Source organism: Ursus arctos, unplaced genomic scaffold (assembly GCF_023065955.2).
Source record: "Ursus arctos isolate Adak ecotype North America unplaced genomic scaffold, UrsArc2.0 scaffold_33, whole genome shotgun sequence".
In the NCBI taxonomy this organism is placed as follows: Eukaryota; Metazoa; Chordata; class Mammalia; order Carnivora; family Ursidae; genus Ursus; species Ursus arctos.
In genome coordinates, this window is record NW_026623019.1 from 5,091,017 (window position 1) to 5,235,195 (window position 144,179).

Sequence of the window (144,179 nt, forward strand, 5' to 3'; positions counted from 1 at the left end):
AGAATATTTGTTTCTTACTTAACCCTTCATGCAAAAAAAAAAAAAAATTACTCTGCTAAGAAAATGAATGAGATCAGCCTTTTCACATTCACCTGGAGGATAACATCCTTTGTAGCTTAAGCAAAAATGGAGACAATAATTTATCCAAAGGGTCAAGTGAATTCTTGGAAATAAGCAGGGCGAGGAAGAGAGGGAAGAAGTAATCACATCACCCAGGAATGATGTCAGGGGCAATAAATAAATCAGGAATTAACCTTTTAATAATTGGATGGTATTTTAACAACATTAACCCACCCACCTCATTCAATATATGACTCACCAAAGAAAGACTCTCTGCCTACCCAAGTGACTTCCCAAAGATACCCAAGGTAACACTACAGGCTCCTACTTTCCTCCAAAGGTCCCTAGGGTTTGATTGTGTTCTTGCCTTGCGCTGCACCCCGTTGCTTCCCAGCACAGGGATCTTCTTCTGCAGGACTCTGAGAAGGGAGCACAGTGGCCCAATTTCTCCCTTCAACCTACACTTTCCCAGCTCCAAGCAAGCTCATTGTTCTCAGAGATTGTCTCAGGATTCCTCTATAGCAAAGAAGAAATGGTAAGAATGTTTTTACCTTAACCAGGTAAGGGGAAGCACCTGTGTGTAGCTCAGCCTAGAGTGTAGATTAGAAAAGGAAGCTGGCCATTGTCTGTACATATTTTGCTCTTAAGGCCATGTCTTTCCATGATATGGCAGATAAAAACCAGTTTATCTATTGACATCTGTTAAAAAGCAGTGAGGGGTTATTCAGCTCTGTAGCCCAGATCTCTGGTGAAAACACTATTTGGCTAAAATGTGGCAAACATACTGGGATGCTTCAAGACTCAAGGGATGGGGAATTGGGGAATGGGTGCTGAAATCCTCTAAAGATTACCTCAAAATACCCTATTTTGCTTATACGGTTCCCTCTTGTGGCTAAAGTATTCACTAGAAGAAATATTTACTAAAGGTTTTATCATCTTCTATTTTTAAAGAATTCTATTATTGAAGTATCGTTGACATACAATGTTATATTAGCTTCAGGTGTACAACATAGTGATTCGACATTTCCGTACATTACACTGTGTTCTCCACGGTAAGTGTAATCACCATCTGTTCCCATGCAATGTTAATTCAATATTGACTCTCATCCTCATCCTCGTAGCCTGCAGATTTTATAAAAATAATGGGCATTTCTAAGTTTCTTCATCATGAAAGTACTACTAACAATACCCCTGAGGAAAAGTTTCAAAACACACTTAGACCACACAACCAGCATATAGTAAATTTTAAAGTTGTCCAGTTTCAAGCAAAGCTCCATTAATGCAGACGTGAAGTTGAGTATATGAAATCAAAAACAATCAAGGAATTAAACTGTGTGAACTCAGTAGTTAACACTTGATGGTGCCATTAACCTTAGCAAAGCAGGGGTTTTTCCCACGCTCGGGTGAGTCCCTGAAAATGTATTTAGGTACCTTCGGAAGTTCAGTTAATCAATGAAGGGCATAGAGTCCCAACTGCAGAAACTATCCTGTAAGTGTAGTAAAGTTGGTAAAAGCCCTAATTTAATATGAAACAGTATATAGCATGATTACATTCAGGCCACGTGTTACCTGTGAGTTACTCCTCCACCGCGATTGTGTCTGTACTTTTTCTCTTCCGTTGACTTACGATTACATCCTCAGCATTCTATGGAGAACATGTTGACATTTCTACCTTGTTTTATTATTCCAGTTATTAATAATTGTATTTCTTGGGTTCTCTTACTTTTGATGAAACTTTGGACAAATACAAGTTAAAAAAGAATAGAGCAAAAGAGAACTTCTGAAAGAATTCCCCCCAACCAAGCAGTCGAGTAACCACCAGTGTGTCAAGATTCAATAATCCTCCAAAACCTTTCTCTAAAGGCGACACAAAGACACTGTCACCTTCCAGAACAGGGAACCATCTATGAGTAGCTTCCCCATGCTCCCCTTCCAGCAATGTAGTGCCTCTTCTAACTGGGTTCTCTTCCTTCATAGGCTCACCTTTCCTTTACTCTTTATCTTTTGTTTCCCCCAGAAGCTGACTCTGAGACAAGAACACACATACAGCTTATTTGGGTGGTGATGTGAGGAAGTGCCAGCAGGGGCAGGAAGACAAGGTGGGGAAGACAGCCCACAAAGGGAGTGTTTCCAAGCATGATAGCACGATGGGTAACAGATACTTAGTTCCTCTGAGGAATTCGGGAGCCAGTGTGGAACCCATGCCTCTGAGTTACTCTATCTGGGAACTGAAGGGAGCTCAAGACTTATACACCAACTCTTATCAGTCAGTAATGAAGGGCTGCTCCTGGGAGGTGTTAAATCTCCACATACTCAGTTTCCATGCTCACAGCCGGACCTCCAGCCACTAGAAAAAGCCATTATGAGGTGGTGAACCTGTTGGCAGTTGATAAAGCCCCATGGACACATGGTCAAGGCCCCAAGAGCATCTGCTACACTGGTGTCGGAGATTCTAACCCAGTACAGTGAAACCCATTATCAAAAGCCAGGGCTCACAGAACAGGCAAGAAGATCAAAGGCTCTGGAGACAGACTGGTTTCAAAACCGGGGTTCTTAACCTCTCTAAGCTTCAAAACTCCACAGAAGATTGTTGTGGGGATGGAAGCGTGTCATTCACGTAAAAGCCCCCAGTATTGGAATTAGCACATAATCCATATTCCCCCAAATGCTAGCTATGAACCTTTTTATTAACACCTGATCTCCTCAGAGACCTAAAGTCAGACATGACTTAAAAATGTTCTGCTTGACCAGGTTGTCCAGCGGGCACTCAGAAGTTTCCATCTTTTGACTGGCACAGCATTGACATTGGCATCAGTGAGTAGAACTGACAGAATTTCTGGGTTTCAGTCCAACTACTGTAGTCTTGAAGACATGGCCAGATGGAGCCCTGAATTATCATCAGAGCAGGGAGAGGGTTCTCTCAAGCTGAGTGGGGCTCGAAAGGTCACAAAAGAGTAGATAGATCCCCCAAGCAAGGAATAGGTTCTGGGGCAGACCCACTTTGTGGTTCACCTTACCCTCTCCACACTGTTTTCCTACCCAGCCACTCAGACAGTCTTTAATTTTTTTCTATGTTTATGAGAAAAAGTAGGGGAGGAAAGAACTAGTACTTCTTATTCTCCATAACAAGTTCCAACACAAAAACATAACTGCCCTTTCAATAAGCAAGTATTTTTGGAATTCCTTAGTTCAAATGAAATTACATGGTTCACATGCTCAAAGCATTTTTTCCAACTGTTTTTCCTCCCCAGTCAGCGAAGACCAGACTTTTGGAAAAGCTCAAACTTTCATTAAAGTTCAGCCATGCAGGATATAAAAGCTGGGTGGGTCCTGCTCAGATTTTTCTTTGTTGCTAAACATCTCTACCTAACTGACAGCAAGCACAGATTTTGGGAAGGGATGCAGAGGGCTATGGAGAGCCCTATGAGGCCATATAAAGACAACAATGAAAGCAAATTTGGAGGAAAAAAATCCATATTTTTTAAAGGGCAGAAAACACTAATATTCCAATTCTTAAGATAGTGTCTAGAATAGACAGCAAGTTTATTTCAGTACAGTGCTGTATTTTTCTAAATTGCTCATTGATGGTGAAGATTATAATTGTAATTACAAATTTCAAAAAAATATTCAGCAATGAGTATTTGCAGATCCTTGATGAAAAAGTATTGCCTGCCTTAATGAAAATAAGCATACCCTCCAAAATTGGCACTGGAAGGAGAATCTTCATGTGGAGAGGAATAGCTGGATCGCATGCCCCCCTAGGCTCATCCTTCCCGCGGCCCGAGGCGGAAGGCACTGTTTTCTGCTGTAATATTGACCTAAGCCAGGGCAGGAGACTGTTGGATTCCAAGAGCACTTCCCAATAAACTTCCTGTACCCTAATCTCTGTCTCAGAGTCTGTTTCCCTGAAAACCCAATTTGTGGCAAGTACCCATAGCCCAGGGGCACATATCCAGACACGTTAACTCGTCAAGTCAAGACACACAGAAGACTAAAGGAGGGGAAGGTCAAAGCATTCTACTATTATCTGTTTGTGGACCTGTCTTTGCTCAGTTGATTGGTGGCTTTTTCCTCTTTGTGGAAGGAAGTTTGCCTATCTGCCTTCCGAAGTCTCTGAAAAATAACCATATCAGAATATAACCAAGAAGGATAATATTTATAAATCTGTGGGTTGTGGGGCAATGTGTTGTAAACTATCTTATAAATAGTCAAAATAAATTAGCGAAAAAAAAATAGAGTAACTTAAAAGAAAGAAGTACTGACATAGCTCACTTTGTAAAAAACATGTTCCTAGAAAGGGGGACTATGAATCACATTTTGATGAATTCAATTATATTTTAATGTCTGTAGTAGAACTTACCATTTAAAGATTTCTATGACAAAATTTGGCAGAGAAAAACTGCAAATTTAAATCATCACCTTCCAATTTGTTATTTTACGAAACTGGATTTTTGTTTACTGAAATGATTTAAACTAAAGTATTTGTTATTTACATCTAATTTCATTAAAATGTAAGTGTTTGTAAACATATATGTAGAAGCATACAGGAATAGCCCTGTGCTTAACTCATTAAAACTATATTAATGATAAAATAACATGTTTGTTTTTAAGAATATAGATGGACTTTTTATTATCTATGGTTTTAGAAGTATCATTTTTTAAAGAAGTGTATTTTATTATAGGCTGATTAGTTTGTCCCTATTTTTTTAAAGCATTAATAAAAGCGTTGTTTTGACATGGAAACAAAAAGAAAAAAACTACATTAATTGTAAAACAAAATAAAGTATTTGTTATTCAAAGTATAAAACCATAGCAAAACATCTAACATAAAATTGCATTCAACTCTACTTAATTACTCTTGGCCCAGTGAATTTAGATACAGAGGGAGGAAAAGTCACTATAGGTTATATATTGTTGTAATATTCTTGAGAAGATTAGCCAAACTTTTGGCCAGTACTGGAACTTTGTTTTATTATTATTGCTCAAAATAAAGGCATTGACAAAGACATCATTATCTCCCTTAAATAATTTTAAATCTTTTTTTTTTTTTTTAAGTAGGCTCCGCACCCAATGTGGGGCTTGAACTCATGAACTGGAGAGAAAGAGTCACTCTTCCAACTGAGCCAGTCAGGTGCCCCAAATAATTTGAATTCTAATGCTGTGTTTTGGCAGTGGATTTAAACTGCATCCATATGAGTAGTCAAGAAGAGAGGAATGAAGGTTAAGAATTTACTCTTGCCTGGGTGGCTCAGTCATTAAGCGTCTGCCTTCAGCTCAAGGCGTGATCCCAGAGTTCTGGGATCAAGCTCCGCCTCGGGCTCCCTGCTCTGCTGGGAGCCTGTCTCTTCCTCTCCCACTCCCCTGCTTGTGTTCCCTCTCACTGGCTATCTCTCTCTCTGTCAAATAAATAAAAAAAATCTTAAAAAAAAAAAAAAGAATTTACTTTCCCATTCTGCCAGTGTTCTTTTCCCCCTCAGACTAGCAGTCACAGAGCAACCATTGATAATTTGATACTAGATTTGGATAGAGGATTGAGAAGTTGGCCTTAGCTCAAAGCCAGTAATTCACATTTAAATAAAATGAACATTTGGATGCAGTGCCCAAATTTAGTTAAGGTTATATTATAAAGATCCAGGTGGAAATCAGTCCCGAGATCACAACTATTTGCAGTGGAATGAGTAACTTCCTTTGAAGAATAATAGTAAAGGTACACCTGTTATTGTAAAGTTACCTAAGCCTGCATATATGATATCATCAGAGGCAACAGGCATGAATACAAGGGTCAGGAATGTCTCTTGGAGAGGAGGAACAGCGTGCACCCAGATCCAAAATACTGACATGTACTCTTTTGAGAAGAGTTTCAGATGCATAAGGGTATTTGTTAAAAACAGACTTCTAGAAAACTACTAGAACTGATAAATGAATTCAGTAAGGTCACAGGATACAAAATCAATGTACAAAAATCTGTTGCATTTCTATACACTAATAATGAAGTAGCAGAAAAAGAAATTAAGAAAACAATCCCATTTATAATTGCACCGAAAAGAAGAAAATACCTAGGAATAAATTTAACTAAGGAGGTGAGAGACCTGCACTCTGAAAACTACAAAACATTGATGAAAGAAATTGAAGGTGACACAAACAAATGAAAAGATATTCCATGTTCATGGATTAAGAGAACAAATATTTTTAAGAGTCCATACTGCTCAAAGCAATCCACACATTTAATGCAACGCCTACCAAAATATCAACAGCATTTTTCACAGAACTAGAACAAATAATTCTAAAATTTGTATGGAAGCACAAAAGACCTCAAATAACCAAAGCAATCTTAAAAAAGAACAAAACTGGAGATAACATGATCCCAGATTTCAAGATATACTACAAAGCTGTAGCAATCAAAACAATACTGACAGAAAAATAGACACACAGATCAATGGAACAGAATAGAAAGCCCAGAAATATATCCATGATTATATGGTCAATTAATCTATGACAAAGGAGGCAAGAATATGCAATGGGAAAGACAGTCTCTTCAACAAACGGTGTTGGGAATATTGAACAGCTACATGCAAGAGAATGAAACTGGACCACTTTCTTACACCATACACAAAACTAAACCCAGAATGGTTAAAGACCTAAATATGAGACCTAAAACTATAAAACTGCTAGAAGAGAGTATAGATAGTAATTTCTCTGACATTGGCTGTAGCAACATTTTTCTAAATATGTCTCCTGAGGCAGGGTAAACAAAAGCAAAAATGAACTATTGAGGGTACATCAAAATAAAAAGCTTCTGCACAGCAAAGGAAAACATCAACAAAACTAAAAGGCAACCTACTTGAAAGGGAGAGGATATTTGCAAATGATATATCTGATAAGGAGGTAGTACCCAAAATATATAAAGAACTTTTGAACTCAACACCAAAAAACCCCAAATAATCCAATTTAAAAAATGGACAGAAGACATAAACAGATATTTCTCCAAAAAAGGCATATAGATGGCCAACAGACACATGAAAAGATGCTGAACAGCACTCTTCATCAGGAAAATGCAGATCAAAACCACAATGAGATATAACATCACACTTGTCAGAATGGCTAAAATCAACAACACAAGCAACAATTGTCAGCAAGGATGTGGAGAAAAAGGAACACTCTTGCACTGCTGGTGGGAATGTAAACTGGTGCAGCCACTGTGGAAAACAGTATGGACGTTCCTTAAAAAACTACAAATAGAAATACCAGATGATCCAGGAATTCCACTTCTGGGTATTTACCCAAAGAATATGAAACCACTGAGTTAAAAAGATACATACACCCCTATGTTTTTTGCAGTATTATCTACAATAGCCAAATTATGGAAGCAGCCCAAGTGTCCATCAATAGATAAATGGATAAAGAAAATGTGGTATATATACACAATGGAATATTGCTCTGACGTAAAAAAGAATGAAATCTTGTCATTTACAACAATGTGGATGGATCTAGAGAGTACTATGCTAAGTGAAATGTTAGTCACAGAAAGACAAATACCATAGGATTTCACTCATATGTGGAATTTATGAAACAAAACAAAGAAAAAAAGAAACAAACAACAACAACAAAAAACTGATTCTTAACTACAGAGAGCCCACTGATGGTTACCAGAGAGGAGGCAGTGGGGTGAACTAGGTGAAGGGGATTAAGAGCACACTTATCATGATGAGTAATATATAGAATTGCTGAATTACTATATTGTACACCTGAAACTAATATAACACTTTATGTTAACCATACTAGAATTAAATATATATATATGTACATATGGGCTTCTAGGTTACAAGTCACTTCACTTCTCCAAGCCTCTTAGACTTCTCATGTGAAAAGATAACAGACATTTTGTGCCCAATACAGAAGGTGGAGGTGAAGGAGGGGCCATATTTCCTCACACTGAGGAGATATGTGCAGGCTCATAGTTCCTCTTACTCCTTTAGGATCTGCTTCAGTTTCTCCAGCTCTTGGGTCTGGTCCATGTTTAAGTCCATGATGAATGCACTAGAGATTTGGAAGTGGTGAGAGACTAATGCAGAGTCCAGTCCATCCTTGTGGGTTCCAGTCTGTCCTTGCTCCCTCAACTTACATCCTTACTACCCACTACAGGGACTATTACCAAGGTGCAGTCCCAGATGGAGGTGCTAAAAGTGAGGGTAAATGAGGAAGAAGATAGAGTCGGTGATATAGAAGATAAAATGATGGAAAATAAGGAAGTGGAAAGGAAGAGAGAGAGGCAACTACTGGATCACAAAGGGAGACTTAGAGAACTCAGAAATTCCATGAAGCAAAATAATATGTGGATAATAGGGGTCCCAGAAGACGAAGAGCAGGAGAGAGGGGCAGAATGTTTATTTGAACAAATAGCTGAGAACTTCCCTAATCTGGGAGAGGGAAACAGGCATTCAAGACCAGGTGGGACAGAAAACCACCGTCAAAATTTAAAAAAAAAAAGTCAACACCCTAACATATAATAGTGAAGCTTGCAAATTCCAGAGAGAAAATCCTGAAAGCACCTTGGGATAAGAGGTCCTTAACCTACAAGTGTAGAAACAAGGCTGGCAGGCCAGAAAGGACTGGCATGACATATTCATTCAATGTGCTAAATGGGAAAAATAGGCAGCCAAGAATATTTTATCCAGCAAGGCTGTCATTCAGAATAGGAGGAGAGATAAAGTGTTTCCAGGACAAACAAAAACTAAAGAAATTTGTGAACACTAAACCATCCCTGCAAGAAATATTAAAGGGGATCTTTTGAGCAAAGGGAGAACCCAAAAGTAACAAAGGCCAGAAAGGAACAGAGACAATCTACAGAAACAGTGGCTTTACAGGTACTACAATGGCACTAAATCATATCTTTCAATAATTACTCTGAATATAAATGGACTAAATGCTCCCATCAAAAGGCATAGGGTATCAAAATGCATTAAAAAAACCAAGGCCCATCGAAATGTTGCCTGTATGAGACTCATTTTAGACCCAAAGATGCCTGCAGATTGAAAGGGAGTGGGTGGAGAACCATTTATCATGCCAATGGACATCAAAAGAAGCTGGAGTAGCCATCCTCATATCAGACAAACTAGATTGTAAACCAAAGATTACAATAAGAGATGAAGAAGGACACAAGATCATCATAAAATGGTCTATCCAACAAGAAGATCTAACAATTGTAAATATTTATGCTCCTAACTTGGGAGCAGCCAAATATATAAACCAGTTAATAATAAAATTAAAGAAACACATGAATAATAATACAATAATAGTAGGGGACTTAAACACCCCACTCACAGCAATGGGCAGATCATTGAAACAAAAGATCAACAAGGAAACAAGGGCTGTTAATGACACACTGGACCAGAGGGACTTCACAGATACATTCAAAGCATTTCATCCTAAAGCAGAATACACATTCTTCTTGAGTGCACATGGAACATTTTCCAGAATAGGTCACATACTGGGTCACAAATCAGGTCTCAACTGGTACAAAAAGATTGAGATTACACCATGCATATTTTCGGACTACAATGCTTTAAAACTTAAAGTCAACTGCAAGAAAAAATTTGGAAGGAACACAAGTACATGGAGGTTAAAGAGCATCCTACTAAAGAATGAATGTGTTAACCAGGAAAATAAAGAAGAATTAAAAAAATTCATGGAAGCAAATGAAAATGAAAACACGACAGTTCAGAATCTTTGCGATGTAGCAAAGATGGTCCTAAGAGGGAAGTATATAGCAATACAGGTCTTTCTCAAGAAGCAAGAAAAGTCTCAAATACACAACCTAACCTTACACCTAAAAGAGCTGGAGAAAGAAGAACAAATAAAGCCTAAATCCAGTGGAAGAAGAGAAACAACAAAGATTAGAGCAGAAATCAATGATGTAGAAATAAAAAAAAAAAAACACAGTAGAACAGATCAATAAAACTAGGAGCTGGTCTTTGACAGAATTAATAAGATTGATAAATCCTAGACTTATCAAAAAAGAGAGAGAGAGAGAGAGAGAGAGAAAAGACCCAAATAAATAAAATTATGAATGAAAGAGGAGAGAACACAACCAACACCATATAAATACAAACAATTATAAGAACATATTATGAGCAATTATATGCCAACAAATTAGGCAATCTGGAAATGGATGCATCCCTAGAAACATAAACTAACAAAATGGAAACAGAAAGAAACAGAAAACCTGAGCAGACCCATAACCAGGAAAGATATTGAATCAGTAATAAAAAATCTCCCAACAAACAAGAGTCCAGGGCTAGATGGCTTCCCAGTGGAATTCTACCAAACATTTAAGGAAGACTTAATACCTATTCTTCTGAAGCTGCTTCAAAAAATAGAAATGGAAGGAAAACTTCCAAACTCTTTTTATGAGGCCAGCATTACCTTGATACCAAAACGGGACAAAAAACTCACCATAAAAAGGGCACCCGAGTGGCTCGGTCAGTTAAGTGTCTTCCTTTGGCTCAGGTCATGATCTCAGAGTCCTGGGATTGAGTTCCATATCGGGCTCCCTCTTCAGCGGGGAGTCTGCTCCTCCCTCTGCCTCCCACTCCCCCTGCTTGTGCGCTTTCTCCCTCATTCTCTCTCTCAAATAAATAAAATATTTAAATAAAAAAAAGAACTCACTAAAAAGAATTACAGACCTTGATCCCAAGACTAGACAAAGACCCCACCAAAAAGGAGAATTACAGAACAATATCCATGATGAACATGGATGCAGAAATTTTCAGTAAGATACTAGGTAATAGAACCCAACAGTACATTAAAAGGATTATTCACCATGACCAAGTAGGATTTATTCCTGCTCTGCAAGTGTGGTTCAACATCCACAAATTAATCAATGTGATTCACCACGTTAATAAAAGAAAGGATAAGAATCATATGATCGTCTCAGTAAATGCAGAAAAAGCATTTGAGAAAATACAGCATCCTTTCTTGGTAAAAACTCTCTGCAGTGTAGGGATAGAAGGAATATACTCCAATATCATAAAAGCCATATACAAAAAACCCACAGCCAATATCATCCTCAAGAGGGAAACACTGAGGGCTTTTCCCCTAAGGTCAGGAACACGGCAGGGATGTCCACTCTCACCACTCTTGTTCAACATAGTACTGGAGGTCCTCGCCTCAGCAATCAGATAACAAAAAGGAAAAAAAGCATCCAAATCAGCAACGAAGTCAACTTTTCACTCTTCACAGACATGATACCCTATGTAGAAAACCCAAAGGACTCCACCAAAAAATTGCTAGAACTGATACAGGAACTCAGCAAAGCTGCAGGGTATAAATCAATGCACAGAAGTCAGTTGCATTTCTGTACACTAACAATAAGGCAGAAGAAAGACAAATCAAGGAATCGATTCCATTTACAACTGCACCCAAAGCCATAAGATATCTAGGAATAAACCTAACCAAAGAGGTAAAAGATCTGTACTTTGGAAACTATAGAACATTGATGAATGAAATTGAGGAAGAAAGGGAAAAATGTTCCATGCTCATGGATTGGAAGAACAAACATTGTTAAAATGTCTATGCTGCCCAGAGCAATCTACACATTCAATGGAATCCCTATCAAAACACCATTAACATTTTCACAGAGCTGGAACAAACAGTCCTAAAATTTGTATGGAACCAGTAAAGACCCTGAATAGCTGAAGGAATGTTGAAAAAGAAAACCGAAGCTGGAGGCATTGGTAGGAGCTGGCTGAGACTCCCCAGGAGGATTTGGTGGCCAGGGCTGAGATACACTGCATTAAGAACATATGAAGAGGGGAGTGACAAGCTCAAAAGTGGGCTTATGGAAGATTTGCAGTCTTAGATCGTGCGCTGCTTACCTCTAAGTTTATTTAACAATTTGAAATATGGGAAAACATCGTAACTACTTAGTTCAAAATTGAATTTAAGTGAATTTCCACTATTTCTTTAAAAGAAAAAAAGAAGAAATATTCTGTGTCTCAAAATAAGTATTCTCTATTTTCAGGGGATACGATCATTCACCAAGTGGGTATAATTCACAGTGAAAACTGCTCACACAAGCCAGTGATTCTGGGCAGGCAGCGTGACTTGCGCTAAAATTCCCCTAAAGGAACATTGTGCTCAGAACAGTGAGGCACCGTTTGGACACTAGAGGGAGCCATGGGGTGTGATTTCAAAGAAGTAGGTAGAGTTTGAAGGGAGGGAGAGGCTCAGAAACCATGTGCTCTAACCCTTCGTTTCATGTTTACTTTTTAATTTCTTTTTTTCTGTGTGCCACATTGACTACTTTCCAAATAAGCTATACAATCATGTAGTTCTAAACATACAAGGTGAGAAGGCTGTATAGTCTCTGTGGTAGATAGTCTATCTGCTCTTCAGATCCACCCACCACCCGCGTGGAGCTCTGGGACAATGCTCACCTCTAAGGGTGCCTTGACCATATTCTCTGCCCTTGGGCTTCTTGTAGATTTTCCCCAGGGGACAGCACTGAAAGGAGTTGAAGGCAGGAGGAGAATGGGATCAAGGTATTTATTTCCCCAATTCCTCCCTGCTGGGCTGTGGGTGCATCTAGGGAGAGGTCTGTCCAGGGGCTCCTTCTCTACCTACAGCTCTCACTCTCTCTCTTTCTGGGTTCAGTTGACCATTTACTCCCTTGTCCCTTGGGGCCTAGGCATGGTAATGATTCATAAGAGTGGGCACAGCACCATCTGGGATAGGTTCCCTCCTCCCATCTCTCTGTTCCCCATCCAACCCATTCTCTGAAGCAGCCAATTCTATAGGTTTCCTATGTTGGGATGTACAGATAGATATAAAGAAATCCATAGATTCCTATCACCCTCATTTATTCAAATTGTACCATATGATATACCCAGTTCTGCACCATGGTTTGTGTGTGTGTATGTGTAAAACAATATATTCTAGAAATCACTCTTTAGCAGTATTCAGAGAACTCCCTTACTCCTTTTTTATGGCCGCATTACATTCCATTTTATGGGTTTATAATCATTTTTTAGCCAGTCTCCTCTCAAGAGACATGTAGGTTGTTTCCAGCTATTCACTATTACAAACGTTGCAATAAGGAATAATCTTGTACATGGATATAAGGAAAATGAAACAGAAAGAGATTCAGTCAATTGTCTGAGGTTAGTTCTGGGCAGAACCCATGTCATCACAGTCACTGGTTAGCAGGATGAGACTAGAGTCACCCGCACATGGAATATAAATTTTGCTGAGTGTCTCCCCACCCACCCCCACAGTTTCCTACACATTTCGACTCTTAAATTTCTATGCTTATGCTTTCATTCCCAGGATAGTGGTTCCAAAAATGGACTCCGGAACAACCATGCCAGGGAATGTTTCCTGCTTCATCATGAGTTGGCAGTGTGACGTTGGACAAGTCATTTAGCGTCCCGGGGCCTCAGTTTTCCCGTCTATAAAATGTTTCCTATCTCACTGTGCTGGGAAGAGCATTTGTGCTTGGAGCAGCGCCCAGCTCATAGGAAGAGCTGTAACAAACGCTGGCTCTGATTAGTGGTGTTATTGTCATTCCTCTGCTCTGAGCCTGTGCTTCCACATTAGCCTCGAGTGCAACATGAGAGAGCTGGCTCATTGTGTCTCATCAGTAGTTAACCTTTTAACTGAGATTGCCTGACATGATCAGAACACCCCCCCCCTTTTAAAAAGTAGATTCCGTGCCCAGCATGGAGCCCAGTGCAGGGCTTGAACTCACCACCCTGAGATCAAGACCTGAGCTGAAATCATGGTTTGGTTGCTTAACCGACCGAGCCACCCGGACGCCTCAGCCTGATTGAGTCTGAAGAACAGGTGTGGATGAGGATCAGCAAAATATTAGGGAACTGGGGCCCTGAAATGGGTCCTAAAAGAGAAAGGAGATTCTAAAGATAACCTTGCCCACTTCGCAATTTCATTTTGATTTTCTTGCTCACATGTACTTAAAACAGTGAGACCCACAAATCTATCAGCTGCAGGACAACCTCCCCGGGTGTCTTCCAGTTTCCTAACTAGACTCACTGTTCACAAGCCCTCCACCGTCCGCCACCCTTTACCAACAAACCAAACCCAATCTTCTTCTCACCATCCCATAGCACGTTTGGGTGGGTCAATTTAAAAAATCTCAGAATCATCCTTGACTGCTGTCTTTTACATGTTTCATGGAAAATTTGTTATCAAGCCCTGTAAGTGTATTCTTCTTAATAGTTTTCAACATCATTCCACCCCTTTCTATCTCCTCTGAGACTAACCTTAAATGAGACTCTTGTTATTTCTATGGGCCACTAACCCTAACCTTAACCTAGTCGTATTCCTTAATTCATGAAATTTATAATCCAGAGAGAGAGACAGACAGACATTAAACATATAATTACACAGACACTTGGTTCAGGATAACAGGGATGTGGTCTCCTAGCCTTCCCATGAATGGAAGGAAGAGTACAAACCCAGGCTTTGTGACTTGGAGGTCAGAGCTTTCTAGCCCCAGGGATGCATTATCACCCTTGCTTTAGGTTTCCGGGATGATAAGAACTGGAGTTGGCAGGCGAAGAGGTAAAGAGGTGGCCTGATGCTCAGGAGGAGAAAGAATGTCTGAGACTGGCAGGAATAGGGAACTAGAAGCAGCAGACTCATGGCAGGTTCTGTGAGAGTTGGGGATCTGCTTGCACTTTTGCATAACGCTCAGATAGGATGAGACCTCTGGGCGGGGGAGGGGGGAGCCAGGAGGGGTGCCTGTGATGACCTGCCCTGAGCACCTGGACCCCAAGAGCAGTGGCAAGAATCCCTAGTGGTGGTGGGGGGGGGCACCTGGGTGGCTCAGTCAGTTAAGTGTCTGTCTTTGGCTCAGGTCGTGATCTCCAGGTTCTGGGATGGAGTCCTGCCTCGGGCTCCCTGCTCTGCGGGGACTCTGCTTCTCCCTCTCCCTCTGCCTGCCACTCCCCCTGCTTGTGCTCTCTCGCTCAAATATATAAATAAACAAAAACCTTAAAAAAAAAAAAAAGAATCCCTAGTAGCAGACCTGTGACCCAGAGAGGACCTTTGTGGAAGCGTATCTGCGGCCTGACAAGAGTAGTAGAGACCAGCAGATGCTAAAGGGCTGGCTGGAGATGGGTAGTGAGTGGCACGGTAGCTAAGGGACCAAAGTCTAGGCATCTGTCCATTTTCATGGCCCTGGGTAAACCTGAGGGTTTGAGATGACCCATTTTGGGGTTGGGGTGGTAACTGCAGATCCTTCGTATGAGACAATAACATGCTGACTTTGTCATGAGCCTGACTCCACGAGCCATTTCTAGAAGGCCAGACAGGCTAATTAATTTCTGTTCTTTTCTTTTTTAAAAGGAAATAAGCCAACAAGGAAATACATATTTTTGAAGCCACAAATGAGTTGTGTTACCACAAACATGGGTCTCAGTTTCCTTATCTGTAAAATGTAGGGGGACGATGCTGAATTTCCATCCCAGCTCTGCCGTCCCGGTATTTTATGTGGTCTCATCCAAGAACAGCATTGTTAATATGGCCACATGAGGGTTTCTGGTTTTGCTTGAGTCATGTCGGTTATGCTCCCAGCTGAGAAAATGAAAGCTGATGGGGCTTATGCACGTCAAACGAAAAAGTTTTTATCACTCACGCTCATTTCTTGAAACTCTTCCTGGAGATGAGTTGCAAGGGAGCAGTAAAGCTGAGGCAAGAAGCTGTGCTCCCTGGAGCTCTTGTCCCGTCTCTGTCTGAGGCTGATCATGTGAAGCTGACACCCAGGAGACCTTCTCTCATAGAGCTGGTGGCCGAGGAGGGCTGGGGCAGGGACCCCTCAACCTAAGACACTCTGTGCTAAATGAACAAGAAAACTCACCTTCATGCCCCTAGTAGCCCAGCAGAGTATTGGTCTCCATTATGTCCTGTTGGACAGGGCGTACATGAGGCTTCACGGGCGAGCAGGTGGCTTCTCCCAGGGACCTCAAGGAAAGCAGTGGTTTGAGAATGCAGAGCCCCTGGACTTCACATTCAGTTATTCAAGTGGACACGTCAAGGGACGGAGGTAGACAGAAGGAATCAATGTAATTTTCCAGTTAGGGAAATGGATTGAGATGAGACACTTGAGCGTTGTGGTTGGTGACAGACTGACCCGGGCTTCCTGGTTCTATCACGGCTTTGCCATTTACCAGCTCTGTGACTTTGGGCAAATCACTCTCTGTTCCTCATATGTGAAATAGGAAAATGATGGTATCTAGCTCGTGGGAAGGTTACGAGGATTTAATGTTGAGGATTAAATGAGTTAGTACTTGTAAAGCACAAAGAACTGTGCCTGACAAGCAGGAAGGATTTGGTGATTGTTGCCTCGAGGCCAAGCCACACATACTGACTCAAACTGTTTTGGTGCTTAAATCAAAGTTTGAAGTTTGAAGCTTCAGAACTCAGCCTCAAGACAATGCCAGTATCATCAAGTAAGACATCCAGCAATCTACTATGAGGTGTCCAAAGGAGGGAGATCACTCCCAATTTCTTCTGAGAACCAGGTAAAGAAGCTGAGAAAGAAGAGCTAAGTAAGAAGGAAAAATGTTGTGGACACTTAGAAGAAATGTCTTATAAGTAATAAAATAACCAGAGTCGATCTTTTTCAAAAGGGTACATGTAAATTGCCTGATAAATAATGTGTTGGGATTTCTCTAAATTTCCCGAGTGGATTTTTCCCTTTTTTTGTGTGTGCCAACCATAAGAGATATTCCAGTATCTGGGGAGGTGATTTCAGCTTTCCTCCAAAATGCAGAGCCAACAAACAAGTGTGTCCAAACCTTTCCAATCTCTTTTAAGACAGAAAGTCATGTTACAGATCAGGAAATGTGCACTCTTATCCAGGGAAACTCACATGTTGTCTTCATTTTTGAATTTGACACGTAAGATTTCCAGATTAGTTTACTTCCATAGTCGCACTGCTCCTCAAAGTTAAGAACATGGCCCGCATCTGATCCACTTAGTGGATATGTGAACGTAGCTTTTCCTCTGCTGATTTTCTCTACGACTTTTGAAAAGCTCCAGCAAGCTTTGGGTAAGTTTGTGCGACTTGCTGGCATTCGGACGGATCTCTCTTTTTTGAACTCTTCGATGATTTCCAAATTTTTCTAAAATGAGCATGTATTTTTGAAGAACTGAAAGTCTTTTTTTTTTTTTTAAATTAACCTTTGCAACATGGCTTATTTTCTTAGGAAAAAAAAGAAATTAACTAGCCTGCCCTTCTTCTAGAAATGACACAGGGAACAAGTCTATGAACTTAGCATTTTTTGTTGCCTTAAAAAGAGGAAACTTTGTATTTATTGAGTTGTCGGCTCAAGAATAGCCCATAGGTTGTTGGGCAGCTTTCAGCGTTAACTGTTAACGGTGGTGATATGTCAGAAAGACCTTATCTCTCCATTCTTCTCCACGATGACTACACATCATCTGATCACAAAGTTCATCCCAGATAACAAGAACAGAAAGTCCTTTAGAGGAAAGATAAGGCCCAAAGAGCTGTTCTGCTCTTTCTGATTGTTTGCCACACTGGCTGGGCAAAGAAATCTGGGATTAAATTCTGAGAAGAGATAAATGGGGATTTAGAGACCTTACCCTACTTTCCTTTCTGTGTGTGTGTGTGAGTGTGCTGAATTTAGGTTTTGTTTTCAATAACATGTTATCCTGAAGTCACATGATAGCATACAGTATTCAAGATTCTCACTTCCCCTTACTCCAGAACCATGGCTGTACCTTTAGAAACTGGCCTGAGCGAGAAGAAGGCGATGTAAGAGGCGAAGTCCAGGTGCAAGGTGTCAGTATGTTTCTCAGAAGAATCTCTTGCACCATTCCAAAGTGAAATTCTGACTATGTTGGCTGAGAATTATTAGACCTTTGCTCTTCCTTATTTTATCAGCAATGACAGCTGTAAACTCCCTGCAAGTCCAGCTCCGGCTTCATTTCATAGAACATCACGCCATCGCGGGAAGATAGAAGGGGTCTAAGCCTGAGTCCCCACTTCCGGAAGCTCAGTCTTGTCAGAGCCACGCTCACCTGGAAGCAACTAAGGAGTTCTCGCAAAGCAGATCAGAGGAGCCCCAATTCAAAGACTGCATTGAGATGCTCCTTTATCCAGTCTGGGCCCTTCTCCACGAAGCCCAGAGCCTTCGGAGTCAGAGGAGACTCACCTTCACAAGCTCGGACCTTGGCTTCTGTTTCTGACTTCAGCCCCTCAGGTGAATTCATTGTTTTGTCATCACCTCTTCTTGTCCTCAGGATGTTTTTGCTGTAGAAACTGCTGCTCTCAGTAGCCTCTATAGCTTACGAGCAGTCTTCGGAGTCTCCCTCATCTTCCCCTAGATTTGGAAAGACGTTACAAGTCAGGTTTGCTTGTGGGCAGCCTCTTTCTTTGCTCGTTCTGATGAGTTGTCTACAGGTGCTGACTGCAACCTTTCTGTTTCTTTTCACTAAAACCTATTACAGTACTTTCAGTAAGACTGGGCTTTGAGGACCTTGCCTTTTCAGCAGCACATTAGCAAATCCCAGCTCTCTTGCTCACAGTTGAGCTGACTTACCATTAAGACTGAATGAAATTATTGTCTGTGCATTCCTCTCTGTAGCTCTTCATTTCTTTCTCTCATCACTCCTTCATTCAAGGAACATGTTACTGAACACTGAGCTGTGACATCTCTATTTGTAGATAGAAACCAAAAGATGGATGACACTCCATGTCTGGTAGGAAAGACCATCAGCCCCTATGGCACCTTTGTGTGATCTGGAAAAAGTCAGCCCTTCCTCCTGGTGGAGGCAGCTCTGTGCCAGGGCTCAGGGATAACATGTGGGGAACAGAATGGATTTCGGCCCCTTCTTGCCTCCTTGGCCAAGGACCCCTGTGTAGGGCATAATCTGAGTAGCCCTGTGCTATGAACAAGGAAATGTAAACAGTATATTATGGTACAGTGTGATGAACACATAGTAGAGAGGATCTGACTTCCTGGTAGGCTGGGGAGTTGGGGAAGGTTTCATGGAAGAGGTTACATGTGAGATGAGCCATGAAGGAGCTCATCCAGTGAAGGGGGGTGAAGGGCAGAGGGAAGATGGACAAAGCCACAAAAGTGTGAAGAGCCTGGCATGTTTGGGGCTCTGCAAGTCACTGATGTCCAGAGCGTCCAGCAGGTACATGAGGGTGGAGGAGACCTGACAAGAATTGAAACTGGAAGACGATTTTGGCAATGACCTAAGCTGGGACCTAAACTCTAGGCCCTCGCCACTCAAAGTCTGCTTCTCCTTAGGGCAGCTTCGACGTCACCAGACAAACTGTTAAGAGTGTAGACTCCTGGGCCCCATCCAACCTACTGAATCAGGACCTGCATTTTATTCAGCTCTTTGGGGAGGAGGGTTTCAAGGTGGCTGTGTCGGAAGATCCTGAGCTCACCTCCTTTCCCTCTGAAAATGGTCTGAAAACTAGATGAACTGCTCCTGACAACAAAGGATAAAAGGACAACATCAAGATGGATAGAGAGACAGAGATATGGTCTCGGCAAAAAAAAAAACACCGGCCCCAGCATGGGGGCATCTAATAGGGGAGAGCTCACCTGGCTGGGGCTTCTCCTGGAGGAACAAGGGTTTGTGCCTCACATCAGGCACTCCAACTCTGGGGATCTGCAACAGAGAGATGAGCTTCCCAAACCAATGGGGACCCAAAGTGCTGTAGAAAACTGAGGGTCTCCTTTCAAATGGCTTGTGTGTGGGCTCAGTCACCCCAGGATCCAGCGCAAAAGTACCAATTTGAAATTCCCCTAGGCTGTTCTTAAAGGAGATTCATTTGCTGGTCTGAGGGCATCTGCTGGAGCGGCAGGGACAGTTGAGTCGCCCTCTGAAGGCAGAGGTGCCAGTGGCTGTCATCTGTGCACTCTCCTGCTGCCTCCCGCTGCCTCCCGCTTCCTTGCTGAGGCTGGAGAGCACAGGCAGTCACAGCAACCCCCTGCTCCCTGGCTGGGGCAGGCAAAGGTCAAAGGTCCTGGCATTCTCCCACTCCCAGCCTGGGGCCAACGCATACTTGCAGTCAGGCTGTTTTCCCACTGCTTTTCTGAAGCTGGCCCCACCTCCTACCCTCTCCAGCCGCCCTGCTAAAGCCGGCAGGCCCCCGCCAAACACACAGAGGCTGCCCCTCGTTCACCTGGCCCTGGTGGCCAAGGGGGCAGGGATCCTGAGCTAAAACTATCAGAAAGACAGGTGTTGGCCAGAGCACTGCACAGAGAGCATATTGAAATGCACCCCCAGTCTTCGTGTGAAAGAGGCCTATTTTCTAAATCTGGAGCTCAGCCTGAGAGACAGGCTTCAGGGTTGCCATACAACTAGAGGCTGTGGAGGTGCTCCCAGAAAATGTATTAGAGACACCATCCTTGCACACGCCCTGGGCCCTACTACAGCTCAGTAAGACCTCACAGAAAGGAGCTTCTCCGTTCATCTGGTGCCCTGATTTTTGAAACTGTTGCCCAGGGACACATCCAGATCCTACAATCCAGAGGCCAGCAGGGTTTAACAACTGTGGCCCCACGGGACTGTCTAATCTGCATACTTCAAAATCTTCTGTGGGAGAGTCTGACTTCCAGTCAGCCTGAAACTGGGTGCTAAGGAGATTATTCTCCTTGGAACACTGATAGACCTTGGGACACTCTTAACAACAGGGACTTACCAAGAATAAACCAGGCCCTTTAGATATCACAAAGGTTCAAGAGACAACCAAGAACGAGGGCAAGGGTGAATAAGAAATTTCATCACCTCCATAAGGTTGTTCCTTCAACACTCAAAGAGGTAGCTGTTTCACCGACTCCATAGAAACACAGAGTATCAAGCAAAATGAGGAAACAGACAAGTCTGTTCTCAGTGAGAGAGAAACACAAAACTTCAGAAAAAAGACCTTAATGATATGGATAAAGATCCCAAGTCATAGTCATAAAGGTGCTTGCTGAACTCAGGAGAAGAATGGATGAACAGAGTGAGAACTCCAAGAAGGAGACAGAAAAATATAAGAAAACAACAAGCAGAAGTCACAGAGCTGAGGAGTACAAGAACTGAATGAAAAAAATACACTAGAAGGGTTTGACAGCAGACTGGATAAAATGGAAGAAAAGACCAGTGAGTTGGATGAAAAAGCACTGAAACCCACTCAGACAGAGCAACAAAAAGTAAAAAGAATTTTTAAAAATGAAAAAAAAAAAAAACCTAAGAGACCTAGAGGAGAAGGGGGCGGGGAGCGAGAAAGGGCACCTATATCGATGAAGAGATCACATGTGTCAATAGATAGGTCATCCACTGACAGAAAATTAATAAGGAAACATCAGCCTCAAACATCGCATTAGACTGGAGGGACTTCATAGATATATATAAAGAACATTCCATCTAAAAGCGGCAGAATTCACATTCTCAAATACACCTGGAATGATCTCCAGGATAGATCACCTGTTCGGCAAGACAAAACAAGTCTCGATAAATTCAAGAAGATTGAAATCTTATCAAGCATCTTTTCCGACCACAATGGCGTGAAACCAGAAATCGATTTCAAAAAGGAAGCTGGAAAACCCACAAATACGTGGAGATTAAACACTGTGCTACTGAGCAACCACTGCGTCATCAAAGCAATTAAAAGGAGAAATTTAAAAATACCAGAGATTAATGAAAAAAGAAAAACGACACTAAAATCTATGGAATGCAGCAAAGAGTTTCTAGGAGGGAAGTTCATGGCAATCCCGGCCTGCCTCGAGAAACAAGAAAAATCTCAAAGAAACAATTTAACTTTACACTTAAAGGAACAAGAAAATGAAGAACAAATGAAAACCAAAGTTAGTAAAAGGAAGGCAATAACTAAGATCAGAGTGGAAATAAATGAAATTGAGGCTAAAAAGATAACAGAAAAGATCAGCGAAAGCAAGAGCTGGTTTTTTGAAGAGATAAACAAAATTGACAGAAGCCTTTAGCTAGACTCACCGAGAGAAAGGAGAGAGGGCTCAAATAAAATCAGGAATGAAAGAGAAGCTACAACTGACACTACGGAAACACAAAGGATTGTAAGAGACTGCTACGAACAATCATATGCTAACACATTAGACAACCTAGAAGAAATAAACAGATTCCTAGAAACATACTGAATCAGGAAGACACAGAAAATCTGAACAGAGTACTAGTAAGGAGATTGAATCAGTAATCAAAAATCTCCCAACAAACAAAAGCCCAGGACAAGACAGCTTCCCTGGGGAATTCTACCAAATAGTCGAAGAACATTTAATACCTATCCTTCCCTGGAAGAGGTTACATGTGAGCTGAGCCATGAAGGAGCTCATCCAGTGAAGGGGGGTGAAGAGCAGAGGGAAGATGGACAAAGCCACACAGGTTTGAAGAGCCTGACATGTTTGGGGCTCTGCAAGTCACTGATGTCCAGAGTGTCCAGCAGGTACATGAGGAGGGGGGAGACCTGACAAGAATTAAAGCTGGAAGATGCTTTTGGCAATGACCTAAGCTAGGACCTAACCAAACCAAACCAAACCAAACCAAACCAAACCAAACCCATACTCACAGATACAGAGAACAGGTTGGGTGTTGCTGGAGGGGAGGAGGGTTGCAGTGAGGCAAACGGGTGAAGGGGATCAAAAAGTACAAACTTCCAGTTGTAAAATAAGTAAGTCCTGGGATGTAAGGTAGAGCATGGGGCATGTAGTCAATAACATGGTATTAACCTTATAAGGTGACAGATGATAACTGGCTTACTAAGGCGACCATTTTACAACATATACAAATATCACATCGCCGTGTTATAGACCCAAAAGTAATGTAATATTGTATGTCGAGTATACTTCATTAATGATATGGTAAAACTCCTGAGTGGTTCAAGGGCACATTAAAGTCTGAGGAGTGGTGGTTTAGGGAAGAGTGGATAAGAACTAAGGGTCTGTTTTAAAGGTGTGTTTTCTAGATACTGCCAAATACGGTGTTTCCCTTTACAATGTCACAAATCTATGGTCAGTGGATTTACCATCCCGGTGCCTCAGTGATATTAACTACAGTTCATAGTTATAGAAAACAGGGCGTGAAGAATTTAACATCCACGGAAGCACCAGCAGACTGAAACAGAAGGAGGAGAATGCAGACTTCTTGGCTCACCTTTTCCTTTTCTCTTTTGTCTTACCGCTCAGGCTTGCTTTGTCGTGAGCCTTTGCCTGGGAGGTGCGGAAATGGACACCTAAGTCTAGCCAACACCGAGACTGGAAAGATGACTGATCAAGAAGCCTTCAGCCTGGAGGTGGTGTCTATGCACCATCCTGGAGCCAGTGGAAAAAATGGAAATAACTCTAAAAAAGATCCTAGGAGGAAAGTAAAGGTGAGTGTCGTCTGTACCCAGCCCTCCCATCTCTTATGCTTTTTCCCTTTTGCCCGTTCATTCATGCACTCATTCAATTATTATTGAGCACCTACTGTCTGTCAGGCACCGATATCTTCATATTCCCAGTAACTACAGAGCTCTCTTCACACTTCCAGATCTCCTGAGAGATCGCTTCCCAAAGCTTCCACTGCCCTTCCTGCGCTAGACTTTTCTCCCTCCAGCCCTGTGTAGCTCATGGGAACGGCTTGAAGCTGGAAGGCTCTGGGGTTTCTGTTCTATGCTCAGTCCTCTGCGTGGGGGCTGTCCTGATTCTTTTTCTCCAAGAGGAATCCTGAGGAGGAAAAAATCCAGGTTCGAGTGGGGTTTCAGCTCCTGTGGGAGGTTATTACTGCAGTTGGCTGAGGAACTGGCCCTGGTTTTTGTGTGTTTTGGCCACTGGGGTAAGGGTGGGGTGTACAGGGAAACAGACTAATTTCCATCAAAAGAATGGGTTGAAGAGTAAGTTTGAGGTGCATAAAAGGGACCTTTGGGGAGGGGAAGCAAAAGAGAAGTAACATTCTTCCCCCAAACTGTTTCTGCGAATTCAGCATAGAAATCCCTTAAGGTCATCACAGTATCATCACTCAGTGATGGAAAATCATGTTACCATAAAGCAGAGTTGAGAAAGGAAAGCTACGTTGGTGGTAGGGTGGTATTTGGTTTGGCTTTTAAACCTAATTGTACAATATGACTGTAGGAAGGCCAAGTCGGATGCTTGCCCTGAGCTGGGAACTCTGCTTACGTGTTCTCTCTACCTCCTTCCCACAGGTAGCTGGTTCCTCTAACCCCACGGGCGGGCGCAGGAGAGCCAAGGGGGATGGCAGGGGAAGAAACATGCAAATAGCAAGGCCCTACCCTAAAGCCTCTAGAGGCAGCTTTGATTTTCAAGATAAAAAATAACAGTTGTGCTCAGTTATACAGCAATCACTGTAAAGAAAATAGGGTCTAGATCTCTTACTCTCTTACTTCCTTCAGAACGTCTGTAGTCGTTGAAGACTGCTTCAAGCAGGTCTGTAGGTTGCTTGAATTAAAACAGAAAAAAAAAGACAAAAAGAGGAAGAAAGTAATCTGCAATTAATTGATAGGTGGAGACCACCTTGAGGGTCAAGCGGTCAAGTGGTTGGATTTATCCTGGAAGGAACCCTGGTCTGGCCGTTGTAATTCAAAGTGAGGTGGTAACGGTGCTTCTCCAAGTGTGGTCTGTGCATTTGTGTTGAGCCCCAAAGGGTCCCAGGTCTGCAAAGGCCTGTGGCCGGTGCTTCCTGAGGGGACAAGAGGGACGGCTGTGAACATCAAAGTGCAGAACACAGATGTGCCTTTATATCTAAATGTGATTTTGCTTGGGAGGCAGGATGTTTTTTCAGCTTCAGCTGTCGGGGCCAGATGAAGACAACAACATGTGTTTGAAACGACGGAATCATAGGCAACTGCTCGATGTCCTGGGATGCATAGACGTGGTCCCTTTACTCCTCTTGTCCAGGGAAGGTTAGAGTTTGCACATGATCAGCCTGAAACTGCTTTTCGCCACTTCTTTTTCCTTTATGGCCGTTGGCTGAGTGGAGAGGAAGTGTCTGAACTTGAGCCTGGGCAGCTCGGTTTCAGTCACAACCAGAAGTGAGTGTCCACCGGAGAGACAATCACTTACGTGTGCTTGGAAGTAGTGAGCCTTTGTCCCGATCCATTTCACTTCTTAATTATGTCTTACGTCCATGAGCCCTAAAACACGTCCTTTGTGGTCTCTGTAAAAGATTTTGGAGTTCGAGAAAAATGTACTTGGGCCCCAGGACTATTCCCTAATTACCAGACATGGTACTTTGGACATGGGACTCTCAGCTTCCATTTCTCATCAGGAAAATGAGGATAAGCCTACCTATCTTGCCAAATTGCTCTAAGTGGTTACGTTTAATGATTCATGCAGAACAGCTCGTGCAGTGTTTAGCACAGCAGGCTTCCCTGTGTGCTCCTTTCGTCTTCACTTTCACTTGGGCACCAAAGAGCCAAAGCGTAATGAATGGTTAGCCACTAGGATGGTCATTTGTCTCAACACCTATATTGTGGGACAACAGAGTCTGCTCAGTCAGCCTTCATGCAGAAGGGAAAATCCTGGGATTTTCAGGAAATAAGCTCTTAACAGAAAATTGCCCTATGTAATGAGACACCCCAGCTTAAACTGGGGTTCAGTGTTTCATGACATCTTAATTGCTGGAAATAGGAAGTTGGGGTGTGGAGGTGGAGAGAAGCTGCTATTTCCAACTCACCAGATTTTTTTTCCCAGAAAGAACACTTTAAGTTTACCTTTGAGGTTGACTGTTTCAGAGGGGGAAAAAATCCCTTAATAATTAGTTTAATCACATAAATGTAAAACCAAGATCCTAACTGGAATAGCTTTGGCTATTTGGCTACATACTAACCAGGGTGGGTACATTAGTATGTTATCCTTACTCCTGTCAACAATGCTGCTGGGGAAGATTGATTATCTCACCTGTGAGGAAACAGGCTCAGAGAGGGACCCGCCTGCGGGCGGGTTGCTGATCAGTGACAGAGCAGCTCTGACTCAGGCCTGTATCTACCAGTCTCAACTCAGGTGGGAAAAGGTCATATAAACCCAACCAGGAAACTTTATGAAATCACTTCCGATTTCCCCCTTTCCCCATGAGATTCTGCCACGTACCCCCCGTGGTTGTATATCTCTGCAGAAGTTAGCCATTGTTACTGATGGAGAGTGTTTCACTATCCTCCAGTGTTTTGGGGTAAAAAGTCTGCTTTTATAGCATGCCACGTCTCTCATCTGCCTTCCTCTGTCTGAGACTCCAAAAGAAAGTCCTGAGGAATTCTAGCTCTTTGGCCTGGGGAGTGGGGGGCTCCTTACTTAATTCTGTAAAGGATTGCCTGAAAACATAAAATCCTACAGAAAAATTCATGGCCCCAGCGCTTGACGGAGAGGTCCTGTTAGACATCCCTCCAGTCCTTGCAGGATCCCTGTTCCCTCCCTGGGTGTACTGCCTTCCACTGACCAAACCAGTGGTTTCTAGCTACCCCCCACCTCCCAGTGACGGGAGGGTAAAGGCCCATCATGGGTTACCCAACCACACATACCCCAGCTGCTTTCCCCATCTGAGTCATCTTAGAACATCTTTCCTTTCATATAGGATACAACTATGTAAAAGGTCAGAAAGACGACTTCTATGATCTGCAAGTCCCTTGAGGACAGGAATGATGTCTACTATTTCCGTCTCCCCCATGCCTAACATATAGTGCTTAGCACTAAATCGGTGGTAAATACATGAAAGAGAGTAACAGTGTGGTTTTCCCATGACTGCATCTTCCAAGGGGAGCCCTGGACCCTACCTCCCCAAAAATGACCCTTTCTCCCAGTCTTGTCTGTTGCCCTGGTTGAGTTAATGAATAGCTCCTAAGGAGCTTCTTAAAGTCTAAAAAGGCTTTGAGGCCTAAAGGAAATTATCTCTGAAGGTGAGTGTTCAGGCAGAAAGATGGAGACATGCAGGTGGTATGTGCATAGGGGAAGGGTAGGGACTTCCCAGCCTCTCTCTTCACACGCCCAGGCACAAGCACTTCCTTTGCCTGCAGTGCCTGATCCTATCTGGATGCAGTTCTCTAAGGGAGAGTGACTCCTGGCTACCGCCGTAAAACCAAACCCAGAACTTCACCTCAGCTCTTCCTCAATCCTGACGTTATTCTCCAGGTAAAGGCAGACACTGACGACCCTTTACGTAGTTTCTCGTTTGTGTCTTTAGCCTCGCTCTGTGTTTAGATACAAGGAGTGTTGAAAACGGGATGTTTGAGTTTAAAAACAGAGTTTAGAGGAAAAAGTAATAATACTAAGAGAGGAATATGGCTGGGTGCCTGGGTGGCTCAGTCTGTTAAGGGTCTGCATTTGGCTCAGGTCATGGTCCTAGGGTTCTGGAATCCAGTCCTGCGTCGGGCTCCCTGCTCAGTGGAGAGCCTGTTTTTCCTTCTCCCTCTGCTACTCCCCCTGCTTGTGCTCTCTCTCTCTCTCTCTATATATATATCTTTCTGTGTCGAATAAATAAATAAATCTTTTTTAAAAAAAGGAATATGGCAAGCTGACACAGTTCTCAAGGAGCCATACCAATGAGGTGCAGAAACTGGGCTTATTTGATGGTAGATTGATTGGAATATCTGGGTAGAGGAAAGGTCATTTGAGGATGAGATCTAGAAAGTCATGCTGCTGATGAAAGATCTGGGTCTCTGGTATTGTTGTGAAACATAAGTGAAGCTCCACCCCAGAACCAGATGCATCAGAGAGGGTAGAGCTGGAAACCATCTCATTGCACCATCACCCTTCACTCCCCCCTGACCCCGAAGGAAGTTGAATGACAAGTTCGAACAGTTATAGGATCGTAGGATAAAAAGGAGACCTTACGAGTTTCCCTCCTCAGGGAAGAATACCTTCTAGAGCATCCTAAAAATGGTAGTTCTGGGGTGTGTGTGTTTCCAGGATCTGGGAGATGAACGTTGGTGAGTAGGTCTAGTTGCTAGTGAGATCCTGCTGGTTCTGGGTCAAACTCTACTTCAATGTCACTTGTACCTCTTGAACTTGCTTTCACATCTTCCCTTGATAATTCTCCAGGAAAAATGCACCTAAGTCCTTTAAGCAGTCCTAATCTACGGTATTTTCCAGCCCCGTCACTATTTTGGGCGCCCCACCCCAGATCTATTCCCATCTATCAATGTCCCGGTTAAGTAGGGCCTCGAAGAGGACAAAGCACTCCAGATGCAGGCTGGTCTACACATCGAAGTGACAGCAAAACTATTTGTTCCCAGGCCTAAACAGTGTCCTGCTCTCGGATATGCTAACGTCCTTCGCTTTTTAGCAATTGGATTTCAGTTTAACCCGCCTTTGTCGTGACATGTGACACGTGTTATGTGTTATGACACATTTGTAGTTTATGAGTATGATGTCACTCATTATTTCATATTAAGTCCCCAGAATTTTTTCATATTCATTGCTAACAAAGCAAGCTTCTTCCGTCTTCTACCATCTGCCCACACACCTAAAAACAAAGACTTTTACTCTATCTCTTTGGTCTTGACTTAGTGAAGCTGGGATTTTAAATTAGAAAACTCTCACTTACCTGACTGACTGTTCTCCCCACTTAATTAGCCTTCAGATAACACAGGCTCATCTTCTATTGTCCTTATGTGGGTCGCTGGTTAAGACAGAGGTAAAGAGAAAAAAAGACAATTTTTTTTAATAGATGTTTTGTCAGTCTGACCTCTTCTCCCAGCCATCTTTTTTTTTTTTTTTTTAAGATTTTATTTATTTATTTGACAGAGATAGAGACAGCCAGCGAGAGAGGGAACACAAGCAGGGGGAGTGGGAGAGAAGAAGCAGGCTCATAGCTGAAGAGCCTGATGTGGGGCTCGATCCCATAACGCCGGGATCACGCCCTGAGCCGAAGGCAGGCGCTTAACCGCTGTGCCACCCAGGCGCCCCTCTCCCAGCCATCTTAACTGATGTACATACATATTAATGCAACTCTTTGTATGTGCTGTGGTAAAAATGAAGATATTCTGTGCTTACGGCATCTCCTTGAGCTAACCAACTGGTAACTCTGCTTAAAAAGAAATGGGTACATTCGGCAAGTTACTTTCCTTCTCTCAACCTGATTTGCCTTATCACTGAGATGAGAATGTTTGCACTGTTTGCTTTACCAATTGGCAGTAAGGCTCAACTAGATATTGGAAAATGCTTTGCAAATCTTAATGTGCCACAGAAATCGAAATGATGATGATGTTACTACTGTCGAGTCCAATTGGTTCGGGCTCCATTCGTTTCCTTCTCAAACCTGTTTGCAAAGCCGGACAGCCATCAGTTCCTGACAAAACACTGTGACTGGATTTCTGATCTGTCCTTGCCTCCCTGTCAGACCAGCCTCCCCTGAGGCCTGACTCGGATCCATACTGATTATGATTCACTTGTTTCCTCCTGTTGCCATTTGCAGATTCTGACCTGGCTGCATATCAGGGCTTGTGCCATGAGACCCAGTTCCCATGTGACAATTCCAGCTCTGGATGGACTCCTCAGCTGAGTGCCCAGCTGACAACATCCAGGGGCCCTGAGTTTGTGAGAGGAATGACGAGATGACTGAATGAAAGATGCGTGATGGCTCCCTTCAGACCCACGTCTTCATCTTTACCTATGTTTTTGGTCTCTGCGGCCAGACAGACAGAAAGATAGGTAAATATGCAGACAGAGAAACAGACAGATGGCTAGTTAGACAGGTAGATAGACTGACAGATCAAATGAAATGCCATATACAAAAGCAAGTTTTACACATTGTATACATTTTGCCGTCATTCAAGGCTGATTTTCAGCAGATACTGGTATGGTTGCACCTTTGTAGTGGGTAGAACTATCTAGATAGAAAATAGTCACAGTCCAGAGCACCCTGAGTGATCCCCCGCCATCCTGCCATCTCCTGAGACTTGCTGCATCCCTTAGGTCCCCCCAGATAGCCCCCTGGCCACCACTTAACAACCAGCTTCCAGGATGCTTCTCCGCCTTTGGACCAGTGCCACTGCTGGGCAGGTCGGCGAAGTTTCTGAATTTCAGCCCTGCCACCGTTACTGATCTACTCCCTCCCTGTCACTAAAAACCTTCCAGGCCCAGTACATTTCTCTTTCCCTCCCTAGTCTTGTGCTTCTCTTCCCACTCACTTGAACTCCTTTGTGTCTTATGGTCTGTTTCCTCTCATCAGACCCTTAATTGTATGTGGCCTTGCTTTTTATTTTATTTATTTTATTTTATTTTATTTATTTATTTATTTATTTATTTATTTATTTATTTATTTTGTGGCCTTGCTTTTTATACAACCTTTCCCATGTGAATTTCTCCAGCCCCGGAGAATCCCTGAAAGTGTAGTGTATATCTCATAAATACTGTGTACCCCTCACATCTCCCACCGTGCTGACGGGGGTCCCAAGCCCCAACATGGAATCTGATGGATTGCTGGGACTAGACCAGCGGCCTTTCCCCCGAGGTGGCCCTGAAAGGGAGATGATGTTGTTGGGGAGTCCAGTGAACCCCCCGTCTCATCTATGAACACTCAGAAAAGTGCAGCGTCTGCCAGCCTGGGCTTGAAGTTTTCTTTCTTCTTTCTTTCTTTCTTTCTTTCTTTCTTTCTTTCTTTCTTTCTTTCTTTCTCTCTCTCTCTCTCTCTTTCTTTCTTTCTTTCTTTCTTTCTCTTTTTTTCTTTTAGTGTTCAACATTTCATCGGTGGCCATAACACCCAGTGCTCATCACCACATGTGCCCTCCTTAATGCCCATCACCTGGTCACCCCATCCCCCCACCCCCTCCCTTCTGTAACCCTCAGATTATGTCCCGGACCATGAGAGACTCTGGACTCTGGGGCTCGAACTTTTCATTAAACCTCTCACGGGGGCGAGCTGCAGATGGTCGGACCGGCATTTCCCCAAACAGCTTCCAACCGTCACATTCCAGCCCCTCACACTCACTGTTCTTTCCTTCTCATTTTTAGACAAGAACTCAAACAACGTGTGTGTTTTGGAAAGACCCCTCACACTCCCCACCCTTGAACTGCCTGGTCCCGGCAGGGTGGTTTCGGAGGTCAAGTCCCCAGGGCCCGACGTGGAGCAGACGGGAGGGCTCGCCCGTCACATGTGTGTGTCACACGTTCTGTCACAGGCCGGTCATGCGCTGTGCGCAGAGGCCGACGTCACACCTGACTGAGCGGGCAGGATGCTGGCAACCCTAGCGCCTCTGCACACTTTCACTCAGTCAACTTTTCTTTTAGTTTCTTTTTAACGTCTCTTAAAAACACGGGTGAAAGTGTGCACCTGACGTAAGGGAAAAAACAGGCTGCGCGTATAAAATTTTTGCCAAAAATACTATACTCTTTGGCATTCATGCAACCTTTTGATTTTCAAAAGATAGACACTGAAACTCTAAAATTTCAAAATATTTTTGAAAGGATTTTATTTATTTATTTATTTATTTATTTGAGAGGGACAGACAGAGAGAGAGAGCGCGCACAAGCAGGAAGAGGGGCACAGGGAGAGGGAGAAGCAGGCTCCCCTCTGAGAGCCAGAAGGGGCGCGATCCCAGGACTCTGGGATCATGACCTGAGCTGAAGGCAGACGCTTAATGGACTGAGCCACCCAGGTGTCCTTAAAATACCAAAAAATTTTTAGGGGCGCCTGGGTGGCACAGCGGTTAAGCGTCTGCCTTTGGCTCAGGGCGTGATCCCAGCGTTATGGGATCGAGCCCCACATCGGGCTCCTCTGCTGTGAGCCTGCTTCTTCCTCTCCCACTCCCCCGCTTGTGTTCCCTCTCTCGCTGGCTGTCTTTATCTCTCTGTCAAATAAATAAGTAAAATCTTTAAAAAAAAAATCAAAATTTTTAAAGAATCTTCTAAATTTAAATAAAATAATTTAAAACATCAAGTTTACTGTTTTTTTCAGATTAAAAATGTAAAATGTTAAGATGCCTGGGTGGCTCAGTTGGTTGAGCGTCTGCCTTCAGCTCAGGTCATGATCCCAGGGTCCTGGGATTGAGTTCTGCATCGGGCTCCCTGCTCAACAGGGAGCCTGCTTCTCCCTCTGAGTGCTGCTCCCCCTGCTTATGCTCTCTCTCTGTCTGACAAATATAAATAAATAAATGAATAAATGAATGAATGAATGAATAAATAAATAAATGTAAAATGTGTTTTTTAAACCATGAGAGACTCTGGACTCCAGGAAACAAACTGCGGGTTATAGAAGGGAGGGGGGTGGGGAGATGGGGTAACTGGGTGATGGACATTAAGGAGGGCACATGTGGTGATGAGCACTGGGTGTTATACGCAACTAATGAATCGTTGAACATTATATCAAAAACTAATGTACTATATGCTGGCTAATAGAACATAATAAAGTAAAAAATATTTTAAAAAAAACCTTTCAAATACAGGAAGAATATAAAGAAAATAAAAATTAACCATAATCTCATCACATTGACAGAGACAGAGATTGTTATTACCATTCTAATTTCACAGCTGAGACAGCAAAGGAGAGGAGGAAAGAAAAAAGGAAAGAATATGTGCTTTTAGATTTTCTTCCCAAACGTGCTAAAAACAGGACTTTGTGGAAGTTTTTTTTTTTCTAAAGATTTTATTTATTTATTTAACACAGATAGAGACAGCCAGCGAGAGAGGGAACACAAGCAGGGGGAGTGGGAGAGGGAGAAGCAGGCTCATAGCGGAGGAGCCTGATGTGGGGCTCGATCCCATAACGCCGGGATCACGCCCTGAGCCGAAGGCAGACGCTTAACCGCTGTGCCACCCAGGCGCCCCCCCCCCAGTTTTTTTTTAATTGAAGTATAGTTGATATATCATATTTGCTAGTTTCAGGTATACAACATAGTGATTCGACACGTACAGACGTTATGAAAGGATCAGCACATTAAGTCGAGGCACCATCTGCCACCATACAGAATTATTACAATATTATTGACAATATTCCTTATGCTGTGACTTATTTATTTGAGAACTGGACGTTTATACCTCTTCCTCCCCTTCACCTATTTTGCCTGTCTCCCCATCCCTCCCCTCTGACCACCACCAGATTGTTTTCTGTACCTCTGAGCCTCTTTCTCTTTTGTTCTCATTGTTCATTTCTTTTGTTTAGATTCCACGTATAAGTGAAATCATAGTTCTCCTCATCTCTGAAGAAAATGACAGATATTCCTATTTCTAATAACACATTGCCAGACGTACCATTGCTATTTCTGAGTACCACGGTGTTTCAATGATCAATATGTATAAAGAGCTCTGGCTTCCATATCGTGCTATATAGCTGTATTTTCATACGGAATGCTTTACAGAATTTTGTGCACAGGGCCATGCTAACATTCTATCTTTCCAATTTTAGTGTATGTGCTGCCAAAGGGAACACTTAAAATAATACTTTACAAAAGTGCTGTCCATTACCAAAAATTTTTGTAAAATAGAGAAAAGGGGGAAGTTCCACATACAGCTCCTCCACTTTAACAAAACCTTATTAATAATTTAGTGTATATACTCCTTTCCAGCTTTTTGTTCCATTCTTTTTTCTTATTTGTTGTTTATTTATTTGGACTTGACATTGTAATAAAAAGGAAACCATTAATATAAGACTCCCACGTTGTTGTTCTGGGCTGATTCTCTCTCTCTTTACTTTTGCTACTTATCCTCAAGTGTCTGGGGATTTATAGCATGCTAGTTAGATAAGGAGAAAGGGCTTCCATGTCAGTTAGCTTAGGTTTGAATCCCGGCTCTACTGACTGTGTGAACTTGGGAAAATTACTAATGAACTTTGTCTGCACCTTCTCATCTAACAATGAGGATCACACCCTTTCTGCCCATCAGACCGTGCGAGCGTGAAAAGAGATCATGTACATAAACTGAGTGACGTAGTGATGGGCTCAGGGTGAGAAATTATTTTTTTCACTTAAAATTATATTGTAACAATTATTCCATATTTCCATATAATCTTTTCAACTGTCATTTTACGACTAGATAGTAGTCTGCAATACAAATACTAATTACTATCGCTAACTCACTTCCATGTTGTTTGACAGGTTATTTCCAGTTTGGGACCATTTAGATAAGACTGTAATTAGTACATTTTTTCATATAAGACATATTTTACTTCAGTCTATGGATTTCCTTTAGAAAAATCCTTGGAATGGTATTTTTGGGTAGAAGTATAAACCTTGACATGGTTCTTGCTACATATCCAAGCATATTTTTTTAGTTCATTTTTTTAAACTTTAACTGAGTATAGAGTTATATACCTTGCTTTTTTTCACTCAATGTTATGGAAAAGCTTTTTTAAAAAAATCACATATTTAGGGATGCCTGGATGACTCAGCTGGTTAATCGTCTGCCTTCGGCTCAGGTCATGATCCCAGGATCCTGGATCGAGTCCCACATCAGGCTCCCTGCTCCATGCAGAGCCTGCTTCTCCCTTTCCCTCTGCCTACCGCTACCCATGCTCGTGCTCTCTCTGTCAAAGAAACAAATAAAATCTTTTTAAAAATCACATATTTATATTTTCAGTGAATGTCTCCATGTCTTTAGCTTTCTATATCTTTTTGAATTATTTCCGATTTACAGAATACAATTAAACAAATGGTATGACAAATTGTATGGCCTCCAATCTATAGACAAATGTGCCTCAAAAAATTGTACTGATTTATATGACCACTAATAATCTATGAGTCTACCAATTTAACGACATATTCTGGAGCAATATGTGTTATCATTAAAAAACATTTGCCAATGTTATGATTGAACAGGCCTCCTTAAATTTCGTGGTGATTTAAACTTTAAATTACCCATAGGTAGAGCATTTCATGTGCTGAGTTTTAAAGCAAAGGGGGATCAAGACCCTGGGAAGTTGCCTGATTTGACCAGCAGTCTGATTATATTTCTTCTCTCTCTCTCTTTTTTTTTCTAACCTGGTTATATTTCTATTTGATCTGTACAACCCCAAATTCTGGGCATTAGTTGCTTCCTCTGTACTTCTTGCATCTGTTCTAACATGGAATTCTATTTTTATAGGACAAACAGAACAGAGCCGCAAACATGCTATTTGGAGTTTACTTCCCCTAAGAGGAGCCTACTGTTGAAAATACAAAGTCATGTTTGACAATAGATCACAAAAAGGAAGCAGAGGGAAGAGGTGGTAGAAAAAACCTGGATCCCGATGTCATCGTTAGACCCTTGTGCCCACCCACACCTTTGGCTGTTCTGTTACATAAGCAAATGCATTCTGCTTTTTTTAATATAAGCCCATTTGCTCCAGGTTTTCTTTCAATTGCAACCAAAGGATGCGACTGATACAACTTCTTCTACAAAATGCATTTAAAAATAAATTTATTTTGTCCTATGCTCCTGGCCAAAGCAGTTCCCTATTGCTATCTTCTTCTCCAATTAATCAATAAATGTATATTAGGCCCTTGTTATATGGGCAAATGCCACAAAGTTTAAGAAAGTTCCTTGCGCCACAATGTAACTGGAATCCACTGCCTCTGTATTTTCCTCTCTCAGGAGATATATCTCCGTTTACCTAGATAAGTTTTGATGCAGGAATTGGTTATTTACCTCCCGTTCTCCATTCCAAGCCTACCTTCCTCTCTTCTGTTCTGCCAGGCTCCGGCTAGAATTCAGCAAACTGCATTTACCAGCGTCCCTTGCCAGCTGGCTTCCTGTAAAGTTCAATAGATGGGAGGCCCTCGGGGATGGGAATGTGGGAGGCAGAGAATTCCTTCCTGTTTCCAGTTCCTGCGTTTGTCACTTCTGTCAGCAGCCCACAGCAGAACGCTAGCTGCTGTCTGCAGCTCTAATATTTGGGTTTCTTTGGTATCTACTTTTTGCTCTTTCTGCCTTCTAGTATCTTTATAACAAATTCCTAATATTAAATCCACTTCACTTTCCTGACTGGACCCTGGCTGGTACAGGACTGGATCAGCAGTGGTCCTAGGAAACAGACTCTGAAAAAGAGGATGCTGGGGTTGATTTGCTTCGAACTCAGAGCTTAACTCTCTGCCAGTGGAAAATGGGAACCAGTAATCTATGGCATGCAATGGCATTGTGATTCATCACATTACGGTCTATTCGTGCTAGGTCTGAGTGCCAGCAGGAGGCAGGGATTTGGAGATGCACTAACGGTCACCTTACGGTGGCAAAGACGGTCATGAGGAATGCAGGGTAAGGTGGCTGCTTCGGACTGCACCAGGGTGCTCGCAGGAAGAAAACTAGGAGCCCAGAGCTCGCCGCTCAAATCGTCTTCAGAGCATCAGATGGCTTCTAAGCCTCCCCAGACCGTGTCTCTTATTCCTTTTAGTTACAGGACAGACATATCTAAAAAACCAGACCCAAGGCAAACAGTCACAGACTGGCCAAGTCTCACGTGTGGAAGTTGAGGCAGAAATTTGGAAGGAATAGGACTCTGACGACTAGGAACAGGAACGTTTGGGCGGACTTGGATGATCCTGAAAATCTTGACCTCCCCTAACCCCTCAATATCCCTGAGCTTCCCTGGGAAGAAGCCTCTTAAGCCCTATTTGATGATCCCAGCCCCCCTGTGCTTGAAAACCTGTAATAAGCACAGATGAGGCAGCTGCCTTGCATGGGGATCCCTGTCCTTTCTACACCCACTGCTCTCACCTCTCACGGTCTTTGGGCTTTTATTTAGAGTCAGATCCTAGTGTATTCAGGGGGAGAAGGGCAGAGTCTGGCTCTGGAGGAAAAGGCTTTACTCCAAAAGAATCACAAGATTTTGTTAAATTCATACGGGAAGAAACCTACCTAATAAACAATGGGATGGACTCTAAGGGTATCAGACCAAGAGAAACAGAATACAACCTTGGACTGGGGCCAAATTTAGGTAACCCTGATATAATACACTCTCCATGGATTTTTGGACTTAATGCTATGGTAGACTGTTACAGCAGTAGCCTCCAGGGAATCATACTATTTTATAGATCAGGCCCTCACGTAAGTCCCTCCCACACTGATTTTGGCCTAGCTACCTGACTTGCTTCGGCCAAAGAGACATTAGCAAATGTGATGCAAACAGAAACCTGAAGACTACTTGCACATTGGGGTTGTCCCTCTTTTTGCTGTTTTGGGCCAGATTCCATACTGCAGAAGCATGGATAGACCTGCTGAAGGTACGTGGCTCAGCCCGGAGCCAGCACCAACTGCAAGACATGTGAGCAGGGCCACCTAAGGCCAGCATCTTCCAAGCAATGTGTCAACTGATTGCAAATGCGTGAGTGAGCCCAGCTGATGCCCCATAAAGCAGAAATGAGTTGCCCCCGCTGAACCCAGCCTAAATTGCTAATTACACAATCATAAAAGCATACATGAGAAACATAAGCCATAAGCTGTGTTACACAGTGAAAGCAAGCTGAAACAAATGTATGAGTTTGAGCTGGAAGTGGTCTGTTTACTTAGTTGTTCGGCTGAAACTTGTGCTCAACAGTGACAATGAGTTGATAGAATTTCTGTGGAATAATGTACAGGAAGGATCCTAAAGGCTTAAGGAGTTAGAGAAAATGGAGTAATTTATCATATGTAACCCGTGCATCTTTCCTCACCTTGAAAGGGCCCAAGGAATATTCCCTTCACCAAAGCATTGAGAAATGCTTTAGTGAGGGAGCCCCAGTCACGTTGGACACCTCCAGGTGGCTTGTTTTCTGCAGGCCGAGGGTGCTGGAGGGAAATGCTGCCCTGGGATGGGCTTCCTTATTTCAATGGAGATAAGATCTCAGAAGAGCAATCAGAATCCTTTACTTGTAGGAAATCTTCAGTGATGGTTGGCCCTAAGAATTAAGTTGATGGCCAGTCTATCAAAGCATTACTTGATCTATATGACAGAAATCTGACTTGAGTTTTCACAACTGAGAGTCATAGCTTCTTCCCCAGTTCTCAGAAAGGACCCTGCAACAATGCCACAAATACTGTAGATCTTCCTCGAAGCCATCCCCAAAGGGACTTGAGGTCATTTATGAAGGTGTCTGTGCACTGGGGGAAATGGAAATACCCAGGCCTTTCAGGGATTCCTAAACAACTCTGAACTGATACTAGTCCTTAGGAACCCTAAATGTCACTGTAGTCCACTAGTCAAAATACGGGCTTATGGCGATCAGGGGATGAAGAGAGTTTGGGCCCAATCCTCGCTCACTATGATCCGTGACTCGTGCATCCATTAAAAATGATAATTAGGAGAACTAGTCAGCCACATAGGTGGGAGCCCGTGGTACAATGATAAATTTGGAGAAAAAAAAAGAATAGAAAATCACAACTATGGCTGAAATCGTGTACATGTCTGGACAAGGACCAAACGCCAACAGCAAAAATGAAAATACTTGTGTTGAGATGATGAGATCATAGGTGATTTTTGTTTGTTCGGCCTTTCTCAATTCCTCAAACTCTCCCAAATGCTATTTTTGCATCCTTTGTAAAAGGTACTTTTTTTTTTTTTAAAGACACAGAACTCATCCAGCTCTTTTGTTTTTAAGGATTGCCATTACATTCCTTTTAGCCAATCATATTAAGGTCATACAAAGTAAGAGTGTTATACGTAGCCATCCTCTTCCATATTAGGATGCGTCTTAGAGCTGATCGTGCATGAGGCATCTATCCCACCCAAGACGCTGCAGCACTGACAAAATCCTGCTCCCTTCTTGCCCCCCAGGAGCTCACAGTCTAAGGGGAAGACAGAACATGTGCTCCAGTCCTCATGGTTCCAAACTGAAAACAATAACCCACTAACCTAGGAGGACTCTGCTGTGCTCGACGATGCACACATTTGGATAGTTCATAGGTCAGCTAGTGCCCTGAGCTTCACGGCTGCAGCACACGGACCAAATTTAGCAGGATTAACGGGTTGTTGCTATGTGCAGTTACCCTCCCCCTCGACACACACATAAGGGGATTCCACAGCATTTCTACAGCACCAGCCATCAAAGACCTCGACTCGTGAATGTCACTGTGTCACAGACGTGGACAGAGCACTGAAAGGTGGAGTTTAAAGTCAGAGAGAGGGCCAGGAAAGGAGCCTGCATTTGGGGCTTTGACCATTACGGGTACCCATCTGATATCTTTGCAGGGACAGCATATTAGCCAAATTTTTAAAATGTATGCCATTGGTTTCTGAGGTTAAAAAAAAAACCCAGCATTTTTAACAGAGAAGGTGTAGTTTTAAAAAAATCATTTAATATGGTGCCATTACAGGTTAAAACAAATGCTTCGTGATTTACATCTCACAAAAATACTCAATGGCCTTTCTCCACAATTTGGAGTTGTCCACTGTGTACTTAAATGCTTTCTGTTAATTAAAATAACTCAGATTCTTTCAAGATTCCACTAAGCTGTATGACATATCAATTATGGCTCAACTTTGTTTAAAGCTCTGTGAGTTCATGGACTCAATAGGCTTTTCCGGAATCCAGAAGAAACTGCAGATAAAAATAACTCTATTGGCAATTTGTCCATTTCTGTAAGTGAAAATTTCCACTCATCTCTGCTTCTGGAAATCAGTTTGGATAAGTGTGGGGGGGGATTCCCTTTGTTTTCAGGCTGGCAACAAGAAGGAGCCTCAGAACACGCATCGGGGTCTAGGATCCGGGCGGTCATTTTCTAAAGTGCTACAGTGCTTGCTTAAGTCACAGGCTGCAGAGGTGAGCGCCTGGACCTGTGAGGGGTGGCCTGCCTGCCTTCCCCTGAGCACACATGGCCAGGTGCTGCCTCTCTCTTGTTCAGAGTCCAGAAGCTTCTTGAGGATGTCCCATCAGGTCACCCCAGCTCCTGAGACCACAGGTTCAAATCTGAGGAGAGAAGTCCACAAATAGGAAAATCAGTTTTCCGATCAGAAAGTTTATAAGCTCTCAAAAATCCGATTGGAGTGAGAAACTGCTAAAGGGGAAAAGCTCATGTATCTGAGGGCAGCCTAGTTCCTAACCCTGTGCCCCTCTACCACTGCCCAGGGTCTGCGTCTTCAGCCTCTCTCTCCAGACCTATTACAAGAGCCTTGTTCCCTCCATTCTCTGGCCTGCAGTCAGCTCGGTTCGTGGGGCTCGCCTATTCAAAACCTTTGCTAGTTCCCCATTGCACCAGACATTTCCGTTGTTTCCTGCAGACTCATTCTCCTCTCTGCTCTACCCTGCTCAGGTCCCAGGAGGATGACATTGGACTGCTCAGTGGGCTCTCTTCTCTCTAGCTTCCATCCCATGCTTTCCGCTCAGGCCAGAAGGTAAATAAGATTGCAGTGGGCAGCACCGTGAGGTTTGGCGTGCATGCTTCAGCAATCTCCCAGACACGTTGCAGACTGGTTTTATCCTTGTGGGTGGCCCTCTCCTACTGCTGTTTCTCACCAGCCTGTGGTAACTCCTTCTTCCCTTTTCCCCTTTCCCCTTCAGGCCTTGGGCTGGTCAACTCTTCCCTGCTCTTGCCAGTTCCAGAGTGCTCAACCTCCCCCACCGCTCTCCCCCAACCTTGCTCCTGTCTTTGTAACTAGTAATAACTTGTAAGTGTGCCTCAGTCACCCCTCCTGAGTGTGCCCTCTGCTTTCTGCTGAGACCTGACTGAGGCACCGTGCCTGATGAGTAAAATCTAACCTCCTTTGCCTGGAACTCCTGGCTCACGGGATGACCCCAACAGTCTTTTCTCTTATCTCCCACCTGGCTCTTCCCAGGCTAGGAGCCCATGCCTTTTCCCACAGATGCCCATGTCTCCTGCCTCTGCCTTCCTCCCTGTTCTCTTCTATCTAGAAGTCTGTTGTCTCCATTCTTGCCTGGTTCAAATGTCACCTCCTCCATGAAAACTTCCCTCTTCCCTGATTATCCCCAGCCTAAAGTGATATTTTCCCCCATCTCTGAACTCTCATGGAGTATTTGTACTTCCTGTAAAGCCATAGAAAACTATAAAAAATACACTGGCTTCTGGCACAATTAAAAACTCATGAGCCCAGGCGAATGAGGCCATTACTGTTTTCTCCTCCAGTGCCCACCTCCCTCAATGGAACAGCTCTGCTCTGTGTGGAAGGAAGCTGGACATGGGGCAGGCATTTCTGGGGATTCTGAGGATACATAAATAAGGTGGGCTTTGGGACAGAGTGATAGTCTGAGAGCTACAGGATTTTCTGAATATGTTCCAAGAAGCACATATGTACCTTAGAGGCATTTGCAGGGACATATGTAGGGTGTTTATATCCCTCACTCCAGTTTCACCACTGTTTTAATCTGCTTTTGTGAAATAATAGAAAATATATGTACTGGTCTCTGACTCAGGTTCCTGGCACAGAATTCCTAAAATCCTTGTGATTTCCTATGAGATAAGAGCACTAAGGGCATCTTTTGTTCTAATGTTTGGCCTTTGACTTCACTTCCTGACAGAGCGCCCAACTCCCTTGAAATTTCCTGGATGATAGCACTGTCTTTTGTTGTGAAGAGGTGACCCTTGCTGAGCTCCTGGATGGGGGCTGGTTACCAGAAAGACTGAGCTCTGATTAGAAGCTTAGGATTTTCAGCCCCACCTCTTACCCCCACCCCCCATTCTCCAGGAAGGGGAGAAGGGCTAAAGATGAAGTTAATGATTGGTTGTCTATGTGATAAAGCCTCCATAATAATCCCTAAAGTAGGGCTTCCAAGAGCTTCTGCATTGGTGAGCACCTGCTGGTGCTGGGAGAGTGACGCATACAGAGGGCATGGACGCCCCACAAACTTTGCCCTATGCTTTTCTTCCACTGGATGTTCCTCTACATCATTTGTCATAACCTTTTATAATAGATTGGTAAACGGTAAGTAAACTGTTTTCCTGAGCTCTGTGGACTGCTCTAGCAAATTCATCGAACCTGTGGAGGGGACAGTGGGAACCTCAGATTTATAGCTGATTGGTCAGAAGCACAGGTGACCACCCAGACTCACCATTGGCATCTGAAGTGGGGGGTGGAGGGCGGGAAGGGCAGTCTTGTGAGACCGAGCCCTTAATGGGTGGGATCTCATGCTATTTCCAGATAAATGGTGTTATAACTGAGTTAAATCACAGGACACCAAGTGGGTGTCGCAGAGAATTTCCTTGTGCAGAAGAAACCCCGTGTGTTCATGTCAGAGGTGTGTATGCAGTAGTGGGAATAAGGGAGATGCACAGGAGGACTGAAGTTTCCCCCACTCATTACATACAGGTATTCCATCTAATATTTCCTTTATGAAAGGGTTATCATGGGAAAAGAAGGAAAAGATTGGCAATCACAGATGAGAAAAGGGGAACAAGGCACCTGTGCCATGGTGGACCTGGGGGTTGTGGTCAGTTCTCAGATGGAAGTTCCTACGGGGAAGACAAGAGTCTCACGCAACAATAGAAAACAACAAAAACACAGACATCTGATCAATTGTTGAGGGTATGTAGAAATCCGGCTTCTTTAATTTTATCCCAAATTATGCTAATGAGAACAGTTTTTTGAATACCTTATCTCCAATACTTGATTATAAAAATCTTGGAGTACTAATGTTGTGCTTCATTCATCCTTACAATTCCCACATAGCTGACCTGAGAGTCATGCAAATAGCAGACAGGACGTGTTTCAGAGTGAATGAGAGAATGAATACCACTATCCTGGGAATCATAAGGCCTTTTACTTTTCTGTCGTTATTTCATTCAAGAAAGTCACTTAACACCCCTTGGCCAAATCTCGCCGTCTGTAAAATGAGGAAGTCAGGTTACATGGTTTATAACTGCTAACAAACCATGTCATGATGACTAGGATAACTCTCTTTTAAAGGAAGCACGATATATATCTATGGTGTCAGAATCAACTCCTGAAGTTATATTGGTTGACAGCTTGGTTGCCTGCATGAGGGCAAGAAGCCATGGGCCGAGACCTGATCTCTTACATCCTCGGTGTATGTATCCACTCCTTCTAGGCTCACTGGGTTAGGAGCCTCTGAAAGGCAACTATGTGCCCTTGAAAGAAGACTCCCTAGGGTTGATGAAGGGGTTGATGAAGTTGATGAAGGGTTGATGAAGACCCAAAGGAGAGTTCTATACAATGCATTTGATATGCTGGGAGAGGAAAGAGATGATATATAGAATGAGAGATGAGGATAGTGAGATCATTCTTTGTCTAACAAGCACTGCTGGGTACTTAAAAATGATATACTGGGAAATTTAAAAATGTATTCAAGTACAAAGAAAATTCAGAAAACATAAAAAAAGAAGACAATACAAACTTCCAGTGTAAAGACAATAATTATGGGCATTCAAACATTTTCACTTCACTTCTTTGGGAGAAAGGGGTGTGGTGGTATATTAAAAACATTTTTTTAATAGAATAATGATACAGTAAGTATATATTTGTATTTTACCCTTCTTTTCTTTTTGTTATATAGAAAGCATTTCCCCATGTTATTCCTCAGAAACAGAACTGTAAATGGCAGTACATGCTGTATTAAGTAGAGGTTCCAGTTATTCCCTGTTGTATCAGTCAGGATGAGACTTGATTATGCTGCAGTAACAAACAATCCCCAAATCTCTGTATAAAAAACAGAGATTTAGTCCATGTTCACTGAGGGTCAGCAAGGGGCTCTGTTATTTGTAGTTACTCACAGACCCAGGCTGAGGAAAGAATCACTACCTCAAATGTTGCTGTTTATCACACTAGACAAAAAAAGAAAATACAGTAAAGCACAAGCTAGCCCTTATATCTTCAACCCAGAAGTAACACACGTCATTTATGCTTATATTTAGTTGGCCAAAGCAAATCACATGACCGCACCTAACCACAACCTAATTGTAGAGAAGACCAATTTTACCATATACAGAAAAGCAAGAGATCCAGAACTCTGTGAAACTGCACTAATGACCACCACATCCCCTACTGAGAAAAATGGCAATGAGCTATCTCTTTGGCCACATTGAGTTTGATCTGAGTCTTTTGATTTTATTATATAAAAGTGAAGGCCTTGAAGGCCCATCTGGGAAGACTGAGAAGTCTGGATTTGGATTTGCACAAGAATAAGAACAGGCAACACCTCTCCCAGAGTTGCCTAGAAAGTTCAAGGCAGAGCCATGGAGTGGAAAACCCAGCTCTACACACAGCTGTCGCCTGAGCTAGTCCTGCTGGGCACTCCCACATGAATTGGGTCTCATGTCAGTCTCTGTTCAATGAAGCAAAACCACCAAGCTCTTCCCTTCTTAAGTGGGAAGGGAGAATATTTACCTGAGCAGAAGTCTTGTCAGACATATGTGTCAGGGCAAGTCCCAAGACTCCGTCTACTAGGTAAATGTGACTAAGAGCGGGGGGGGGGGGGGCGGGGAGGGGGCGGCCAGGATGCCGCCTGCACAGCCTGCGACCTGACACTGTCTCCACAGAGGTGGCTTGGGGGTGAGGCAGAGTGGGACAGTAGAGGATGGGTGTGGGAGAGTGAGAGCCCTGAGGGCCGTGAGCTGGCTGGACCCCAGTGGGGCTCTGTCCTCAGACTTTATGAAGCTGAGATGGGAGCTGGTGGTAGCATTAGAGCCTTGAGAGCAAGACCGAGTACATTCAGTGTGAGGGAAGGCATAGAGCCATGGAGAACTTCTGGGTCAGGAGCCAGCACACGCTATCTGTAGGGCCGGATTGTAAAATATTTCGACTTTATGGGCTATATTGTCTCTGCTGCAGTCCCTCAACTCTGCTGTTGGAGGCAGGGAAAGAGGTGTGAGGTTTGGGGGACAATGAGGAAACACTGAGCATGGCTGTGCTTCAATAAAATCTTGTTTACAAAAACAGGAGACGATTTGGCCCCCTGGCTGTAGTTCACCCACTCGTTTTGAGTTGACACATATCAATGGAGAGCAGAATGTTCACTTTGGTCGACCATCATTTCATAGGTAGCTACTGAAAGTATAACACATCCTAGGATGTAATAGTCTTTGAAAGGAAGAAGAAGACACTGCACCTGCTTTCTAGAAACGTGTAACTCGGTCCTCTGGGAACAGCAGATCCTATTCAATGTAAGCTATTAGATAGCATAAATTTTATAATTAATATAGTTTTCTTATTTTTCAAGACTTTATTTATTTATTTGTCAGAGAGACAGAGCGCACAAGGAGGGGGAGCTACAGGCAGAGGGAGAAGCAGACTTGCTGCTGAGCAGGGAGCCAGACATGGGGCTCGATCCCAGGACCCTGAGCCGAAGGCAGACACTTAACTGACTGAGCCACCCAGGTGCTCCTATACTTACTTTCTTTTAATGAATATATGACATATAGAACATTAATGTTTATAATCTGGTCCTCTGAACCTAATTTTACTATACCCAATACCTGTTTTCTCAGGATAAGAAAAAAACAGCTTAACAGTAAGTGACAAATCAAGGGGAAATTTATAAAATATATAGCAAGTAATGGGTTACTATTAGCTCTAAGTGAAGACATAAGTAAAAAGATGGACAAAAGATGCATAGAGAGTTCCCAAAAGAAGATAAAACCTATACATTTATGAAAATATTTTATCTCACTAATAACTTTAAAATGCAAATTAAAATAATAATGATGGGGTTGCTTGGGTGGCTCAGTCGGTTGAAGTGCCCGTCTCTTGATTTGGTTCAGGTCGTGATCGCAGGGTTGTGCAATTGGGCTCTGTGCTGGGTGTGGAGCCTGCTTAAGAGTCTGTCCCTTTTTCTCCCTCCACCCTTTCCCCTACCTCCTGCTCACACACACTCTCTCTCTAAAAGAAAGAAAGCAAGAGAGAAAGCAAGAGAGAAAGAAAGATGTACAGTTTTTAATTTCTAAATTAGCAAAATTTAAAAAACAGTAATACCCAGCATTGGGACAGGTGTAATGATAAAACTAGCTCTTTCACATATTGCTAGTACAAATTGGTACAACTTTTTAGAGGGCAATCCAGCAATACATTTTGAGAGTCTTAAAAATGCCTATAGGTTTACCCCAGTAATTTTGCATCTTAGATTTTTACCCCTGGTAATAATTAGAGCTGCACATAAAGATTTATGTATAAGGCTATTATTGTGATAATACTTAAATAACAAAAATGTAAAACGACTCTATGAGGTAGACATGAAATGTCCAACAAAAGGGAGTTAATAAGATAAATCCCAGTCCATGTATACAATAAAATATGGGAGCCGTTAGTTATATTTTCAGCACATAACTAATACTAATGACAAAATTAGGTTAAAGAACTATATCAAGCTATACATATTATAATTTAACTTTATAAAATTTAAATACAGAAAAATGTTAGAAATTCAAGCAATCTTAAGTATTAACCATGGTAATCTGTGTGCAATGGATTATACGTTATTTTTATTTCCTGTATGCCTTTTTATTTTTCATTTTGCTCAGAAAAAATATGTAATTTAAAAAATGTTCTGAAAGTTGTATAAGTTATTTATTTTTGAGCTGGCCAACAACTAAAATTAAGCAAGATTTATCTTTTAGTAGTGAGACAAATTCGGTCAAAATCAGTTACCTCTTACATTTACTGCAGAATAAACTACAAGGAGTGCAGACAAATGGACAGTAAGACAAATCATTTCCAAACCCCTCAGTTTAATTTTATCAGGGAATTTTGGTGACAGCGTTGTTCCTCCCCCTCCATATTTACTTAGCTATTCATTATTTCAAAACACATGAAGTGCAGGATGCTGATACCACACACATCCTTTTGTTGCTGAAAGAGGCAGTGAGCTGAGCAGAAGACCCTAAACAGTGAGTGTGCAAGCACATGTGGGGTGGCGGGTTCATGGCTGACTGGGTTTTAGACAAGAGCCCTGGCCTCTCGGACAAATCTGTGACCAGATAATAGAGAGTCACATACTTCTATTTTTTTTAAGGCTCAGGGAACTCTGACAAATTCACTTACTCCAGCCAAGACTACCCCCCTCACACTTTGGTGCCTGTGATGATTAATTTTCTGTGTCCACTTGGCTAAACTAGTGTATCCAGTTGTTCGGTCAAAGTTAGCCTAGATGTAGCTGTGAAGGTATTCTGTAGATGTGATGAACGCTTGCCATCAGGTGACTTTAAATGAAGCAGATTACCTTCTAGAACGTGGGTGGGTCTCATTCAATTAGTTGAAGAGCAACAGCAGAGATTTCGCAGAGAAGGAATTCTGCCTCAGACTGTAGTATAGAAACCCCACCTGAGTTCCCAGCCTGCAGGCCTACGCTACCGTTTTGGGATTCCATATTTCACGTCTTAGCTGAACTTCCGGCCTGCAAGCCTGCCCTACGTATTTCATACTTGCCAGTCTCCGAGTGGTTCTGTGGTTCTGTTTTTCCGGAGAAGCCTGAAGTACCCCTCCCTCAAAGACAGGCATCAAGTTTTCTTGGCTATCCGAACAGTGGGACCCAGACCCACCTTCTTTCCATTCCCCAAATCAGTATTTCCCTGTCCTGCTCCCTGTTCTTCCCAGGCGACAGTCTCCAAAATGCTAAATTAGTTTTCCATTAAGAGTCAACAACTGGTGAGCAACTTCATAGGGAGGAACTTTAAAAAAAATCTACTGAAATCTAACACATTGGTATTAGTGTTGGCAAAATCATAAAACGTTATGCTAAAAATGAACTATTCCACCACCATTGATCATCGTCAATTTCTACATTTAAATCAATCCGCAAACAACTGAATGCAAATGGAACACGTAGAACACAATATAATATGTCAGCATTACCTAAGTGTTAAAATATGTATGTACGTGACATAGAGAAACACAGATAAACACAAAACTGTTTTTGAAAAAGAGCATCTCTTCCACGTTTGGCAAATATATGGCCAAGATCTCTGTCTTCTCCCCATCCAAAGCAGACATCATTCATCAATCACCACACTCCCCGCCTAGAAATGGTCTCCCAAACCATCCTCATCTCTGCCCTAGGCACCTTCTGAACCTGACGGGAGGCCTGTTTGCCCTCCTCTGCATTTGGTCCAACCTTCTCGGTTCACAGGTGACAAAACTGAAGCCCAGAAGGGGGTGGATCTTTCCTAAACGTGCATAGCTAGCTCACAGAAAAACTTGAATCTTAACCTCTTGAATCTTAATCATGACCTCTTTTATATAAAAAGAAATATTTCAGGCATCCAACAGAGTATAAGAATAATATCATCAATGGATAGTAAGGAGGGCACATATTGCATGGTGCACTGGGTGTTATACGCAAATAATGAATCATGGAACATTGCATCAAAAACTGGGGATGTACTGTATGGTGACTAATATAATAAAATAAAAATTATAAAAAAAAGAATAATATCATCAACATCTGCATACCCACCCCCCAGGATAATATCAACATCTGTGTGCCCACCCACCAGGAAAATATCATCAACATCTGCATTTCCCACCCCCCTGGATAATACCATCAACATCTGCGTGCCCACCACCCAGCTGAAGAGGTTAAATTCGGTGTTTATAAATTCCATGCTGTTTTTGTACCTTTACTTCACATGACTGTTTCCATAAACACTACATAGAGGTTCTTTGCAAGCTTTTAAACTCTGTAATTGCCAATATATTGTCTATGTCTTTCTGGAATCTATCTTTCCTCTCAAAATTGTATTTTTCAGAGTTATCCATCTCAGAAATACATCCAGTTTTGGTGCTTTCATTTTAGTTGCTATGTATACTTCCTATTCACCTATTCTCCTACTGATTCACGTTTGATTATTTCTAATTTGTTGCTCTTGTAAATAGTAATATCGGGAACATTCCTATGTGAGTCCTCTGTGATGTATACCAAAGCGGCCCTGACCTCTTAACAGTATACCACATATTCTCAGGTAAGTGCCAAGGAGGGGTGAAGAAGAGAAAGGAAGAGCATCATTCTCTCACCTCCTTGACTCTCCCCTCCCCAGGTTCGAAGCTACAAAGGGTAACTATATATAATCAGTTGGGGGGAAAGAGAATTAGTCTAATTTCTTTAATTTGACTTTTGACCAAGATATTTTATTTGAATTTCAGATACTACTGAAAAAGGGTATGAGATTTTTCTGTTTATAAGGAGATGTATTGTTTAAAAATGGGTGTGATACTGTTAATCCAAAGAAATCACACTATTAACAGTGCAAAATTCAGACCATGTGGGGGCCATGGGATGGGACATTTAGAATGGTTGCAAGCCTTTGAAGATTCCTCAGTTCCTCAGATGGACAGCTCTGCCTTCGTTACTCAGATTTCAAGCTCTTTCTTTTTTTTTTTTTTTTTAATGATTTTTTATTATATTATGTTAGTCACCATTCAGTACATCCCCGGTTTCCAATATAAAGTTCGATGACTCATTAGTTGCGTATAACACCCAGTGCACCATGCAATACGTGCCCTCCTTACTACCCATCACCGGTCTATCCCATTCCCCCACCCCCTCCCCTCTGAGGCCCTCAGTTTGTTTCTCATAGTCCATAGTCTCTCATGTTTCATTCTCCCTTCTGATTACCCCCCTTTCTTTATCCCTTTCTTCCCCTACCGATCATCCTATTTCTTATGTTCCATAGATGAGAGAAATCATATGATATTTGTCTTTCTCTGCTTGACTTATTTCACTTAGCATTATCTCCTCCAGTGCCGTCCATGCTCTTTCTGATGATACTTTCTCTCTAGGACAGAGGCTGCAACTGGTCATTGATGGGCTCAATTAGCCTATGGACATATTTTATTTGCTTTGTTTGGTATTTGAAATACTTTCAGGAAGCATTTAATAACCAGGACATTTTACATAAAAATCTGGTTTTCCATCTTCTCTGACAGCATTAGGCTAGTGCTAAATTGACAGGGAATATGCCCTCCAATTTGTCACCATTCCCGATCCGGTATTAGAGTGTCCTTTTTACTCATTTCAGCACCTGCCTGGCCCTGTGGGCATCTGAGTTTACTATCACTGCTCTCAAGACTTTCACTATTTCTTCCTCACGTTGAGCAGTTGAAGGAGACACTTACACAAAGACTAGAGCTCATGAAACTCAGGCCAATGTTGAGGCTGCTCCCATGGAAACTCACCTGTAGACCAAGTGCACCCATCTACAGGGACACAGGAGTTTTGTTTCTCAAGAAACAGATGTTTCAATTAGGATGACCAGCATGAATCTAAAGCTTTTCTGAGTCAAGAAAATCTCACTGCTGATTCAGAGAAACTCAGCATAACTGGACCTCAAATATAGTCCAGGCCTGAGCTGCATTTGTTCTTTGGTTCTGTGCCTAGGGATGAGTATGACGGTAACAGGATGTATATCGTGAGTGGGCCAATTTCATTCCTTCCGGTCATATTTTGTGCTTATGAGTTGTCATGTGTTCTGTATCAGCCAGACACAGACCCTGATATTGAATGTTTTCTGGAATTGTTTTTACAGTTGGTGTCTCTGGAAATTTACAGATATATTCAGCAGAATTCTAAAATGACCGGTTCTGAATGTTTTGAGTAGCAGATAACAACGTTATTTAGAACTTTCTGTGAATTGCCTATAATTTTGGTGAACTCATGAATTCGTGTGTCACACCACGTGATTCCTAGATTACAAAAGGAAAGGTGGTTTTCCCAAGAAAGCTAGAAATATTTGCAATATGACCCGGGCCTGTGGGTCCCCAAAACAGCATTTCCCCAGGGTCGAAGCTTTTCATCCAACCAGCCTGAATGATTTTAGCAACTCCAGTTCTCCAGAACTCCACATCACATCTTTTCCCACAAATTCCAGCTCCAAGCCTGTCAGCCTCATGAAGAGACCTCTACTCCCCAAGCATTACAACCTTGACCCACAGTCGCCAACAACGTACTTAGTAATTTTTGCAAAACCACGAACTGTTGACTGCTTCATAGTTGAATATCTTTCCTTGCTGTTAAGTGTTAACCATGTGTCTAAGTACCTGAGCCCAGATGTCCTGGTGCTGGAGTGCTTAGGAACAGAGACAGACCAAAGGCTCTACAACTCTTCGTGGCTATACAGCAGATACCTTTTTTCTCCCAAGAACGGTATGGAACAACGTAAATTTACAACAGCAGCTAGCTGAAATGCCACTCAACAGGAAGATTCCATACAGGCTAAAACTATTCAGTTGCCCTTTGTGCATTCACAGAACAGGGGCTATTTCTTAATTCAAGCTGGGGCTATTTCTTAATTCAAGATGGGAGAGAAAAAGTTAAGAAAAATCATGACTACTCACAGCTCTGTCCACTTCCCTCCTTATGGTGGTGACAGATTTTTTTGTTGTGTCTGAAAAAGAGAAATCCCGGTGATGGAATAAGATTAACGAGAAAAGTTTTCTGTTTCTAGACTAAAAGATGGGAGAATAAAAAGTTGATCCAAATAAATCACATGTAGAAGTCCAAATGTGCACTGTGGCTTGAGACCTTAGGCTGAATGACAGAGTAAAACTGTACCCTTAGGTGAAAATTGCAAACAAAGCAGTCCTCTACTTTCTGTTCCTTTCTCAGCCCCTGGTCCCAGGCACTCAAAGGCTGAGGGACTGCTAACTTGGGTATTCAGCCCAGGAAATGTCCAGCTTCAGAATTCTCTCTCCTTTTTCTGCTTTGCTCTTGACTGCCACTTCCTTCCTGTCTGCCCTACACAGAGCAAGAGGCCTAATCAATCAATTTACACTAAGGTGTACATGACAGATACTGTTTCAAAGCAAGTCGGGAGGCAGAGGCACAAGTTCACATAATGGAATGCTGCTCACCACTGTTTCCCCGGTTTCATCTCTTTTTCAACTTCTTTTTTTTTTTTTTTTAAGATTTTATTTATTCATTCAACAGAGAGAGAGAGAGCCAGCGAGAGAGGGAACACAGGCAGGGGGAGTGGGAGAGGAAGAAGCAGGCTCCCAGCGGAAGAGCCTGACATGGGGCTCGATCCCAGAATGCCAGGATCACGCCCTGAGCCGAAGGCAGACGCCTAACGACTGAGCTACCCAGGTGTCCCTCTTTTTCAACTTCTGACGTCACATGCTCCCCCCCACTCTGATTTTCTTGGAGCTTGATACCCATGTCCCAAAGTTGCCTGGGTTCCTGAACTCAGTGCATCCCTAATTCTGCTTTTGCTCTGCACACCAGATTTTTAGGAACTCCCTCATGACAATGCTAACCTTGGCCTGGACTTTGAGGGCCTCCATCCAGCACTGCTGTCTCCTCTAAGAGGATTCACATTTGAAAGGAGCCTAAGAGTTAACCCTCAGAAATTGCCCTTGCATGGTAGAGTTTCAGGGCAGTCCTCTCTAAAGCTTGGGGTTAGTGCTGCCATTTTGTGGTTCTTATGCAACCATCTGCCAACATATTTGGTCTTTGGCTTAAATCCCTGTAAAGTCCTGGCTCAGTATTTTAGGGCATTGCCATTCAAAGTGTGGAGTCCGTGGGCTATTGGTGGTAGGTGACCTACTGCTCACCAGCCCACAATGAGACAATTACAGAGATTTAGCATAAACATTTAGAAGCTTTTATAGTAATTCTTTTACTGTGTTTTTTCCCCCTGATATTTATTGAAATGTCATATATTTATTGAATCCAGCAAATACTGAGCTTATATGTCTTTTTATTTCACTTTTTAGTAATTCCGTTTTTAGTATATATTGCAAAAGCATTGACCCTATCGTATTAGAAATATAAAAATAAATGGTTCCTTACCACAGAGAGGTTGAGAAATACTGTGCTTAAAATCTGCAGGCCTGTCCTAGAGATCTGGTCTCTATAGCTGGTGACTCTTCCTGGATTCTGTTCTTGGCTTTGCCATTGGCTCAGCCAACGATAAAGTCACTCAATTCTTTTGGGTTGAGATTCTCTCCTTCCATTGCCCAAAATAATACTATTCAGATTGAGTCAATTTTTCTTAAGCACTTTTTTAACAAAAGGCCACACATTTTAGTGTCAGACAGATCTGTGTTCAGACCCCAGTTACATGACTTTAGGAATACTTTCTGAACTTCCATTTCTTCATCTGCAATATAGACACTACTCCTTGTCTCAAGCAGTTTTTGTAAAATTAACTGAAAAGGAGTTTGTAAAGGGTCTAGCCCAGTGCTGTCTAACGGAACTTTCAGCAAAGATGGAAATATTGTATATCTGCTCTGTCCAATGCAGTGACCTCTAGCCCCATGTCACTGTTGAGCACTAACAAGGTATAAGCTCTTAAAATGTGACCAAGGAATTACATTTTTATTTAATTTACACTTAAATAACCACGTATGGCTATTATACCATACAGAGCAGGTTAGTGGGTACCTGCATACAGTAGGTTCAGTGTAAAATTTATTGAATGTCTACATATGCCAGGTAATGATTCAGACAGTGGACATATATTAGTGAATAAGAGAAACACAGCCCTTATGCTCATGAAGCAGAACTTGACATTATTTTTACAAAAGAAGTTGCCAGATTCTTCTCCAGAATTTAGTGAGTCACCTGGAGCCCTGAACTGTTGGGGGCTCATCTTAGGTAGAGATGGTTAGGAGAACCTTTTATGGACTGATCCCGGCTGCCCTCCCCACGCATCATGGCGTGCAGAGCTGGTCATTGAGACATAGGTGGGTAAATGTGTTTAGGAGCCGAGGAGCCTTCTGGACAGAAAGGGGCTGAGATTGCCACCCTTTTACTTGACTCTCTCAGATAGATTGAGAAGTTCAGGATGGCACTGGCCCTAAGAGGAACTCAAGAGAAGGAAGTTAGGACTGGCATCCCAGGCTTAACATGAAGGCCTTGAGCCAAGGAGGCTGGCCGGGCACAGTTGTGTTTAAAGCAGGAAGCCCCTTAGGCCTCATTAGCTCTTGAGGGTCTTGCTTTGGGAGCAATGGCAGAACATGTGAGGGGACCCAAGTTGTCATCTTGGGTCACTCTGGTCTGTGTGGGGATCTGGACCAGCAAGCCTGGTGGATGGAGACCCTCCCTCCCCAGAGGGAACAGAGATGTGTATGGCAGGAGTAGAAAGAGCAGCAGCTCAAAACCAGGGCCCTCTGGGGAACTGACCTGGCTCTCCAGGAACTTCCCTGCCTGTTTGGAAGCAGCATCCTTGTGGGCTAAGTTAGCCTCCCGACAGTCCGTGGGAGGTAGGGAAGTGGAAGCTGTGAGAGGGAGACATTGGACTTCTGGCTAAGAGAGGCAGGTGGGTGCTCAAGGAATTAATTGGAAAATTAAAAGGGATGCAATTGCATTTGGAGCCCAAGGTATTAAAACAGGTCCTAGATATCTAAGTGTGTGCTGAGTGTATTCAAAGGGGACGTAGGTACCATGGAAGCATCTCACAAGGGGATTTGCTGTAATGGGTGTGATGAGGGGGCAGAATCAGGGGAGGCCTCATGAAGTGGCAGCTTTGCTGAGATTTAAAGGATGACCAACTTAGGTGAACAAGGAGAAGGAAGTACTTTAAGAACAAAAGCTGAGTATGGTGAGATGGCCTTCCTCTCCATTTCTATCATTTCTCTCTTTTTTTTTCCTTTTCCCCTTCTTCCTCTTTTCCTCCCTCCCTTCTTCATTTCTTCCTTCCTCCTCAACCCTCACACCCATTTCTGTTGACAATAATTCCTCAGATTTTATAGTAGAGGGTTTTGTGGTTAGCACCCAAGTTGGGGCATACATAGGGCAATGATATCTTATGGCAGAAGAGAATATAGAAGTTAGACTGTAAATGTAGCATGATGACCACCACATGGGAGGGTTTTAACCCTCCCAATTCTCAAATAGTGACCACCCCAAATTTCTATTGAATTAATCCCACGTATCATTTCTTTTCTATAGACAAGGCCATGTCTAGACTCTGGGAGGAGCTCATTGGGTCCTGACAAAGGAACAGTTTAGGAAAGCGCCAGACAGTCTGCAGATATTGTGGCCAGGGTTCAAATGTTGCACAACAGGAGTGGGTGGGTGACAACAGGACAGGCTGAGTAGGGACTCCTGAGGAGCTGTTAAAAGACTTCAGGGCACCAGCAAAACAGGTGCTTTTCCTGTCCCAAATGGCCTCACACACTTTTCTCCTTTCCTTACCAATGAGGGGATTCAGATTCCTGGGGGTTGGGGGGAAGGCTTAGCCCAGCTAACACCCAGCCTGGGGAAATGAGGGATGAGAACTGAAGGAATCCTCTGAAGTGATCTTGGCATCCTCCCACCAGTGAACTCTGACTACATAGCAGTCTGCATTGCCAAAACAACACTGATCTCATGAGGCTAATGACACTTCTTAGCTCAAAGAACAAAGTAAACTATTTCAGCACAGGAACAAAACATTCCCTTTAAAATACTCAGTATGAGGATTTCAGCTCACTGAAGACTAGAGCCATTTTCTTCTGGGGAAAAATCATCAGGATGAGTCCCCTAAGCCCAAAGTGATGCACAAGCCCTGAGGAGATTTGTGTGAAACTGGGAAGCTGAAGGCCATTGGGGCAAAGCAGAGCCTCAACACTGCAGACCCCCAGTCCATTTGGTTCCCTTGAATAAAACTCACTTACCTTTTCTAAAAGAAAGCTTTTGGAAGAGCTGTTTTCTTAGGCCTATCATCGTAGCTACGAACATCAGAGCAATGATGAAGGAAGGGATGAAAACATGAAGCAGCCAGTTTGAAGAGATGTCAACTTCTTTGCCACCTGGTTGGAAGAAAAGCACCAGAAACCCATTACAGGGTACCTTAGAGGTAAACCAACAAGTTGGCCATCTGAGTAGGTTACAACCAACACGGCCAACACGCAGCGAGCATTTATTCCATGCCAGGTACTGATCTATGTGTGCTGCAGGTACTGGCTGGTTTACTTCTCACAACCACCCTATGTAGCAGGATTTGCAATGAACCTCATTTTACTGGTGAAGAAAATGAGGTGCAAAGAGTCTAGGAAACTTTCCCAAAGCTACACAGTAAGAGACAGAGCTCTGATATAATCTAGGCTGTCTGGTTCCAGATTCCGTGTTTTTCATCATTCTGATACATCTGTCTATCTGTCTGTCTGTCTATCTATCTATCTATCTATCATCTATCTATCATCATCATCATTTTTCTTTCCAGTAGGATAGTCCCTCAACCCAAACATGTCTTCTCTCTCTATTGTCAAGCATTTGCGGTGCTCAGAATCTATGCCATTAGTCATTCAATTTCAAGAATTAACAGGATCCTTTTGGGAAAATACAATATTGTAGATGGTGTTAACCAAAATCCAGTCATTCATACCATAGTATAAATTACTACAACGAGCCCTTTCCTTGGTTCAGCTAATCAGTGTTCTGGCACTGAGGAAAATGTGAGCTTAGTAGAGAGGTGAATGAGAAGAGCAATTTTGGAGACAGGGGAAGGCCTTGTAGAGGAGAGCTCTGGGTATCTATAGGTTAGAATAAGGGCTCCAGACTGACAATGGGGAGGCCTGGAGGGGGCTTCATAATAAGAAGTAGAAGAGTACCCAAAGTAAGCTGTGCTCTTTCCAAGACCCTGAATTTTACCCCATGGTGTAACTTCTACAGAATAAACACAAGAGTCTGGTCCAGGAAAAAACTGGCAAAACTGCTGGGGAGGAAGGGCTCAATCCTGCCAACTGCCTTCCCTCTCCCCCATCTCAATGCAATCTGAGAATCATAGATCATTTTAGCTGAGAAGGAATTAGACATTATTTAATCTGAGCCCCTCATTTTAGAGTTCAGGAAGTAAGGCTCAGACATGCTAAAATAATCTATCTGAGGTTATCACTGCTAAACAAGTAGCAAAGCCAGGATTGCAAGCCTGGATCTGTTTGCTCCAAAGCTCAGGCCCCACAGTTATTTGTCTCTATTGAAAACAGTGTGGTGAACAGTAAGGAAAAAAGGATTCAGAAGCCTGGCTCATCTACACACTGGATAACCCGCACTGACTACAAATGCTTTTACTTTTAGGAAGTGCTTATTAAGCACCACTGCAGTAGCACTGGGAGTCAAGGAGCCCTGGGACCTTCAGTGTCCTCACAACAGGGAAATCCCTACCTCAGCACCTTTGTGCAAACCTGTTGTGTCCTTTGCAAGTTCCTTCACAACCCCTTCCATGTACAGAATTTCTACTCAACCCTGAAGACTTTCTAACGATGAACATTGGTCTGCTTAGATTGTAAGTATTTGGAGTGCAAAGACTTCACCTAAGTCACCTCTGAATCCCGTATAGAGCCAAGTACCATCTACATGAAAGATGTCAATAAGGATTTTGGGGGCTTAATTAATCATCTGCCTACCTAGTCTACCTGGTCCGATCCTCCCTGTCCTTAGTTATCTTGTGGTAGACTGATGCTTATCCCTTAAATCCATTCTCCCTTTCTTCCCTATTAGGACATTAGCTGGACACATGGCTTCTCAGAAAGACTACATTTTGGAGCCTCCCCTGAGGTTAGGTGTGACCAACCATGAAAACTAAGTTCAAGTCATGAGTCTTCTGAGTCCTGGCCTTAAGGCGTTGGATATGTCTTCACTATTCTTTTCCCTTTCTGAAACATGGATGTGGTAGTTACCCAGTGACTACCCACACAATTCAACAGAGACAACATTCTACAGCATGGGGGAGCAACAAGATAGAAAGAACCCAGAAAGAATAGAATATAGATACTTCCCTGCTCTGAATCACCTTCTATCTCTGAATATTACATAAGAGAGAAATATGCTTCTGTCTTTTGAGGCCTCTCTGTTATGGCAGCTTAGCCTATATCCTAATATATATTCTTATAGATTGTTTTATAATAATTACATGTTACTTAACAATGATATGATGATCCAATGGGAAAACCATGCTTTATCCTTGCCACAGTCCCATGCACTCTTGCTAAAGGCACTATATTTTCCCCCATTTCCATGCTTTCTGAGTGCTGAGGACTTTGCAAGCGTGTTTCATTCAATCCCCACAATCACACTCTAAGGTATCTATCATTATTTACCCTTATTCTACAAACGTGAGACCAGGCGCCAGGATGTCTCAGTTATATGTTCATGTTCTCAAAGCTAGTAGTAGTAGTAGAGAGGATTTAAAGATTAAGTTCGTTTGACTTCAGAGCCCATGCTCCTGACTGTCAGAGAGTCCCCTCCAGGTCCCTTGGGAGGGCTTCACTTCCCACACCACAAGAATGTTGTTAGAGTTATTTCCTGTCTCCATTTTCATTACATTTCCTCATGAAAATGCAACAACTGGCCAAGCAGAAGAACGCTTGTTTCAAAAAGAAAATGGTCTCATTGACCTTTCATTTCTTGTTAAATGTTAGGATGTTCAATCACATTCTAGAGCCACTGGAGCACCTCCGACCACCACTCTCATTGCTGTATTTGCTTTATTCGTTGACTTCTGGAGAAGTTTGTGATGGGTCACAGAAGTCAGCAAGGAGCAGCTCAACTGATGAGAATGAGTAGAAAGGGGGCAGTCATAGGCAACTTAAAAATCCCTTTGAGAAATAGAAGTGAGGAACTGTGGGAGGATGTGTGACTTTGGTCATTTGTTGCTGGTATTTGGACCACAAATTAGGGCATCATTTGATTGCTGAGACCTGGACGCCCATACAGTCTGGCAGCTGGGATAATGGGACTGGGATTATCAAGACTAATCCTCCAACCCACTAATCTGTCATTTATTGAGCACTTAGTACAGGCAGACTGCTCTGTTTTTGCTTTAGTCTGGGTATAAAGAAGACCCATGTGAACAATTAAAATACATGGAAAATAAAATAGCAATGAAAGATAAAAGACATGTATAGTCACAGGCAAACAAAGTCATGTCTGCATGAGACTGCAATCAGTCTCAGGAGGAGAAATAAGATAAAGACCTCTTGTGTCCTGGAGTTATATAAACTGCTCTGGAGAAAGGGTGGGCTTGAAGTTGGTGAAGAGGGTGATTATATTTTATGTGGGAGAAACCGCCTGAGCAAAGAAATCATGGAGGTGGGAGATGGGTAAGCAAGTTCAGAGAGCACACAGTGAGGAAGGGGAGCTGAATGGAGCCCAGGAACCATGTCAGGGGGTAGTAGCATGGATATAACTCTGGGAAGGATGGGTAAACCCAGGCTGAGAAATCTCTAATGGCACAAAGATATCTTTATCTCTTTGCCAGTTGCATTTATGAGTGATACCCTGGAAGATCCTGAGCTGATGCAGACCCCACAGGTCCCTCCCATGACTGTTGACTATGCATTCAGCTACGTCGGCTTCCATGGAAAGAAGGGCCACTTTACTTCATTTGTAACTTTTCACTGGTTCAAGGTTTCCAGAGGAATGGTCAGTGTGCCCTGCCACTTCTCTACCACAAAGAAAAAAAATACTGATGTAATCAGTGGCGGAAAGGCTACATTCTAGTTATTTCTAAATTCATCTTACTCAGGCCCCTAATTCCCTGACCCTTCTGGAAAACCACATTCCATCCTTAACCAGGCAGGAGATTCCACAAAGCAAAGGACAGTTAAGTAAGCAATTCTAAGAAAAATAAATTCCCCTGTGATCGTTAGCATTTAAATGCCTCCAAAGTTCTAGTATGAATTAGTTATAGCTCAATTTTCATAAGGTGACAAGTCTGGGGATCTTCACTGTGATAAAAAAAGAGAGAATGTTGAAAGACCAACTTGCCTAATTCACTATTTTTACTCAAAGTTGACCCTAAAAATGAGGCATTTCTAATGGATTCATTTCTACCAAGATTCTTAGCACAACTCTTCTCTTTACCTCCTTATTTTATCACAATCGGTTAGAAAGAAGCTGGGCAAACTTTCGTGTTGGAATTGGGTAGTGAAGTGTGGATGGGGGAAGTAGGGAGTTGGTGATGACAATGCAGCTGGCTGCCCTGAAGACTATGTCAGGGAGGATATTTTCCCTAGAAGAAAATCCTGGAAAATTAATGACAAGATGGACATTGAGTCACTTCAATGTTCTTGGACTTGTCTGTAGACTGGTGCCAGTCCATGATGAGATGTCCTTAAATTTGAGATAGATAAGATATCTCTGATGCACCAGGTCCTATCCTGTCTGTCCCAGCCCTGATTTCAGTGAGGGCTGAATGTGGCTGAATGATGGATGGTTCTGGTCAGGTTCTGATTCACTTGCCCCTGACAATCTCGCTTCAAGCACATGCTGCTTCTGAGCCAGGGCTTCCTCAATGCTGAAGTTTGGTCCTTCTCACCATCATATCCAGTGACCCACTTGTGGAATGTTTGCTTCTTATCCCCACAAATGTAGGCTCTACTGGATTAAAGGTCCAGCTTCCTAGTGGCAAGTGCTTCTATCAAGGGTTATGTCCTACTGCATCTAAACTTACAGCTACTGCCCAGTCAGCTTGAGTTCTACCCACTGTGGACCAGCAGGCAGAGAAAAGAATTTCTGTACTGGCAGAGTGATCATTCTTGATGACCATGAAGAACTTGAATGCTGCTACCTAATGCAGGCAAGGAAGACTATGTCTGGAACTCAGGGATCCATGATTCTCTGATTTGTGTGACTTCGCGCTCAGTAATAACAATGAAAAGGTAATTGCAACAACTCTGTCTGTTCAGGGCAAGGCAACTAAAGGCTCAGTTCTCTCAGGCCTGAAAGAGTCACCAGTCCCCTCCCCACCTCCAGGGAAGCAAATTCTCCCATCTGAAGTGCTGAGTGAGGGAAATCTAGAATGTATGGTGGATGAGAGAGATCTCAATGATCAGTTATGGCTTGGGCTCAACTGTAGCAGCAGGAACTGTAGCTTGTTCTGTGAACTCTTGCATATGAAATCTTTTGAAGTGATCATGGCTGCCTCCCAGCCTTACAGCTTAGTCACAGTGGACTTAATGTAGGGTCGTAGGTGAACTTCAGCAGTGCAAGGGACAGACTGCTGCAGTCTTGTGTCACTGCCTCTCGGCTTCACCTCTAACTTCAGCCACGGCTCAGTAGAAGTCTAGGTGGACTTCATTCACCTCAAATGGCTATTTTGCTCTCTGCCCTGGGATGACTCTGACACTGCAGATGCTGGGGGGAGCTCACTCATCCCGCACACATGCATAGCTCACGGTGGGAGATGCAGTGCATACTCCTGGACGCTACCGTCAATCTATAGGGGTGAAAGCAGATGACCTCCACCTGACATGCTTTGAGTGAGCATCTGAGGAGGCCATCTGTACACTTCCCAGGTGGTCCTTGAGTATTTGAGCTCCTGTTTTGCCAACAGTAACAACTTTGATAATGTACTCTTATATTTACTTTTCCTTCTTCCCTGTCTGAATCTCCTGAACCTCTCCCTTTTGCTCCCTGAGGTCACCACCTGAATACTTACATGATACACACACTCCTATCATAGGCTCTGTTTTGTCTAACTAAGACACAGGGCAAAAAGTGAAATACAATGACAGCACGGTAAATTTTCTATAAAGTCAAATTAAAGCAGTACTAGGGACTGTCCTTTATTTGGACATTATATCCTTTGCTGGTATGGTAGAATACGGACTCTCCTCAAAGATGTCCATGTTTGAATCCCTGAAACCTGTGAATGTGTTACCCCACAAGGGAAAAGGGATTTTGCAGATGTGATTATATTCAGGACCTTGAAATGGGGAAATTAACCTGGATTATTGGGTTAGGTGGAGGCATCGAATGTAATTACAGGGGTCCTTACAAGGCAGAAAAGGGAGGCAGGAGAATTAAAGAAAGATGTGATGACACAGAAGCAGAGGTCTGAGGGATGTAGTTGCTTGCTCTGCAGGTGGAGGAAGGGACCATGGGCCAAGGAAAGCAGGTGGTCTCTAGAAGCTGGAAAAAATAAGCAAAGGAACTTTCCCTTAGAGCCTCTACCATCCTATCAATACCTTGATTTGAACCCAGCAAAGTCCCTTTTGGATTTCTGATTTTCAGAAGCTAAGCTAATAAATTCACGTTGTCTTAAGCCCACAAATTTTGCAGTAATTAGTTATAGGAGCACTAGGAAACTTATGATGTGCTTGGTGATAAAATGACCTGTTTCTTATGAAAGAATTTTGATACTGGATGTTAATTGCTCTTATTTGGCAAACAAAAAATAGTCAGACTCCCAAAATTGTTTGAAATTGTTCTGGTGTATGAAATTCTAAAGGACGGGACTCAGCATAGTCAGCAAAGGCTCCGAAAGGTTTTACAAAAGGCCAGTTTTCCTTGGAAATCCCATAACCACTTGACTATCAGCAAAGCCAGCAAAGTAATATTCATCCTGCTGACTCCTTGCACTGCGCCTGAGTCACAGTGATTAGATTTGTGCTGGGTATTTTCTGTTTCCTCTTCAGATCCATTCTCTACCCTTCCACGCTGTGCTCTGCGCTTTGAGAGGCTGACCTTTATGGAACACAGCAGTGGACTCCCTTGTTCTCTGACTTCCAGCTGGCTTCGGCCAATGGGGGGCACCAGCTGGAGGTTGGAGGGTGGGAGGAGGAGGAGGTTGGGGGGTTCATTGACCCAGCTTCCATCGTGCAGAGTTGCTGCAGGTGGCAACATCACCTACTGGAGGCAGCCGCTCCTGTCAAGGGGCACGTTCCCTAGAGCTCCCTTTCCCAGGATTCAGTAACCACTCCAATGGTGGTAATTGTTCCTCTGACTGTTGAAGCCCCAGGGTCCTGCAATATCCTTACTAGCTTCCCTAAATCCTGACCACAACTTCATAATCAGATCTTTTATCACTTTATCCTCAAATTACTCATTCTGAGTGTGCCATCTATTTCCTGTCTAAACGGGGACTGATGGAGTTAGGAAAAGGGGGCCACTCTTACCATGAGGGTCAATGACGGCTGAAAAGAGTTCTTCCACGTCGGCATTCCAGAACACACAGCTGACGTTCTTGCCAGGGTATGGCTTTAGGCGCAGAACACTAGTGATCTGGTAGAGGCCTTCAGAGGTCTTGGTATGGCTGGTGTTGGCAGGAACACTGATGTTTGGCCAGGACACTTCTGCCAGGGGATAACCTTCAGCCTGGCAGGTGAGCTCTACCTCATCTACCCCTGGGATCCTAAATAAATGAGTGTTTATTTTCTTGTAGGAAGCTGGATAAGACAAGAAGAAAAAGAAATAAGTCTTTCTTTTCTGATTCCTAGACAGCTTTGTACTCAATGCATGTGAAATGACTACAGTTATCATTATCAATATGAAGTAATAATGGTTTTAATTTTTTACACATTTCTTTTGTCTCAGCAAGCTATTTACACTGAATGATTTAATTCTCACAATATAACAAAAACGGCATTGTTGATATTCCCAATCTTTGCTGGAGGTAACTGAAGTGAGATTGAGTGTTCTGCTTAGAGTCACAGGGCTAATAACTGGTAGAGCCAATGTTTTGCACATTGGAAGTTTGATTCCAAATCTCAACAGTATTTTATCCCACAACACTCTGTGGCTTCCTGTAAATTATGTCACAACTGAGGACTGGAGAAAAGAGAGGATGATAAATAAAATCACTAGAACACCCCCACATTCTTGTTTTATCTGGACCTTCTTCTACAGGAGAAAATTCTCTTCCCACTTCCCCCTTTCCTTTCTTCTTTGTGAGATTAGGAGGAGAAAAAATAAAGACCTAGATTCTGTCTATAAGTAGTCAGGAATTGGCTGTATCTATTACTTGCTTCTCCTGTCCAAAACACAAACACACACATACACCACACACACACACTTTTGTGTAGTATATGCTGAGTGAATTAATCAAACGTTCCTCCCTGTCCTCTAGAAAACTGAGATCTAAAATGAATACAAGTGACATTGAAAGCAATAAGAAGACACGAGGACAAATCGTCCTATTATCTTAGATGATAAGCCAAAATAAAGAAATATTAACAACATATGCAGATATCAGGGAATATGGCAAGTAACCTGTTGATTTTCGGTGAAGGGAAGAAGAAATGAGTACTAGCTTTCATTAGGTAGGAAATATTTAAGAAACAGAATTTTGATACAAACTTTGCATATATGGCACAGAGGTGATAAAACTATTTTTTTCTTAAATTGTTGGGAGGAGTATAAATGGGCACAACTTTGGTGAAAAGCGATTTTACATTAAAATCATGGTAACAGCCATGCAGAAAACATCAAACATGTATGAGGTACCAAGGGTTTTCTAGGTGCTAAGCTTCATGCCCTGTGATTTTATATATTGCGGAGGGAAAAATGTTCAGGCTCCTCTCCACAATTTTTGCCCCTTGAGCACCTCCCTTTGTGTCCCTACGTTATGAGTCACTAACTTGATTACTTATAGCCAAAGACACTCACTGGATCACGGTTCACTGGACCAGGTGACTGCGTCTTGAAGCACGGTTCACAATCCGCGGCCCTCTCTTAAGCTCTTGCCTCCACGTGGTAAAGCACACTCGGCTGGGGCTGCTGGCCTGTCTGCCTCAAAAAACTGACAGCTTCCCTGCTCACAGTTTTCCACCTTCTGCTTGTGACTGGGTGGGTTGGATGAACTTTCTTACCCATGAAGCTGGATAGATGAGTAACTTCAGGGTCTGTTCTGCAAACCTGAACTCTAAGTTAAGATGAGGGTACAAGAAAAAAGAGGCCCTTATTCTAAGTCATGTTCTCCAGAGAAGCCCTGAAGTTGGGAGGCAGGAAAGGAGAAAATCATGTGCTTGTCCGGTTATTAATTTAAAAAAAAATGGAGTGCATTTCCCATTGATTCTTGTGTGTATAGCTCACTTGGTAAAGGACTTGGAGAGGAACGAGGGTGAGTGGCTCTAAAACCTGATTCTATCTCTTTAGCATATATTACCTCACTTAAACTCTTCAAGGACCCTAGGAGGTAGGTAAAATTCGTATTCTTATTTTATAAAGAAGAAAACAGCTGAAATCTGGGGTGAGGAGGGGGACTTGAACTCATGCCCTTCATGGCTACATTATTCTGAATTCTGTCTTGGAATCATCAAAAGAGGATGCTTGTCCATGTAACTGCAAAAAGTCTAGGGATGGAGCAACAGATACAGGAAGGGCGGGGACTTAGGGTCACACGGAACTGGTAGAAGATGAGGGGAATCAGGTTTGAGGCAGCCTAGTGAGGACTTGGACTGGTTAGACTCACCAGTCTCCTTGAAGCCAATTTTGATCTACCTCTAGCAATTCAACAATATCTGAAGCACGCATTTTGAGGACTCACCTATCTCTCATTTTTATGTTATTTATCTACACTAATTTTCCCTTGGTTTGATGTCCTCTTATGATCATTTATCCTATTATAGTGTAGATTATTTCTGTAAGCTCTGGGGTCTTTGGGCGAAGGCATGGAAGAGAATAAATGGATGCACAGAAGCAATGTGTTGCATATGAAGGTCTGGCCCATTCCTGCAGGGTAGCTCAGAACAAGAAGCTGATCTTGGGGGCCAAGTTGAGAAGTGATTTCAGAGGTAGGAGGGCCAAGAATCAGGAGGGAGGCTGAGGCTGTAACCTGGGATATATAAATGCAGGAGAAGATGAGAGAGATGTTCAACTCAAAGAACGAGCACGGCTTGGGGAAGAGATGGGAGCTCATAGCCTGCATGTATACAATATTAAAGATGCCTCCACAGCCTTGTGCAATTTGGGAAGTGGGTGAAAAGGCAACATTATTAGCCACAGACAATGGGGAAGCTGGACCAGGGGGGATATTCTTAGGAAAATATGAGTAAATTTTAGAATTTCAGAGCTAAAAGTGATCTTATAATTCAAACTAGTCCAACCTCCTACTCTGCAGTTGTTGGGTGTAAGTTTTACACATGTCAATTAGGCCAAGATGGCTATGTTCACACAATTCTTCTATTTCTTTTTTGTTTGCTTTATCTGTTATAATAGAGATGAGTTGAAATCTCCAAATATGATTGTGGATCTACTTCTCCTTTTAGGTCTGTCAATTTTTGTTTTATATGTTTTAAAGTTACGTTGTTAGATGTATAAACATTTAGGATTGTTACGTCTCTCTGTCATGACTTCTTTATCATGATGAAATGTCCCTTTTTATGTTTAATAATACTTCTTTTCTGGGGGTGCCTGGGTGGCTCAGTCGTTAAATGTCTGCCTTCGGCTCAGGGCGTGATCCCAGGGTCCTGGGATTGAGCCCCACATCACGCTCCTCTGCTGGGAGCCTGCTTCTTCCTCTCCTGCTCCCCCCTGCTTGTGTTCCCTCTCTCGCTGGCTGTCTCTCTCTCTGTCAAATAAATAAATAAAATCTTTAAGAAAAAATAATACTTCTTTTCTGATATTGGTAAGCTGCTAGATAACTAACTTTTGGCTAAATACATCTATAAATGGAAGCTTCTACTGCCAGGAGCAGCCATTACCATGATTAGACAATACGAAAGTTAAACTTTCACTGGAAAGATCATCCTTCTGCCAAGTCAAACTTTGCCTCTTGGCAGCTTCAATCCACTGGTAATTGTCTGATTTAGTAAGACAACATATGAGCAGCATAGTAGTTAAGAACATGGTTTGACAAGGCTTGAGCCAAGGCCTGGTTACGTGACCCTTAAAGCCCTCAGGTGCTCATTTATAAACAGGTATGATAATACTTATCCTTAACAGAAGTGTTATGAAGATTGAATGAATTAGGTGCCTAGAGCATAGTAAAAACTCAATGTTACCAATTATTATTAACTGTTGCTGATGATCCTTTGCTACGATCCTTTGGGTATTTGACGATAATTGGCAAGACTCCATATAGTTTTTCCCTTCTGGGTAAAACACGCCTACTTCCTTCAACCATTTCTCACAGGACAGTTTTTAGACCCAGCTCCACGTACCAGTCTTGTTTGCCAATGTAACGTGACCTATATTCCAGATTTTACCTAAGCAGCATGAAGTACAGTGTGACTAATTACTTCCTATGTGTTGAGCACATTTTAGGCCCACGCAGAGTTTTAATGCAGCCTAAGGTCATACAATAAATTTTATTAAACGAGTGATCTAGGTGCAGCTAGGTTGGCTATAAGAGCCCTGTTGGCACCTGGAGACTGTCTCCTGGTTGACCCAAGACCATTCATCACCCTTTGTTAGCCCTGAGTCAACACCAACTAGTTGTTCAGTCTGTTACAGTTCTAGTCAACTACACTACTATTCATCTCACATTTTACCAGTTTACGTACAAGATGCATGCTGTGTGGACCCTGGGCCTGTCTGCCCTCAGATCCATCTCTTAAGTGTTCTTCTCTCCTCTGTACTGTGTGAAGGCTGACTCCTGCAGGCTGTGTCTCCCAGGCTCCCAACAGCCCACAGGAGGCACGGTGGGAAGGCTGGAGGGCAAACAGGAGGGAGAAGTTAGGGTGTTTCCCCCTATGCTCTATGCTGCAAGGGCATCTGCAGCAGCACCCACAGCTCTTCCTTGCTCCTGCTGCCACTGGATGGGGCCCGTTGTGGTTCTAGTATCTGTCCTGTGACTCCTGCCCCTGAGCTCCATTAACCCTGCCTTCTTCCACTCCCTCCAGTCCAGTGTGGGCAGCAGCTTCTCGTTATTGCTAACTGCTGATTTGCCTCCCTGTTCCCCCCATTAGTTACTCAGTCTGTTCTATTAAAAGAATTTCTATTTTCAGATTTAAATTTCTGCTGGTTTGAATGGTTCCTGTCTCCCTGGTCCTTTCTAACTATAGAATCCCTACACGACTGGCAACTGCAGCATCTCTGAAACAGAGATAAGCTGCAGGAAGTATCTGCTTTATCATTGTAATGACGGTAATGAAGGTGAAAAGATGTAGTTTTACACGCCGTGGTCTTACAGAATGTAGGCATGTTTCTAGGAATCGCTGAAGGAAATCTTTTAGGCTTGCTCCCAATTCATCTGTTAGATGACCTGGGGAGGAACCTCAGGTTACACAGTTTGTATGCCCCAGGAGCTTTTTCCCATTGCAAAATTCAGAACCTTACTGTCTTAACTCCAGTTTTCCTTATTACCCTTCTGTTTCCCCAATGGAGGAAAGGGAGAGTTCAGCCTATCAGTAAGTGCTTTAAGCCAATGCTTTCTCTAGGTCCAGAGGCCAACTGTCGTTACCTTGCAAGGCTGCACTGCTTCTCTTGGGCTGTTTCCTCCCCAGGTCCTTTGTCTTCCCCTCCTCAGGGAAAAGGCCATTGTGAGAGAAAATGGAAGCCTTGTGACCTCCTTCCTCCACTTGCTCAAGTTGAACTCCCATCTAGCCTGAGCCTTTTCGTGGGTTTCTGTGAGCCTCAGTCCATTCCGGAGGTTGGCGCTCTCCCACCCCCTCCTCATGTCCTGCCAGGGCCTTGGGGCGGGTTTGGCCCTTCTGTTCTCAGGATTTGTTGTGTGTCTGTCTGGGATCCTTGGCTCAGGCCAGTTCTCAGCCTGTGGGCTCAAGCCCTGGGCTCTCTGTCCTCTTGGGGCCATGGCGCTCTTCTCTTTAGCCATGCTCCCCACCCTCCCTCAGACAGGTTACTCGTCATCAGGTAGTAGCAAGCGGCCTGTCAGGAACCGGTGTCTTCTAGACCCTCTAGCCCTTCTACCTAGTACTGTTCTTCCTGTGCTTTTGAAAAATTAGTTCTCTTTTCACTATATTTAATATCAACTATTGCCCAGATATCAAAGAAGGTGCTATAAACCTGTTTTCAAGTTTATGCTATAGATCAGGCATTTTAAGGAAAAAGCACATCCTCCCTCCAGTCCTGTTTCATTGAAGCAAACCCTAACGGAGGCGCCAGGTCTCCCCTGATCAGGGTAGAATACTCTTAGGTGATGGTCTTCAACTTTTCCTGTTTTTGTTTGCATTCCTCCTAAAAGCCTGTGACACAGTATGCACCCTCTCACAAGTTTATTAGGTAGGTTCTTAAAATTTGTCCTAAATGTCCATATTGGAAAAATAGAGAATGTTTAGCATTTTATAAACATTTATATTTTAAGTAAAACAATGATTTCTCTCTTACACACTTACCTAATGCTGTCTAGATATCAAAGGAGGTATCTTTTATACACACCACCATCTATGGAAAAATACACATAAAAATTCTCCTGCAGGGGCACCTGGGTGGCTCAGTCAGTTAAGCATCTGCCTTCAGCTCAGGTCATGATCTCAGGGCCCTGGGATCGAGCCCTGAATCAGGCTCTCTGCTCAGCAGGGCGTCTGCTTCTCCCTCTCACTCTCCCTCTGTGTTCTCTCTCTCTCTCAAATAAATAAATAAAATCTTTTAAAAAATTCTCCTGGAATGGTCAGAGCTTTACACTGTCTCTTTTTTACACTGTTTCATTCCATGATGCTCAGTTCCCACTCCACTTTTTCTATAGGATTCTATCTTAACTCAACATGTTAGAAAGCTCTTGTATTAGGGATCCTTATGTTTCTTTGCAACAACAAAATACATATAGCTATTGAGATTAATTTTTCTACTTGTGATCACAAGGCTTCAAGTGTTCAGTTTCCTTCTGCATTGAAATCTAATTTCTATTATCAGCACATCTAAAATCAAAATGGAAAATATTATGAATATTGATAATGATTAAAAGATAAGATTTTCTGGAAATGTATCCCTTAAGAGGATGGATGAGGGTCTCTTTTTTGATTTGTTCTTGTATCCAAGATGCATATGGCTCTGGCTGGAATGAGACAGGACCAGCCTCAGCTCTATGTCAATTTTTCCATTTCTATGGCAAGAAAGGTTAAGGAAACTGACTCATATGAACAAGTAAGTGGGTGTGGAAGCAGTTTTGTTATTGAGATGTCATTTCATGCTTAAAAGCCTTCTGATTTATATGGCAAAAAAACAAAAAAAAACCCTACTTCATTTTTTACCATCAGCTCTTAACTATATTAGGGCCTCCTCCAGCTTTGTTGAAAACAGAATTTGGCATCACCTGTTTTGCAGAAGGATTTGTTAGTCATTGCATTTTGATAAGGTATCAATATTTCCAATCGCTCTTTTGTCTAGCACGATGGAGTTTTTCTACACCCTGAGGCAATGCACCACACTGGTGAGAGGTACCCTTTTTATGAAGTGGAAGAAGGCGATGATAAAAGAGGAAGTGTTTTAGGGGAACCCCAAGAGCCTTGCCTGGAAGGCTGATTCTCAGGCACACTCAGTTTGGGGAAAGAATACGTGGGGAAGATGAAGAGTTAGAAACTCATTTCCTACAACCGCCTGTGCCTCTGCAAACCCTCAGAAAGTCTTGTGATCCCCACAGACCGTAGTATGAAGAGCAGCAAGGATTTAAAGAATAAATAATTACGATTTAAGGAATACACCTCTTCTGCACCTGAGCCATCTCTGCTCTAGGTGATGAAGCTGCCCCCTGGCTTCCCAGGAATGAGGGGCAGCCCTCAGCCGGGAAGAAAGAATGCAAGGACTGGCCCCGAATTGCCCAGAGACCCTACATGCATTACAGCATTCAAACAAAGGTTAACAAACTCGGAGGCAGTGAGTTAGGGGTGCGGATACTGAATACATTAGGGGATCGTGAGAATGTAGAGCCAGCTTTCCTCCCATTAATTGAAATCAGAGTAACTTCAAAGTTCTGGAGTTCATCCCAGTTGTGGATGGAGGAAATGCAAATAAGATTGAAGGCAGTTACATCTAGGCTAATGACTCTCCTCGTGACTCATTGAGAATTGAGGGGACCGGCAGTCTTTGAACCAGCTCTCTGGACACTTACCACATGCCAAGAACTATGCTCAGTTCTTTATGTTCATTATCTCTTTTAATTTGTACAATAATACTCCGTGCTAGGTGCTACTGTGGTTATCCTTTTACAAATAAGAAAAATGTGAGCTTGTAAAGGTGAGATAACCCGCCCAAGGTCCCAGGTGAAAACATTTACCCTCATGTCTAATCCTCCTAGTTTATCCTTCCTTGTACCAGATCACGAAGTCACAGCATTGCTGCCAAGGTCAATGGTCTTTAGGGACCAAAGTCTACGGACTTTCCAGAAGACAGAACAGATCCTCTGAGGCTTACTGGGTGAGACTGGGAGGAGGCAGAGAAAACCCAGAACAGTCAGTGTGGGCTGAAACACACAAGCTGGTGAACTGAGTCAAGTCTGTTCTTTTATACTTGTTAGAGGGCTTTTGCAAAATGGCCTCTTCCAAAACAAACATGAACTGGAAGATTCTCTTCAGGCTTCGGTTCTTGGCTTGTGTTGCTGTGCGGAGAGCTCTTAACCTAGAGGAATGGGGACAGCTATGGACTTGACTGGGATCCCCCTTCACTTCCCTGGACTTCAGCGGCTTCACTTGCAGTATGTGAAGCTTGGACTACAGCAGTGTCTTTCAAACTTTTTGGACTATGTCCCAGAGTAAGAAAAAATACTTTACATCACAATCCAACACACACACACACACACACAGCCTCTGAAACAAGTTTCACAAAATGACGCTCAGCCCTACTATGTCATGCCTTCTGATCTATTCGTTTTACTTGGAGAGAGACACCCACCTTGTTGCTACTCACTAAATTGATAGTTTAATCCATGGATGGTCAGCAAACCATGGTTTAAAAAACTGGACTAGAGGAATAAGCTTCTCTTAAAGAGGAGCTCAGTGATGAAGTCAGTGTTGTTCCTTGGGGGATCCGTGAGGGAGGCAAATCTTATCTCTGGGACCCTCCCGGCTTTTAGGGACCCATTTCCTGCCTTCCCTCCAGACCCATGTTATTCCTGCAATTCCTGCCCCTATGTACCCTCACCTCAGCTGCTTTATACTCAGATGTTAAGAAATATTTCTGGGCAGGTGCTTCTGTTTTCTCTAAGATAGCCCTGTCTCCTTGGAACCAGCCTCCCAGTTTTTGCTTCTGCAAATCCACAGATTCCAGTCCTTAAAACGACTCACCTTTGACTTTCAGAGTCAGGTACTTGTAGTCCCAGGCGACCCCGTAGATGATCAGGCAGCAGTACTGGCCTGCATCCGTCACTTGGACTCGAGGGATGTGGAATAAGGCCTTCCCCAGGGGCAGCTGCTCCTCCAGCAAGCTGGCTCTTTCGCTGTGCAAGAATGTATTGTTTTCCATCTTGTGCAAACTGGCCTTTAAGTCTCTGAGTTCCACATGACCTCCCGTGTCAAAGTGACACTCCAGGGTCACATTGCTGCCAGAGTCTACTGTGTACAGTTCCTTAGGGACCGTCACTGTGAATAAAGCTGAACAAAAAACAAGACATTCTCCCATTGTCTGCCTTCACATCTCAGTTCTGTGCAGAGTGGGAGCTGAGGAGGCCCATCCCACCCCCGTGTTCCAGGAGACCCCTGTCATGAACTGGGCCGTCCTTCAGGCTCCTTTCTCTCCTGTGCCCTGTCCTGTCTGGGCAAGAGTGGAACTCTTGATCTGCTGTTTTGAGGTACTTCTCTCCTCTCAACACGCCCCACCTGCACAGCTGATTGCTGTCCTCTCATCTATTATTCAGGCTCATTTTCTCCATATGGATCAAATTATAACATCCCTGCCAAATACAACCTCCTCTCACGACTGGGAATAATAAGAACTATCATTTGTTGAGTTCTTACTATGTGTTAGTCCTCCACCAACACACAATCTCATTTGGTCTTCCAGAAAGCCAGCAAGGTAGAGCCAGCCTCTTTTTAGAAAATGAAACCGAGGCACAAAAGAGTAGCCAGGATCAGACCCAGGTACTGCTAAGCTCCAAGCGCCCTTAACTACCGCATCACACAAGCCCACTGGACAAGCTGCTTCTTTTCTGTCAATAAGGAGAAAGGAAGAAAGAACTGTGCTAGGCTCTTTATAACCACATCACTTAATCCTGAAAATACAACCATGAAATATGTATTATTATTACTGTTTTACAGTTGAGGAAAGTGGCTCAAAGAGGTTCACGCCAGGACATACAGTTAGTAAAGTTAACATTCAGAGCCATTTAGATGTTTGGCTTAAAATTCTATAGTTTCCACTGCAACAGTATTTCCCAAAATATGAGGCACATGTGAAGCATGAAAAACAATTTTATTTAGGGCAGAATTAAGGCCTAAAGGGAACTGAATTATTCAAGAGGAATTTATTTCCTCTTCAATTCTGTGTCAACTCTTCAAGTAACATAAAATTTGCAACTAGACTCTCACACCTCCAACAATGGCTATTTCTCGTTTTAATGAAACGGAAAGCTCCCAGGCAGATACTGTAGATATCTGGGTAGAATTTAATAACACTACTTTCATCACATTTATTTTTTGCTTATATCCTCTATTTACCGGTAACAGTGATACTGGTTTTCCATTTACCACAAGGGTATACCATTTTGCCTAAAGAATAAAAGCTGAGTTGGTTTTATAGAACTCTATAAGAACAACGGCATGAAGAGTGGTGAAGCAAAGTCAAACTAACGAAGGTGGTGTATGCATGAATACACCGTGGGAAACTGTACAAGATTTTGCCGCCGCCATCATTAATGAATGGAGGTGTGGCAAAATCCTAAGGTAATTTCTAAATCATGACAAAAGATTAGAACAGATTATATTCAGGAGAGCTTGCTTCACTCATTCATTTAATTATTAACAAATATTTGCGGATGGCTTCTAGGCATATGCTATTCAAGGAGTTTTTACCATCAGAAAGAGTGGTAGGTAAGAGCATGGGGTTTAGTGAGGAATCATCTGGATTGAGATTATGAGCCCTTTGATCTTGAATGTGTCATTTAGCTCTGTGAGTCTCTGCTTCTTTATCTATAAAGGTGCAAGGTTAATATCTGCCTCTAAGTATTGTGGTGAAAATTAGACAAAATGGCACGTGTGAAGTGTCTTGTTTTGGCAGGTAATAGGTGGTCAGCAAACTTTGGCTCCTTTCTTTTGTACTCTGTTATGATTCTTGGGACGGTGGTAATCCGTATATGCAACACAGGGCCATTCTTTATTAACCATGATATTTTATTAACCAGGACAGCCCATTCCCTGACCACCCTGGGCAAGAGATTTTTTTTTTTTTTAAGATTTTATTTATTTATTTGAGAGAGAGCACAAGTGGGGGGAGGGGCAGAGGGAGAGGGAGAAGGGGACTCCCCGCTGAGCAGGGAGCCCAACAGAGGGCTCTATCCCAGCTGGGATCATAACCTGAGCCCTGGGATCATGACTGACTGAGCCACCCAGGCACCCCCTGGGCAATAGATTTTAAAGTATAAGTAAATTTTGCATTTCCTATTGCTTAAATGATTCACATTGCAATTCTCTTCTGACCTGAGTTTCTCCTCCTATAATCCAGCAAGACTTTGAAGGCAGTGACCAGGCTGAGTTTGTATTGGTATCTTCAGTGCCTAGCACATACTATGTTCCAGTTAAGCATTTGGCAAATGGCAGCAAGAGCGAGAAGTAAGAAAGGATGAGCCTAACCATACTCACTTCTGTTTTCGTCTCATCAAACTGCAACTTGCCCATGTTGCACAAACTGGCTGGCATTCTTAATCATCACACAGCACACTTGACAGTTATGCTCAAACTTGAGATTTATCAAGAACAACTGGGCAAGTTTACATTTTGCCTGCAACCCCTGCTTTAACCATCACGGTAACATTAATGTGCTTTTCTAACAGATCAATGGTACAGGAGCAAGTTCACATCTGCCCAGCATGCTCTTGTGCAGGCTGGGGCGGGAGCAGGTCTAGAACATGAGTGTTTCTCGGTAAAACACTGCTGATCACACCTGAATTTGCTTGGACAGGTTGAGAAGACTGCGGGATGTCATATGTGAAAAGAGATTGTGCTTCCGAAATTCCTGCATGATTCCATTTCATGAAATCCACTCGTAGTAACTCTCATTCTGGGTCTCCCTAATAGGACCCTCTGAAGGGTAGATCCCTTTCTGATGGGGATCATCTCCAAATTTTGAGTTATTAAGTCCCCTTTTAACCAAGACAGAGCTGCCTGCTACCAAATCCACTCTGGCCTGAAGAGGGGTCACTGTCAGGAATTCACTTTTATTCTCCTTTTTATTTTTTATTACACCTGATATAACAGGAAGCAGGGAAGAGAAATGGGCTTGCACGGAAGTTCAGTTGCTGAGCCTGAGATATAAGTGTCAGAGGACTTTGGGTGTTGCCTCTATTGAATTTATTTAGCAAATTTATTTACCGCACTTAGGCTCTCTTCTCATGAGAGAGAGAATGTCTGTAACTTCCTCTGGAACTCCCCATAGCAGACAGCAGAACTCCCCTCTTTAAACTCTGGGCCTTTGCTTCTCTGTTTGCTTCTCTCCTCTGCTTTGTGCAGAGTGTGTGTACAGGGGTTGCAGGCATAAAGTGTGTTACCTCTTAGGCAGGTGGTATTTTTCAGCGAATTGTTCATAAGAGGAAAGAGCGATTAGCAAGCCTGAATCAAATATCTGAGTAGCTCAGAATAACTAGAGGATTAATTGTTATTTAGTGTAATTTTGCCTCAATTAAAGCTTCTAAGACATGCAAAGCTGTGAGCTTGATTACCCTATAAAAATGAGGAGTCCAGAAATGCAATATACTTTTAAGATCCTAAATTACTCTTACTTATTGTAAATTACAGAGGCAATAAAAACACTCTTGCAAAAAACTGCATGAAGATATTTTTCTCAAGCCTGGACGCACATCAGAGTCACTAAGCAGAATGCCTCAACTTTAGCCATCTTGGAATCACTTGGGAGGCTTTTTAAAAAAATACCAGGCCCCACCTTGGATTCTTTAAAAATAAATTCTAATTCTTTTGTGAGGACAGCGTCAATCTTTTTTTAATTTCCTTGGAAGCTTCTAATGTGCAGAGAGCATTGAGAACCATTGGTTAGATAAAAAAAACACCTGCACAGGTGGAGCACCTGGGTGGCTCAGTCGTTAAGCGTCTGCCTTTGGCCCAGGGTGTGATCTCAGGGTCCTGAAATCGAGCCCCTCATCGGGCTCCCTGCTCTGCTGGGAGCCTGCTTCTTCTTCTCCCACTCCCCCTGCTTGTGTTCCCTGTCTTGCTGGCTGTGTCTCTCTCTGTCAAATAAATAAATAAAAAAGCTTAAAAAACAAAACAAATAAAAACACCTGCACAGGCAAACATCTTTTATTACCCCGCCCTGCAAAGTGTCCTCAGCTTCACCTGGGAGCAAGTGAGGGATTTTGAATCTCAGGCCCTGCCTCAGACCTGGAGAAGCAGACTCCACATTTTAACCAAGTTGAGGTGCTCCTGTGCACATTACTGTGTGAGAAACAGACTTATAACACGAGCCTGCACTTGGGCTGTTACTAGGAAGCAGAGTAATCATCAACATGTATTAAACACAGTGAGCCAGACACTGGGGTAATCTTCACATCATCATCTCATTTGATATTCCCCAAACTCCGCAAGGTAGGAGTTATCGTGCCTCTCTTACAGATGGCGAAACTTAGGCTTACAGAAGTGATACAACTTGCCCAAGGTCAAAGAGTGGTAGCTCATGGGGTTGGAATTCCAGTTCATATCTCTATCTTGAAAGCCTGTACTGACAAGTCTACAGATAACAACCATATATCCACTGGCATGTATATGTTATATCCATGAAGGAGATAGATACACTTTTCAACTTTATGCTAAGGAAAATACATTTGGTGTGTGTGTGTGTGTGTGTGTGTGTGTGTATGTGTGTGTATTTATATCTGGGTTCTTTGTGCTGTTTGATTGAGCTATGTGTCTGTTTTTATGCCAATACCATACTGTTTTGATGACTATACCTTTGTAATATAGCTTAAAATCGGGGGTTATTATATTAAGCTTCAATCTAGCATTGAACTCCTGAAGTTATGAGACCAAGGAAAACTGGAAGGTTTCCACAACTATAAGATTAAGCAGACAAAAACAAAACAGGTTTTCCCATTCATTTGGGCCCCCTGACTAAATTAAAGGGCAACAAATTCGGCCAAGACATGAAAAATTCATACATGCAGTTTCTTTAAGCAGATCAAAGCAGCTGGGTTCAGTAATGCTGGAGCCTTTTTGAAAGTTCTTAGGGAAACTGTGTATTTTATTTGCAATCAGGCATCAATAGGAGTCAGCACCTGTCACATCTCCAGAAACACAAAACAAATCATTTGCATTACCTCCCAAGATAGCTTCCTCTTTAAGCTAATTTTATACTTTTTTTTCCATTTAATAACAGAAGCTGAAGTTTTTTTCAGACTCCGTACTTAATGAACTTGAAAGGTGGGGGCTGCTTCACACAACTACAGTCTTCAGAAAACTCTAGTTCCTAGTTTAGGATAGAATCCTGCTCTGGGCACCTGACTCATCTGCTCCTCTTTGTAGGAATAATGCATGGGGACATCTCATCCCTTAGAAATCCTTTCCGCAACCTGATTCTTCTGCTTTGTATACCTTGGGGGTCTGAAGAAGTAGTTTCAGAGGTTGAAGATAGGTCAAGTGAGTGACCCAGGGTGTGGTCCCCACCCCAGAATGACCTCAAGCATCACCATGGTCATGTGACCCCCTGGTTTTTATCCCTTTCTGGAGGATGAAGAAAGAAGGAAAAAACCAATAAAAGGAATAATAGTTGGGGTTACTTTTCCTCCAAGACATGACAAAGTACAGAAATGAATATTTCCCCTTAAATGTATCTGGTTTACAAGATGTCCTTAGGTTTTGAAACAAAAATACAAGACAAAAAGAATTACAACATTACAGAAATCAGAAGACTGTGCTATGAGGGAAAGCATATACACAGAACAGATGGCAAAATGGAGTTCAGAAATAGACCCACACAAATATGACCAATTGATGTTTGACAAAGGTGCAAAGGCAATTCAATGAGGAAAGGATAGGCTTTTCAACAAATGGGGTTGAAGAAACTGGACATCCGCACACAAAAAAGAAAAAAAGATGACTTTCAACCTATACTTTATATCTTCTATGACAATTAACTCAAGATGGATTATAAAACTAAATGTAAAATGCAATTATAAAGTGTTTAGAAGAAAATACAGGAGAAAATCTTTGAGAGCTTGGGTTAGGCAGAGTTCTTAGACATGACGCCAAAGCACAGTCCATATAAGAAGAAAAAGATAAGCTGGATTCCACCAAATTTAAAATCTTTGCTGTGCAAAAGACACTGTTAAGAGAATGAAAAGATGAGCCACAGACTGAGAGAAAATATTTGCATATCACACATCCGATAAAGGACTTGCATCTGGAATAGACAAAGAACTCTAAAAACTTAGTAAGAAAATGAACAAACCAATTAAAACTGGTCAAATGGTTTGAATACAAACTTTACCAAAGAAGACATATGGATGTCCAATTGCCATGTGAAAATATGCTTATCATCACTAGATATTAGGAAAATGCAAATTAAGCCACAAAGAGATACTTCTACACACCTATTAAAATGACTTTAAAAAACACGACAATGTCAATACCAAGTGCTGCCGAGAATGTGGAACAATTGGAGTGCGCAAACTTTGCTGCTGGGAATGCAAAAATAGTCTAGGCACTTTGGAAAGATTTGGTGGTTTCTTATAAAGTTAAATATATACTTACCACATGACCCAGCAATCCTACTTCTGGGTATTACCCAAGTGAAATGAAAACCTACATTCTCACAAAAATCTATACATAAGCGCTTATAGCAACTTGATTCGTAATTGCCAAAAACAGGAAACAACCCAAAAGTCCCTTAGCTGGGGAATGAATAAGCAAAATCTGGCATATACATATAGTGGAATACTACTCAGCAGCAGAAAGGAAGGAACTGCTGAAACATATAACAACATGGATAACACTCAACTGTGTTATGCTGAGGGAAGGAAGCCATACAAAACGCATCTCTAGGTATCTAGTGGATAATCCCGTTTATATGATAACCTGGAAAATTTAAAACTATAGAACAGAGAATAGATCAGTGGGTACCTGGGATTAAGAGTTGAGAGGGTTTTTTGTTTGTTTGTTTGTTTGTTTGTTTGGCAAGTGGTGGAATTGTTCTGGATCTCGATTGTGGTGGTGGTTATACGACCACACATTTGCCAAGAACTGTAGATGTTTCTATTAAAAAGACTAAATGTTACTGTATGTCAATTTGAAAATGAAGAAATGTTTTAAAAATGAAATGAAAACATTTTCTGCCAACTTTTCTCCTCAAACTTGAAGCTGTTTTGTAGATAACAGATTAGAGCACCCACAGACATTACGAGGAAGGAAAGAGTTCATGGCGAATGGTTTATGTGGGTCATACTCAGAGTCAGTCTTCAACACAGTCTTTAGGAAACACATTTTTTTTTTCAAACACTAATCCAGCAAGAAACAATCGTTTTAAATAACTGTAATTTCTCTCGATAAAGGACTGGTTAAATCAATTACAGCATGTCCAAAAAAATAGAGAGAGCTATTTTAAAATGAGCAAAATCTATATTTGCCGATTTGGAAACTATAAAGAACATATCTTGATGAGTGCTTACACAGATTTCTTTTAGTGATATTTAGAAAATTTTTTAATGGAGAAAAGGGTAGATAGTACAGTGCTATGGGGAGGAGGTTATGTAGGACTGGGGCAGGGGAAGGGTTCCGGGCAAGGCTGGTACAGTTCTACTACTTGACCTGGGTGACGGTTACGAGTGCTCGCCTTATGATAACATGATGCTTTACACTTGTTTCATGTGGTTTTCTGTATTGGTGGTATCTTTTACAACATAAAAGTTTAAACACAGAAAAAATTCTAAAAGACATCGAATCAAATAAAATGAACACCTGTGAATCTTACCACCTAACCCAAGAACCAGAACATTACTAATAATGCACATCTACTTCCTTCGCCAAAGGTAATCAGAATCCTGAATTTTTTGTTTATTAATCTCCAGCTTATTCTTTAGCTTTATCATATATATATATACACACACACACACATGCACATACACACACATATACACACACATACCCACATATACATACATATATCACTTATATAACATATTATTATGATATGACTATCACACGCATTATGTGCATATATTATACATATATACGTATACATAGGTAAATTTTTTAAAATTTTAAAGTAATATATACAGGTATAAGCAATATGTATAGGTATAGGTATATATTGTTTATAAAAAGGACATCGTACTATATATTGTCTTCTGTGCTTGAGTTTTTGTGTTTTTTTTTTAACTCAATGTAATGCTACTAAGACTCTTAAATGTAGTTGCATATTTTTGTAATTAATTTATTTGCATGCTGCATATTTTTCCATTCTGCTAATATACCACAATTTATGCATTATGCTGTTGATGGGCATTTGGTTGTTTTGTTTTGTGCGGTTTTGTGTTTTTTTTTTTTTGGAAGAACTAACAATGCTGCTATAAGCATTCTTTTTAAAATTTAAAAAATAAAAAATTACGTAGAGAGGGTAATAAAGAATTATATTGATTCAATTCCTGTTATCTTTTTTTCGTTCTCAAAGAGAGTGCAAGTTTAGGGGTGAACAAGCACAGTGAGGGGAATGAGGTCATCGGTGCGGCTGCCCTGATAGCGGTGGCTGTCCTCAGGCACCGGATGGTATCACCTGGTGCCTTCAGAGGTGTTTTAAAGCATTCTTTTAAAAAGAATCCTTACATTTTAAAATTTATATTTTTATCATACAAGTAAAACTTCTTGTATATTTCTTTTAATAGACAAGTAAGAGTATAATACTTACTTTAATATACAAGTAAATGCATACTTCTTGTTAAAAAAAAACAACACTTGGGAAACATAATAGTTAAGACTGTCCTTTTTTAATCCTCACCCCAGATAGCTTCCCCTCCCCAGAAGTAAGCATTCTTATCAGTCCTCAGATACTTTTGTTACATTTTTCCCCTCAGGTAGCCTCTATGAGAAACCTTTAAAGTTAAAACTCCTTAATTAGGGAGACATGAAATTATAAGATTTACCAAAAAAATACCCCTGAGGAGAAGGCAGTCCAATTTAGGCAGGTAATTAATATTTGTTTGAACTGATACTATCTGCATAATGTATAGTGAAAAGCGGAGAAGAATTCTAAATTTGAGGAAAAAGCAAGATACAATGTTTTTACTTTCCTTTTGGTTAATTCTTTTTTTTTTTTTTAAAGATTTTATTTATTTATTCGACAGAGATAGAGACAGCCAGCAAGAGAGGGAACACAAGCAGGGGGAGTGGGAGAGGAAGAAGCAGGCTCATAGCAGAGGAGCCTGATGTGGGGCTCGAACCCAGAATGCTGGGATCACGCCCTGAGCCGAAGGCAGACGCTTAACCGCTGTGCCACCCAGGCGCCCCTCCTTTTGGTTAATTCTTAAGCATAATCCATCGTACATACTTTTTGGTTTTGTGAACATCCAGTATCAACATTCAATATATGTCTATAATCAAACTTAATTCCAAAACCCCATTCCAAAGTGGGAAGATTAGAGGTTGTCTGCCATGCTCGATTATCCATCACCATAGCACAGTAAGGTAGAAAGGACATTAGTCGTGTAGGAAGCTTGCCTGTGCCGCCTATTGACTGCGTAATCTCAGGTAAATTAAAGAACTTTTCTGAATTCCAGTTTCCTCCTCTGTCAAATGGTTATTATTTCTGTAAGACAGGGACATGGGCAAGCACAGGCCACCCTGGGCACCATTCTCTTTACTGTGCATGTAACAGAGAGTAATCACACTTCCTCTCAAAGAAAGCCCTCAGCCTGAGGACCCCCATTCTCATCATTGGCTTCAGCTAGGGGCAACTGCTCACTCATCTTTCTCAACCCCCTCCTTTTGCCCTTTCTTACCTGCTGTCTGATGAAGCTGCATTCCCAGGCTCAAAAGTAGCAGAAGGAGGAACATGGTCTGTACCCGATCTGAAATAAACAATTGAAAGTCTCAGAGCCTCCTGCAGTTTTGCTGGGTCTTGTGATTTGGTGATTTGCTTGTTCCTGAAAACAGGGAAATGATGTGGAAACAAGCCCCTGGAAGAGAAGTTAAAAGTTGATTGCCTGGAGGAGAAGGGAGACAAGGTAAGAGGAAGCAAGGTGTTCTTTATCAATCCAAATTAGAAGCTCTTCTTCCTCTTGGGACTATGAACCAGTTCTCATGAATCACCCACACTGAACCCCTTTGTGATTATCTGAGCCCCTTTGTCTCTTCCACAAAGCCTCCCATAGTTTTTTCAGTAGTGGATCCTTGAAAATCAAATGATTGTCAAATGAATAATGCACACCAACTTCTTCAGGTGGACTTGAACTCTGGGAGTCAGATACTCAAGGACAGCACTCAGTTGAACAGAGCTAGATTCTCAACAAACACTTGATATTTGCCTGGATAGGAAAGTGTCAAGTTCTTTTGAGTGCTGTGGTGGAGTTTGCCCATTATTTGAACTACCTGTTACTAAGAAGTTTAGACAGGGAGAGAACAGAACTGGCTCCACTGAGTGGGTGCCCGACCTGGTTCTGCCACACCTCCTATGCTTCTACCTTTGTTCCCAGGCTTTCTCCCATCCAAAGACTTCTCGTGGTCGAGGCAAAAGGGACAGGATATATCACTGTGAGCAATTGTGTCCTCAAAGGGGCTTTCAAAATTTTATCAGCAGTGGAACCATTTCTCCAAGGGAAATTGGTTGGAGCCATACATCTAAGTCATACGCTGGTCACAGTGGGATGGAAAGCCCGCAGAGGATCTGGATTAGGTGAACCACATGATCTCATTACATTTCTAAAAGAGGACTCAGCTTTGGTGTAGACAATAGACTCTCCGGAAGGACAGTTGGTTGGACAAGATCAGAAGGATGATCAGTGAGGAATGTTTTCACAGAGATGATGGTTTGGATCGAGTGGTGGTGCTGGTAGAGGTGAGAAGTGGTCTGCAGGAAGGTATATATTATACACAAATATATATTTGATCTTTACATTTATTTTTCCAGCAGCCTTATTGAAGTATACTTGACATACAATAAAGAATGTGTGTGTGTGCGTGCATGGGTGTGCATATGTGTGTATATACATATATACTTAAAACACAGACAATTCAGTGGTACAATTCAGTGGTTTTCAGTATATTCACAGAATTGTGAAACCCACACCATTATCTAATTTTGGATCATTTTCATTACCCCAAAAAGGAACTTACTACCCATTGACAGAAACTTCCCAATTCCCCTTCCCTCTCCTTCCAATCTCTGGCAACCACCAATATACTTTCTGTCTCTATTGTTTTGCTTATTCTGGATATTTCATAAAAATGGAATCATACACTATGTAACCTTTTGAATCTAGCTTCTTTCACTGAGCTTAGTATTTCCAAGATTCATTTATGTTGTAGTACATATCAGTACTTGATTCCTTTTCATGATTGAATAATATTTCATTGTATGAATATACCTCATCTTGTTTATCCTATTCATCAGTTGATGGACATTTGGATTGTTTCTACTTGTTGGCTTTTAGAATAATGCTGCTATGGACATTCATGTACAAGTTTTTGTGTAGGCATGTTTTCAATTATCTTGGATATGTAGGAGTGGAATTGCTTGGTTAAATGGTAACTCTATGCTTAACTTTTTGAGAAACTGCCAAAGTGTTTATCAAATATATAATGTGCAAATGCTTTCTCTCATTCTGCAAATTGTCTTCTCAGTTTCTTGATAGTGTTCTTTGAAGCACAAATATTTTAATTTAATTTTAAAGCACAAATTCATTTAATTCTGGGGATGAAGTCCAATTTATTTATTTTCTCTTTTATTGCTTATGCTTTAGGTGTCATATCTAAGAAACCATTGCCAAATCCAAGGTTGCAAAAATTTACATCTATGTTTTCTTCTGAGTATTTTATAGCTTTAGTTCTTATATCTAGGTCTTTGATCCATTTTGAGGGTTTTTTTAAAAAAAATAATGATTGTTCTTTTTTAAAAAAGATTTTATTTATTTATTTGACACAGAGAGAGAGCACAAGCCGGGGGAGCGGCGGGCAGAAGGAGAGGAAGAAGCAGGCTTCCCGCTGAGCAAGGAGCCCTATGTGGGACTCGATCCCAGGACCCTGAGATCATGACCTGAGCCAAAGGCAGTCGCTTAACCAACTGAGCCACCCAGGAACCCCAATAATTGTTCTTTTATAGCCTAAATCATAATTTTAGCCACTGGAAGTCCCTTCAAGGTAGCCTCTGTTTCCTTTTCACACAATCCTATTAATCTTGGGAAGTTTGTTTGCTTTCTGAACAAAATGCCTTAAGCTGATTTCATGACTTTGCTGCCCAAACATGCAATTAGCCTTTCCCTATGAAGTCCTTTTTTTTTCCCAATTTTTTTAAAGCTAAAAATAAAACAAAACCAGTTTACCCATTTCTTCCACTCACTAAACCCTTACCTCTGGCAACCACCAATCTGTTCTCTGTACCTGTGAGCTTTGTTTGTTTGCTTGCTTGTTTTAGATTCCACATGTAAGTGAAACCACACAGTATTCATCTTTCTCTGAGTTATTTCGCTTAATGTAATAATTCCTTTGAGGTCCATCCATGTTGTTGCAAATGGCAAAATTTCATTCTTTTTTTGGGCTGAGTAATATTCCATTACACATACACACACACAGGTTGATTCATGTCTTATATCAAGATTCATATCTTATATGAATCAACCTGTGTGTGTGTGTGTGTGTGTGTGTTCCAGAAGTATTCCCAGAAGTGGAATTGCTGGATCACATGGTAGTTTTATTTTTTATTTATCATTTTTTTAAGGAATCTCCACACTGTTTTCCATAGTAGCTATATCAACTTAGAATCCCACCAGTGTGCACAAGGGTCTCCTTTCTCCACATCCTCGCCAACACTTGTTGTTTCTTGTCTTTTTGATACTAGCCATTCTTAACAAGTGTGAGGTGATATCTCATGGTGGTTTTAACTTGCATTTCCCTGATGATTATTGATGTTGAGCATCTTTTCATGTATCTTTTGGTTATTTGTATGTCTTGTTTTGAAAAATGTCTATTCAGATCCTCTACCCATTTTTATATTGACTGTGTGTGTGTGTGTGTGTGTGTGTGTGTATGTTACTATTGAGTTGTATGAGTTCTTTAGATATTTTGGATATTAACCCTTTATCAGATATATGATTTGCAAATCTTTTCTCCCATTCAGTAGGTTGACTTAATTTTATTGATGATTTCTTTTGCTGTGCAGAAGCTTTTTAGCTTGACACAGTCCCAACTTTTAATTTTTGCTTTTGTGTTTTTGCTTTTGGTGTCAGATTCAAAAATCATCACCAAGTCCAATGTCAAGGAGTTCATCACCTAGGTTTTCTTCTAGGACTTTTTCGGTTTCACATCTTATACTCAAGTCTTTAATCCATTTTGAGTTAATTTCTGTGTATGGTGTAAGAAAGTGGTCCAGTTTCATTCTTTTGTGTGTGGCTGTCCAATATTTCCAATGCTATTTATTGAAGACTTTGGAATATATTCCTCAGTTTCTTCATTTTGCCTGACTCTCTGTGTTTCTATGCAGCAGATGAAACAACTACGTCTACAAGTCTTGAAGAATTGGTCTTATGTAGGAAATGAAACTTGATATTCAACCCTGCCTCAGCTCTTAGTTGTCTTGCAAAGCTTTGTGCTTGTCCAAGCAGTCAGTTCTATCTTAAATAGCTCCCAGTAGTAGAGGATGTACCAAGACCTGTCAGTAGCCCGAAGGGGAGGATCTTTGCACCTAGATTCAGGTTGGTTGAAAGTCAGATCCTTAGGCAGCAGCTTGTGAAAGTATACAAATAATACAGTCCTGTGGGCTGGAAGTGTAAGTCCTATTGGCCACCAAGGCCAGGCAATCTGGAGGTGTTCTCTGGGTGGCAGTCACAAAAATCTGGGTTCCAGATGACTATATAAGCTTTCTGCTGGATCATACCGGTGAGTGGAAGCAAGGCAGAGGGCGAGCACCAAGATGGTGTCCACAGCCTATGTTCCTTGAGAGCAGCTTTGTAGGCCACTTAATGTGTGCAAGACCTTAAGACTACCGCTCAGGCTGAAGCTCTAGGAGAAGCAAAGAGGCTTCCCTCACAGAGAGACTGGGGTGTGTACATCAGTGTGCTGTCTATTCAGTGCTCTGGGGGCAGAAGCCTGCCAGGAGACATCTCTGATTCTCACAGTCCCGTGGAAAGGAGTAATTCAAGCCCCTGGCCAAAAGAGGCCGATGACGTAGGGGTGGGGAGTCCCCTGGGCAGATGCTGCAAAAACCGGTACACCAGACACCTGCAAGGCTCCCTGCCAGGAAATACTGGTTCTCTGGAGTGAGTCAGAGAATAAGTGTGCAAAGAGCACCAGCCTTCCACGGTCCCTGGAAAGAATTATACCAGCCCCTAGAAGTGTGTTCGTTTGAAGCCTGTCCCTCAGACTGTAGCCATGTAGATTAGCTGATAGGCTTCCTTTACAGAAAGACTGAGCTGCAGGGTCTGTGGCTATTCTGGCTCCCTTACATTTCCATATGAATTTTAGGATCAGCTTGTCCACTAACACACACCAAAAAAGGCAGCTGGACTCTCGATAGGAGTTGCACTGAATCTGTAGGCCCATTGGGGAAATTAGCTATCTTAATGATATTGAGCCTTCCAAATAGGAACATAGCATGTCTTTCCATTTATTTAGGTCTCCTATCTTTTCAAATAAGAACTTATGGGGTTTGCTGTCAGGTTGGATATGCAGTTTGACAAAAATAGAGAAATCCAGGAAAATTTCCAGATTTGAAGCTTGAGGCATTAGGGCAATGGAAGTGCTAATTTTAAACTGGAGAAGACAGAGAAAAACAGATTAAGGAGCAGAAATCAGTCTATGTTTGGCATGTACGTGGTTTGAGATGCCAACTAGACATCCATGCGAAGATGTTTAGTAAGCAGTTGGATAACAGATAGTCCAGAGTTTGGAGTACAGATAAATTTGGGAGTCCTCAATGGCTACATGTTACTTAATGCCAGGGGGCTGCATGACATTACCACGAGAGACACACGGGAGAAAAAGTGTCCAAGGATAGAGATGTGGGGCAGTTCAACATTTAGGGGTCTCTGGGAGGGAGGGCACTAGCAAAGAAGATTGAGGGGAAGGGCAAAAAGGCAAATTAATCATGTCTTTTATTTTCTGTTTTCTGATGCTTTGATGTCTGATGCTTGCTGATCCTGCAGGGACTGCCCCTCCCAGGATTAGCCAGTTCCTAGAGATAGTAAACAACTCACCCAGGGCAGGCCTTTCAAATGCAAATGAAGCAACCCAGAACCCCTCATTCCAACCACCTCTATTACTGCCCTAACCACCCTAGGGCCAGGTACCCCACAACAAGGGACAGCCCCTATGTTCCAAATACTGATGAACTATTTCAAACTAGACAATGGAAGCCTGCTTACCCTGCGTTGCCCATTCCTTCTTGTGGAAACCACAATAAAGACTTCTGGCCACATTTCCCCTTCTGCTCTGCCTCCTGTCTGACCCTGGTGCTTCCCTGTGTGGCCCCTGCAGTGTGACATGTCTCCTCTCAGGATCCGAGAACACGACAAGGTATTTTTTTTCAATAGCAGTTATCTCCTGATCTGTTGGCCTTGCCATACTTCAATTACAATGAAAGCTAGAGTTTAAAACACAGTGCTACAAGGAGGGAGTGCTCAGCTGAGCCAAATGCTGCTGAGGGTTGGCATTAGCAGTGTGGAGGTCATGAGTGAGCTCGCCAAGCAGGACATCGGGGGATTTGGTGCAAATGAAATCCTGTGTAAAGTGAAGAGAAAATAAGAGTAAGGGTGCAGAGCCAATGGAATATAGGCAACACTTCAGAGAAGAGTGCTATAAAGGGAGCAAGCAATGAGGCAGTAGCTAGAAGGGACTGTGAGGTCCATAGTGGGCAGTAGTCTTGTTCTCTTTTTTAGGGAGGGACATATTAGCAGGCAACAACTGGGAGCCCCATCTAGTGCTTTCCATAGGGAAATGCTGGACCTTAGCTGGTCTTGAAGACCCTCTTCCTTATTGAAAATGCAAATGTACCCAGACAAGGTATCATCTTAATGTGGCAGTTGCCGAGCATCCTTATTTCTGGAGCTCAAAACGATAGCGTGTAACATGCTCTGGCAACAGAAAGGATGCCTGGCTCACCCACCTATAGCTGTAACTTCCCTTTCTTCCTTGCCCACCCGGGGGGACTTTCCTTGTACACTGCCTCCTTTGGCCGACAGAGAGATAGACGCTGCTACGAAGGTACTTTCCAACCAGCCGCCTTCTTCCTTCTAGGGATAGTATCTTCCATGCAATGGATAAGATCTCACACTCTAAAGTCAGACACATCTGATCTCAAATCCTGGGCCTAGAAATAAAGTGCCTCTAAGACCCTGGGCACTTTATTAAAACTCCTTGTGCCTCATTTTCCTATAATGCCAATAATAATAACACCCACCTCAAGCCAGAACCTTGGGGGTGTCATCTTAAACCTCTATATCTCTTATCTTGCCAATTTAGTCCATCTCCCAGTCCTGTTAATTCTGTGTCGGGATACTTCTGGATGATGATACTTCTTTCTACCACCCACTGCTATCGCCCTAATTCGGCATCTTGTCATTCCTCCTTATACTGTAGCAGAGCATCCTGCTCAAAATCCTTCGATGGCTCAACATTTCACTGAGAATAAAATCCTATGTCTGTCTAGTAGCCCAAGCAAGGGGGACATCTGCCTTGAGTCCCATGCTTTAGAGGACCCAAGATTGGCCATGCCTCTCCCTGCAGTGTGATGTATTTGCAGAGAGTTAAGAGTGTCCTCTGGAGCTCTTGACCTACCACCCATTACAATTTGGGTTCTTGGGATTCTGGAATTCTCTAAATGGCCCTAAGCCTGCTCCCAGGCCTGTGGGGCTTCTTCCCCAGATCCATTGCCCCAAGGGCTGACCTTGCTTCCAGTGTGCACTTGCCTATATCCAGAGACTTTCCTTGCTCTTTCTGGTGAGACTGCCTCATGCAGAATCGCAAGAGCGCCACCTCTCCAGCATTCCCAACTCTCCTTACTATCTCACTTTTCCAAAACACTCATTACCATCTAACATACCATATAATGTACTCATTTGTTTTTATTGGATTATCAGCTGCCGTCTTCCATAAGAATATAATCACTGAAAGGACAGAGATCTTTGTTTGGCTTCCTAATATCCTTCAGTCCCTAAAACTGTGTTTGGTAGGAAGCTGGCACTCCAATTACACTGGTTGAATGAATTAGTCTTTTACCTGGTAGGCAGAAGAATCTCCTGAACACAGAATTATCAGATGTGATCGTGATGCCCCTGCTTAGACTTCAATAGCTCCCATGATTTATAAGGTCAAGTTCTCCTTAACATGGGCTACACAGCCTTCTGTGATCTGGTCTCTCCTGCCTTAGCCACAGAAATAATGCGTGTGTTTTCCATGACTAGGTCTTCACAGGTGCTCTGAGATTCTAATCTCGTATCTGATTTCCTTTTATTTTGTTTAATCTTACCTTCCCTCTGTCTCAGTTTCTACTTGAGCTCAAAGAAACTGTCCTGGGTCATAAATATTTCCTTAAGTGGCCTTATATTCTGCCTTCGACACAAGGAGATAAGCCTTTTCTAACTGCTCTAAGCTGTTCCTCCTGCCTCAATTGTTATCTCCTATTAACTGGTGTTAGCACTAACCTCCTTACTGGTATAGTAATTGGTTACACATCTGTCTTTCATGCTAGAACAAGAGTTCTTTGAACTGTGTTAGGTCCTTATAACAATTTTCTTTTTGTTTGTGTGTGTTTGGTCTACGGCCATACCACCCTGAACAGGCCCGATCTCATCTTTGTGTGTTTGTGCGTATGTGTGTGTGTGTTTCATGACTGTTTATAACTCTTTATAACCAATTATGACTGCTCCCTGAATGGACAGATGAATGAGTGCATACGTGGCAATTTAGCATCATACTCTAAGACTACTGGCCCCCCAGCTGATTCCTTTCTCTATTGGAGAAACAAAAAACTTGATTTGGTTAATAATTTTGGCCCCAAATAAGAAAGAAATTTTCATCAGTTTAAGTCACTGACAGTGGAATGGGCTGCTAATGGGGTGGGGACATCATCACCCCTGGAATTGCTTAAGCAAAGGTGTAGGTAGAAGGAAGCGTTTCCATAACAGATGGGAGGTTAAAAGGATATCTCTTTAGTAAGATTATTTACAAGATTGTTTCCCCAAAGAATGTTCTCATAGGTACCTCAAGCCTCTCAACCTCTCTCATCAAGGTACCTCAACATCAAGGTACCTCTCTCATAGGTACTTCAACCTCATCAACCTCTCTCAAAAGGCCAGTCCATCTCAATGAAATCTTTGCCCTCTGGGTGCCTTAGGAAAATGACATTTTCTGAAAGAGCAGGTTCTGGAAACCTTCAATATTAGGAAAGTATGAACTCTTTCATATTCTGGCTGGCAAAACCTGAAAGAGTTTATTTGGAGAACTTGAGTACGTTGCCAAATTAATTAACTCAAGGATGTATGTAAGACTCTCCTTTGGCCAAGAGACTATAGAGATGACTATTCTCCATGAGATGAAATGAAATGGGTTCAAACAACCATGGCTCCTCTTCAGTCTCCCCTTTTAAAATTCACCTTTGTTTGGATGTAAGGATCTTACTGTCCAGGCCTGTGTGGCTTTTCATTTTTATCTTAATTGTATATTCCTTATGCAGGAGTTTGCTTGTGCTGGAGCTTCCATCAGGCAGAGGATGCTCACTGAAGCCATGTGTTCTCAGGCAAGCTACCCTCTAAGGGATACATTGGAACATGAGCAGAAGAAGCCAGTTTTCAATCACATGATCAGTTTAGCTGAATTTCTTAATTTCTGGATAATTCTTAATGAATTTTTGGGTAATTCTTAACAATTCTGCCTATGAACACACCCCAGCAGTTGAGGCATCCTCATGGTATGAAACAGAGTAGAACAGCATAGGATATAAGATTCGAGAACATTTTCTGGTGGCTCTACAAAGAGTCATGAAGGGCCTCTCAGTCACAAGTTCTCAGGCTTGAGAAAGAGAAGAAGCAAAGGCTACTCTTTTTAGGTTGGTGAGGAGTCTTGCTCAGATTGTTGCCCTGCCTTTGCTCTCTCCCAGGTCACTGGGGAAGCTGCTTCTCTTGATGGCATGGTCTCTGAGCTGGGCATTAGGAAACATTAGTCTATTTAGTCTCAGTTCAAATTTAACTTAAATTCAAATTGCATCTCAACTTTTTAGCCAATAAATACTATTCTCCCACTTTTTGCAAGTCTTTGAATTAGGGAATCAATTCAAATCAAAGTGGGGAATCAAGAAAAGGATTCATGTAAGAAAGGGTTCCTGCCCTTGAAGACATGATAACGTAGTCAGAAAGCTGAAATTCTGTACACATGAAAAATAGTAAGAAGTGATGTGAAAGGTTTTGCATAAAAATGCCCAAACCATGCAAGTTGATTGGTGGAAGGACACTTCCAAGATGAGTGGGATTTGGAGAGTCGGAGCTATTCTTGAGGCTCCTGCAGAAATGTTAGAAGTAATCTCGGAGGTTCACACACACACAGGGCTTGTTGAGGGGGACTGGGAGTAGCATATCTATGCTGAAAATACAGGTCGAGACAAAAATGTCAAGGGCTTAATGCCAGGTAGATCTGCCAGGGGAGATAGTGACAGTTACTCAACAAGTGAATGACAATACCAAAGGAGTGTCTGAAATAGATTAAAGCTGGTGGGGATTTGTTTTGTTTTGTTTTTATCTGTATAGAATTGAGGGAGTGAGATGGAATGCCAGTCACTCAATTAGAGTGTCATGGTGTTAATCCAGATATTTGGTGAAGTCCCTGATTCAGGGTCAGAAAAGGGAAGAAAGGTTGAGGAAGGAGAAACTTATTACAAGACAATGCACAAAACAATTGACAAAGCAATTAACAAGCAGCTATCCATCCAGGAAAGAAGGAGAAGCAACAAGTGAACTGTGGTTTTGAGACCTGACAATCAAGACAATACTGATGCCATTGCATAAATGACAAAGGAAATACTAGATCAGGAGCTGAGTTTTAGAGCTGGGTTCTATGAAATGAATTGGGTTTGAGTCATGAAGTAATTAAAACAATTCAAGAAAAATGAAAGTCTAATGTTTGGGACACAATTCAGCGATAGAGATAAAGATGATAAAGTTATTCTAATATGCAAATGTTAATTGACATTGGGGAATGAATTAAGTCTCTTGGGGGGAGACTACAAAAACACAGGTTAGAGAAAAAAGATCTGAACTCTGATGAATGCCCCCAAATTAGGAGATCAGATGTAAGAGAACAGAGAAGAAGGCAAAGAAGAAATGGTCCTAAGAGTATGAGAAGCTCCCCCACTGTAGTATCTCAGAGCCAAGGGAGGAAAACTTCAAGAAGCAGAGGGGTTTGGTAATAGAGGTCTGGCAAATAAGAACTTGAAACCAGCCCCTAGAGGTGTTAGAGAGGGCTGGAAGGCATTGAGCTGACTGGGGCTGGATAAACTTTCAGATTCCCTTATCCATCCTGGAATTCTGTCACTTGATGAAAGACTGGGGAACAAAATCTATGGGAGCCCTGCTGCAGAAGAGCAGGTTGTGGCACGAGGAGGTCAGGCTGCAGGTGCCTCATTACAGGGTAACTCAAGTATGCCCCCAGTAAAGGCACGTGCTGTATTTGGACACTGCTATGTGGAATAAAAACGTCACACAACAATCTATGGACTCTGTCCCATGCATCTTAAACCAAGTGAACTCGGAAGCGTGACCTGAAATACTATCTCTGAGTTCATTTGCACTGTCTCCTCAAATCAACCCCAAACTGCCCCCCGAATATTCCACAAACTTCCCACATCTGGGGATTCAAGCTGTGGATTCATCAAATCAGGTCATTTACAACTCAACAAGCATCTAGTGAGCGCCAATGCACTGTGCCTGGGACTTGGGACTGAGAGAACCTAAAAGGCGCGGTCCTTGCCCAGGAAGAGCTCCAGCTGAATGGAAAGGTTCACACACAAGAGAAATATGGGAGAAGACACCTGGAAGCTGCAGATAACGAAGAGCTGCTGGTAGTGAGAGTTCAGGCGATGAACACTCACAGACCACTTCTGAGAGACAAGAGCAATATGGTTCATCCATTCATTGACTCTTAGGCTTGGAAGGGAGCTTGGAGAACATCCAGTCAATTGGCATTTGACTCCTGAGACTATGTCTGATTACTGTTGACACTGACTATCCTTGCTGTGCATTTTGTCAATGGATATCTGTGATTCCGTTCCACAGAACCACAGGAGTTCAGTGTTAGAAGGCCTTATTTGTAGGCAATTTTACTCAAGCTGCTCACTTCAACCCTCTCCCACAAGAATCCACAGTCATCTCTTTTCTACTCTACGCACCCAGGCAGTGAGCAGTAAAGAACAGTGGCTGCAGGTTTCTCTCATTTAGCTAACCTTGCTCTAAATGAATCATGTTTTTAAAAAAAACCATGGTTGCCTGTATTGTAAGTTAATTTAATTGTAGTTGCATTTTTGGTTGTTGTGGTTCTGTGTTTTAAACAGCTTATTCTTAGAGCATAGCTTGTAAACACTGACTAGCCTAGAATGGTAATTGCCTGCCATAGGGATAACCACAAACAGATGTCCAATGTAAAAAAAAAAAAATAAAGACACAAATTTTTAAGTTCCAATAACCCTCCTCAATTCTAAGCTGAGAGACAATCTCAAGATAGTTCATTTTTTCACTGCACATTTATTATGTGCAGAAAAAAAAAAATCTCATCTCCTTAAACTTCCCAACACGAGTAATAAGTAACGAGCAAGTAGGAGAAATCCCGCTATTTTGGAGACGGCCAGAAATGAGCTTGTTGGTGTGCCTGAGCGTAACTGCCAAGCAGATTTCCTCCTGCCCCCAGTGATGTGGAGTGAAAGTTTGCCCACACTTACCCAACCGTGGCGGCCTCATCATCGTCTGCAACACCAACTCAAGGTAGGAGAAAATCTCAACCTACTAGATACTCACAGCAGAACTTAGCACCACTCCTCAGGGAAATACGTAAAGGAAAATACAAAAACAAACAGCTGCTCTTGCGTCAGAGCCCCTCACAGAAGCCAGCAAACAGCCAAAACAAAACAAAACAAAACAAAACAAACATAGGTTACTGTCTTGAACACTACAACAAGCAGTAGCTCTGAGCCAGGACTCTTTCTGGCTGGCAGAGGGACATACGAGGGTGGGTCACGAAAAGCTGTCACTAAGGTACTTGAAGCAAGGGAAGAAAAGATACCATCTCCATCCAGCTCAGGCTTCCTTGTAACATGAGGGTAATTCAAACCAAAACTGGCTCTGAGGAACTGACTGAAGCCCAGCCTACTGAGAAGTTTTGGTTTTGCTTTTAAGCATGTCTTCTCTGCCCTCAGGTACCCCTTGAACTGTGTCCCTGGGGAAGGTGGTACAAGCTTAGTGGTAGGAGAAGGGGACGGAAAGAACACCAGCATGTTCTCGCCCTGTGCCTGGAAACTTACACAGGTACCTTTGTGGGTTTCCCAGTGCTGTAGTCAGAAGTTATCACAGACTGGGGGACTTCAAACAGCAGACACTGTGCTCACACTTCTCTCACATTTCTGGAGGCGAGAGACATGTGAAATCAGGCCACACGTCTTCTGAAGTCTTTAGGGATGAATGCTCCCTTGCGTCTTCCCAGCTTCTGGTAGATTCTGGTAAGCCTTGACATTCTCCTGGGCTTGTAGCTGATCACTCCAATCTCTGTCTCCATCTTCACATGACCTTCCTTATGTGTATCTTTGAATGTCCTTTCCTCTTCTTAGAAGGACACCAGCCATTGGATTATTTCCCACCCTAATCCAGGATGACTTCCTCTTAATTAATTACATCTGCAAATACCCTACTTCAAATAAGGTCATATTCTGAGGCTGCAGGTGGACATAAATATTTGGGAACACTATTTAACCCACTACAGTACTACACTTCATTCTTGGAGCAATGTGTGGTCTAGACACCATTAGGCCCATTTTATATATGAAGAAAGAGTCAAGGTCTAGCAACCCTTCCTCAGTTGCATGGCTGAATTTGAAGTTAGACCTCTGTGGTCCCACTACATCGTGAGGCTTTTCAGTAGTAAGACTCAAAGCAGGTGCAAGAAAAGGCCAATCTGAATGCAAGTCTGGGTGACCGACCCCATTCCTATGGCCCTGTCTTCTTGGGCTCATACGGGTGGGATGAGCAGGGACAGGGCTCTGAAGCCCAGATGCGACCTGCTTTCTTAGCCATATTTATTTAATGTTTTCTCGTCCTCTCTCCATGCCTTGCCTTTAATTGGTTTTCTTCCAAAAAAGCAGCATTCTCCTTCCCTCCTTTTTCTTTTAACTGAATCCCTCAAACAAGAAGGAATGAAACTTGTATTGACTACAAATGGGACTGGCTGCCTAGACCCCAAGGATGGGGCTGTGTCTGTGGGAAGCCAGCCTTCCCCTGGGGACCTGCTTCTCCCCCCACAGCTCCAGGTACACGGTTTCACGGCAGATGCCTGCTCTTGCCTGACCTTCTTCCCCAGCTACCGTGATAGTCTGAGGAGTGGGCATGTGTCTGTCCCCTGTGTGGCTCTCAGAGTTTAGTATCCTCAGGATCCCCACACCATCCAAGGAGTTCCTGTTTGTCTTGAGGAGGGAGCCACATTCCCCACCGTATGCCTTCCTCTGTCTGGTCTAAGCCCCTCTCTCTCTGCTGCTTTTCTGCACTCTTTGCTCTGGGCTCTTCTCTGTGCAACTGAGGTTTAGGAAAACAGACTCACCTCAGACCAGGAAAGACTGGGGTGTTTTGACAACAGCACCCAAATAAAACTCAAACTGGTATCTCAGCACATTTGCTTGCCTCCTAAATCCATACGCCTCAACAAAACACGAGCGGGACAGATACCAAAGTGTTAACAGTGGCGTTTCTGGGTGGAGGACTTGCAGGTGATTTTTTAAAGGTGATATCTTTTTACTTATATTTTATTTCCTAAATAACTTGCCATGGACACAAATGGCTTTTGTAAAGGCATAGAAATAATCCTTAAAAATCAGTCATGGACAGTACAGTTCATGGCTAACCAAGAGCAACAAGAAAACATTTAAGAACTTGGCCAAGGGCTTATGTCTGTTTCCAATTTATTTCATTTAGTGTTGTTCCCTTCATAACAGAAGATCCTGTGAATTGTGTGTGTATGTGCGCGTGGGTGCGTGCAGGCACAGGTAGAATACAGGCCACTCCCTGTTGCACTGATACTTGGTAATGGAAAATTAGAATTTAGTCATAAATACTGTGATATGATAAGCACGGTCATGACCGCCCCCCCCCCAGCGTACACCCCCAGCCTACGAGGCCCTATCCATTCATTTCGTAGAAAGGAAGATTGACGCAAAGAGATTGTGCATCTTCCCCAGGATCCCCTTGTGAATGCAGGGCAGAAGTCACTTCTATCCTTTCTTCCCCAAATATCTTCCTCCAAATGCAATGTATATAATGTAATGTGATGTGATGTAAATGTTCATGGGAAGTCCCTGGAAGAGTCCTTGTCAAATAGCAGGAGTTAAACCAGCGTTAACTAGTGCAGATCCAAAAAACAAGTCCAACCTTTCCCACTCTGCTTCACCTGATAGAGAAAACAAAAGAAGAGAACACAGCCTAAGAGTGAGAAAGGAGTGTAGCCAGGGTTTGGGGGAAATGAGCAAAGATCAAGAGCCCAGGAAGAGGTGAGAACTCAAGGAGCCAGCAGGTTATCTGGAACCAGCCTTAACAACCTCCCCAAAGTCAGCGACCAAGGTATGGATGTGGGTTTATCTGGAGTGTGATGACAGACAATGATGGCTAGCCCCCTCTCTTGAAAATGGAGAATGTCATAAGCAGCTGAAGGCAGAGAGAGAGGGGAGAGGAGATCAGCTGGGGCCACCCTGAAAACCGGCCTTCCTTGACTCATCGTCAGCCCAGGGACTGGACATCAGCCTCTGGTGATCCTACAGAAAGTCACGCATGTGGCGTGGATCGCACTTGACCCCTGCCTGTGAAGGAGGGCCTAGCCTTCCTGTGAGGAAAGGGAGGGTGTGGAAAGGGTGTTCTGGCCAGAGCAACAGAGACGGATGTTTGTTTTTAGAAGGAAAGAGATCAAGGTTTGGCCCATTCCCTGAAAGCAACTCAGATAAAAGGGAGGTTTATTTTAAGTTGAATGGGTTGACGTGAGTTACTGATGAGGGATGCTTCCTACCCCATCTCCTCCCAGGTGACTGCATAGGGTTGAAACACTTGGGAGACAGCTCCTTCCGGAGAACAAAGTTACTGCAGTCACAAAGGTCAGATGCAATAAGGGGAGTCTCTGAGGTACAGGGCCAGGAAACGAGGGTGGAGAATGGAGAAGTGGCAGAGGCTGACCTGGTCCACTAGCCTTTCTAATGTAAAATACAAGAGAGGGATTCCAGAGACAAGGAGGACAGTTTGGGGACCTGAAGGGAGTGTGGACTGTTCTCTGCCCCTCTCATCTGTGGGGGAAAGAAAGGGATGCTGGATATCCTGAGGTTTGAGAGTGCTCTTAATAAAATGTGACACCTGCTTCTTGCCTGGTGTTTCTGAAAGTGGGAGGGAGGGTCCCTGAAGTACCTCATGGCTGGGGGTGGGAAGGGCTGCAGGGTTGTTTTCAGGGATGAAGAAAATGGGGACACCCTTCATCCCAGGCCCTGGAGCCCTCAGTGACCATCAAAGACTCCATGGCTCCTGTGTCCTCAGGTACAGGGGTCCTAGGCCCATTTCAGAGGCCACACTTGATGACCTGAGCCAGACCCAGCCCTGGGGTATTTGTCTCTCCTACAGCAAGATAGTTGAACCACACATTTGCCCTGTTCTGGGAGTGGGGGAAGATTGAAAAGGATATGAGACTGGAATTTCAAGTGGGACTGGGCTCTGGCAGTTCCCTTAAATGTGAAACCTAGAGTTACTATATGACCAAGCACTGCTCTCCTAGAGAGGAATATAACCAAGAAAAAATGAAATACATGTCCATATAAACACGTGTGCCCCAATGTTTTTAGCAGCATTATTCATGATAGCCACAAGTGGCACAAACTCAGCTGTCCAGCAGCTGATGAATGGATAAATCCACGTTGGTGTACCTATCCAGTAGAACAGCATTCAGCCTCAAAAGCGAATGAAGTACTGTATTCAGTCTACACTGCATGAACCTCGACAACGTCATGCTCAGTGAAAGAAGCCAGTCTCAAAAGATCACATATTGTATAATTCCACGGATATGAAATGTCCATAATAGATAACCCCTAGAGAAAGAATATAGTCAGTGGTGGCCCAGGACTGGAACCGGGGTGGGGCGGGGGGAGTTGTGGAGGCCTGATGACTAAAGGGTATGGGGTTTCATTTTGGGTTGATGAGAATGCTTTAAAATTGATTGTAGTGATTGCTGCACAGCTCTGTTCATATACAAAAAGTCACTGAATGGTACACTTTAAATGGGTGAATTGTATGGTAGGTGAATTATATCTCAAAAAGTTGTTAAAAGACCTGGAACTGAACTGAGTCATAAGTGACCTGCAAATTATGAAACTGGACTGAGATATGGTGAAGCTCACTCTCTACCCAACAGGTGGGGTACAGGAGGGTGGGTGGGGAGGTAGAGGGCTACTTCAGCCACGTGGCCCATGGAAGCTCCTCAGAGAGTTATGGAAGAAAGCAGCAGAGAAGGGAGAGACAGCCCTGACTTGAACTCTGGTCCTTGTTCCGGTCCCTTCTGCAGTCTGGCCTGTGGTTTCAGCGTCACGTTTGCCTAGATAGCTGGTGGAATTACTATTTTTGCTCAAGTGTTATACCAGACAGTTCTGATAACACAAAGGAACAGAGGAGCCTGAGAGTCCCCTCTCTGCTGTATGCTGACACAGGCCTGGCCTCATTTGTAGGGTGGTTTGGGGCAGAAGGACAAGGAAGAACTAGGGAACTAAATAATCTACATGCATCCCAATGTTTCTCTTGTTTCCTGGTCCTGGCTCATCTCTGGGAGGACAGAGGGAGGCAAGACTGTTGGCCCCAGACATCGTGGCCCGCTCTAAGATGCATCTGGTATGGTCCTGGTAACTCAGGATGGAAGGTTCCCCAGAGCCAGGCTGAAATGCTGCACCCAGTTTTAGTGTGTGTGTTGAGGGTGGGTTTTTCCCACACCAACCAAGCAGCTTGGACACCAGCTGGGTGTCCTACGATTCAACTCAATTCTGACACTACCTACCCAGAGATCATATCAGATTCCATAGGTTAAGGGCTCAGTCCTACAAGACTGACCCCACTTCATGTGCCAGTCCCAAGTCCACACTGTTACCTGGGCTTCTGAGGGAGAAGTTACTGATCAGAAGTTCCCACAACCCCTCCCTGGGTTTGGTTAATTTCCTGAAGAGGCTCACAGAGCTCAGGAAACCCGTTTACTCACTAGATTACTGACCTGTTAAAAAGGACATTAAAAAATGCTAATCAACAGCCAGATGAAGAGATACAAAGGGTGAGATCCCGAACAAAGGCCCTCCTGTCCTGGTAGACTTTGGGCCCAGCACAGTGGCACGTGGAAGCATTCTGATTCGCCAACCTGGAAGCTCTTTGAACCCTTTCCTTTTGGGTTTTTATGGAGGCTTAATGAATTCATTGGCATGATTGTTGAAATCACTGGCCACTGGTGATTGATTTAACCTCTGAAACCTCGCTCCTGCCAGGAGGTCAGGGGGTTAAGACGATAAGTTCCAAGCCTCTAATCACATGGTTGGTTCTCCTGGGAACCAGCCCCAAACTTAGGTGTTTGTGAAAGTCACCTCACTGACATAACAAAAAAATATCTCTTGTCACTTAGGAAATTCCAAGGGATTGTGGAGCTCTGTGCCAGAAACAGAGACCAAAGACCAAATGTCTATTTCTTTTAGAAATCACGGTATCATATAGCCCTTTCATCTAGGGACTCCCTAACCATGGCTCATTAGGACTACAACATGGTCCCAGGACTGAATGGAGGAGGGAATCTTTCTCCTAAGTCCTGGACTGATGTCCTTTGTCCTTAATATCTTTAGAAGAAGATGCAGTGATTAGGTGAAGTGAAGAGGACATCTGAACTCAACCTCAGATAAAGGAAATAAGAAGTTCTCACATCGGCTCTTGGTTTCAACTCAGTTAAAAAAGAAAAGAAAGTGAAATGATGATTCATCTTTTTAAATGCAGTCACAGACAGGAGAAGACAGCTGACTCATGTTTTGAGGAGACTCTGACCCAGATCAATTTTTCCCAAACTGGTGGCACATCAGAATCCCCTGGGGAACTTTAAACATCTAGAGGTGCCTGGGCACTCCTGGGCAGACCTCCTGATTGAGAATCTCCATGGTTGGGATGCAGAAACAGACATTTTGGGGGAAACTTTGATCAGGTGATTCTGATGTCACCAGCGTGCCCTAACTGATGGCTCAGCATTAGAGAATCCCACGGTTTGATTACTTTGGTCACGGCCATCCTTGTGAAGAAAAGTGAGTAAATGGGAGGAAAGGAAGATGAGAACCCAAAAACAAACAGTGGCCATTGCAATATGTGCCTTGTATCTGCCCGTGCTTCTTCAATTTTTTCTTATAAGAAAAGCTGATTTCGTGAGATCCTCAGTTTACCCATGGAAGAAATATGCAAGCACTCTAATATGAGGTACTGTCCTAGGGGCATGTGGGGATTCCACAGGAATCAGTCAGTGGAGGGAGGCACCATGTGGAAAGTAGAGCAGTGGACATAGAGAGCAGAAAAGCTGGATTGCGCTCCACTCCGCACTAGCTGTGTGACTTGACTGCTTTGAATGGTGGTGGGAAAATGCCAAACTAATAGAAGGAATTTTGTAAATGGTATTTTCTAATTTATATAGAAAATTAGTAGATAGTAAATTATACTTTCTTGAATTAGGTAATTAACACAAAAGAGGGTCTCCTGCATAAGTGGCATGTTAAAAATTAGTGACTTCTTTACTTAATGATCATTTCTACTCTGAACATGGTGCCAGATGAGGTAGAAAACAGAAAACTAAAAGAAATTAATACACAAGCATTGCTTTCCCTGACTATTACTCTGAAGTCATAAGACCACATGGCTGTAATTTCCAGAGTTTCACTCCAAGAAGGGTGTTTATTAATTAAACAATGTTATGTTCTTGGCACTGGGGATGCACAAGACATTGTCTCTGCCTTGAAGAGCCCATGTCCGGTGGGGAGAATGACAAATGAACAGAATTATTGGAGAGGATGGTAAAGGCAGGCACAGAAACACCCCACTGTCTTCTAGCCTGCCTTGACAACTTGCCCACTGAGGGACACTGGAGCCTGTCTCTCATCCTGAGATAGGTTGTTGGTGGTGACAGTGGGGGGCAGTATAAGTGCCACAGTAGAAGTAGCTACTAGGTCCACATATGGTATAGAGGGGACTCAGTCATTTTTAAGTTGGGAGGTCTGAAAAGTCTTGTTTTACAAAAGAGGAAACTGAAGCCGACAGGAGTTAAGTGAACAGGTGGCCAGGGGGAGGCTGAAGAGCGTTCAGAACAACAGTGGAAGAGGACAGAGTCCTACTCCTAGCACCACTCGCTCCTTCTCAGACCTCTACGCCTCCCTGCAAATAAAGGGCAGGTGAACTGGACATGCAGCAGCACAGCAGTCATGTTCAGAGACCTCTGCCCAACTCTCTGTTTCAACTTGTACCGGTTGTGGGAGCTTGAACAAATGACTTTCTCTCTTGGTACCTGTTTCATTATCTGTAAAATAGGGATAAATCTAAAATGTTGAATGTTGTACGGATTAAATGGCTTGAGACACGAAGAGTGCTTAGAACAGGTCCTGTTAGCACATAGTAAGTGCTCAATAAATGTTATTTATTCTTATGCCATTACCTGTTTGGTATGGTCAACCCAAGATCGTATTTGTAAAAATATGATTAAAACCTAGCTCATTTCCCCCCCTCAGAATTAAAATATAGAAAGCTTTGTTTTTTAAATTGCAAAATGATACATTGTATCATTATAAAATGTATTTTAAATTAAAAAAGTAAAGATTACCGAAATACCCATACCTGAGATAATTGCTAATATTTTGGTAAATACAATTTTCTATAGTTCTCTGGACACATATATATGAATGTAATTTTATTTTATTTTTTTTAGCTTTTTTAAACTATTATTATATTATGTTAGTCACCATACAGTACATCCCTAGTTTTTGATGTAAAGTTCCATGATTCATTACTTGCGTATAACACCCAGTGCACCAGGCAACACGTGCCCTTCTTACTACCCATCACCAGTCTATCCCATTCCCCCACCCCTCCCTTCTGAAGCCCTCAGAATGTAATTTTAATACACGCCATTATATTAGGATGCGGTTTATTGAACTGCTTCTATTATTCATCAAAGATATTGTGAGCACCTTTCCATGTCAGTAATTATAGATCCCATGATTTTTTGTAAAGACTGAGGAGTACTTCATTGTGTGGTACAATTTATTTAAGCTGTCACTATTGATGGCCACTTAGGTTATTTCCAATATTGCTGATATTACAAAACAATGGCACCATAAATGACCCCACCCAGTGAGCTCTGGGCCCCTGTCTGGTTATATCCTTGGGGAAACTTGCTGTAAGTGGTATCTTTGGATCAAAGGGCATATACCTGAAGACACATGTCCCACTACAGTAACACATACTGTGGAAAAGCAGACTGGCCAGTCACCTGGCTTAATGGCATTTAAGAAGCCACCAACCTGTGGTTTTTGCAACAACTCAGGACCTAGTTGTGGGAGGGCAAGTGGGCCAGTGGTCAGTTTGTAGGAGGGCAAATATTTGGAGGCAGTCTCTTCCCACAAGCTTCAAACACGTTCCCATGTCAGCAGGTAATTTTTCAGACCTGAGAAGGAACTCAGTGGGAGAATTTACTGATCTCCTTGGGCCACCAGGGCCATGCAATTTCTTTGAATATCTGGCTTTTCCAGGAAATCAGATAGGGAAGTTCATTTGGTTGAAAACGTCACTTAACTTTTGAGGAACCTTCTGAGGGTATAATGTTCAAGGGTATTTTGCTCCAGTCGTGTTTGGGGAAGATTTTTTCCTAGCCTCAAGCCTGTCTCATCACCTGCCCAATAATCTTGAGCATTTTCCTTAGCAAATAAAGCTGGGATGTACAGCAAGAAACATGAGTGGTGGCCATGAGACTCAGCACCTTCTACTGCCCAGAGAGTAAAAAAAGATGAATTGAGTATGGAAAGGAAATGGACACAGGCTGGACCACGTCTAGATTTGGCTAGGTCAGACTAGCTCTTCCTACAGGTGGAGGAGGGTGAAGAAACACCTGGTCCTTCACCCTAAACCAGAGGCCAGCCACTCCACACATTTCACTCCAGTCTCCTTTCCTGACCACCTCGGATCCTTGTTCTAGGATAGGACACTCCATCACACTGGCTTGGCGTGGGAGAGGCGCGATCAGGAGGAATGAATGAAATGAGCAGTCTCTTCCTACCTGTAGTAATTCCTAGCTGGAGAGGAAAGCGGTAATACAGGCTAACATTCACGGAGTTCTAAATATTGCCAGGGCAGTTCCAAATGCTTTATGTGTATGAACCCAATTAACTTGCATGACAACCCTAGAAGGTAGGTACACTCATTGGTCTCATTTTATAAATAGGGAAAACAAGGCACTTAGAGGGTAGACCATTTGCTGGAGGTCATATATTAAGTAAATGGGAGAACTGAATTTGATCTCCCATAGTCTAGCTCCAAGTTCTTTTATTTACTATTGCTTCTCTTCATGTTTGTAATAATGGGCATCTAGCTTCAACCAGACACTCCCAAAATAATTAGAGGGATAACCTTAGAGAAGCCAATGGGAGTTCTTCATCCTGTTATTCAAAGTGAGACCTCTTTTTTTTTTTTTAAGATTTTATTTATTTATTTATTTGAGAGAGTGAGAGAGAGAGAGAGAGCATGAGTAAGGGGAGGGACAGAGGCAGAGGGAGAAGCAGACTCCCTGCTGAGCAGGGAGCCTGCCGTGGGGCTCAATCCCAGGACCCTGGGATGAGGACCTAAGCCGAAGACAGATGCTTAACCGACTCAGCTACCCAGGCATCCCAAAGTGAGACCCCTTAGGAGTATCAAACCTGACAAACGAAAGAGGATGGAATGAAGGCCCTCCTGGCCTAGGGTTATAGAAGAGAAGAACAGCAAAGAAGCATGGGGATTCTAGTGGCAGGATCTGACAGTGACGTGCTTTGCGCTTAAAGTAGGAGATATGTGGGTATCTTTGCTTCTACTCTTTGTCAGCTCTGGTTCCTTTACTCGTCCCCTCCTGTTCCCTTAGTCCCCTCTTCATAGGCTGTGGCTACTTTGCATCCAATAGACAACAGGCATTATTGATCTCTTTCCCATGAAAACACTCTGATACGTGTGTATATCTCTATGCCTACAACATCTATCTATGTATATATCCATCCATATTTCATGCATACAAATATATATCTCTACAAATTGTTAGTTTTCTAAAAATATTAGTAAGTAATCAAATTTAACAAACATTTTACTCCCTATATGTTATGTCTAAGGTCATTAAATTATGACCTCACTGCTCAATAAAACAGGAAGATAGCTGAGTCAAATGGGGTACCTAAGACTGCCAAAGGCCCAGCCAGAGGCCTGAGCCACGACATGATATGAAGAATGAAGACACAGAGATCTGGGGTAAGTGACCTAAAAGAGCAGACAGTTAGCAAGCATGTGTGGTGCATTGTCTGGGTTGGAAGGAAACTGGACTGGCTGGGAGGGCTGGCCTGAAGGGGGGGAGCAGTACATTTCCATTATGGATACAGCAGCCAGGATATTCACTCCCTGTCCATACCCACGCTGGGCAGTCAATGCCTCTTTTCCCCTAGCAGATTTAAGGATAATCATAGAACTTTAACTTGCCACAAGCTCACTTGCAAAAGACATTTGCTATGTCTTTTCAATAGATGTCTGTGTGCGCATGTGTGTATGACATTATTCATTTCCAGTAAGTTCTTGAAGTTCAAACCAGAGCACTCTCATAACCATCCTGATTTTGAGGAAGCAGTCTCCTGCCGTACTTCCCTCTCTCCACGTTTACCCCTTGGTTCCCCAATTGTAACTCCTCTCTTTATAGGCACCAAACTTGAGGCTTCCCTGACGGTCCACAGAATTCCCCAGTATCTCTCTCTCATTTAATCCAGGAGAAATATCGAAGAGAAACTTCTTTCTGAGCTCCATGATCTACATTTACAAATTGTTCTTAGTAGCAGTTTGGATTTTCTGGATCCACTTTCTCTAAAAGTCCCAACTGTCTTCCCAACTTAATTCTCTTATTTACCCAAAACACCAAACCTCTTGAGAGACAATATTTATTCTTTCTAGGCAATATAATGAATCCCTCTTGGAACGAAGAGGGACCTATGTCCTAGGATTCTAGGACTATATAGAATATCCAGAAAGGATTTAAGGGTCTCTAACATACAACACAAAATCACAAGTGAAAAGCAGGCCAAGAAAGGGGAGGGAAATAAGAATAAAGACAAACCACAGAGTCTCCTCTTCCCTCTGGGAACAAGCCAGGAATGCATGCTCCCTGTCAGAATATAGAGGTTTGCTGTGGTTGAGCTACTGCTTTTTTCCAGACTCATGACACCCATCGCCTGACTGGTCTCCCTGCTTCCATGCCCCTTCAATGCTTCTACACTGTAGCAGAAGTAATCTCACAACACAAGCAAGATCAACCACTTTCCTCCTGAAAACTTTTGACAGCTTCCCATTGCATTTAGAATGGAAATCGAACTTTTTATCCTGAACTAAAAGTCCTGTATGGCTCGCGTTTCCATTTCATGCCTTTCTCCCTACCTCACTTGCTACTCTCCTGTCACTCTGGCCTCCTTTCTATCCCCTGATCATGTCAAGCTCAGTCCCACCTTGAAGCTTTTGTGCAAATTGTAGCTCCTGCTAGAAGAATACCAACTTTTGTGTGGTGCAGTTTAAATGTTACCTTTTCAGAGAAGTTCTTGCCCTACTCACTATGTTTAAAATCAGTTCCTGACTCTTTAATTTACTTTGGTCCCTTATTTATTGGTATTGTTGCACTTATGCGGTCATGCATTTGTTTATTATATATTTCCACCTCTACCCCCCTACCCTCATCTAGAGTGTGAGTTCCAAGAGGCAGGAGCCATGCCATGTCTGTTTTGTTCTCTCTTAAATCTTCAGTATCTAGCTCAAAGCTTGACCTGTAGTAAATACTCAGTAAATATCAGTTGAATGAAAAAATAAAATTGGATCTAAGCTTTCTAAGCCAACACTGGAGAGTTAAACAATAAATAATATTTCCAAGGTTGGGTGGTAAAACAAAACAACTTCTCACTTGAGGAACACAACTATTTTGGCATTGAGATCAAAGGGACATTTTTCCTAGTGTTCCTTAGAAAGCACACTGCATAATGAAGTGAAGAATGTCCTCATCCATATTTTTAGACTATACTCAATGACCAGTTTCAAAAAGTCGCTTTGTTAAAATAACCACAATAGAGGCCAATGATTTATAGCTATTTCAATTCAATGTACTCTTCTTGCTGGGATACCAGTACCAATATGGTTTTGTCGAGATGCTCAGCTGTAGCCAACATGGATAGCTCTCCCTCCAAATTCATATACTCCTCTTTTCCCAGCTAGACTACATGTCCCAGCCTCCCTTGCAACTGGGTATGATCATGTGACTGAATTCTAACCAATGGAATGGGAGAGGAAATTCTGCGCCCTGTCTCCAAACTTGGCTCATAAGAACCTTCCATTGAGCTCCTCTACGTTTTTCTAGCTTAACAAGCTGTAACGAGACCCCCAAGGAATCTTTGGAAACCACGTACTGAATATAACAGAGCCGTCATCCATCTGAGTCCTTGAATGACTACACAGAACAGACTGCCTACCTGGGTGGATACTGACTCTGTCTTTTTGTTTATAGAAATATTACATGCCTAGGGACAGAGCATATATATTATTCCACCAACTCACATTCAGCATTTACAATGTGCTTGAGGGTTTTTTTTATACATATTAATTCGTGTAATTATCCTAACAGCTCTCTTAAGTGAGATATTATCATTGGCTCCATTATACACATGAAGAAAGAAAGAAGTAACTTAACTAAGGTCAAATAAACAGGAAGCAACAAAGCCAGAATTCAAGCCCGAACAGCCTAACTCTACAGTCCCTGCTCTCAATCACTCTACTATCCTACTTTCTTTTTTTTTTCTTCAGAGAGGGGGGGAGTGGGGGAGGGGCAGAGGCAGCAGGAGAGAGAAAATCTCAAGCAGGCTCCATGCCAGTGCGGAGCTCAACGCAGGGCTCAATTCTGAGATCATGACCTGAGCTGAAATCAAGAGTCAGACACTTAACCAACTGAGCCACATAGGCACCCCAACCTATTTTTTAATAGAGTTTTATTAAACTCTTCTTCAATACAGGTGCAAACTAACTAAATAAACAAACCAAACGTTAGTCTTTTCTAACATGTTTGTGATTCCTATGACTATTGGAAATACTTTAACACTTGGCGTGAATTATTGTGGGTCACTAAAGCAGTCTCTCAACCAGTGTTTCACACATATAGTTCTAACAGTGTAATCCTGGGATCACATCCTTTTGTATCTTCAGCTTTTTCCAGGGAGATGGAGGTAGTGTAATCCTGGAATAAGACTGCATGAATTGGTGGTGGTGGGGGGGAGATGATGGAGTAGAAAAGCACTAGGAGTCCATCTCACCACCTGGACAATAATTACATTGGCAGAATCTGTCTGATACAGCTATTTTGGAACTCTGGAGTCTATTGAAGGCTTACAACATCCAGAGGAAGGCATGGTAAATTGCAGTTAATTTTGATACATTTCAGTTCATAGCATTAGCAGGTACACATCTCCCACCCTGAGTCCTGTGGCAGGAAGCTAGCCATGTACACACTCCTGGAGTAGCTCACACACAGCTTGTGGGAGCCAGGAAAGGCAAAAAGACTCTGTCCTCCCAATATTGAGGGTCTGTTCTCTGATCACTGATTGTTGCATCTGATCACAGAGGTGCAGACAAAGAGGCAGTGGCCATTGTTTTTGTACCTCCTCTCCTTGCTGCAATCCTCTCCACCTCTAGGTGAAGTGACTTCCAGGGGACTTAAAGGGTCAGCACCCTTTTTATTACTTCTTCCCCCCCTTTTTTTCCCCCTCTGGGGAGCCAGACATTAAAAATGAAGACATTTATAACAATGGCATATATGGGAAAAAATGTAAAAGTGACTGCATATGGCCAGGGAAAGGAACAGGCTCAGAGAAGACCTGAGAAGACTTTACGTTTACACCTTAGTTTGATCCTTGGTACAGAGACAGCCTACAATAATAACAACAAACAAGAAAAACAATAAACTGAAAACCATAACAAAACAGCAAACTATGGGGAATGTGGAGAATCTGATTTCCAGTTACCACATTATTAGATTCAAGTGTCTTGTTTTCTACAACAACAAAAAATAAGGCATACAAAGAAACAGGAAAGTATGGTGCAAAGGGAAATATACATCAATAGGAACTATCCCTGAAAAAGGCTTGATAGCAGATTTACTAGACAAGGACTCTAAAACAATTCTTAAAGGTGCTCAAAGAACTAAAGGATGATATGGAGGAAGTCAAGAAAATGATGTATGAACAAAATGGAAAGATCAGTAAGGAGATAGGAAACCTAAGAAGAAATCAAAAAGAAATTCTGGAGCTGAAAAGTGCAATATCTGAAATGAAAAATTCACTAGAGGGATTCAAAGGCAGATTTGAATGGGCAGAAGAAAGAATCTGTGAACTTGAAGGTAAGACAGTGGAAATAGAGAGGGAGAAAAGATGGTGGAGGAGTAGGGGACCCCTTTTTCAGCTGGATAGGTACTAGAGACTCCCCTGAGTCGAGCTGGATAGGTACTAGACCATCCTGAAAAGCCACGGAATCAGCCTGAGATGCAGGAAGATACATCTGGATCTCTACAAATGAACATCTCTAGTGCTGAGTATTGAGGTATGAAGCAGGGAGCCGTGAATCCGCACACAGATATTGGAAAATAAACGGAAGGGGAAGGGAGCCGATGCGTTTGGGCACCGGGAAGCAGTAGCCACCTGCACTGGGGAGCTGGTCAGACTCATGGACCGACACCCACAAGAAAGCAGACAGAGACCGTGAGCCTGGGAACACGCCTACGACCACACTGAAAACTGGAGCTCCAGAGCGCTCACTGGAACCAGACTGATACTGGGAGATCGGGAGCGGCCACGTGTCCAGACTGACAACTGGAGCTCCGGAGCGCTCACTCGAACTAGACTGAAACCGAGAGCTCGGGAGCAGGCACACAACCAGACTGAAAACCAGAGCTCGGGAGCGGGCACAAACCACACTAAAACAGGGAGCTCGGAAGAGCGCGTGGGAACCGGGGGCGGCTGGCGGTATTGGAAGCACAAAGGACAGAGATGTGAGGGCCCTGGAAGTGAGGGCTGGGAGAGTGGCTGTGGGGTGCACAACCCAGGATGCTGCAGGGTTTTTGGCAGCACCTACAGAAACAGAGTTAAAGTGGCCAAGAGAGCAGAGTGGAGAGCTGACTGCGATCTCTCTGTTCTGAGACAAAGGCTAGGATTTGGCCACTGCTGCTCTGACTCTAAGAAGAGTCACAGAAAACCACCAGGGAGAGCCGCCAGAGAACAAAAGCCCGGAAATACTGGCTCACATTTTGCCCATACCCCATCCCCCCTCGCAGGGGACAGGGCAACTCTACCCAAACAGGGCTGCCTGAGTATCAGCGTGGCAGGCCCCTCCCCAAGAAAGCAGGCTGAAAAATCAAGAAGCCCACATCCCTAAGGTCCCAATAAAACAAGTGCACACTGCCTGGGTCCTGGTCAATAATGTGGGCTCTGGGCAACCCCGCAACCTCTCCTCATCAGAATGATGAGGAGGAGAAACCCTCAGCAAAGAAAGGACACAGAGACTGTGGCCTCTGCCACAGAACTGATGGATATGGATATAACCAAATTGTCAGAAATGGAGTTCAGAGTAACAATGGTCAAGATGATGTGTAGGCTTGAAAAAAATATCAATAAGAATATAGAATCTCTAAGGGTAGAAATGAGAGCGAATCTGGCAGAAATTAAAAATACTATGAATCAATTGCAGTCTAAACTAGATGCTCTGATGGCCAGGGTAAATGAGGCAGAAGAACGAATTAGTGAATCGGAAGATGGGATGGTAGAAGAGAAAGTTAAAACAGAAACTTGGCTCAAAAAAATCCAATCTCAAGAATGTAGAATTACTGACTCAATGAAATGTTCCAATGTCAGAATCATCGGCATCCCTGAGGGGGTGGAGAAAGAGACAGGTCTAGAAGAGATATTTGAACAAATTGTAGCTGAAAACCTCCTAATCTGGCAAAGGAAACAAGCATTCATGTCCAAGAGGCATAGAGGACCCCTCCCAAGGTAGATCACAGCAAACTTACACCATGTCACGTCATAGTGCAATTTGCAAATATTAGATCCAAGGATACAGTATTAAAAATGGCCAGAGTGAAGAGATTCCTTATGTACAGAGGTAAAAATATCAGAATAACATCAGAACTGTCTACACAGACCTGGCAAGATAGGAAGGGTTGGCAGGGTATTTTCAAAGCTCTATCCAAGAAGAACATGCAGCCAAGGATCCTTTATCCAGCAAGGCTGTCATTCAGAATTGATGGAGAGATAAGGACCTTCCAGGATCAGCAGAAACCAACCAAATTCATAACCACCAAACTAGCCCTACATGAGATATTAAGGGGGTTCTATAAAAGTAAAAAGGCCCCAAGAGTTATACAGAACAGAAATTTACAATCTATAGAAACAAAGACTTCACAGGCAACATGACATCATTAAAATCATATCTCTCAATAATCACTCTCAATGTGAATGGCCTAAATGCTGCCACAAAACACCCACAGGGTTGCAGATTGGATAATAAGACATGACCCATCCATTTGCTGTCTACAAGAGACTCATTTTGAACCTAAAGATACATCCACACTGAAAGTGAAGAGATGGAAAACAAATTTTCATGCCAATGGACCTCAAAAGAAAGCTGGGGTAGCAATTCTCATATCAGACAGATTAGATTTTAAACTAAAGACTGTAGTTAGAGATAGAGAAGGACACTGTATTATTCTTAAAGGATGTATCCAACAAGTGGATGTATCCAACAGGGGAGCATCTAGATACACAAGCCAACTCTTAACCAGAATAAAGAGACATATAGATAATAATACGTTAATAGCAGGGAACCTTAACACTCCACTATCAGCAATAGACAGATCACCTAAGCAGAAAATCAACAAAGAAACATGAGCTTTGAATGACATACTGGACCAGATGGACCTCATAGTTATATACAGAACTCTACACCCCAGAACAACAGAATACTCATTCCTTTCGAATGCACATGGAACTTTCTCCAGAATAGACCATACACTGGGTCACGAAACAGGTCTCAATCGATACCAAAAGACTGAAATTATTGCCTGCATATTCTCAGACCACAATGCTTTGAAATTGGAACTCAATCACGAGGAAAAATTTGGAAGAAACTCAAACACTTGGAAACTAAGAACCATCCTGCTCAAGAATGATTGGGTAAACCAGGAAATTAAAAATCAGTTTAAACAATTTTTGGAGACCAATGAAAATGAAAATCATCGGTCCAAAACCTATGGGACACTGCAAAGGCGGTCCTAAGGGGAAAATACATAGCCATCCAAGCCTCACTCAAAAGAATAGAAAAACCTAAAATGCAGTTTTTATATTCTCACCTCAAGAAGCTGGAATAGAAGAACAGGCCTAACCCACACATGAGAAAGCAGTTGATCAAGATTAGAGCAGAGATCAATGAATTAGAAACCAGGAGCACAGTAGAGCAGATCAACAGAACTAGAAGCTGGTTCTTTGAAAGAATAAATAAGATCGATAAGCCACTGGCCAGACTTATTCAAAACAATAGAGAAAGGACCCAAATTAATAAAATTATGAATGAAAGGGGAGAGGTCACAACCAACACCAGTGAAATAGGAAGTATCATTAGAAACTTTTATCAACAGCTTTATGCCAATACATTAAACAACCTGGAAGAAATGGATGTATTCCTGGAAACCTATAAACTACCAAGACTGAAACAGGAAGAAATTGATGTTTTAAACAGACCGTTTAATTATGAAGAGATTGAAGCAGTGATTAAAAATCTCCCGAAAAACTACAGTCCAGGGCCTGATGGATTCCCCGGGGAATTCTACCAAACATTCAAAGAAGAAATAATACCTATTCTCCTGAACCTGTTTCAAAAAATAGAAACAGAAGGAAAACTACCAAACTCATTCTATGAGACCAGTATTACTTTGATCCCCAAACCAGGCAAAGACCCCATCAAAAAGAATTACAGACTGATATCACTGATGAATATGGATGCCAAAATTCTCAACAAGATCCTGGCTAATAGGATCCAACATTACATTAGAAGGATTATCCATCATGACCAAGTGGGATTCATCCCTGGGGTACAAGGGTGGTTCAACATTCACAAATCGATCAGTGTGATAGATCATATCAACAAGAAAAGATTCAAGAACCATATGATCCTCTCAATTGATGCAGAAAAAGCATTTGACAAAATACAGTATCCTTTCCTGAGTAAAACCCTTCAGAGTGTAGGGAGAGGGTACATTCCTCAATTTCATAAAAACCATCTATGAAAAGCCTACAGCTAATATCATTCTCAATGGGGAAAAGCTGGAAGCCTTTCCCTTAAGATCAGGAACACAACAAGGATGCCCACTCTCGCCACTATTATTCAACATAGTACTAGTACTAGTACTAGTACTAGTACAGCAATCAGACAACAAAAAGGGATAAAAGGTATCCAAATCAGCAAAGAAGAAGTCAAACTGTCTCTCTTCGCAGATGACATGATACTCTATATGGAAAATCCAAAAGACTCCACCCCCAAACCATTAGACATTATAGAGCAATTCAGTAATGTGGCAGGATACAAAATCAATGCTCAGATCAGTTGCATTTCTATAGATGAACAATGAGACTGAAGAAAGAGAAATTAGGGAATCCATCCCATTTACAATAGCACCAAAAATCATACATTATCTCAGAATTAACCAGAGACGTAAAGGATCTATATTCTAGAAACTACAAATCACTCTTGAAAGACATTGAAGAAGACACAAAAAGATGGGAAAATATTCCACGCTCATGGATCAGAAGAATTAACATAGTTAAAATGTCTATGCTACCCAGAGCAATCTACACTTTCAATGCCATCCCGATCAAAATACCAATGACATTTTTCAAAGAGCTGGAACAAATAGCCCTTAAATTTGTGTGGAACCAGAAAAGCCCTGAATCGCCAAGGAATTGCTGAAAAGTAAAAACAAAGCTGGGGTATCACAATGCCGGATTTCAAGCTGTACTACAAAGCTGTGATCACAAAGGCAGCATGGTACTGGCACAAAAACAGACACATAGACCAATAGAACAGGATAGAGAACCCAGAAATGGACCCTTGGCTCTTTGGGCAACTAATCTTTGACAAAGCAGGAAAAAACATCCAGTGGAAAAAAGACAGTCTCTTCAATAAGTGGTGCTGGGAAAATTGGACAGCTATATGCAAAAGAATGAAACTTGACCACTCTTCCACACCATACACAAAGATAAACTCCAAATGGATGAAAGACCTCGATGTGAGACAGGAATCCATCAAAATCATAGAGGAGAACATAGGCTTCAACCTCTTTGACATCGGCCAGAGCAACTTTTTTCATGACACATCTCCAAGGGCAAGAGAAACAAAAGAAAAAATGAACTTGTGGGACTTGATCAAGATAAAAACTTCTGCACAGCCAAGGAAACAGTCAAAGAAACTAAGAGGCAGCCCATGGAATGGCAGAAGATATTTGCAAGTGACACTACAGATAAAAGACTGGTATCAAAGATCTGCAAAGAACTTCTCAAACTCAATACACGAGAAACAAATAATCAAATCAAAAAATGGGAAGACTCATTTATGGAACATAAGAAGTAGGAAGATCGGTAGGAGAAGAAAGGGAAGAAGAAAGGGGAGGTAAACAGAAGGGGGAATGAACCACGAGAGACTATGGACTCTGGGAAACAAACTGAGGGCTTGGGGGGGGTGGGGAATGGGGTAGGCTGGTGATGGGTATTACGGAGGGCACATATTGCATGGTGCACTGGGTGTTATACGCAAGTAATGAATCATGGAACTTTACATCAAAAACTAGGGATGTACTGTATGGTGACTAACATAATACAATAAAAAAATTATTATTAAAAAAATGTGCAGATGTGAACAGACACTTTTCCAATGAAGACATACAAATGGCTAACAGACACATGAAAAAACGTTCAAAATCATTAGCCATCAGGGAAATTCAAATCAAAACCGCCTTGAGATACCACCTTATGCCAGTTAAAATGGCAAAAATGGACAAGGCAAACGTTGGACAAACATTGGAGAGGATGTGGAGAAAGGGGATCCCTCTTACACTGTTGTTGGGAATGCAAGTTGGTACAGCCACTCTGGAAAACAGTGTGGAGGTCCGTTAAAAAGTTAAAAATTGAGCTACCCTATGATCCAGCCACTGCACTACTGGGTATTTACCCAAAGATACAGACGTAGTGAAGAGAAGGGCCATATGCATCCCAATGTTCATAGTAGCATTGTCCACAATAGCTAAATTGTGGAAGGAGCCAAGATGCCCTACAACAGATGACTGGATTAAGAAGATGTGGTCCATATATACAATGGAATATTACTCAGCCATCAAAAAGAACGCTTAAACAACATTTGCAGCAACATGGACAGTACTGGAGGAGATAATGCTAAGTGAAATAAGTCAAGCAGAGAAAGACAATTATCATATGGTTTCACTTATTTATGGAACATAAGAAATAGGAAGATTGGTAGGAGAAGAAAGGGAAGAAGGAAGGGGGGGTAAACAGAAGGGAGAGTGGACCATGAGATACTATGGACTCTGGGAAACAAACTGAGGGCTTCAGAGGTGATGGGAGTGGGGGACTGGGATAGGCTGGTGACGGGTATTAAGGAAGGTACGTAGTGCAAGGTGCACTGGGTGTTATACACAAGTAATGAATCATGGAACATTACATCAAAAACTAGGGATGTACTGTATGGTGACTAACATAACATAATAAAAAATTATTATAGAAAATAAAAAATAAAGAAATAAAAAAATAAAAGTAAATAAAAAAATTATCTTAAAAAAAAAAGACAGTGGAAATAATCAAGAGAAAGAAAAGACATTGAAGAAAGGTAAAGAGAGTCAAAGGGACGTGTGGGACACCATCAAATGAGACAGTATGTACGTCATGTGGGTTCCAGAATAAGAAGAGATAGAGAAAGGGGTAGAGAATATTTGAAGCAATAATGGCTGAAAACTTCCCAAATTTGATTAAAGACATGAATATAAACATCCAAGAAGCTCAAAGAACTTTAAGTTCTGAACTTTACTGAGACACATTATAATCAAACTTCTGAAAGACAGAGAAACTTGAAAGTAGCAAGAAAGAAGCAACTCATCACATACAAGTGATCCTTAAAAAGATAATCAGCAGATTTCTTACCAGACACTTTGGAAGCCAGAAAGCAGCGAGCTGATAGTTATTACTGCTAGACTTGCTCTGCACAAAATGCTCAAGAGAGTCCTGCAGGGTGAAATGAAATGACAATAGACAGTAAGGCCATATGAAGAAATAAAAATCTCAAAAAAGGTAAATACAGAGGCAATTATAAAAACTAGTATTATGGTAACAACGTTTTGTAATTCCACTTTTTGTTTTCTAAATGATTTAAGAAATTAATATGCTAAAAAGAATCATTACTTAATGTTATGTAAAAGATGTAAGTTTGTAACTTCCATAATCAAAATGGATGGGGACCAAGCTGTAAAGGATCAGAATTTTTGTATGTTATTGAAGTTAAGGTGGCAGAAATCCAAATTAGAGAGTCGTAACTTTAGAATGTTAAATGTAATCCAATGGTAATCACAAAGAAAATTGCTACAGAATATACACCAAAAAAACAAAAAACAAAACAAAACAAAAAAAAAAAACTGAGAGAAAGGGATTTAAACATCTCCCTACAAAAAAAATAAACTAAACATGAAAGAAGACAGTAATGCAGTAAATGAGACAAAACAGCTATAAGACATATAGGACATAGAAACATGACGAAACTAAGTCCCATCTTAATCCATAATTACTTTAAACGTAAATGGATTAAACTCTCCAATCAAAAGACAAAGATCAACAGGATGGGTAAAAACACGTGATCCAACTATATGCTGTCTATAAGACATTTACTTTGGCTCCAAAGAACAAATAGATGGAAAATAAAAGGTTGGAATTTATTCCACACAAATAGTAACCCAAGGAAAGCAGGGATAGCCATACTAATATCAGACAAAACTAACTTTAAAACCAAAAAGTTTATAGGAGACAAAGAAGGACACTATATATTAATAAAATTTTAATACAGCAAGAAGATATAACAATTAGAAATACATTTAGAAACTTAATTACAGACCATCAAAATATATGAAGCAATAACTGACAGAATTGAAGGGAGAAATAGTTTATAATAATAGCTGGACACTTCAATACTCCACACTCAATAATGGATAGCATAAGCAAACAGAAGAGAAGTAGGTAAATAGAGGACTTGAACAACACAACAAACCAACTAGATCTAGTTGACGTATACAGAACACTGCACCCCACACCAGCAGATTACACATTCTTTTCAAATGCACATGGGACATTTTCCAAATTAAGTATATGATATGACAAGTATAATTGTTTGATAAATAGCATACAAAGTATTTTCTCTGACCACCATGGATGAAGTTAGAAATCAATAAGAGAAATAAAACAGGAAAATTCATAAATTTCTAAAAACTAAACAACATCCTTTTAAACAACTAATGGATCAAAGAAGAAATCAAAAGGGGAATTAGAAAAGACTTAGGAATGAATAAAAAAACCACACAAAAAAATTCTGAGTGCAGTGAAAACAATCTTAAGGGGAAACTTACAGTTATAAACACATCAAAAAAACCAGAAAGATCTCCAATCAAAACCCAACTCCATATAATTTAAGGAACTAGAAAAAGAGGAGCAAAATAAACCCAAAGCTAGCAGAAAGAAGGAAATAATAAAGATTAGAGCAGAGATAAACAAAATAGAGAATTGAAAACCAACAGAAAAAAATAAATGAAACCAAAATTTATTTCTTTGAAAGGATCACCAAAATTGACAAACCTCTGGATAGATGAACTAAGAAAAAACAAAAGAGAAGATTTGAATTACTAAAATCAGAAATCAAAGTGGAGACATTACTACTAATTTTACAGAAACAAAAAGGATTATAAGGGAGTACTGTGAACAACTGTATGCCAACAAATCGGATAACATCCATGAAATGGATAAATTCTTAGAAACAAAATCTACCAAAACTAAACCATGGAAAAATAGAAAATCTGACTAGAACTATAACTAATAAGGAGATTCAAACAGTAATCAAAAATCTCCCCACAGGGGCACCTGGGTGGCTCAGTCAGGTTAGAGTCTGCCCTTGGCTCAGGTCACGATCTTGGGGTCCTGGGCTCGAGCCCCATGTCGTGGTACCTGCTCAGCGGGGAGTCTGCTTCTCCCTCTCCCTCTGCTGCTCCACTTGCTTGCACGAGGTCTCTCTCTCAAGTAAATAAAGTAAAATATTAAAAAAAAAATCACCCAACAAAGAAAAGCCCTGGACCTGCTGGCATCACTGGTGATTTCTCCCAAACATTTAAAATAAAACTAATACTAATCTTTCTCGGATACACAAATAGCCAATAAGCACATGAAAAGATGCTCAATATCACTAATCGTAGAGGAAATGCAAATCAAAACCATAACAAGATACCACCTCATATCCTAGAATGGTTACTGCTAAAAAACCAGGAAAATAACATGTTGGGGAGGATGTATAGAAACTGGAACCCTTGCACATCATTAGTGGGAATGTAAAATACATAGCCACTGTGGGAAAAATGTGGCAATTCCTCAAAAAATTAAAAATGGGATTACTACATCAAAAGCTAATGATGTACTGTATGGTGACTAACATATCATAATAATATAAATAAATAAATAAATAAATAAATAAATAAATAAACAAACAAACAAACAAACTGGGGTTTTGCTACAAAAATAAAATAAAATGGTAATTGGTCATTCGAAAAAATGGGATTACTATATGATCCAGCAATTCTACTTTTGAATATATATGCAGAAAATAAAACAGGGTCTCAAAGATATATTTGTATATCTGTGTTCATGACAGCATTATTCACAATAGCTAAAACTTGCAAGCAAACTTAGGTGCCGATGGACAGATAAGCAAAATATACTGTATACACTGAATGGAATAGTATTCAACCTTAAAAAGAAAAGAAATTCTGACATATGCTACAACCTGGATGAACCTAAAAGACATTATGCTAAGTGAAATAAGCCAGTCACCAAAAGAGAAACACGATGTGATTCCATGTAAATGAAGTATTTTAGAGTAATTAAAATCATAGAGACAGAAAGTAGATTAGTGGTTGCCAGGGGCAAGGTGAAGTGGGGAATAGGGAGTTATTATTTCATGGGTATAAAGTGTCAATTTTTAAGATGGAAAGAGCTATGGAGATGGTAGTGATGCTTGCAGAACATGACTATATCTGTACATTTAAAAATGGTTAAGATGGCTAATTTATGTTATGTATATTTTACCACAATTTTTAAAAAGCAATAGCATCATGGAGAAAAAAAAGACTGCATGAGTTAGGGTGTGTATCTGCTGGTGAGGGTAGCAAGAAGAGCTTGAACTGATGACTTGTCCAGATATTAAACATATGGTAGAGAAATAAACCCATTTATTTGTCTTAGTATAGCAAATCCATGTGCCACAGCTTGGAAAAGATTTGAAATAGAGCCCTACAGGACTTTTTGATCTTTGAATCAGTATAATGATCTAACTGAATTAATACATTTACAAAAAGTCTTGCTGCTACAGTAAATTTGATGATGTATCAGATATGAAGCCCAGACCCTGCCAGATATCCCGCATATGTGGCACTGCCTCAAACCATTACCTTGTCCTCTTTATGGCTCTAATGGGGTGTTGCTGATATCAGTTTAAGGTCCAGTGGAGTGACGGGTTTTTTAAAAGGCAGAGTTTGTCAAAGTGTGGTCTGGGGGCTAAATCTGGTCTACTCTCTGTTTTTGTTAATAAAGTTTTATTAGAACAGAGCCACACTCATTTGTTTACATATTATGTATGGCTGCTTTTGCAGTATAATGGCAGAGTTGAGTAGTTGTGACAGAGATCACGTGGCCCACAAAGCCCAAAATATTTACTATCTGACCCTTTACAGAAAATTTAAAAATGCCCACCCCAGTTATAAGAGAGTAGGGAGAAGGAAGGACAAAGGGATAGGTTGGAAGCTCATTGTGGGGATCTTAAATGGGGAGGCCAAGGTGTTCGGATTTAAACTTCACTCAGTGAGGAGCCACCATAGTACTAAGAAGTGCTATGAAGACAGACATACATCGAAGGAGAATTATAGTGGGTTTATTATAAATGTTGAGAAAATGGTGGCTAAAAACAAAAGGCAAGGAGCATGATTAGAAGGAAGCTGTAGTTATTCAAACTGAAGCGGTTAGGGTCTGGAGCAGACACTGTTGGTTGTCTGTCATCATTCAAACCCCCATCTTCCATGGTGGCAAGGCCCTGACTTTGTTAAGGTATCTATCCTCATGTGACCCAGAGAAAGATGATCTCATCCCTGGCTCCTGGGTAAATTCTTTGCCAACAATTGGTTTTGGGGTGGGTATGTGATCTGGTTGTGGAACTACCACAGCTGTCTTGATATAAGGTTCGGTGTGGAGTCAACCACCCAGTAGAGTCAGGCCAAGAGAATTAGAGAAAAACAGAAACAGAGCCATTCTACCTGTATATGTCTTGCTATTTAAGATAATGATCTTCCTATTGTTTAAGCCAGTATGAACATCCTGATATAAAGTCCAAGAGAGTACAGTAACAGTGAGTTCACAAAAGAAGTAGTTGGAATAAGAGATCTGTGAAAGGGGATTAGATCAATATTGAAGCTCAGCTATGGGGAAAAGTGGGCAGTGAATATGGTCCTGAGATTTTAGTTCTGGTGACTGGGAACCTAAAAACCATTAACAGCAATGGGGAAATGATGGGCATGGCCCGCTGTCTTTGTTTTCGTCAAGTTCTTGCCCCATGTGGCCAACAGACATCCCATCAGGGAATTTGCTTTGCATATTGCTACATGACTCTACCACAAACATGAGAATATGAGATAAAGTTTATTTGATCCTACAATTTTGTAGCTGTGAGCAAACACTCTAGGAATGCAGTTATATGCAATATTTATTTTTTATTATAGATGTTTAAGTTATAGTAGAAAGGATGTATCATTTTATAGCGGTGGTTAGATTGGAATAAAATCACTTCCTTGTAGAATTCAAATACCCATTTTTTCAGGGTGAGAGAGCAAAATATTTTTCCAAAATTAGAGTGCACTGAATTTATAGTAGAAAAAAATTCATTTAAGTATACATAGATAAGTGTAACTTTATTTTTAAAAAATATATTAAATCCTATATTCATCTGCTTTTAAAATAATGCACAAGGAAGAGAAGATATCCAATAAAAAAGTAAGTGGTGAGTATGCTTTTATACTTAAAAAGAGACAAACATATTCAGACAGAACAAGACTGAATAAAGATTTGGGGTGAAGTGGGAAAGAAAAATAGTAGGGGAAAGAGCGGCAGTATCTTTCATTGTGTAAATTCCCCCAGGATGGAAGCCTTGGTGGCTGCCATGGCATGGCTAGGGCTGCAGAGGAAATATCACAACCTCAGGTGTTGTCCTAGTCCCAAGAAGCAAATTTCAACTCATTAATACTGCTTTAACAAAGTTTCTAGACAAAAAAAAAACAACAAAACAAAACAAATGAGTTGATCAAATGAAGAGTCCAGGAATAGATAAACAGATATGTAGATATAGATACAGTGACACTGCAATACAGTGAGGGAAAAGATGGTCTTTTCAATAAATGGTGTAGGGACAACTGGTTATCCATATGATTTTTAAAACAAGTATTTGACCCTGCACCTCACATGATATGAAAACAAATTAATTCCAGAAGGACTGAAGATCTAAAGGTGAAAAATAACTGTCGATATTTTAGAAGAAAACATGGAAAGAGGCCTACATGACCTTGGAGCAGGCAAAGTTTGCTTAAATGGGATACACACACACACACACACACACACACACACACACACAAGGGAAAAAATGGTAAACAGGACTATGTAAAATTAAGAGCTTTTTGTTCATCAGAAGACCCATTAAGAGAAAGAACAGACAACACACAGTGTGAGAATAAATCTGACAAAGGACTTATGTGTAGAATCTGATAAGAATTCCTACAAATGTATGATAGACAACCTAATAAAAAGTGAACAAAACATGTAAGAAGACACTTTGTGAAAGTGTATTGCCACATGGCTAATAAACAAATGGAAAAGAGCTCAACTCCATTAGCCACCAAAACAATGTTAATTAAAACCATAATTTGATACGTCTACAGATCCACCACCGCCTAAAATAAAAGCAACAAAATGGCAGATGTTGGTAAGAATGTGGAGCAAGTGGGGTTCCCATACACCAATACGGGGAATGCAAACTGGTACATTTTCCCACATTTCCACACTATGCCCCAGAGATTCTCTCTTAGGCATGTATATACCAATGATTCAGCAATGGAAGTTACCAGGTATGTACTGAACAGAAATAAGTTCAAGGAGTCATCAAAGACATATACTAGACTATCTATAGCAACAGTAGACAGATTAGCTCCCATAGCCTGGAAAAACAAAAATGTGCAGGCAAACAAACCTCAGACTGCTTCTGGAATTGCCCAACCCAGGTAGGTATCAGTATTATGCTGCCGCAATAGTATTAAGCTTTGCAACCGCTTCATTAACATGACTCAGTAAGTTGTTCAGGGGTAGCATAGCAGAGTTTAAGAGCATGGGCTCCAAAGCCAAACTGTGTTTGCCTCCTGTGGCCAGAGCTTACCAGACACATGATTTTTGGTCAAGTTATCTAAACGTTTTTGTTCCTCCATTTCTTCAACTGTCAAGAAGAGATGATAACAGCCCTTTCCTCATAGAGTTTTTTAGGAAGATTAATTGAATCAACACACACAAAGCACGGAGAATATTGCTCAAGATGCAGTAAATATTTTTAAAAATCTTAATACTGTTTATTAAATCTCTTTCGTACGTTCTCGTGCTCTGATGTGGCACTAGAACCGATGAAACCACAAAAATACCACATTTGGGTTAGGACCAATGAGGCCTCAAAATACATGAAATAACTTTGCAAAGCTTTGGTAAAACACGACTTCAGTGGTAGAGAGTATAAAGGTTGAGTTCGGACTGCTTAAATGAATTTCTGGTGCTTCAGTGGCTTTCCTAACACTTATTTGTGTCTTGTGTTTTGTTTTGTTTTGTCTTGTTTTGGGAGGAGGAGGAGAAGCTATGCCCGTAACTTATGACAGTATGTTTCAGTCCTCGTGTTTTTAAGGGCAGCATGGATGTTGGGGTCATCTCTGTAGTCTCCATAAAGCCTAGCAGATACAGTAGGCACGGAATGAATGTTTGTTCAAATTAAGAGGACAAGTTCTCACTTACAGTGTGCTCAGTTCTGTTTAGTGAGAAACCAAACAGGGTCATTGTTTTGCTATCTTTTGTTTTCAATTTGACTGAAGAATAGACAGAAATATTTGACTTGAGGTGTAAAAAGAGGAATTGCTCTCCACTAGAGAACAGTCTGTTCTGAAATTACCAAGGTGTGAAGCATCTTTCTTTAAAAACAAAACAAAACATAGCTATCCAAATAAATATTTTCTAGATTGTCCCTAAATAAGTTACATTATCCTATGTAAGTAATTTCTGTTTTATGGTAGCTCAGCATTTACTGACACGAGAGGCCCAGATGAATCAAAAAGGGATCAATGTCAGAATTTTAAATGTGCAAATTGAAAAAGAAAAGAAATTCTAGTTAATTTTAACATAATGAAAAATTTCAAAATTATTAAGATGATCAACTTAGACCTTCAACCCAGCACAACTTTAATTCAGTTATTTTACTTTGTAGAAGGAAAAATTAAACATTTCAATGTTAAATTTTTTAATTTTAAAAATAAAATTTTAATAATACAGAATTAATTTTGATTTATTAATTTTTAAAGATTTTATTTATCTGAGAGAGAGCACGAGTGGGGGGAGGGGCAGAGGGAGAAGCAGACTCCCTGCTGAGCAGGGAGCCTGATGTGGGGCTCAATCCCAGCACCCCAGGATCAGCTGAAGGCAGATGCTTAAACCGACTGAGCCACCCAGGCACCCTGGAAAATTAATTTTGATTTAAAAAATGGTTTTAAAGTCATCCATAACAATAACAGTCTAATTAGATTCATAGCTCTTGGACCTTAAAATAATTTAATAAATCATTTCTTGGTATCAATACTATCAATACACAAGCTGATTTCACCACGCCTTCTACAAAGCATACTAGAGATGGAGTCCACTTAGACTTCACTCCATTTTACCCAAGGAAACAAGTTCGCTGAAGTTAAACTACATACCCAAAGTCATAGAGTTAATAAGACTGGAGCTTGGGTCTGACTCCAGGTCTCTAAAGCAACCTCTCGCTCTTCCCAAATCTCTGTACGTTTCTCAGTACAGCTCAATTTTTTTTTCACCTTCCATTGTCACCCGGAATGAAGCAAATTTTAGAGCAGTGGTAGGTACAAACAAGGGTTTGTTGTTTTTTCCTTGTTTTTCAGTTTTCTCCTAGATGCATGAATCTTTTTAATCCAGGTTTGAAGTCATGGGGCCTCTTCAGTGTCCTAGAAGAGACCATTTTGTTTGATCTCATATAAGTTAGCATTTATAACTTATTCCAACCTTGAAAAGGGAGCTGGTTGACAGAAGCTGCTGTCACTCATTTGTTGTTGCTGATATATTTTTCATTATTCAGGCTTGACATGGCATTTTAACTCTCACAGCAAAAAAAAGTTCTTCTAATCAGTTTCACTTATGTAAATTTTGTTGTCTATTGAGTAACTTCTCCGTGATCTTGCTTTTTTTCATTTTTCACAACTGCAGAGCATTGAGGTGAAAACAGCTTTCGTGTCTTGTCAAAGACCGGCTGCTTGATCTTCAGACAGCCATGGAGAAGCCAAGATGCTGAAAGGGGAAGCCTAAGTTTGGGGGATTTTGATAGTCACCAATAACCCCAAAAATGCTGGTCAAAACTTTCACCTTGCAGTTATACAAAAACTTCACTTGGGTTAAAACTCAGTTCTCAGACTGGATACATATGTTACGATCATACTCCCAAGTTTCCCCAAGGTCCAGATGTTTTCGTTATTTCACATCTATGGAAGCATATTTCATGTCTATAGCGCCATAAACAAGGGGTTGATGTTCGTCTATTCATTTTTTTATAATAGTATCGTTTACTATCACGCAGCTCCAGATCCACAGTGTGCAAATCAGAGTCCATAAATAAACTGATCGTGCTTCCCCATACTCAAGGCTGTACTGGGAGCGAAACCAGTGAAAAATAGGTAAAAGGTAAATGAAAGAAAATAATTCGGTCCAGTTGGGTTCAAGTCCAGATTAAAAACCCAGTGGTGGTTGAATTTAGTTGTTTAAACTCCCTCACCTTGGATGTTTATATTTGGTCTTACACATTAATGAGTTATCATTTCCTTACAAGTACTTGAAAGTTCCCGGAAGGCAAATAATTGAGCTCAGACTTTAAAAATTATAATTTATTTGGAATAGGTAATATGTTCACAGGTTTTAAAAGTCAAAAGGTCTTACCAGTAAAATTCTCCCACTAGGAACCCAATATGCCACTCCAAAACCAACCAGTCTTAATAGCTTCTTACGTGGGTGCCTGGGTGGCTCAGCCTTCGGCCCAGGTTGTGATCCCAGGGTCCTGGGATTGAGTCCCACATTGGGCTCCCTGCTCAGTAGGGAGTCTGACTCTCCCTCTCCCTCTGCCCCCTCCCCTCTGCTCATGCTCTCTCTCAAATAAATAAAATCTTTTTAAAAAGCCCAGCTTCTTATGCATCCTTTCAGATATACATTTTTTGCACATACAAGCAAATGTGTATCTATATTTTTCCCTTTCAAAAAATGCAAAATTTACATCTGGAAGGATACACAGTGTACATAATATACAAATTAAGTGTACATAGTATACATACAAAGTACCTAGTGAGCAAAGTGTCCATAGTATAAACGTTGTATACATAATTAATGTAAGGTGCAAAATGAGCATAGCATACTCTCTTCTATACCTTCTTTTTTAATTTAACAATAAACGTATCTCAGAGATCTGTTTCATATCAGTACTGAAAGAACTTCCTTATCTGTTTACGTGCCTGTCTATATAGTATTCTCTTGTTTGGATTCTGCCACCCATTCATTTAACCAGTTCCCTATTGATGGACATTTGGGTTATTTCCAGTGTTTTGCTATTATAAACAAAGCTGCAATGAAAATCCTTATACATATGTCATTTTTCACATATGAAAATACAACTGTAGGGTAAATTTCTGTAAGTGGAATTCCTGGGTCATGTATAATTTTGATAGATATTACTAGATTATCCTTTTCAGAGTTTGCACCAATTTACATTCCCCCTAAAATATAAGGGATCACAGATTTTCTTCTATTGTTAAACTTATCCTGTATGCAATAAATAAATAAATAAATAAAATTATTTAAAAAGCTGCTCTCCAAATGCTATGGTCTGAATTTTGTGTCCCCTCAAATTCACATCCTGAAATCCTAACCCCCAAAGATGATGGTATTAAGATGATGGGGCCTTTGGAAGGTTCTTAGGTTATGAGGGTCAAGCTCTCATGAATGCGATTAGTGTTCCTATGAAAGAGACCCCACAGAGATCCACTGCCCCTTTTGCCATGTGTGGGCACAGCTAGAAGGTGCCAGTTACAAACCAGGAGGAGGATCCTGACCAGAATACCAACCATGCTGGCGCCTTGATCTTGGACTTCTCAGACCCCAGAAAGGTCAGAAATGAATTTGTTGTTTACAAGCCACCTGCTCTGTGGTGTTTTGTTTTAGCAGCCTGCACGGACTAAAAATGCACACCCTCAGAGGTAGGCATCTTCTCCATTCTCCAGGGTCCAAGCCGAATCTGGCCTCATTGTTGAGCTTCCTGGCACCTGGGATTTCCTCCTTCCCCTACTTTATAACATTTGCTGTCCTCTCCTCTCACTGTCCTGAGACACATCCTTAAACTCTCATATTCTCTAGCACTTGAATTATTAATTATTCTTGAATATATGTATCATGTCTTCAGTTCGACGGTGAGCTCCATAATAGCATCAGCCACATTTAATATCTTCGACTCTTCCGCAATGCCTTGTGAATGCCTGGCCTGTGGAAGTTGCTCAGCGAGGAACTGAGACCCACCGAGATGTTTGTAATGGAACTGTGAAAAATACGAGTGGAATTTCAGCTATGAAAGTGGTAGTTTCTATGTCTCAGCTTTGGCAGGCTGGGGAAGGGAAATCAACTCTTAGGCTACAAAGAAGGGGAGCACAGGTAGAGAGTAATACATGAAGAAAAATCAGATTAATATGTTGAGCTGTGCCAAAGCCTTCTTCTGGCAAACGCATTTACTTCTTATCTTGAGAATTTTCCTCCCCCAAAATGTAGGCACTTGGAACACTGTCCTAAACTCGATTTCACCACCATTGTGGTCATCCCAGCGATCTCAAAGCACTGAATTTGAGTGTGTGTGATCCTTTGGCCGGTCTCCAGCCCAGAGTTTATGCAAGACTAGAGATTTACCTCCTTTTACTGCCCCTTCAACCAAGATGCTGCTGCCTATTGTCTTAGACCTAGCCTTGTAGTGTGTGTCCCTTCTGCACTGAAGAGGGTCTTAATATTTCTGACCTCCCCTCCCCATCCCAATCATCCCCTGGTTTGCCATCTGGCCTGAAAGGCTCTAATGAGGGACTGAATCCTGAGGCCTGCGTGCAGTTTCACTCCACACCACAGACTGCTGCCCATCTCCCCTCTTTGACTCTCCTTTTCTGCAAGAGATCTAAAGACGCCACACTGACTGGTGTGGAGGTCAGGAATCTACGTGTATTAGTTTCTTGGAATGGAGATAGATATTCTGAACTTGCTCTCCATCCAATTCTACTTTTTTATACTACAGAATCTGCGATGTGTTCACAAATCGGTGGAAAACAGCCAAAATATGATAGCTTCACAATAATTAAGAAACCAAGAAGTGTACATTTCAGCCCATTTGGTCACTTACTCTCTATTCAAAATTATGTTATACTCTTACATTCATCACTTTTAAATGGCCATTTTATGTTTTTTTGTTGAGGGAAAAGATATAAGTAAATAATCAGCATGAATTACAATAAAAACTATCATTTGGTGTATCTCATCATGAGCCCATGGCATTAAATGAGAGAATATATGTAATCCCAGTGTCTAGCATGGCATACACGCTCAATAAATGGGAATTATCGCAACTATCAATGATAAAACCCCACCACTAACAACTGTTTGAATTTCTTCAAACTTTAAGTTCTTTTAAAATATAAATAATTCTGGGAACATTTAAATGATAATAAGGGTAAGCTGGCTTATTATATTAATTTCCTTGAAACTCTGGGGACCTGGAGCAGGGAAAAATTATAAAAAATGGAATGTATCTGTCTTCACAAATTTGGCCAGCAATAGCAATAGTGCAAAAGTTAATTTTGAATTCTAACTTTTAAAAGAGTAATAATTTATACATTTTCTAAAATATTTAGATAAAAATATATTTGACCCACTTGCAGCAGATAGTTGCATGCTTGTAAAAAAGATTGGAGTAAAAATTTAGTGAAAGGCTACAGTTCCTTTTCAGGCTTCTTTTCCTATAATACGGGCCCCCACCCCTCCAAAGTCACAAAATTCCAGCCAGAACCATGGCCACCATAGCCAGACAGGAAGACTGGTCAGAAATGTGAGATATCCCACTGTCCAGCACCCATTTTTATTGCTTTGATTCCAGCAGCTGGCATAAATATCATGTTGTCATCATTTCTACAAAGATATTTGATATTCTTTCCTTAAATAAACATCTAAAAACCAACATTCTTAGGAATAGTCATCATCATCTTTTGAGCGTCTGATTCAGAGAGATGATCACAAGTCTCTTTAAAGTGAGCTTGATGACTCGGCAATTAAGGGTCCTACATTTCCTTGACTGATAAGTGTCGTAATGTTTGTCTTAAAACTATAAACCTTTTTATGGCCCCACCCTAGACTAGGCCGTACTCCTCTCCTTGACTTCATGCTAGACATCTCACTTCCTTTTCAGAAGGCGAAGACTGGAACACATCCAGCTTTATAGGCACTGGCTTGCACACCCATGTTTACTGATCTGAGAAGAGTCCTTGCTGAGAGGAAAGCCCCTTTGTTTCCTCAGAGCTGTCTTGGGGATCACTCCTTCTCTCTCACCCTCCCCCCCTCAGATCCTTAATTTGTACAACACGATTTTGACTCTTTTCTTGGTATTGTCCTAAATGAAGCTACAGAGTAAGAGAGACTGAAAGTTTTCAATACATTCTTTTGAAGAAAATACTTTTTTGGGTATTTTTCATCGCACAGAACTAAGAGTATGCTGCACAAACAGCAGCCATGAAGTAAAGAACTAGGAAGGTAGCTGCAGATATTCCCAGTAACTTTTTCCACCGGGACATTAAACTGGATGTGGTTTACAAAGCCTGGAAAACAAGACAGCGGACATGCTGCGGCACCAAGGAACAAAATAAATAAGAATATTTTATTAGATTAATGCAGGTGTAAACAATGACAATTAAAATCCAGAACTAAATATCCTCTCTATGTCATTTAGAGTGAAACACAAGACAAGGGGATAAAGTGCCTTACAACTCCCACACCGTATGAGAGCATTAAAATTTAGGAACAGAGTGAATAGACAGTACTCCGGCTCAGCCAGAATCCTCTCTTATACTTCACACAAAGATACTGTCACGCAAACAAGGGATGCTGTGCAGATGGATGTGTACGAACAAGTAACAGAAGGAGTTCTGTTGGAGATTCTGTTTCTTCAGCCTTGACGAGCGGCAAAACAAAGGTTTTCTTTGTCGATAATCCAGGTAAAAGGCCAAGAGAGCAGGAATACACTGAGACCTCCTGGGAGGCATGTGAACCTTAAAGACTTTGAAATGCAACATCTTAGATCTATGTAGTGATGAGAACTGGTAGGACTCAGGGGTTTAAGCACAGCTCATGGCCTTTTCTAACACAGGTGAGAGTCAAGGTACATTACTGGAATTTCCAAAAACAAAAACAAAACCCCACCCCTGTCATTTTGCAACTGCAATATCAAAGTCTAGTTTTTACTCAAGAGAAAACAGGAAAAAAACACAAGTTCCAGACATGATTCTGTCATACAGAATTAGTAATAAATTCAGCCTTTAGGACGAGGTTGACCCAGTGTGCCCTGGAGAACCCAAGGGTCTCACTTTGAGAAACACAAAATAAACCAAATCCAAACTCAGTCATACGGCAAGCAAATGCTGGCTGTCCAAAGGTCGATGAACTACATATTTAGCATGTACTATGTCTTATAAAAGATACTAACAGGCTATGGAAAAGCTGATCTAGAAATAAAGAAGACCTAGTGCCTGGCCTCTGGGAAAATCACACTTGTTCCAATGGCCCCAAAAGAAATAATACATTAAATAAAAATAGCAAAGTGCACAGCAGGCGAATAGTGTGTCACCACTTCTGTGAATAAAAAATATACTTTTCATGTATATTTCTACATATACTCATAGAATGTCTTTAGAAGGCTACAAGAACAAAAGACAAGAACAGCTGCTTCTGGAAAGGAAAACCAATGGCTAGAAGGATGGAATGGAGGCTTTTTAATGTCTCTTCTTGGACCTTCTGAATTTTGAATCATGGAAAGGTATGAGTTCAAACTTCAGCAGCACTTAAATAAAAAAGAGAGAACTGCTGAACAATACCAACACCGTTTACATAAGCATCGGACTGCACAGCAAAGGCAAATAAATCAGACAGAAACATAATGATAGAAAAGGACCTCAAGTTATTTTCCACAATTTATCCTCATAAACTAAAATCACTTTGATTAAAATGTATTTTTGGGGAGCCTGGGTGGCTCAGATGGTGAAGCGTCTGCCTTCAGCTCAGGTCGTGATCCCAGGGTCCTGGGATCGAGCCCCACGTTGGGCTCCCAGCTCAGCAGGGAGTCTGCTTCTCCCTCTGCCCTTCACCTCATTTGTGCTCTCTAGCTCTCTCTCTCTCTCTCAAATAAATAAGTAAAATCTTTAAAAAAATAATAAAATAAAATGTATTTTCAACTTCCAAGGAACACACCAGTGGGCTGCCCAAGGCATGCCCTCCCTTTGGCAGCCTTTCTAGACTCTCCTCTTCACGTCGTCATTCTCCTCCAACATCTTATGCTATGACACTGCACTAAACTGTAATAATGAATTCCTTATCAATCTCCCCATGATACTATGAGCTCCTGGAAGAGAGGTACTTGTCTTGTTCAATCACTGCCTGGCATAGTGACATGGGTGCTTCCTAAATGCTGAATGAATTTCTTACAGCAAAACACAGCTCTAGACTGTATTCTAAAAGGACAGTGGGTGACAGCCGTGGAAACCTGAGGTCTGCTATTTACTGGCTTGGGCTGGTTACGTTAGGTCTCCGCTCCCTCAGCTGGGAAATGGCTATAATAGTGCTGACCGCAGCACAGCTACCATAGGCATTAAGTGAGATTCTGTGTGAGGATACCATACAGTTGTTAACGCTGACACTTAATATAGAACAGATACTACAGTAACATATCTTACCTTAAGGTCTGAGAGTAAGATTATTTGAGGCAACCAAGTACTGGTGGGTTAAACAAGGTAATATCCTATAGAAACCACGGGTCTGTTCTCTATGCTTCCTATGTCCTGGTGGCTGTGGAGGATACCAAGTACCTTATAAATACTATACATTTTATTGAACAAGCATAACTCACTAAGCAGTAAGTCTAGTTTTGTGACAAAATTTTAACTTCAACTACAATATATCTTCAAAAGAAATCATTCACAACCACACTCACGTGACAAGACTCCAAAGACTCAAAATAAATAGAAATAACATACTTAAATACTGTTGCAACACTGGGACTCTCGGTCACACAGACGACAAACAGAGACGTTGAGTGAAGGCAAAGGGCACTTCTGCAGGAACTGACCATTAAATCAGGGAATCTCAACTTGTTTTCCTAGGATGAGCGATGGATGATTTGCGTGGGGGCTCATCTTTCAGAAGCGTCCCTCCTCTCTCCTGTAGGCGCCCATGAGTCTCCCAGTCGTTTTGAAGTACCAAGGTCTCCTTGCAGGCTACCCCCTCTGCTCCTTCTTCCTTTGTTCTCCTCCTCTTCCCTCGCAGCTTCCACTGTTGAGTGCTTGGGCCTGGGAAGTCCTTCATCATCTGCAGCTGGCCTGGGCCACTGCACTGCTCTGGTCACGCGTAGCTCTGCTGAACTCAAACCACAGGCTGAGAATCCCTGCTTTAAGATCAGGAGTTTCAATGCTGGATTATGTCTCTTCAAATTGTTTATCTGGAGAATGATAATGACAAACGTAACTCATATTTGCTAGATGACAGAATAGATTTGCAATGAGAGGCAGATTATATTTATGTCCAATTATCTTTATATAATAAAGGGTGACCAACCATCTGGTTTTCCCAGGTTTGTTCTGGTTTTAAAACCCAGAGTCCCGTGTCCTGAAAAACCCCTTAATTCTGGGCAAATCAAGAGAGAAGGCTGGTCACTCTACGATACGCCTAACAACATTCATGATTTAGTTTTATAAAACAGTTGAGTGGACTTGACCACATAATGAAACCTGCCTGATTGGTAGGAGAAGGAAGGGAAGAATGAAGGGGGGGTAAACAGAAGGGGAAATGAACCATGAGAGACTGTGGACTCTGGGAAACAAACTGAGGGCTTCAGAGGGGAGGGGGGTGGGGGACTGGGATAGGCCGGTGACGGGTATTAAGGAGGGCACATATTGCATGGTGCACTGGGTGTTATATGCAAGTAATGAATCGTGGAACTTTACATCAAAAACTAAGGATGTACTGTATGGTGACTAACATAACATAATAAAAAATTATTATAAAAAAAAATGAAACCTGCCTGAGCCCGTCCAAACTACTTAGATTACTTTAAATTAGGGTTTGTTGTGAAGTTTAGTTTCTGACTGCATTAAAAAGAATTAGAAAGCTTAATATAACTTTCTTCTTAGTTCAATCAGCTGGGTGAGGTCTTTCTGAACTTTCATAAATGTAAAGATTTGTAGTGAAATGAATTTAAGTGGTTAGGTCAAGAGTAAAGTTCTATGGTCAGGCTAGTGGGCTCCAAAGCCTGATTTCTGTCAGGTCTGTGTTCTTGGGCAATTTGATATATTTTCTTGACTGTTTTCTCTACTATAAAATGAGAAATATCCTAGTATTTATCTCTTTGATTTTGTGGGGGGAGATTAAAGGAGGTACTGGTCCCTGCTTTTAACATAGTACCTGCTACTCAAGTTTTATCTATCTATCTATCTATCTATCTATCTATCTATCTATCTATCATCATCTATCTATGTTAATCACCCACTGAAGTCAACTTGGTCCCCTCTTGCAGGGAGGTGTTAGGATGCAGAGCTATAAATCTAGCAGAGAGAAGCTGCTTCCTTCCCTATCCCCAAAGCTGCTCACCACTCTACACTCCAGGGCCATCCCTAAATCTCCCCGGACTATGGGAAGAGCTCTTGTGTTAGAGTTGTGAGGCAAAGAGGAGCCAGCAGTTCCAGGAGCCAGCATTCTTTAAAGTGAGGAGAGATTATGGCTGATGGCTTTCTCCGTTATTACTTTAACTTTTTGTTTCTTCTTCTTTCAACTTCCTAACCCCTGCTAATATTCTTACCATTTTGTTTCTTTGAGTTCCTATCTCGGATGCCACATCTTTCCACATCCATCATTTTCCCTTGAGAAAAGAAAAAGTCATTTTTATTCCCATGTAACACAACTCTACATCCCACATAGTGACTCAAGTTTAAATTCCAAGTTCCTATGAAGCATTTTTAATCCCCTAGGAAACCTGGTAGACTTCCGAATTTATTCCATGGGTTCCAACCCCTGAGGTCAATCCAACAGTTCAGGGCATCTGCTTTTGCTCCTAGATTTTATTTTATTTTTAAAGTTTATTTTTTTAGTCATTCCTACACCCAACGTAGGGCTCAGAGTCATGGCCCCGAGATCAAGAGCTGCACAGTCTTCTGACTGAGCCAGCCAGGTGCCCCACTCCCAGATTTTCTTTAGGAGTATATACTTTCATTCTCCATCCTTCCCTCAAAGAGAGACCATATGCTGAGGAACTTTATTATGCATTAGTTTTCTAGCCATTCCTAATGATGACTAATTATTTTTCATGGGGAAATATTCAAAACACAAGTTGGCAAGAGTCACTTCCTTGGACAGATCAACTCCATCTCAGGATCATCATACCATTGGACCTCGAGCCTTCTATTCTGGCTAACTGTCTCAGTTCTGTTAAACACCTGTTCTTTAGAAGTAGCTGACCTCCCTCCACTCAATTACACCACTTTCCCAGATCTACCCATCCTCTTAAGCGGCTGTGGGGAATTTTTCAACCACCATTGGAATTCCCTTCCATCTTCCACTTCCCTATTTGACCTCAGATAACTCTACACACAGATCATCATTGGATCCCCTGGTATACTTCTCAAAGTATTGGGGGAAATGTCTACTTTGAATCATCTTAAAATGGGAGGAAATGATTTGAATAGACTCATTTTCCTGTGTTTTAATTGTTCCCATGGGCAAACAGAGAAATAAACACATGCAAATTATTTTGAAAATTATATAGCACCCTCAGCCAGAAATCTTGTAAAATACTCTACGGTAAAAGCATCACTACTCTACGGAAAAAAACTATTTTTATTCTTTAGGGTGCTCAGAAACCAGCTGAATATAACAGTGCAACTAATGCAAGACTCAAATTCAACCAAAACCGACAGGCATTTTAGCTTTTTCTCCTCTACTCTAAGTCTGTGGTTATTTGCATGATGAAAAGAAACTGTATAATGCTTGGTCTTCTTCACCTCTGTACATACCCATTCTCCCACCTCTCACCCCCATACACATGATCTTCACCCAGCAATCCTGCTCGGCTTCACTGTCATTGCTATTGAACAGTGGAATGTCTTTGTGCCACACTGCAAAGGCAAATCAGGTTTCCCTGCAGCTATGATTCAACTGTCACCCCCTTGGAAATTCTACTACCAAGTGTTTACTGCAACCTTCCAATGTAAGCAATGCTGCAGGACGGTGAAATGAACAGGACTGGAGTAAGAGGCAACACACAGTGTCACATGGTAGCATAGCTGAAACCCACTTTGCAAAATTGAAAGTTGGCCCTAGAAGAGAATGCTAACAGGAAGGCAGCATTTTGTAAATCCGTGTTTCCTGACTGGGCCACTGCTAGCATTCTAGGTAGGAGAGTTCCCTCTTACATGGGACCGAGCTGTACACTACAGAAGATGGAGCATCCTGGCTCTGCCTCTAAGTGCCGCTGTGACAACAGTAGCAGACCTGTACATTTCCCCATATGCCCAGTGGAGACCACTGCAATAAAGGAGATACCATTTCTCGTTAGACAGAAAGTGACTGCCAGCGTTACACCAAGAAACACCAGGACAGCTGCCAGAATCATGAAGTGCGTCCTTTCATTTGATGGAACTGGAAGTGGTTCTGAAAAACAAAAGAAAACAAAAAGAAACTAAAGATGAAATTTTGATGGGAAGGGGTCAAGAGAAAAATCATCCTTGAAGGTGAATTTCGGTTAGCTCTGGGTTACAAACAGTTCCTGGCCAGTGAGTGGCTGGAATGGTTAGATACTGCTGATAGGAAACCAGGAGCAGTGCAGAAAAGAGGAAGAACCCCAGGCTTCGGACAGATGGTCCTGGAGTTGCATTCTGCTGCCACACACTAGCTTTGGGATCTCAGGCAAATCCTTTCACCTGCCTACAGAATGGAAAGGATAATAAACTTATCGTGAGGCTAATGTCTGTCAAGTGCTTACCACAGGTAGCTGCCGCTCGGTACTAACTGGGAGGCTCGGTGACCTCCCTTGCATTCTTTAATCTAGAAGCTAGCGGCCTGTGGTACATGGTAAAGATGGAACAGGAAGGCCAACTGGCACTGCCCAAGAGCTTCCACCTCCTCGTATATGTGGCCACAATTGAGGCCCATCGCTCGCTATGCTTTCTTTCTCAGTTTGAACATCTCAGGACATCTAATCATGGGTGCCTCTCACCCATCTGTCTGTGGTTCCATGAAGGAAGAAAAGGGAGTCCCTTGGCACGCGATGCTCAGAGACTGCTAACTCCCACCTCCCTCCGTTGGTCATGATCCCTGACGACCTCATTCAAGCTTTAAAGCCACAGCAGTGGTCAGCCTTTCTCTAGCAGCTTACAATTCACAAAGCCTGTTTATACCTATTTCATTTCGATCTCAAAATAAGTTCAGTTAGGCATGCAAGATATTAAAAAAAATCCGAGGTGCTAGATGAGGAAACAGACTCCAAGTAGTTAGGTGAATTACCCTAAGTCTTCCCACAGATAAGTTGTCATAAAGCAACTTTTAAATGGCAGGAACCCACGAATGCAGACCCTACCGAAGTGACTCAGAACCCAGTAAGAGCATCTCTTCAAGTTTCTCAACTTTTTTTTTTTTTTTTTTTTACTCTTTCCATTCATGGGACCATCTTGTATTGCCTTCTCCTATTGGTTGACTTTTCCACCCGAGTTCTTAGTTGTTTTTTCTGAAGTAGCTGAAGCTATACTGGCAACATCTACTAGAAGAAGGGGCATTGAGAAGTGCTTCTCAGAACACCTCTGGGTTTATGTTAACCTCATGCTCTCCTGCCTCACTTTCTCTAAAGGTCTCAGCCTCTCATCAGACTCTGTATCCCACTGTACCCACTCCTGCAGGGTAGTAAGAAAAAAAAATAACTGAGTCTATGCAGGCAAGAGCCTCATATCATTTTCATAGAATGGCTCATTTGCCCCTACGGTAACCTTGCCCAAAAGTCTGTAACTGTTATGACTAGGGAAACTGAAGCACACAGAAGCTGAGTAGCTTAGGCAGGGACCACAATCTTGTGTCTTACACACTAAACAGACAGACTGCTTTGTGTTGAAATGTCATACACCATGTTGGGGGTGGGGTGCACAGATGGGGAGGACGGATCTTTCTGATTTAGAATAAGATAGAAAAGTATGTTCCATTTGCTTGCTACCACAGAAACCCTGGAAAGAAAAGAGCAACTCTGATGTGCTGGGATCTGGATTCCTGAAACACTGCCTGAGCTGAGACTTCCTCTGGGGTATTCCCCCAGATCCCTCAGCCACAAGAGCATTTCCTACATGGGATGGGATTGCCTTCTCTATTTCTTATCTGTTTCCTGGAAAGCGTGAACAGTATCTTACTCTTCTATGAGCCCCTGATGCCTGGCACATAGGGCATATTCAATAAATATTTGCTGAATGTTTATTAAACAGCAATATGACTTGGATGAATGGAGATGAGGAACCATTTTGTAAAATATTAGTGTTATACATGCATTCACTTATTTAATGAATGATGGATGCCTAAAATGAACAGGCGTCATGCTAGAGGCCAGAGGACAGCAGTAGGCACATTTGAATTGAAACATTCAGAATATTACCTGGGATGACCAACTTAGCGGTATTGTTTCTGTTTCCCTCGGGACCTGATGTTCGAAAAGTGCAGTAGAAAATCTCATTAGCTGTTGTGTTGATTCTCAGCGTGCTGGTCACATTGAAAAGCTTCTCCTCCCTGTTGGAATTAGTGGTGGTGGTTTTGCCACTCAGGACTCGATGGTCACTGCTTGTCCAGATGACTTCAGCCTCAGGGTAACCCTCAGCCTGACACATTAGTTCGTGTTCAGAGGTGACAGGATCCACAGAAATTCTTTGGTTGATTTTGCGGTATGGGGCTAGGTCATGAGCAAAAAGAAGTCAGGGCTTTCACTTAGGACAAAACTAGATATGTGGCTTGGTGTTGTCTACATTAGGGAAAGTATCAATTCAGGTGGGTTCTCAGTGAAATAAGCTTGATGTTCAGATGTCTCAGCAGTGAGGAACCCGTTAGTTCTGCTTCAACTCGCCCGTTCATAGATGGGCTACGTTCAAAGGAACAACTACCTTGCTATCAAAATCATACTGCTATTTTTTATTGGGCTCCAAGTAAACACATAGATTAAAGAGAACTGTCATCTTTAAACCAACAGTCTTTCTATCCAAATATAAAATATGTCTGTCCGTTTCCTCAAGTTTTTGTATCTTTCTCATATAGCTTTATAGTTTTTACACAGGGCCAACCCATTTCTTCTTAAATTTATTCCCGGTTATTTTCTTTTTGTTGTTGTAATGCTGTCTTCGTAACATGAACCTCTCCAGCTGCCCAGCATGGTTTTCTTAGACTTTATTTAATAAACAGAAAATCTGATTTTCATGTGCCATTTGCTTTTCCAACTGTGGGTCAATGATCAGAAATTAGGTATGAAAAGAGTATGATATCATTATAAAAACTGACATGTGTTCCTGGATAATACTTTTTAAAGTTTAAATTTATTTTTTACTTCAAAATAGTTTTAGATTTACAGAAAAGTGACAAAGATAGTACAGAGCTCCCATATACCTATCACCCAGCTCCCTCCTACTGTTAACATCTTATTACCATGGTGCATTTGTTATAACTAAGAAACCAGTGTTAGTACATTATATTAGCTAAACTTCACACTTCTTTCCATTTCACTAGTTTTTCCCTAATATCCTTTTTCTATTCCAGCATCTCACCCAGAATACCACATTATGATACTTATTTTTTGAACTTTTTTATGCTGGCTATTTGAATAAATCATTATACTCAAGAAATAAAGTTTAAGTTTTAGATCATTGATTAAAATTTAGCTCATTGGTTTGGGACCCTTTTAGGATTAAGATACCATGTGTACTATTTTAGTAGATTATTTAATGCATTTACATCACCTAAGATCTTTATTCATGTTTATTCATTACAAGCATGGTAACGTGTCATTATTTTGTTGGTATAATCTTTATTTTACTCCTAATACTTCAGTGTAACCACCAGCGGTCCACCCAGAACCTTGACTCTCCATTCCTTTACCAAAGGTATAACAATGGCTTTGTGATAAGATATATTCACAGAGATTTAATACAAAACAGCCAGAATCAAACAAGACTGAAATAATGATGTGATGTTTTTGTGCCCTTAAATCAATGAAACCACCAATAGAAACACTTGAAATCAAGATAATTATAATTTCAAAACACATAAGTAATGGTTCTCATGAGTACTTGAGTCCTCAACCTTGTATCTGTTATGTTTAAGAATCCTTAAAAAAAAAAATAAGTCCACTGATTGTACTTCCTGAAATAGTATTACCACAACAGGGTCTAGTTCACATAGCACAGAGCTTGATTTCTGGGCAATTTAGTTTTCAAGACTAAAATCACAGATTATGGTAAAGTATTAAAGGTAAAATATTTGCTTTTTTACTCTTATAATTCTTAACAGAATCATAAAGGAGAATGTTGCTTTATGCCTAAGCATATTTTTTAAATGTGGTATACTTCTCAGGGCCTAATAAATGAGTGGAATGGTTCTACTCATTGATTACATATCCACTATTCTAGTCTCTAAAGTAGGGTACATGTGTTGGGACATAGGAAGAAAATTAGAACTTCTACTTATATATATTTTTATCATAATAATTAAGAAATAATCTAAGCTTAACAAACTTTACTAATTGACACCGGGCCTCACTTTCTATGCCACATGAGAGTCTTATGGGAAGAGGGAAGTTTTATAACACCAAAGGGAGAAGAGTGGGCTTATTACAGATTTCCAGATTCTCTTATCTAATTTCAACTAGACTAACCTGCTTACAAAATGAACTACTAATTAAAAATTTTCCCACAAAGAAACTGAGGATGGAATACTAATACTTCAAGTGCAAACCACAAGGAAGTGGCAGGAGGGACACATCTTACCACCACTTTATGAAGTTAAAACACTAAGTACCTAATTGGACCTGATAAAGTATGGATTTAAAAACCCCCAAGATTGTAGACAATGCTGCTATAAACAGCATGCAGGCCTTTGAATTAGTATTTTTGTATCCTTTGGGTAAATGCCTAGTAGTGTAATTGCTGGATCATAGGATAGTTCTATTTTTAACTTTTTGAGGAAAGTCCATACTGTTTTCCTACAATAGCCAGATTATGGAGACAGCCCATTTGTCCATAGCCTGATGAACGGATAAAGAAAATGTGGTATGTTTGTGTATATAAACACACACACACACACACACAGAAACACATACACACAGACACACACTGGAATGTTACTCAGCCATAAAAAAGAATGAAATCTTTTTTATTTGCAATGATATGGATGAGCTAGAGAGTACAATTCTAAGTGAAATAGTCAAAGAAAGACAAATACCATATGGTTTCATTCATATGTGGAATTTAAGAAACGAAACAAATTAAGCATAGCAGAAAAAGAGAGAGAGAGAGAGAGGCAAACCAAGAGAACAAGCTGATGGTTACCAGAGGGGGGATGGGTGGAGGGCTGGGTTAAATAGGTGATGGGGATTAAGAAGGGCACTTGTGATGAGCATTGGCTGTTGTATGAAGTGCTGAATCCCTAAATTATACACCTGAAACTAAAAACAAAAACTCAAGATTGTCAAGAGCATCCACCTCTGTTAACAATGAATTTCACCTTGAACTATTAGCTAATGACAGTGAATCATCATAATTAGCAAGGCATTAAAATATGATTAAATTTTTATTTCTACCTTTAAAAGTTTCTATCTTTATACCTTTGTCAAATGTACAATGCTTTAAGTTGAACCATATGAAGTTAGTGATGTTCAACTTCTTTTACCTTTTAAAAATGTCGATTCTTTACGCTACGTCCTTTACATTAGCACAAGTATATCTTTTCTAAGTATACACACACACACACAAATACATGCATATTAGCTAACCTGTTTTACTGATGGAGTAGGTTATCAAAAACATTTGCAGACTCCTGTTTTACTAGATAGAGAGCACATGTGCTAATCCAATGGTCACATCAAGACCAAGAAAAGCTCACTGTAATTTTGAAGTCAATATACAACTTCATACACACTCTGGAGGTATAAATACAGGGAGTGAAACCTGATTGTTGAGGGCACAGATTTCAGAACTAGATTACCTGAGCTCAGAACCTGGCTTTACCACTTAATGGCTGAGTGAGCTCAGGTAAATTACTTAATTTCTTTGGGCCTCAATTTCCTCCTTCATAAAATGAGAATAACACCACACACATCATTGAATCTAAGATGCCATCTATTGAAAGACACACTTAGACACAGAGATAGCAAAAGGTGAAAACATACATCTTAGACATAATGCAGCCCCTACCCCGTAGAGTCATTTGAGGATTAAATGAGTTAGTAGAGGCAAAATGCTTAGGACAGGGTCTGGCACATAGTAAGTACTACCTAAGTGTTAATTACTACTATGATAACTACTGGAGCAGCTCCTTCTCTTCTTCTTACAACTACCACTTAAGTGTACTCATGTAATATTCTTCAGAAAGTACTGATAGTTCCTCATGAACAGACTTGGAAATAAGTTTTTACATATTCAAACCTGTTCATGTTTCAAAATTTTTAGCCCTATCCTATTTGAGGAAATATTTCATTCATTCATTCATTTAACAAATATTTTTGTGTGCTCTTGTCAAATTCCTGTATACCAAGTCCTAGGGATAGAGCAGTGAATAAAACAGAACAGAATCTCTACCTTTGTGGAGTATATTCAAGAAAGAGGAGAGTGATAATAAACAAAGCGGGTGCGTTTATATGTGTTAGATGAGGCTGAATAGGTTACACAATACAGTAGATGGGGAGGAATGCTATAGAAAAAAATCTAAAGGCTGGCTGGTGAATTGGAGAGAGACGGGGTTGGTGGGGAATGAGAGCAGTGAATCTGGTTCATATGAACGAATTAGCATTATCAGGATAACTATGTAATACTTTGTTCTTTCAGTTGCCTAATCCCATTTAAGGTCTTTAAAGTATAAATGGTATTTGATTTTCCTTGCAATTAGGTTCGATGATTAAGGAAAAACAGCATTCCCAATTGGAAGTCAGATGCCTGAGAGTATGGTATTTAAACTGGTAAACATGAAAGGTGCAATAATACCCAGAGTGATAATAATAATTGAGTTAATCCAAAACTAAAGTCTTAACACATTTCAGTTTTGAAATGCTTCACCTATAAAATCCCATGGTGAGTAAACTCCCTCTGGGGAAGCTGTGTTACCACATGTTTGCAGTGATGGGAAGAGAAGTGTTACTGTGAAATCATTTGCATATAGAGGTGACTCAGGAATTGTACTTCCTTGAGTTGTGAAGCTCATGCAAGAGGACCATTTCTATTGGTGACGCTACCTCAGTGCAAGTGAAGCTTGGTGGTTGGCTTGCTCTCAGTGTAGCTCAACTCAACACCCAAGACCACTGTGTGCAAATGGCCACAAGATGGACTGGGACTAGGATGCCAGTAATTTATAATATAAATTAGTAATTTATAATATAAAATGGAATGGTCAAGACAAATCAGATCCTCAAATCTGGCTGGTCATCTGCTTTGCTCTATCAGGAATCCCTTCTCGGAAAAAACCTTGAGTGCCAAAAGGTTTCCTACTGCGTTGAGCCATAACAAAGGACATCATAGATCAACAAAGGACATTACAGAGCCCAGAGGACCTGAAAAGACATCCTTCCTTGTTATAGGATAGCTGTCCTACTCTCTGCATACTCCCTAAAGGCTGATGACAGACCCTCTCTCCTGGAAGCAGAGACTTACACTCTATACTTCCTTTCACCTGACTGCCAGGCTTACATTCTTCCTGCCCAGCCCAGATCCAGCACTACTGGCTGTTCACGGGGCTAAGTGTTGATAATTTCTTTAATGCCATGAAACACAGTCAGTGGGTGATATTTGCTGATGGACTGAAGAAAGGTTGAAAATCCCAACTTGGGATCCCACCAGCTTGCTTTCATAAATACCACTGTTCTGGAGAAGTATATGGCAAAATATAATGAAAATTAAATCTACTTCCCAAGACAAGTGACATCTTCTTCACAACAGTAACATTAATTGATCCAGAATCAGAAACCCAGTAATGTGCCATAAAAATAGATGCATTTTTCCCAATGGCTATATAATTTGGACTGAGTTTACAATTATCATTTATCCCTTTATGATAAATGTAAACTTCTTCTACTTGTAATATTGATCTTCAGATTGAAGCTAGTTAGGCCAGGAATGGAAAGAACAAGGAGTGATGACTGCACTCTGGTCACATACGAAAAGGTCATCATGTAAACAAAAGAAGCAGGCATATAATCTCAAAACTATGACTAGAGAGGGCAGATATCAGCTCGGTATCAGAAAATAATTTCAAAAGGCTATGGAAGGGAGGTCCAAGTGACCGGGTGTCAGTGTGGAAAGTATGTGAGCAGAAGATCCCTTAAGGGGATTTCTGTTCTTGGGAGTCTGGATTAGTTGCTCTTACTTGGGATCCTTTCATCTCTCAATTCTATGAATCTTAACAGTGAAAGTAGAGGGGGTCAGCTAAGGTGTTTTCCTTTTTTATCTAGTGGCAACACATAACTTCGAACGCAGGTGACCTGATGACATATTTGTGGGTCAGTACCCGGGAATTTGATACTCACAGTTCCTCTACAACACTCCAAGATAACAGCAGTGTAGATTTTCAAGATGAATATATGCCCAGTGAGCATAGGTAATACTGTCTCTAAAGAATAGTTTCCTTTACGTTTGATAATATTTTTTGCCTTTATATATTGACTTCAAGGCTTTTTGAATGTGCACCTCACAGTGGGGTTTGTTTTTACTATATTAATTTGGAGTTGACATAGAGATGCATAAAGGAAGGAAAATGATGGCAGACTTAATAAAATTTTTAAAAAATTATACTTGAATAAAAAAATTCCTGGAGGGACACACAAATAGTGGCTACTATCTTGACATGCCATGGAAGATGGCAGTGACGGGAGAAGAACACTTTTGCAATTCATGTTACTCCCTTCCGTGGTGTCTGAATGATTTGTAAGTACATGTATCACTTTCATAATAGTAAAAAAGTAAAGACTAGAAATTTATTTTTAGGAGAACCGAACATACTGTGGAACATGGCCCCACCATGTCCAGCTCTGGATCTCCAGGGACTGCCAAATAGGAACTGTTTGAGAAATGCTCATTGGAGGTGTGTGTGAATGAATGAATGAGTAGATTGTCACTGTGGAGAGCAAGGTAGACTTCCAAGAAGGAAAAGTGCTCAGCGCTGGGGTATGGTTTTCATAAAGATTGGTCCTCTTCACCTGTATGCATTCTTACCATGAACTTTCAAAGTAATCCGCTTGTAGTCAGCACCGCCATAGCCGATCAAGCAGCAGTAAACCCCTGCATCCTGCAACTTCACGTCTGTGATCTGAAGTGCGGCCTTCCCCAAGAACAGCTGGTCCTTTAGCAGCTGGGCCCTCTGGCTGTAGCTGCTGTGCTGAACTTGCAGGTCTTCTTTCCCGTTCACAAACTGAATAATTTTCTTATCCTCCATTTCCCAGTAGACGATTAGTGCAAGCAGGTTTAACTGTTTCTCTATCGGGAACTTGCACTCCATAGTCACATTGCCGCCAGACTCCACCACATACAGGTCTTTGGAAACCGTGATCGTAAATGCTGAAGAGAGAGACAACCAATTTTCAGAAGATGGGAAACTCCTCAAAAAATTTACAGATAGTTTCAGTTATTATCCCTGGGAAATGGATAATAGGTAATGGATAAATAGATAATGGGTTAATTTTCTTTCTTTCAGTTTG

General features: G+C 41.7%; 2 protein-coding genes across 10 annotated transcripts in view; both read right to left on the bottom strand.

The window, feature by feature from the left end:
* Positions 1–4,826: 4,826 nt before the first annotated feature.
* Positions 4,827–115,568, bottom strand: PDCD1LG2 (programmed cell death 1 ligand 2). Of its 5 annotated transcripts, none has more exons than XR_008956838.1 (9): positions 93,650–94,559; positions 81,519–81,587; positions 71,659–71,964; positions 62,659–62,928; positions 55,435–55,569; positions 51,172–51,221; positions 28,603–28,677; positions 24,452–25,224; positions 4,827–23,426 (listed from the first exon to the last, which is right to left on the bottom strand). XR_008956838.1 is itself a non-coding variant. In XM_044391212.3 (7 exons), the coding sequence occupies exons 1-7, from the start codon at positions 93,669–93,671 to the stop codon at positions 28,666–28,668; spliced, it is 864 nt and encodes a 287-aa protein (XP_044247147.1). In that variant the 5' UTR covers positions 93,672–94,559; the 3' UTR covers positions 23,234–28,665. The 5 variants fall into 5 exon arrangements, 2 of the variants coding, with proteins under 2 accessions (XP_044247147.1, XP_057161570.1); XR_008956837.1 differs by having other exon boundaries at positions 4,827–23,384; positions 24,444–25,224; XR_008956839.1 differs by lacking the exon at positions 93,650–94,559 and adding an exon at positions 115,490–115,568 and having other exon boundaries at positions 23,234–25,224.
* A 13,303-nt stretch (positions 115,569–128,871) lies between these two features.
* The window catches only part of CD274 (CD274 molecule), a 20,971-nt gene continuing 5,663 nt past the window's right edge, over positions 128,872–144,179 (bottom strand). For 2 of the 5 annotated variants that reach the window (XM_026519231.4, XM_026519230.4), the window contains exons 3-7: positions 143,698–144,039; positions 136,896–137,186; positions 134,810–134,917; positions 133,071–133,130; positions 128,872–131,714 (exon numbers count right to left, since the gene is read on the bottom strand). In XM_026519231.4, coding sequence (XP_026375016.1) covers positions 131,692–131,714; positions 133,071–133,130; positions 134,810–134,917; positions 136,896–137,186; positions 143,698–144,039 — 824 coding nt within the window. In that variant the 3' untranslated portion in view covers positions 128,872–131,691. Of the gene's footprint in view, positions 131,715–133,070; positions 133,131–133,327; positions 134,918–136,895; positions 137,187–143,697; positions 144,040–144,179 lie in introns of those variants that run through there. The other 3 variants (XM_057305585.1, XM_057305586.1, XM_044391210.3) reach the window with 2 other exon arrangements.

Coding starts and splice junctions, on each gene's coding strand:
- PDCD1LG2 (XM_044391212.3), bottom strand. CDS start 93,671: ATGATGAGGCCGCCACGGTTGG. Junction 71,965..81,518: donor GCAGCTTCATCAGACAGCAG/GTAAGAAAGGGC, acceptor TTTTTTGTTCAG/CTTTATTCACAGTGACGGTC. Junction 51,222..55,434: donor AAAGCTTTCTTTTAGAAAAG/GTAAGTGAGTTT, acceptor TCTCTTTTTCAG/ACACAACAAAAAAATCTGTC.